At 50.9% G+C, this 141,363-nt stretch overlaps 3 protein-coding genes across 5 annotated transcripts; 1 reads left to right on the plus strand and 2 right to left on the minus strand.

Moving 5' to 3' along the window:
- Positions 1-7,172: 7,172 nt before the first annotated feature.
- On the plus strand, positions 7,173-70,292 carry RIMS4 (regulating synaptic membrane exocytosis 4). Its single transcript, XM_032592737.1, has 7 exons — positions 7,173-7,269; positions 7,843-7,905; positions 47,570-47,711; positions 61,877-61,989; positions 62,268-62,369; positions 63,005-63,144; positions 65,944-70,292. The coding sequence occupies exons 1-7, from the start codon at positions 7,173-7,175 to the stop codon at positions 66,160-66,162; spliced, it is 876 nt and encodes a 291-aa protein (XP_032448628.1). The 3' UTR covers positions 66,163-70,292.
- An 81-nt stretch (positions 70,293-70,373) lies between these two features.
- Positions 70,374-76,402, minus strand: KCNK15 (potassium two pore domain channel subfamily K member 15). Its single transcript, XM_030309530.1, has 2 exons — positions 76,098-76,402; positions 70,374-72,194 (listed from the first exon to the last, which is right to left on the minus strand). The coding sequence occupies exons 1-2, from the start codon at positions 76,378-76,380 to the stop codon at positions 71,485-71,487; spliced, it is 993 nt and encodes a 330-aa protein (XP_030165390.1). The 5' UTR covers positions 76,381-76,402; the 3' UTR covers positions 70,374-71,484.
- An 18,341-nt stretch (positions 76,403-94,743) lies between these two features.
- CCN5 (cellular communication network factor 5) lies at positions 94,744-108,234 on the minus strand. 3 transcript variants are annotated; one of them, XM_030309535.1, is made up of 5 exons: positions 108,160-108,234; positions 107,617-107,709; positions 103,365-103,581; positions 97,586-97,840; positions 94,744-95,764 (listed from the first exon to the last, which is right to left on the minus strand). In XM_030309535.1, exons 2-5 carry the CDS (start codon positions 107,674-107,676, stop codon positions 95,544-95,546), a joined length of 753 nt encoding a protein of 250 aa, XP_030165395.1. In that variant the 5' UTR covers positions 107,677-107,709; positions 108,160-108,234; the 3' UTR covers positions 94,744-95,543. The 3 variants fall into 3 exon arrangements, with proteins under 3 accessions (XP_030165395.1, XP_030165393.1, XP_030165394.1); XM_030309533.1 differs by having other exon boundaries at positions 107,884-108,222; XM_030309534.1 differs by having other exon boundaries at positions 107,617-107,731; positions 107,884-108,222.
- Positions 108,235-141,363: the final 33,129 nt, after the last annotated feature.

The following is a 141,363-nucleotide window of genomic DNA, read 5'->3' on the forward strand; positions in this document are numbered from 1 at the left end:
TACTGTGTCCCTGTCTCTTTTCTCATCTCTGTTTCTTTCAACTCTTTGTTTCCTTTTTTCTCTGTCTCTTGTCCAAAGTGGTGATTTATTGGGGCAGAAATCACACCTCCTACCCAGTTTTTTTCCTCTCTGTTTTTTTAATTTTTATTTTTTAAATGTTTATTTCTGAGAGAGAAAGAGAGAGAGGCGGTGGGTGGGGCGGGGGGGGGGGGACTGGACAGAGGATCCAAAGCGGGGCTTGGCACTGACAGCGGAGAGCCTGATGAGGGGCTTGAACTCATGAGCCATGAGATCATGACCTGAGCCGAAGTCAGATGCTTAACCAACTGAAGCACCCAGGCGCCCCTTCTCTCTCTGTTTTTTTAAACCATAATGCCCCTCACCAAATAGTAACTGAAGATGCTTTTCTTCATGAAGAAGTAAAGAAGGTGTGTTCCTGCTCCCCCCTTTGCTTCCTGTTCCCCCACACACTTGTTCCCTGCCACTAGAGCATGTCAGGTGCTTTTCCAGAGGGGGAACAGAGACCGGAAGTCGTAGGAAGGAAGCAGCAGAAAGCAGTAGACTGAGCCATGCAGTGGCAACAAGTCCTGGCTTTGTCCCAGCTCTGTCTGACCCTCCAGATGACCCAGGACTGCCATCCTAAGGCTTTGGGGTGTCTCCTGGCCTGCTACATAACTGTGCAGAGCTCTTTGCAGTTTTTAAAGTACACATGCTGTCAGAATCTCCATAAGGGGAATTCTACAGCAAGGATGCTCTATGCATTCTGTGGGTCTAGGGAGCGCATAGGCTTTATCCAAGGTCACAGAAGAAGGTGGTGACAGTGGCTTCTGCTATAGGTAGGGCCTCATCAGCTTCTAGCTCAGGGACAGCCCTTAGTAAAATGCTGCTGAGAATTTGCTGAAATACTCTGGCCACCACAATGATGGTGATGATGATAATTAATATAGTAAGTCCTACTATGTGCTATGCAATGTACTAATTGTTTTATATGCAATATCTCACTTAATTCACCCCACCCACAACTAGCTCTTTCAGGTAGATGCTTGTATCATCCCCATTTCATAGATAAGAAAACTGAGTTACAGAGAAATTTAGTAATTAGTCTAAGAGAGAAAACTGCATAGCTAGTAAATGCAATTGACATGAATAGATGGGTGGAGGGATCAAAGGATGGATGGATGGATGGATGGATGGAGGGATGGATGGAAGAATAAATCATTAGGTAGTTGGTTAGGGACTTGGGGCTAATAAAAGATTTTAATACCCCATCAGCTTGGTCATGTATTAGCCACTTAAAGGCAAGGATTAAGTTAAGGAAATAACAAGAGTCCTCTCTCAAGCTGCCAGTTTACATGGACAAGTTCATAAACAGCTGCATTCACACTCAGTCAAGGATAAATTCATACCAACCAGTATGCAGAGAGGCAGATACACACACACAGACAGAACAGAATCTTACATTGATATACAAATATAACTAACACAACCCAGTTACACACATGCATGCACACACACTCAACAGGACATACAAACACCAGGATGCATGTTGCATTTAAAGCCAGACTGGACTTACTTCCCACAAGAACACACACCTTGCAAGGACATGTTTAGAGACAAGGTCATTCACAGACAAGGAGACAGGCAGAAATGCCCGTCTATAGGAGACATGCACACATAAACAGAGATGTTTTACACACACACACACACACACACACACATAACACACACCTACCCCAGTAGGCAGAACACAGACAGCATTAGCGTCTCTCTGGCAAAGCTACAAACAGGGCCCTGTCAGGTTTAGCTATATTCTAGCCACCTCCCTTTTTCCCTAGAAAGACAGTCACCTGGTTCTTGCTAAATATGCAAAATTTAGGGTCCCTCCCCTCAGTGCTTTGTCTTGGAGGAGATACACCAAACCGGAGGTGCTCCATCCAAATTGTTTTGATGCTCCGAAGCTGGGCAGTGCCTCTGTCCCACCTTTTCCTTCCTGGTCCTTACCAGTCCAGTCTGTCTCTTAATCCTCACACATTGATATATATATATATATATATATATATATATATATAATATGTATATTATATATATGTATTATATATATTATATATATATTATTATATATATTAGATATATATTATATATGTATATATAATACATACATATATATATTTTTTATATATAATATATATAATAATATATATATATATTTTTTCCTCAGGGTCAAGAACAGAGCCGGGTATATAATTGGTGCCATTTTCAGCTTAAATGTCACCTACCCAGGGAAGACTTCCTAGATTCCCTCAGGCTGGATTAGATTCACACCCCCCCTCACTTGCAGAAGAACAGACATGCACACACACGCACTATACAGCCCGTAAATGTATATCTTGTATGACACTTATCACAACTGTAATGAGAGTTATTATTATAATAAAACTATTATATAAGGTTATAATTAAATAATTATTGGCATAGCTATCTGTTGGACTATATAAACTCCATGAATTCAGGGACCAGGTATGATGACAGGCCTTGGTGGGCACTCAGAAATTACTCAACAGATGTATCTATTAAATACCTACTACCTGCCAGGCACTATCTTTACATTCCTCTTCACCAGGACTTGGCAAAGTGAATGTTAATTATACTCATTAAAAAAAAAAAACTTTTAAAAATTTATTTTGAGAGAGAGAGGAAAAGCATGAGTGGGAGAGGGGCAGAGAGAGGGAGAGAGAATCCCAAGCAGGCTCCGGGCTGTCAGCACAGAGCCTGACTCGGTTCGATCTCACGAACCGTGAGATCATGACCTGAGCCCAAATCAAGAGTCAGACGCTTAACTGACTGAGCCACCCAGGCACCCCAGTTACACTCATTTGCGGATGAGAACCCTGAGGGGACTTGCTCAAGTTCACACAGCTAAAATAAGGAGAGGCGCTCAAACTCAAGGCAGGCAGTATGCCTTTGACTCCAATCCACCAAGCTGTCTGGCCCTTGGCAACCTCCATCTCAGCCCGCACTCAGAGTCTGTTCCTGACCCCCCCACTGTTCTCTCTTCCGGACTCACTACTCCCCCCCCCAACCCCCCAGCTCGAGCACCCCCCACCATCAAACTTGTTCTTAGAACACATTATCCATACTCAGGTACAAGTAGTGGATGACTTAGATTTCCCACGGGGAAATTACATAGTTACAAGGAACCGAAGATGTAAGCTTACAGGCCTAAACCCTATTGGTGGAATTTTAGGCATGAGCTAACCAGGAAAGGAGAAATCACACCAGGAGTCCACTGCCTATATTGCTGGCCAGAGGCCAAGTCTGTTTCCGTTGGCTGCCTTTCCTCCTCCACACTGCCAGCTTTGTCGCATTCGCCCCAGGCACCCCCCACACACACCCCGCTTCTCTTGCCAGGTGAGCAGGCAACCTGGAGCACAGCAGGAAGAGCACTGGCCCGGGTCAGGAGGCTTCTGTCACGCCAACAGCTCTGCCCCAATGGGCTCTGCGGCTTTAGGCAGCCCCTGGCACTTCCTGGGCCTCAGTTTCCCCTCTCTCCCAGAGTGGGGGAGGGGTTGGATGACCTTTTAGTTTCCTTCCAGCTCTGGACGTCTGCCTCTGACAGATGGGGCTGTCCGGTCCTTAGTCGTAGGAGCTCACACTTGCAGGGCACTTACTGTGTTTGGGCACTGTGTTTGGGCACCGTTCTGAGAGCTCCACCTTTATTACTCACTCGATGATGATGTGCACACCGGGAGGCATTGTCCCCATTTTACAACTGAAGAAACAGGCCCAGAAGAAGTTAATTTGTTTGCTCAAGATCACTACTCCATTGCGGCATAAAATATTATCCCCAAACTTTGGGGTGTAAAACAACCAGCATTTATTCTGCGGGCCAGGAATTTGGGAAGGGCTCAGCGGAGCCATTCTTGCTGATGCGTCTCTCATGTAGTTGCCGTCAGATGTCACTCGGGCTGCATCAAAGTTGGACACCCAAGATCACTCGCTCATATGCCTGGGAGTTGATGCTGGCTGTTGGCGGGGGCTCCGCTGGGCCTACGTGCCCTGTCTAGCAGGGGTGTCTCAGGGTAGTCAGGGTTCCTATGAGGAAGCTGGCTTCTCCCAGGGTGCTTAACCCAGGTAAGCCAGGAAGAAGCAGGAAACTTTCTGACCTAGCTTCAGAAGTTATGCATGCCACTTCTTCTGCATTCTACTGGTTACAAGCCAGTCACTAAGGTTGACCCAGATTTAAGGGGAGGAGACATAGACTCTACTTCTCAATGGGAGGACAGTCAAGGAACGTGCACACATGTTTTAAAGCCACCACAGTGACTCAGACGGTAAGTGGGAAAGCTAGAATCTGAACCTCCACGCGGGGTCTGAATGCTCAACCAGCCACACTGTCTACTTTCGACATTTAGGGCCTGGTTCCTGGGAGTCTCATGGCTGGTCAATCAGACATTCTTCATGGGTCCCTGATTCTCCTTCCCCAGCTCCAGGCCAGCCTTCCCTGACCTCTCTGTCGTCCTTGTGCCTTCTCTAAGGCCTCTGACTGCCGCCTTCCCTCTGTCTTCCTTCTGCCACGGTCTTAGGAGGTTAGCAGAGCAGTGGACAGAGCACCGGCTTTGGAGTTAGGCTGCCCGGGCTCCATATATATGATGCGTCAGATAGCGATAAGGGCTAAAGAGAAAAATAAAGCAGGGTAAGGAGGATTTGGCATTTCAGGAAGGGATGCTGCTACTTTCTAAAGGGCGGCGAGGGAAGACTTTACCAAGAAAGTGATGTTTGAGCACAGGTCTGTGACAGTGAGCCACGCAGCTCTCGTGAGGGAAGAGTGTTTCAGCCAGACGGAACAGCAAGGTCAGGACAGTGGGTCTGGAGCCGAGTGAGCCAGGGGTGTGGTAAGAGGTAGGACAAATAGGGAGCAGAGCCAAAGGAGAGTTAGGACAGCGTCCAACTTGGACTTTGACCCCAGAGTGAGATAGACCAAGGCGGGTTTTTTTTTTTTTTTTTTTTTTTTGGCAGAGGAGCAGCAGTCTCTGACTTCCATTTTTGACATCCTGATGCTGACCTTGAAGATGGAAGAGGCCATGAACAAGGACCAGAGAGCCGTTTCTAGGAGCTAAGAGCAGCTCCCAGCCAAAGGCCAGCAAGGAAACAAGGGTCACAGTCCCACAGCCATAAGAAACTGTATACTGCTAACAACCTGAGTGAGCTTAGAAGGGGCTTCTTCTCCATAGCCTCCAGAGAAGAGCCCCATCTGGCTGATACCCTGTGAGGCTCCAAGCAAAGAACCCCATCAAACTTGCTTACACCTACAGGCCTGTACACTAATACATGGGTGTTGTTAAGCCTCTCAGTTTGTTATGCTGCAATAAAAAACTAATACACATGCTATCTTAACTTAATCCTCACGACCATCCAAAACGGAGGGTCTCCCCATTATACAGATGAGGGAACAGGTCAGTGAGTTGAAGGGCTCTAGGCCACGCAGAAGGGTAGTGCCACAGCTGGACTGAAACTCTGGGATCTCGCCACTTCCCCAGCCTGCTTTTGTAAAGAGAGTGTGAGGACATCTGGCAGAGGTCGGACATCTGGGGCTTGCCTGGATGGGGACCTCAGGCCCTGGGTTAGAGAATGGAGTTCGGGTTTCTGATTGGGATTATGTTCATCCTGGGGGCTCTGAGTGTCTGAACCCAGGTGTATATGAGTCTGAAGACTGTGGGTCCCTGGAGGGGTATATGTGGCTGTGTCTGTCTGAGCCTGTGAACTTGGTCGAGTGGGTCCCACTGTGCGTGCATCTGAGGGGGTCTGTGCATCAGAATATACCCACCACTGGGAGCGACCGAGGCTACATGTCTGCGTCTGGGTGTGAGCATGCGTGTGCCCACTGAAGTGTGTTTGAGTGACTCTCTGGGTCTGTGTCTGAAGCTAACCGTGCAGGAGTCCACCAGCGTTTGTGCACGCGTGAATCAGCGCTTAGGGAGTCGATGATGGCGGGCACTGAGTGTCTCTGTGTGCAGGTCTGAGAGTGTGTGCCATCTGAGTGTACAAGTGTCTGTGTGTGTGAATTCTAGGACATCTGTAAGGAGTGTGGGTACGTGAGTGTATGTGCCTGTCTGAACGTCTCTGTGGGTCTGTGTGGGATCTGGGGGTCTCCTTCTGTGACCAAGGGGGTCCCTGTTTTTTGCTCTGCATCTTGTCCCCCCCCCCATCTCCATAGGAGTCTGTTGTGTGTCTGTGGATGTATCTACCTCTGCAGGTCTTGTGTGAGAGTCTGAGGGTGTCTGTAGGTGTATCTACCTGTGTGGGTCTCTCGAGTCTGTCTGAGGGTGTCTGTGGATTGATTCCGCAAGTGTCTCTATGAGTGAGTGAGCGAGTCAGTGGGAGCACCTGCCGGGGTGTATGTATGAGTCTGAGGGTGTCTGTGGTGTAGCTCGCACAGTGAATGCAGTCATGTGGGAGCCTGTCTGAGCTCCTCTGCGGGTTCATGTGTTAATCTGAGGGTCTCCGTGGGAGGCTGAGCGCTGTGCGCCGGTCGCTCTGAGTGTGTCCCCTCTGAGCCTGTGTGTGCCCCGGGTGAGGCCTCTGTCGGTAGGTGATGGACGCCTGCATCCTGGGCGAGTCTGAGGGCTGAACGTGGGGTTGGGACAGAGTGGGGGAGGGGGGCACGGCCCCGGGACTGGGGCGCAACCCTCCCCTTCCGCTCCTCTCGCGGGGCGCGCACACCTGCCGGGCTGGGGGCGGCGAGGAGGGGCCCCACCCGCGCCCTCCAGGCTCCCACGCCCCCGCGCGCGGCGCCCCCTCCCCCGGGCAGCGCCGATTGGCTGCGGCGGCCGCTCCGAGCCCGCCCCGCGCGGCCGGCTGGGGGCGCCGCGGGCCAGAGCGCTGCGCCGCCACCTCCGTCGCCGCCGCCGCCGCCGCCGCCACCACCACCGCTGCCGCCGCCGCCGGGAGCACAGCGCGCCTCGGGCTCCGCGCGCCGCCCGCTCCCGGCCCGCCCGCCGCCCGCCGTGCCCCGCCGCGCCCGCCAGCCCCGCCGCGGAGCCCCGGCCTAGCCCCGGGCCGCCGCCACCACGCCGCGCGCCGTACTCCGCGTTAAGAATGGGGCGGCCAAGCTGCCCAAGCCGCCCGCCGCCGCCGCCGCCGCCGCGGCCGAGGCTCCGGGCGCCGGCGCCGGCATGGAGCGCTCGCAGAGCCGCCTCAGCCTGTCCGCCTCCTTCGAGGCGCTCGCCATCTACTTCCCGTGCATGAACTCCTTCGACGACGAGGACGCGGGTAAGCGCGCCGCCCGCCCCCGATCCCCGGGGCGGTGTGTGTGTGGGGGGGGGGGGGCGGAGGTGGTCCCGGGAGCCGGGGCCGGAGGCCCCCTGCCCGACCGGGTGCGCCCTAAGAGGGGGCCACTCTCTCCACCCCATTGGCAGTCCCGCTCGGGATACGCCCCCACCCACGAGGCCTCAAGGTCTAGAGCTGCGGTGCCTTCTAGCCTCCAGCCGTCCCCAGGGACCCCGAGCTCCTCTGCATTCACCCCTTTCCCGCAGGTGGGCCCGTGGGGTCGCCCGGACCAGCTCTCTTTACTCACCCGAGCCTGCCGGGTGCCCCCTGTCTTGTCCCTGGATCCGACCTGCCGCCCTCCCTGAGCCTCCCGCCTGTGGTGCCCACTCCTCGAGCCCCGGGGCTTTGGCAGCCTCACCCCTGGGGCTCTGACGCGCCCCCCGCCGTTGGAGGTGGCGCGCAGACCTTACTTCTCCATCTTTGTCTTGCCTGCATCCAGAGGCTCCCTGGCCAAGACCCCCGCCCTGCGCCCAAGGCCTTGAGCGTCCCCATTTGTCTCTCCTCTTCTTCCCCCAGAAGCTGGGGCTCCGGACTCCTGGTTCCTATCAGACTGGGGCGGGCCGCGGGAAGACTGGCCGGGTGCGGCCTTTCCTCCCCGCTCGTCCTGGAAGGAGACGTAGGGCGGCGCCAACTCCTCACCTGCGCACCCTCCGGAGTGTGCCCGGCCCCTGGGTGCTCTTGTCCCTGGAGTAGCCCCTTTGGGTGGGCTGAACCCGGTCACCATCCGGCGGCCCGAACCTCGCGCTCCCGGGCCTGCGCGCAGCCTCAGCCAGAGCCCGAGGGGCGGGGAAATGTAGGGAAACCTGCTCTTTGGGGCCCTGGGATCGGGAAGAGGGAACGTGAGGGCTCCGGATCTGTTTCCGCGGTGAAGTAGCGAATCCACCAACAGGTGGGGCAACTAGAGGGCTTGGGTGAGAGTTCCCCAAAGAGTGCCAGATTGGGAGTCAGCATCAGGTTCCAGTCTTGCTTCTCAGCTTATTAGCTGTGACCTTGGGCAAGTCATGTCACTCCTAGCCTCCATATCCCCATCTGTAAAATGGGATGGCAGTCCCTCAGACACGGGGTGCAGTTAAAAATGTTTTCTGAAAATCTGAGGTAACAGAAGCTGAACATCTGAGAGTGAGTTCAGCGAGAGGACAAAAACGAGAGGGGTGTAGGTGGTGGGGAGTAGCAAAATGGTTTCACGGACACTTTTGAGAACCTGATGAAAATATGAACTGTCTCTTCAAAACATACACATACGAACCATCCTCAAAATTTTGTCTGCAGTGTTAGGGAGTTTATGGGTCCTGCTTAAGACTCCCTGCCTGCAGAGACCCTTGTCTGGTCACCGAGTTATCTGGTGAGACATGGGATGGAGCCATGGGTAATGGGTGCTCATGTCCTCCTGCTAGAGCAAGAGGCAGGTGGAGAAAAGGTTCTCCAGAAGAATTTGTTGGCCAAGTGAATGGATTGGGTGTGTGTGTGTGTGTGTGTGTGTGTGAGACAGATTCCCCACAGACCTAGAGTTGGGAGTAGGGTAAATACGATTACTGCAAAACCATTGTACAGAATCACCATTTTATGGAAAAAAATAACCGAGGCTCAGAGGGTTAACTTATCCCTTGATGTAGCTGAGGGAGGTCATTATTCTGGCCAGGTAAGGAGGTATGGAGGGGCTGTGCAACACAGTGGCCTCCACTGGAGGAAATCAGGTTAGCATGAGAGCTGGGAGAGGGATCCCCACCAGCAGAAGTGAGATGATGCTTCCACCTTTCACTTAATGGTCAAGGACTCTCCTGAAGTTCAATAGGCTACCTGGTCTCAAGAGGCAGGTTGGGCAGGAGCATGGGTTTGGAGGTGCAGGGACAGGGACAATGGCAGGGACAGTTAGGTTTTTCTCCTAAGTCGTATCCCATGTCATGGGTCAGGAGCCTTGGTTATTATTGCTGGTTGCAGGCAAGTTGTTCCGATTTCACTTAAGTCAGAATAGAGTCCTTGATGTTATAATAGAGATTTTTTTAAAAAAAAGATCCTACCTGATGTTTTTTCCAGCAAGTTTCTTCAAATTCTTGTCTTGGACTCGGAAGAGACCTAGAAATCATCCTGTCCAACCCCTTTTGGAGCTCAAGTGGATGAGTGTATATGTGTGTGTGTGTGTGTGTGTGTGTGTGTGTGTGTGTGTGTGTGTAACCCAAGGTCATCCAATGAGGTAGGTATAGAGCTGAGACTAAAATCAGGTTTCCAGTTCTCTTTCCAGTAAACTACTAGCCCTCTGTCTGAAAGAGGATTTTTTAAAAAACTAAATCTCACTGTGTAGAAAATGGTTCCCAGGTGAGGAGGCCCCAGGGAACGGCTGCCAGCCAAGAGTTTGGTTTGGGCATCTTGTACTCATTGTCTGCTCATCTTAAGGGATGCTTTGAGTTTGGGAGGGGGAGGGAGAAAGTCAAGTTTCATTTCCGGAAGACTAATGAGTGTCTGGTAAAAATCAGAAGTAGGAAACATTCTCTTGGTGCTTAATTTCTCTTGTTCTTCTCAAAGTCATTAATTTTCTCCTAAAAAAAGCCTTTTGGATTTATTCTTTTAGAACAGCACTGTGCTGAACTAATTTCTAAAAGCAGTTTGAATAATCTATCACCTGCTAGACAGAGACTGCTTCAGTAGGAGGGCTATCAGAACTGGCTTCCCTCTGCCTTCCACTGCCCTGATCCCTCCTCCCCTGGCCCATGAATGCAGGGCTGTCTGATGGCTTAGAGGTGTGTCCCTGATGGCTTCTGGCTCATCTAGATGCCTCCTCTTTGATGCTGCTTCCAAATCCTATTGAATGCATCGTGTCCATCACCCAGGTTGAGCCAGAGCCATCTTCAGGGTTCACCTGCACCTTCAGCTGGTTTCCTGAGAAACTGTGTGAGGAGAAGTCTATTTCATTAGTCTTAACTGGGCCAGAGTACTTTCCTGCATCGGGCTTGGGAGGCTTGGACATTTTGTGAGCATAGGAAGCTGCTCCTTCCTCTCACCCTGTTCTAGCCACCCTAAAGCTCAGGATGCCGGTCATTGAAGATTCCTAGAATTCTTCCCAAGGAGCATCTCTGCCCCAACCTTGCACTCTGAACTCATTTCTTATGCTGCTTTTGTCCCTTTTCCAAAGATGCTGGGGGCTTCAGAGAGACATGGACTGGGGGGCATTTTCCTGTACATATCTTCATTGCTCAGCCTCGCTGGCTCTGGGTTTGTAATTGGGGAGTTAGATACATGACCTCAGCTTTTTCATCTGAATGAGGGAGAAAGTAATAGTGTGGACTGCATAGGGTCAACAGTTTTTAAATTATTACCTTTTGATAGGCATCCTCCTACACATTTTAAATATATTATTTTAATTCTTTTGTCATAGCAACCCTATAAAATTAACATTTAACATCCCCATTTTCAGATAAGAAAAATGAGGCACAGAGAGTATTTGTTCAAGGTCACTCAGCCAAGAAGTGAGGGAGTTAGGATTTGAACTTGAGCGATCTGACTGAAACATCTGTGCTTTTGATTATTACATTGTTTTTGCCATGCAAAGGGCTTAGTACGTACGGTATCTGGCACCGGGTAGGCTCGCAATACCTGTTAGCTATTATCAAATTATCAAATAAGATTTGTTTCTGAGCATGACTGTAAACTAGCATCTGTGGGATTCTCAAAATGTTAGCTTTCATAATTTTTGTAAGCTAATTTAATTGCATTGTGAAAGCTATTAAGGCAGAGTTGGGCCCTCTTTCTTGGCAGCGGTTTAAAGATGGGGATTTGGGGGACTTGCTTGTGGAACAAGAGGGTGGGGAGCAGTCCAGCTCCCTGTTTCCCTGTTCTTCCTTAACAGTTAATTTTCTTCACATCTATTGTCTTAGCCTTGCTACGGTGCATTGGGGCACTGCTGGGGAGTAAGGGTATCTCCACTTTACAACAAATACCAAAGGCGGTTGTTAACATCAGGGTCTGGAATTGAGGATGGTGTCCCTGAGTCTGACCAAGTGGTTTCGGCATCCAATTCTCCCTGGCCTGGGAGAAGGGCGGAGAAGCGGGAGCTGCCAGCTCTGATTTGCCCATAGGATGCTTCGATCCAGCACTGGAGAAAGTTGCCATGGCAACACCGGGCTGGCTACCAGTCCCTCGCTTAGCGGTTAGGGCCACATCTCTGGGCTGCAAAGCCCTTCACTGCACCGCCTTCTTCCGCTCAGGCCAAATCTGGTGGGTGGGGCGGCATGGTGGATGGATCCCACAAACTAGGACCAAAGCCCACTCCCGTTGTTTTTGGAGAGGGGGAAATAGAGGGGTTTGTCTGAGTTTCTTCTCCTGGATTGTTGGGCGGAGATGCCTATATCCTGCCAGACAGATCCCGGCAGGGGGAGTTAGAGCTCTCATTCTTGCCCCCACCCCAGGCACCTGGAAGGACAGCACTGGACCTCCTTCCCCACCCCCAATCTACTCCATTTGGCAGAGTTTTCTTTCCCAGACCAAGTGCTAACTTTTGTCCTTGAAATTTGACCTGAGCTTTCTCTGAGAAACAAAACGTCCTGCTGTCCCACCCCTTCCCGCTGAGTTGGTGGGTGGGAACAGTGCTTCAGCCTCAGAGCAGGACTAGGACTGAGTGGATAAGGGGGAAAGGTGAGGGAGAGGCCTTAAAATATCCTTCGGGATCAGGTCCACTTGAGGTGTGAGGCTGAGGTTTTGAAGCCTCCATTCCCACCCGTTTTTCTAGGGCAGGCCACTTTCTGTCCCCCTCAGTCCCCTCCCTCAATTTACCACCAAGTGCTGTAATCTTCTGTATGTTTGGGGAGTTGTGCAGAACTCTTACAGATTTGGGTAACTGAGGCCTGGTAAAGAATTGAACCAGTTTTTTCCATGGTTCATATCACAGGGTGGGGTGAGAGTATGGACCCAAACTACTTTATCTGAGTCAAATTATCCTGAAAGAAGCATCTCAGAAGAATCGGGTGCATGGGGATTCACTCCTTCCCCCACTACCCAGATCATTGCCCTGCAGAACTGCCTTGATGCCTTGAGAGCTCTTTCCTTAAATCCCTCTCCCTCAGACACCCCCCTTCCCTGTCCCCAAGCAGCCAGACTCATGGCTCCTGCTTCCTTGAGTTTGCAGTTGCCCGAGGCCTGTCTGGTTCTGTTTGGTGGGAAGCGGGAAGCGGGAAGAAGGGCTCCATCCACCTCGGCTCCCTCTGCAGGTGGCGCTCTGCCTCCCTCCCTACCCGTCCTCCTGGCAGGCTGAGTGAGGGCGGGGCGGAGGTGTGGAGGAGAGCGGGAGTGTGAGAGCGCCTCCGTGTCAGCTGACCTCTCCAGGCTCTGGGCCTTTTACTTTGCCTCCTCTACCGTCTTTTCATTTTGGCTTTGACAACCATCGCTTCAGCGTTTCTTTTAAGAATTGTTGGAGAGGTGCCAGTCTGGGCGATGTGCTCAAAAGGGTGCAAACACGTCCTGCGCTGTAACCTGTGCCCCCCACCCTGTTCCAGGGCTACTTGCAATCTCCCTGTCTTACTGTCACCCCCGTCTTACTGTCAGATCTCCAGTGCGGCACCCCCCCTCCCCCCGCACCAGTCACCTGGAGAGACCCCATTGCAATCCACTGTCTCCCCTACCGGTTACTCCATGGGGCTAGCATTGGACTCCACTATGGCTCTGGGGGCCTCAGGCAGGTCCTTTAACCTTCCTGAGCCTCGGTTTCCTCTTCTGGAAAAAGGGTTAAATATCCTGTCTAGCATCTCTTAGGGTTATAAAAATAAAATGATTGAAAGTCTTGCTTGGCTGTGCTCCGTGCTTTCCCTGATCTTACCGAATTCTATAGCAACCAGAAGGGTAGCTACTGTTACAGATGTACCCATTTTGCTGATGGGGAAAAGCCAAGCGGCTTAGAGTAGTTTAATGACTTTCTTGGGTTGCACAGTGGTGATTCACAAACTGAGATGTGTTTGACTCCAGAGGCCACCCTCTGCCTCTTGGCATGAAATGAGATTCCAGGTGGGAGAGGGCTGTGTATGCCCTGGGGGCTGTGCTCGTGCTAACAAAACAGCAAGTGACAGAGGCTGGGGTGTGGAGTCTTGTTCAGATTCAGATATGCCCCTCCAGCATCTGCCATTCCACCCCAGTCCACTGGATTGCCTTTCTGGCCATCATTTCCTGGATGATCCCCATCACGGGGCTGTGCCTGGCCTCCTTGAAGAATCCAGTTGTCTGCCCTGGCCCTGGGGGCCGAGCCGTCACCTGCCTCTCCAGACCGATGTAGGCCAGTGCTGGATTATATTTAACGCTGTGCTATTTCTACTTGACAGCTCTAGAGCGCCATCCCCCCTCCCCTTTCTCCTTCCTCCCTCCTCCCTTTCTGATTCACTCGGAAACTGACGTGGCTGATGTCAGTGCCTTATTCTTAGCCCCCGTAATTGTAACTGCATTTAGCAGTGCGCACTTCATTAACAGTTTCTGTGATGGGGGAGTGAGGTGACTGCGTGCCTGGGTAGGGACCTGGTGGGGGTGAGGAGGGGGCAGCTGCTGCAGGACCCTGGCCAGCTGCAGCTTCTGGATGGACCAGCTGGGTGGCTTCTAGGCCTGGCCTCCCAAGACTGGCACTCTTAGAAGGAACCTTGGAGAGCATCTAGTCCTTCCCTCATTAGGCAGGGAAGGAAACTGAGGCTCAGAGAGGCAGAATGGCTTGCCAGAGTCACATGTTCCAGATCCAGGGCTCTGGCCTCTGAGTCCAGGTTTTCTTCTTTGGCATTTACTTATTCAACTAATATTTAACTAGCTGCTCAGTGCCAAACAGTATTCTAAGTGCTGAGGACATATGAGGGAACAAGGCAGGCATGGTTTCTGCTCTCATGGAGTTATGTTCTGGGGTGGGGGAAACAGACAATAAACAGGAAGCAATTAAAATATAAGTAATTTCAGATTGTGTTAAGTGAAATGAAAATAAAACTGATGGGATAGGAGATAACAATAAGTAAGGTAGTCAGGGAAGGCTCACTGAGGAAGTGACATTTGAGTTGAGGCCTAAATGATGAAGAGCCAGCAGTGGGAATCTGAGAGCGTAGAGTGATCTAGGCAGAGACAACCACTGGTGCAAAGGCCCTGAGGTCAATGTGAGCTTGGGTGTTTATGGAACAAAAAGTGTGGTTTCGTAGAATGGATGAGGGGACACAAGGTCAGAGAAGTAAGCTGGGGGCAGATCGCTCAACCTTGCAGACAGTAAAGAGTATCAGGTGGGGAAACCGGGTCCAGAGGGGGAAGAGAAAAGGCCCTCCATCTGTGTAAAGTCAGAGAGAGAAGCCAAGAACTCATGCCTCCTGAATCCCTGTCTATTTTATCCCTTAGACATAGGTGGCTGTGCCTTTAAATGCATCGCGTGGCTTCGTTTCACATTGTAGCTGGAGGGCACTGTGGAGTCTGGGCAGGGCTCCTGCTCCGCCCTCCCTTGCATGCCCACCTCCCCTCCTTGAGTCTTACCTGACCCAGCTTCATAGCTCCTCAGGCTGATGTAGCTGTGAAAGACCCCAGGGAGCTTCTGTTTTGCGACAGAGAGAACGTGGCTTTGGAATCCAACAGACCTGAATTTTCATCCTGCTTCTGCCACTTCTAAATTGTGTGACTTTGGGCAAGTGGCTTCAGCTCTCTAGGGCTCCATTTCCTCATCTGTACAATGGGGGCATAGTAAGTTCTTCAAAGGGTTATCATGAGGAATAAGTGGTGTGATGCCCAGGATGCACCTAGTCCAGAATGGGCATGTGGAATGAAGGTTTCCTCGGTTATAGGGATGAATGAGATTGTGTGTTCCATGCTGAGCGCATAGTCGATGCTCTGTTAGGGGTAGCTGCTGCAGTTGTGGCTATTCCTGTCCGTTTCAGTGGGTCACAGTCACCTAAGGGGCTTGTTAAAACTCAGATTGCTGGGTGCCGCCCCAGCGTGTCTCATTCAGCCTGGAGTTCGTTTCTGCAAGTTCCCAGATGATGCTGATACCAATGCTGCTAGTCCAGGGACCCTGCCTTGGGAACTACTGGGTTAGAGGAAAAAGCTGGAGAGAAATGAAGGGTTCTTAACATAGGATGTCTCCTGGCTACCTGTGTCTTAGATGCTGGGACATTGGGTACCAAATTCAGTAGCTGGGAATAGTCTTCGGGCGTTCCTGTCTCCAGCACATGGTCTCAGATCAAATGAGCCTCAGATGCTGCCCTGCTTTGTACCGGTTTAACGTGTGGGACCCCATAAATCCTTCTGGAAGTCATCTGTATAAATATGATAAACGAGTCAATGTGAATAACACATTGGGCCTTAATATCCTTTTGTGGGATACTGGATTCAGTTCTGGGGATTCTGAGGGGTTCAAGTCTAGTGCCTTTACCAGAGGGAACAGGACACAGTCCCTTTCCTGAATTGGAGAAAGGCAGGGCTATGTCTTAAAACCGGCAGGTTCATTTGAGGACAAGCCTCTGCTGGGAAAAAGTAAATCAAAGGAATCATCGATGTTGAGGGGCAAAATGCTGGGAAATGCTACCAAGGGAATTTACTGAGTCAGTTAATTTAGATGTGTCTAAGAAAAGGGTCTCTGGTAATTTTCTAAGGAAGGTTGAGATTTAGCTCAGGTTGGAGGTAGTGGGGGACAAACCTTATGATGTGATAAGATTCCCACCCAGTCCCATAAAACTCGGAGTCTGAAGACCAAGGCATTTACAAATAGTTTCCAGGTGGGACTCGTCTGAAACTGATAGGAAGGAGTCTCCGGGAGAGGGGGCTCAGGGACGGAAAGGAGGACGGGCTTTGGCTTTGAGTCTCTGCCATGTACCGGCTGTGTCTCTTGACTACGATATGTAACTCTTATGTGCAGCCTCATCTTTTGCAAAATGGAGTGAATAACTCCTACCTTGTGAGACTTAGAGGTAACCTACGTACTACCCATAGGGCATCCGGGAGATGGAAGCTACTGCCTGGGTGCAGGACGGGCGGGATGGGGGGGGGGGGTGGGGCTTCACACCCGGGGTCTGGACTCATGGCTCTGCTCTGGTTTGCCGGCGTTCGCTGTGTGCTGAGTGGAGCCCAAGAGGCTGCACGAGGAATCAGGGAAGAGGTCTCCGTTCAGCCGCTGAATTTCAGCATCTTCTACAACCACTTCCCTTTGTCTTTTGGGCCTCAGAATGCCCATCTGCAGAAGGAGGGTCTGTTTAGGCACAACCAGAGTCTTCCAGAAAACAGAGGACACTTGTCCAGATCCTCCCCACCCCCCATCTCCTCCTTTGCATTCCGACCCTGCTCAGCCCCTCTGTGGTCATTTTTATCCCCAGAGTATCCCACCTGGCACCATTTCTCTCTAGCTGATCCTTGGCTGATTGGTCATTGAATAATTTTGAAAAGATTAAGTGCTATTTGGAGTAGGCAATAAATGCAGATGGTACGGCATTAAAATTTTTTTTTGTTTATTTTTCAGAGAGAGAGAGAGAGAGTCAGTGCTGGAGGGGCAGAGAGAGGCAGAAAAAGAATCGCAAGCAGGCTCTGAGCTGTCAGCACAGAGCCCGATGTGGGACTCAAACTCACAAACCGCGAGATCTTGACATGAGCCGAAACCGAGTCAGCTGCTTAACTGACTGAGCCACCCAGGCGCCCCTAGATGGTGCAGCATTTTAACGTTTATTTATTTTTGAGACAGAGAGAGAGAGAGCATGAACAGGGGAGGATCAGAGAGAGGGAGACACAGAATCCGAAACAGGCTCCAGGCTCCGAGCTGTCAGCCGAGAGCCCGACGCGGGGCTCGAACTCACGGACCGTGAGATCATGACCTGAGCCGAAGTCGGCCGCTTAACCGACTGAGCCACCCAGGCGCCCCAGTGGTGCAGCATTTTAAAAGCACGCAAAGTATCCAATGAAAACTGTCCTGGATGCCTCCATCTTCTGACTCTCCTGCCCCGTCCCCAGGACAAACACTGTTTCCAGCTCTTTCTGCTGTTACTGATGATACGTTACAGTGAAAAAGCCAGACCTCACCAATGACACCCAAGGAAGCTGGGCTCCCACCTCAGCCACCCAGTCCTACTCCTAATACCATTGCGGTCTTTTAGGCTGCCGGCTTCTTCTTTATTTTCCAGTTAGCAGATTCTTATCTTTTTTTAAATGTTTATTTATTTTTGAGAGAGAGACACACACAGAGCACAAGCTGGGGGGGAGGGGAGAGGCGGGCAGAGAGAGAGGGAGACACAGAATCTGAAGTAGGATCCAGGCTCTGAACTGTCTGCACAGAGCCTGAAGTGGGGCTCAAACTCACAAACCGTGAGATCGTGACCTCAGCTGAAGTCAGACGCTTAACCGACTGAGCCACCCAGGCGCCCCATCCAGTTAGCGGATTCTTATTAAGCACTTATGGTGGTGGTTAGCTCTGCGTCAGGCACTGTGAAGGTTTGAGAGTAGTCAGACTAGGCAGTGTAGCTTGGTGGGGTTTATGATGCAGACTCTGCAGCCAGATGGCCTGGGTTTGAATACTGGCTTTGCTGCTTATTGGCTGTGTGACCTTGAGCAAGTTACTTAACTTCTCTGAGCCTCAGTTTCCTTAACCATAAAAAGGGGTTAATAATAGCTCCTCCCTTCCCTGAAGGTATGATGAGGATCAAATGAGTAAGTATTTGTAAAGTGCTTTGTAGAGAGCCCACACACAGCAAAAGTGTGTCAAGAGTGTAAGCTATTACTATCTTGGAGCCTCCAAGCTGGGAGTCTCTCTGAGGTCATCTGCTCGTCTTCATTGAGGCCCAGAGAAGGATCGCCTGGTTTGGCCAAAGCCTCACAGCAGGTCTGTGGCAAAGCCAGGAATAGAGCTGATGTTTTTGGATTCCTAGCCAGGGCCTTTTCCTCTCCTGTGAGGTGCCCCAAGTGGCCACTGTGGACCCTGTCTGCACCTGAAGCTTTAAGTCCTCACCCTGCATCTCCAACACTCAATGTCCCTGGGAATTGCTGCCTGGAGTTGCCTGGGGAGTGGGTGGGAGGATGTGTCACTAATTGGGGCCTGTAATGGAAATTAATTAGTTCCTCAGCAAATGTCTCAAGAAACATCTTTCATCTGCCTGGGCCCAACATCAAGACTGAACCAGGCGCCTCTGGGCCCCAGGCCAGGACCAACCCATCCCAAGCCATCTGGCCCCCGGAATCTGCCACTTCTGCCCAGCCTCTGTTGGGTGTGCTCAGTTCTGGGAGAGGGACCCCCACACCAGGAAGTTTGGCCCTGTTGGGAATCAAGTGGGTGCCACTAGCTCCGGAGAAATGAGCATGCGGAGTGTTCGTAGGCTCCTCCCAGGAGTCTTCAAGTTGAAAGAATGCAGGGGAGGGAAGAACTCTTCCTTCCTGTTGCTGAGCCTGAGACTTGGGCTCTCGTGCAGGTGATGTGCTGTGCAGTCCTTTCAGGGGAGGCCTATAAGAGGGATGCACGATGGGCAGGAAAAGAGGCAGCTAAAGGTGGGCACTCAGCTGTGGGCTAGCCTCAGCCTGATTTGCGGGAAGCTCTAGGGAGCAGGTGGCATTGCAGAGTTGACCGGCCTCCTGCACTCCCATATCAGTCGGTCATTGGCTGTGGGCAGTCCCCAAAGGTCAGGACATAACTCTTGGGGCAAGGCCGCTCCCATTAGCTAAGGGCAGTTCAAAGAAGGGGCAGCTGTGAGCCAGGACCTGCAGCTACTCACAGAAGCTATGGGATGGCTGTCCTGCTTGGTGAAGGCGATCTGGCTAGGCTGGATCCCCCCGCTGACCGTCTGGAAACTTCTGGCTGAGCAGTGTCCACCCCTAATTCAGGTCACCCTCTCCACAGCCCCACAAGGTGTGTACGATGATCATGGTAGGTGGGCTGGAACAGTCAAGGATCTGGATGGACTCTTGACTTGGCCACAGTCACACAGCTAGCGAAGGGTAGGACAGGGCTTCAAATCCAGGTCTGCCTCCAACACTTACGGTCTTTTCCAACATTTCTGTACTGCATTTCATTTTTTTCATGAATGTATTTGTATGTTTCATGTTTCTTAGTGGGCTTCTAAGTACCTCTCTGAAGGGTGTCTGTCTTGATGTTCAAGCCCTTTGGGTTTGACAGAACATTTTTGTCTGTTTGAATCCACCTGATCCTCTTGGAAAATTGACCCTGTTTCCAGAGAGGTGGGCAAAGGCCCCAATGGGCTGCCTGAAGAGAAGGGTTAAGGGATAGCTGATTTGTCATGGAATGAGCCCTGGATTTGAGACCCCATTTCTGCCAGTTTGCCAATTGAATGACCATGGGCTCCTCTTTGAGCCTTGCTTTCCTCTTTGGATGAACAAGTCCATGGCTGTAAGCCACAGGTAACCCTGAAGGTATTCTAATAATACTGCACATAGCAAGGACTTGGCAAGGTTTTGACTGGGGTGGGGGGGGGAGTTCGAAACCAGAGCTGACCTCTGCAGTGTGTGTGCAGGGAATAGTCTCAAATTAAGGCCTGCAAATGGGCACAGTGACACCCTGCTGTCCAGGTTTGGGTTCCCCCAGAAGCAGTTCCTGAAACAAGGCTTTGAATAAGTATTAGGATGGACCACACGAAATTGCCATTTTAGGAGTCAAACAGTCGCGTAGCAATTGTACACAGTTTGTGTGTTCACAGAGGTGATCACTGAAAACTTCAGGAGAGGTGTGAGAGAAAGTGAGTTAGGGAACGAAGTGATATCAGCCCCTGACTGAGGGCAAGCAGGGTTAAATCTTGCTGGGGGCTTCTGGAAGATTGTATAAAGGGACAGACAGTGGTAATTTTAGTCTTTGTGGACCATAAGGTGTCTCTTACCACTGCTGTTACACAGTTGGAGCTCGAAAGCAGCCAGAGAGAATATGTAAATGGATGAGTGAGGCTGTGTTCTAATAAAACTTTATTTACAACAATAAGCAGTGAGCTAATTTAACTCCTGGGTGGTAGTTTGCAGACTCCTGGAGCAGAACGGGCACCCCGGTTATCCCACCCAGGGGTGAGGGAGCTGGGGTATGTATACAGCAGTTCCTGTCAGTGGTTGAAGGCCGTGGGGGTTGGGCTGGGGAGTATTTGTTGCTGTCCTTTCCCGCCTGCCACAGGTGGTAGCCCTCCAGCTACGAAGTCTAGTTTCTGGCAACAGGAAGTCAGGCCAGTGGTCACTGACGGTAGTAAAGGTCCAGGACAGGGGACCAACAACATCGCTTATGCCAGTTTTGGGGGATGGCTGTGTTTGGAAGAGTGTACTGGAAAGAGAATGGCAGAATGAACAGGAAAACACATTTTGGGGGGGGGGGCAGATTATTTTTTAACTTCTTATTTCCAGGCTTTCCAGCCATTTGTTACTTTTAGGCAAAGACTGGCTCCTCCATTCTTGGCAGTCTAGTTTGCACTTTCTACCTCCATGCCTCTGCTTCAGCAGTTTCCTTTTCTGGGATGCCTTCCCCCTCCTCCTTCAGGGCTCCAATGCCACCGCCTCCAGGAAGTACACTTCTCTTTTCTCACAGGGAGTTGATCACTCCTCCTGGGCAATCACAGCACTTTTCTCTCTCACAGGCGGTTGCAGAATGTGGTTTCTGTCATTTTTCCACTGCCACACCAAGAGCTCCTCCGGATCAAGGACTGTGTGATTCCCTGTCTGTATCCCACCTCAGGGGCATTGATTTGGGAAAGGTGGAGCTGAATCCCAAACCCCCCCCCTCCCTCCTATGCTCCCTACCACCTCCGTTTCTCCCTCTTTTCTGCCAGTAGTTGCTGTTGACAAGGCCCTGTCCTAGGTGCTGATGACCCAAGAAAAACCCAGTCTTAATCTGTCCCTTAAACTCTCATGGAGTTTACTGTCTGGTGGGGGGAGGGGCTAGGCATTAGATTACCCAAAGGAATAACCAATAATTTGTCCACTACTGTGGTAAGTGCCGTACGGGACAAGTGGGGGGTGCCGGGAAAGGCTCTGGCTGGGAGAACTGACCTGCCCTGGGTTGGGGAGTGCAGGGAAGGGGCCAGCTAAGCTGAGATCTGAGGGATGAGTTGGCCAAGTAGGGGAGGGGGGACCCAAGACAGGATGCCATCCATATGCAGAGAGGACGGACTTGGAAGTCAGCTAAGGGAGTAAGGGGTCGAATCCTTGATTCTCTCAGTCTGTATGGCTGTCTCCCCTTTTCTCCTCTTTGCCACATAAATGGGAGATATTAACTGTAATTGCTACAACATGGCAGAATTATGGGTAGTTTGGTTTTTTTTTTTTTTTTTTTTTTTTTTTTTTTTTTTTTGTAGTTTCCAAATTTTCTACAATGGATATGTCATGGTGAAAATTGAGAGCTTTAGTCTGGAGACCTATCCCCACTGGTAGTTGTGTGACCTTAACCATGTCATTTAATCACATGGTGCTTCTCCTTCCCTCTCTGTAAAATGGGAAGAATATAGTGATGATTTACACGCAGCGCCCATCACATTCTGACGCTTCACCTCCATTCATTTATTCAAGCCTTACAACTACCCTGTGAGGTAGATACTATCAATATGCCTGTTTAATTGGTGAGGAAACAGGCACAGAGAGATTAAGTACATTGCCCAAGATCACACAGCTCATCAGAGTCAGAGGCAGGATTCATATCCAGCTGTGTGACTCTAAAATCTGAGTTTAACCACTTGGCTACACTACCTACCTCTCAGGGTAGGAATGAGAATTAATGAGAGGACATCTGTCAAGCCCTTAGCCCTTAGCATAGTGTGTGACACATAGTGCTCTGTAAATATTAGCTCATGTTATTATTAGCAGCTGTGCAAAGACCCTGTGGTGGGAGGGGCACGTGGTGTTTTGAAAACCCAGGGAAGGGAGCAAAGTAGCAGGACTAGACCATACTAGATCTTTAAAGTCAAGAATCCTGGACTTACGGACAGTTGAGCCCCAGTTGGGTTTTTCAAGGGAAGCCACAGACTCAAATCTGGGGTTTGCAAGGACTTGTCTGGCTGCAGGTGGGATCCAAGAGGCCCTGGGATGACTCCTTTTGGTTATAGTGACTTTCCCCAGATGGGTCTGACCATTCCAGCATTGAATCCCCAGACCATGGTGATGATGATCTTCGGGTGTCTCGGCTGGCTGCGTGGGCTAGAGTGCAAGACACAAAAAAGTCAGGAGTGTGTCACCAGGCTGGTCCGGTGATGCTGGGAGGCTGGGAAGTGCCAGTTTGAAGGCAGGAACAAATTACTCTCCTGGAGATGAGGCCGGGCCAATTCCTGCCGTGTTACATTATTAAATTTGTAATCTTCGTTCTAATACTTCCCAGCAGTGAATAAGAACCAAATTTAAAATGCTGGCTTTACATTTCTGGAATGAAGCTCTTTGTCAAGAACTCTTGAAACCCATAATTTCTCTCCAGAGGTGAATGTCTATGTCTTTAAAAAAAAAAAATTAAAATTAAAAAATAAAGGAAAACCACTGTTTCGGGTAATGGTTGCACTTGAAGGGTTGTCTGAAACCCCAGCCCTGACCAGGAATTGGGAATAGGGTCTGTATGTCTCCAGGCCCAAAAAGAGCTCAAAGTAGGACAGGGCCTACAGATACCCGGGGCTGCCCCAGAAATTTAAACCCCTAAATCTGGGCCTTGCCTGAGAAAAAAGGTGACAGAAGCCTCATGTTCACCTCACCACCCCCCACCCCAAGTAGCTGACAAATTCATTGATTTTTGAAAGGGTTTGGTACAGCTCGGGCCACAGTCCCCCAAAGAATGGACCCGTATCAGGCCGTGCAGGTTTTCTCATGACGTGTGGTGAGTGGGGGACCTGGCTGCTGGTGGAACCATGGGCTGTACGGCTACTGCCTCTGTATCTGGCCAGCAGGGCCCTGGTTTGGGGCCCGCAGCATTACTAGGCAGCTCTGTGGCCCTCCTCACTGGATGGGGAGTCTATGCATGAAGGGGATATGCCCCCCCTGGGCCCCTCTTTCTAGGCCATATTCTAGGTGTTTGGGACCCTTGAATTTTCTGTCCAAATGGCCCTGAGTCTCCTTATGGGGTCTGTGCAGACCCCTTCCCTAGGTCCATCCTCCCGAGGGTAGACTCTGCCCATCACTGGTGTCCTGATAAGTGGCTCCAAAGTGGCTGTTTGTGGAAGTGAGAACAGAGCACAGATGTGCAAAGTGGGTCCCTTTATATGTGGGGGTGGGACTGAAGGGAAGAGGCAGGCTTCAGCTGAGGACCCGCTCTCTCCTCATTCCATATTCAGCCATGGAACACTGTGGATTCTAAATTTGAACCTGTGCTGGCCTTCAAGGTCATTATGGAGGTATATTTGTCAGAACAGAAGGATAAAACATATTTTATTCAATAGCCTAATTTATAACTTTTAAATATTTAGTATGAGGGCCTCCATTGTACTCTTGCCCTGGGCCCCACAATTTTAGGGGCCCTTTCTTTGTGTCATTCTCTGAACCAAGAGTGAGAACCGCCCAGGGATGGCCCTTCTCTTCATAGTCCCATTTGCGGTACACATGGCTTACAAGGTACCTTTGTGCATATTAGAGAAAGGCACTCTCACCCCCACCCTGGGTGATCGAATAAAGAAATGGTGGGGCGCCTGGGTGGCTCAGTCGGTTAAGCGTCCAACTCTTGGTTTCAGCTCAGGTCATGATCTCATGGTTTGTGAGTTCAAGCCCCACATCAGGCTCTGCACTGACAGCACAGAGCCTGCCTGGAATTCTCCCTCTCCCTCTCTCTCTGTGCACCCCCCCCTTCCCCGCCACCCAAATAAATAAATAAACTTAAAAAAATAAAGGGAATGGTATGTCCTGTGGAAGGATGAATTAGAAAAAGGCCCCTCCTTCTCCAGTGCCAGCTGGGTGTCCTGCTTGGCAAGGGAAAATGGGCTGTATTTCTCTCCTAGGCCCAGCCTCAGTTGGGCATTTTTGTGCAGGTAGATGCTTGTCCAGTAGTCTGCAGGGCCCCACTAACCTGAACCAGAGAGGAGCCATGGGCAAGACCAGAGGGAAAGTGCTGACACTGTGGGATCCAAAAATAATCATTAAGTCATTTTACATTTTTTAAAAAGTTTATTTTTTTTTAAGCGAGAGAGAGCATGCACACAAGCAGGGGAGGGGCAGAGACATGGGGACAGAGGATCTGAAGCCCCTCATTTTTCATTTTTAATACTCATCCTCATCATGGGTTGCCTGGGTGGCTCAGTTGGTTGAGCATCTGACTTCGGCTCAGGTCATGATCTCTCACAGTTTGTGGGTTTGAGCCCACCTTGGGCTCTGTGCTGTCAGCTCAGAGCCTGGAGCCTGCTTCGGATTCTGTGTCTCTCTTTCTCTCTGCCTTACTCCCCACTTGCACTCTGTCTCTGTCTCTTCAAAAATAAATAAACATCAAAAAAATAATCACCCTCATCATGATGGTAAATGTTTATTTTTTTTTTCATACATGCCAGGTACTCTGAACACTTTACCTGAATTATCCTATTGAAACACCAGAATATGAAGGTGGCAAAATTGTCATACCCATTGTACTGATGAGGAAACTGAGGCTCAGAGAAGATAGGTTCTTCTTTGGCCCAAGGTCATTCAGTAGTAAAGTCAAACAGGCCTGCCTGGCATGTGAGTCTGTTAGCTTAACCACTGCTCTGCACTGCCCTTTGTGATTTTTGAAAGCATTCTTTATGCAGCCAACATATTTACTGATCCTTGCTCCAGTGTGCTGGGTACTTGAAGGTGGGACAGGGGCCTCCCTCAGCAGAGAAGGAGAGAGGAGCAGAGCAGATAACTGGGTGACCCCATTGAACAGGGGGTGTGAGAAGCTGTTTACCAGGCTGTGTAGTCAGGGAGGAGCTTCCTGTGGTTTCTTGATGTCTGGGGGTTGGGGAGGTAGGGTAGGGAAGGTAGGTGCCTCAGGAGGATGTGGGGCCAGAAAAGAAGTGAGTGGTTAAGAAAGGCTCTAGTGCCCTGGCCCTTCTTGGAGACTAGAGCTCTGTTGTCCTCTTCAGGCCTCCTGGGCCCTTGCCGAGGGGCGGGACTCACTGCCCACCCCCAGCCACCATCCTTTGCAAAGGTGGAAAAATCATTTGCTGTGGTTTTGGCTGGGATGATTTGGGACCTGGCCCTCTGAGCCCTCCCAGGCTGGCCCAGTCCCTTCATGGGGCTCCTGCTACACTGGGAGCGGTAGAGTCACCACTTGTCATTTTAATTTTTTAAAACAATATTGTGCGTTCACTAGTTACAAACACTTGTACAGTTACACTGGCTGACATTTCCGAGCACGTACCACATTCCAGCTGCTGTGCTAAGATTTTACATGCGTTACCTTGTACAGTCTTCAGTCCTGTTGCTATTCCCAGACTCCCCCCAAGGTCACAACCTAGCAAACAGCAAGGTCGGTTTCCTTGGGTCTAACATCCTCAGTCTGTGCTATGTGTCCCCATGGTGGAGATTTTGAGAAACATGCAGAGAAAGCACAAAAAAAGAAAATAAAGATGCCTCCGATTCTGTCATCCAAAAGCAGAACGTTTTAACCATTGGGGCTGTTTGTCTCCAGTTGTGTGCGCGTGTGCGTGTGTGTGTATGTGTGTGTGCAGGAATGTGTGTTTAAACCAAGGCAGGGTCATGCTGTGGTAGTGTTTTTGTAAACTGAAGCCACTGTTTAAAAATCACCTTAAAAGGACCTTCGCAGGCTGGTCTCCACAGGGACACTCTGATTTCTAGGATCAGGTCTAGAACCGTATGATTCGTCTGTAGACCACAGACTTGCCAAGGCCGGCCCAGGGACAGCACAAAGGCAGCTCACCCTAATAGCCACGGTTCGTTTCTGTTCCTGCTTTTCGCTCTTGTTCTTGTAAAAGATAAATAAATAAATAAATAAATTTAAAACTGACAGACTTACCCAGGATTTTATTCCGTGCCTGGCCCCGCATTTAAATGCGAGAAGCAGAAGGCTTGTGAGCTATAAATAGCCCAGGCCGTTTCTGAACAGTGGCAGGGAGAAATTGTAGGTTCTGTTTCCTCCCAACCTGGTGACCTGGATTACTTCCTTCCTGCCGCCGTTGCTTTCCTCCCCGCCTCCTCTGCCCATCCTTCATGGAGCAGCGCAAGGGCCTCTCGGCAAGAGTGCAGTGAGCACCCAGGCCAGGCCCCGGGTGCCCGGCACACGGACTTGAGTGAGCCACCAGCCCCATCACAGCCTGGGGTGGCTCAGATGCCACAAATACAAACCTTGTCATTGGCAAGCCCAAAGAGGGGTCCCTAGCTCTGGGAGTGGGGAAAGGTGTCCTGGAGGATGGGATGCTGGAGTTGGGAGGAGGTGGCCTGGGAGGAGGCGGGGCGGGGGGGGCGGGTCTCTGGGGCCACACAGGTGCTTGGCGCCGAGCAAGGTTTCGTTGTTATTATTAAGCGATTGCATGCTTCTTCAGGGCACATCCTAGCTTCCTTTGGTGGCTCCCATGGCTTCTAGCGTCCCAGGATCTTGGGTGAGGAGGGCACTCAGCATTTCGCTAGTCCAGTGATTCCCAACCTGCTGGGTACGTGTTTTCCATCTGACACCAGGATCTTGAGCTCCAACCCAGACTCAACTAAAACTTTCAGATAGGACCCAGAAATCTATTGCTTCAGAAGCTCCCCAGGTGATTCTGATGTTCAACCACATTTAGGATTTGCCATACTGATCTAGTCTCCATCTGGGGGCTGCCTTGGCCCCCTGTCCAGTCTCCCTTGGATGACAGTGAGGGAAGTCATAACCTCAGGGCAGTTCCTCCCATTGACTGGCAGCTCGACTGCAGAATGTCCTTCCTTTGTGCCGAGAGTCACCTTCACCATTAATCCTAATACAATGATGATGCTGAAAATCAAATTTGTACAGCCCTTTGTTGTCTGCAAAATACTTATTTAATTTTAGAGGCAAAACCTACATAGATTTTAAATTCAGAGAGACCTGCATTTAAACCTTCCCTCTTTTTTGTCCTACCCTACTGGATGTGTCCTTAAACAAATGAATCTCTCCATGTCTCAGTGTCCTCGTCTCTTAAATGGAGATGATAACAGTATCAGGTCATTGGAAGGATCGAGTAATGTGTGATATGGGCTCAGGACAGGAGTAAGGCACCTACTTCATCATCATCATAATAATCATTATTATCATTACTACTGTTATTACGTGAGACATTTACATTCAACATTTAGAGTGCTTGATACGTGCCCAGCCCTACTGTAGGTGATGTGGTACGTGGTGAAAAAGTTCTCACTAAACGGCAGTCACCATCAGTATGGTTAGTGTTACTGAACCTTACAAATAAGTTGCTGGAGCAGGTGGTAAAATCGCCCACCTTTTACTGGTAGGAAGATGAAGCTCAGAGGGTTGGAGGAGTTCCTCAGGTGATAAGAGACGGGAAAAGAATTTAATCTGTGTCTTCTGCTAATTCTTTTTTCTCCCACCATCAGCAGGCTTTTGCATCAGACCCTATGGGAAGGAAGGAGGGAGGAGAGGGACAATGTGCACAGGGTTAAGTGCCCCCCCCACACACACACACTTTAGCCCCCATGATTTCCCTGGTGCTGGGCAGTTTAGGGACAGCTGTGTAGTTTTTTATTTTCTTCCTCCGCAGTATTCCACTGGAAAAATCTAGTTACGGTGCCTTTGAGCATCTTGCAGGGATAAAGGAGTCCTTGGGGAGAACTGTAGGGCCTCGCTGCTCAGCCGGCTCTCCTGGGTTGGATTCGCAGCCTGATTGGGGCTCGGGTCTTCAGATTTGCTCTGGCAGCTTCCGGTGCGGCCGACACCTTGTCCACTGTCCGCAGTCCCCACTCTACCCTGAGTCACTACCCGGTGCCCACTGCATTGCTTCCCTGAGTCCAGGTCTGACTCATTTGTTGGGTCCAAGGCTGGCCCTGGCCGGCTGCGGAGTGTCCCCTACTTTCGGCCTCCTCGCTGTCCCGGCAAGGTGAGCAGGCATTTTAGGCACTGAGTTCTCTCTCCCAGGGGGCAGCCGTTCAGCCTGATCCGGATGAAAGGCCCTGTCTCCTGGGAAAGAAACCACAGACATCAACAAGAAATGAGAAACTCTGTAGTTAGAAGAGGGTCCCTGTAGTCAGACATACAGGTGTGTTTGTTGCTGGCAAGGTGGGTCCCATGCCAGTGACTTCTGTGTCTTTAATCCTATATTAGATGTGGATCTAAGCTTCCCTCCTGTGAGCCTTTCTCTGAGATCACTTGCTTTCTTGTACAACCTCAGCTGCCCTGTTCCTGCCTCCCCTTCCATCCACTTCACCGATCAGGCAAATCTCATTTCTAGGAACCTCTGACAGTGGAAAAATCCTGGGTAAGGAGTCAAGAGACCGAGTTCTAGACCAGTGCTGTCCAGTAGAAATGTCTGTGATGATGGAAATGTTCTATATCTGTACTACCCAAAATGGGAGCCACTAGCTACATGTGGCTGTTCAGCACTTGACATGTAGTTAGTACAACTGAGGAACCAAATTCTTAATTTCTAAAAGTTTTAATTAAGTGGTCACATGTAGGTAGCGATTACTAAGGCAACACAGCCCTAGACCCAGCTCTGTATGTGCTGAGCTGACACCTTGAGCAAGTTTCTTCCCCTCTCTGGGAATATGAGGGGGTGCAGTTAGAGACACCAGATGGAGACTATCTGGAGTAGAGACTGAGGTCTGGGGTCAGCTAGATCTGAGGTACATTCCAGCTCTGTCAAAAACCAGCTGTGTGGTCTTGGGCAAGTCACTTAACCTCTCTGTGCTTCAATTTCCTCATTTGTAAAGGGGGCATAATAACAATCATCTCACAGGGTTCACGTGAGACTTACATGGGATAAAACAAGTCTACAGGTGCTTCGCTCCTGGTAAGCTCTTGACAAATAGAAATAGTTTTAGCTGGGCTCCTATAAGAGGAACCCATGTTCTCCTGCTTCTTTGGACATCTCTGGCAATTCTGCTTTCGCTACAAATGTTTAAAATGCGCTTACTTTCAGGGCAGAGGTTTCTCACCTTGAACCTATTTTTTTATTTTTTTAAGTTTATCCATTTTGAGAGAGAGAAAGCATGAGTGGGGTAGGGGGGCAGAGAGAGAGAGAGAGAGACAAAATTCCAAGTGGGCTCCATGCTGACACAGTGCAGAGCCTGACACAGGGCTCAAACCCACGAAACTGTGAGATCACGACTGGAGCTGAAATCAAGAGTCGGACACTTAACTGACTGAGTCACCCAGGCGCCCCTCACCTTGAACCTCTTGAAATTATGTGTAGGTCGTGTCATTGTGCATCTGTACTTTTTTCTGGAGAAAACCAGGAGTTTTTAAAAAGAGAGGTAAACGGCTTTCAAAAGATATTCATAGGAGTCCAAGAAATGTAAGAACTCGGAGAGGGAAAGAAACTGTACTCATGGTACTTGTGCAAAAGGCTGGTATGTTCGGGAAGACAGAGGATTTTGGCCCCAGATTGCCAGTATTTTTGTCCCAACCCTGCCATTTCCAAGCTGCATAAATCTTGCTGAACTTTAGCTTACCCATCTGTAAAATGGGGATAAAATAGGGCCTCTTTCGTGTGTTGCTGTAGGAAGTAAGTGAACCTATGTTCGTTGTATAGCATAGCACCTGGTGGTCATTGCCTCGTGAATGCTGGCTGCTTCTATCATCATCATCATCATCATCATCATCATCATCATCACCCATTGTTTCCATCCACTGGATGCCAGGCTTGATGTAAGCAGTGTCTGTCTGCCAAAGTCTGTCCCTCCTCACCCACCACATTGTCTCAAACTTCATCTCATACCGCTCTCCCTTGCTCATTCTGCTCCAGCGGCTCTGGTCTCCTTGTTTTTGGGACAGGCCTGACATAAGTCCACCTCAGAGTGTGTGTGTTTGGAGCATTTTCTCTCCAGGTATCCATCTGACTTGTTCCTTTATCTTCTTTGGGTCTTAAACCAGGTATCATGATGAGGCCTCCTGGGCCAGCCACCTCCACTCATCACCTTCTAGCACCCTCTGTATCTTCACATATTTGGGTGGTTTAGTGTCTCCTTTCCTCTCCTAGATTGGAGCCTCAGGAGGGCTGTTGTTTTTCCTTATGTTGTTCCCTGCTCTGTCTAGCTCCAGTGCCTAGGACAGTCCCTGACATTTCGATGGGCTTAGAAAAGTACTTGGAGGGAGAATAAATGAATGATTCGATCTCATGCAGTCTGAGATAGGCTCCTGTAGGATCCTCAAACTCCAGAAAATATCTCCTATGTAATATTTTCAATCAACAAATATTCTCTGAATCCTCCTCTGTGCCAGAGTAGGTCTTAGGGTCCAGGGATAGAAAGATGAAGTTGAGGAGCTCACAGGTGTGGAGGTGACCACAAGGTAGTTCCCATCCTTGCAGTCACCTCAGTTGTAACCACAGAATTGTGCTACGACACCAGGCTCTGTCTTCCACCCTAGACCGGGAGGGCCTGGTGGACAGGGACCTCCATCACCTTGCTCCATGCTGTGTCTTCAGTGCTAGTATGAAGCCTGGCTCCTGTATGTGGACTGGATGCATGAATGAGCACATACAGGGTGTAGTGGAATAGGGACTGGCAGAGGGTCTGTGGTTGTACCAGGGCGGGGCAGAGCCTCCCTCACATGGAAGGCGAGGAGTGTTCTCCTGTCCCTTGCCAGCCTGCTTTGACTCTCACTTGGCCACCAATGCTGCGACTTGGGAACCATGGGAGGGCGGTGGCTTCTCCTCCCTTAGGAGGCTGGGTATCCCACCGCAGCCCTTCTATATTTCAGCTTCTGCCTGAGCCTGTCCTTGGAGTTAAAAATAGCCAAGGATAGGAGTGCAAGGACGTGCTGTCCTTCTCTGCCATGGAGAAGGGATTCTGCTACCATGTCTCAAAGGGGGCTGCAGGGGGGCAGATTTGAGAAGCTAGTGGCTTAAAGATTTATCCCTTCCTGCCCCCTTGAGGACAAGCACAGACTTCTCTTTCCCCAACCTGGGATTCCTCTAAATGGGCTATGAAATGTCACAGCTGGAGGGTCTCTAGGGGATAGGCTGATAGTGGCTAGAAGCCCATCGCCTCCAGTCCTGGGACCTTGGCAGACATCACCAATCAATTAAGGCCCCTCTTTCCTGGGACCATGGCAGGCATCACCAATCAATCATAGCACCCTTTTCTGCCAAGTCCAGACACAGTCTAAGAATTCTTAACACAGAGTATTTTAGGCAACAGTACCAGAGCTGGCAAAAAAGACAAAACAAATATATCATTGTAATCTAGTCCAGTCCCTTCATGGTGGGAAAACTGAGCTCAGAGAGGGGCAGAAATTTGTCTGATGTCATGCAGAAAATCTGTGGTAGAGCTAGGACCAGACCTAAGAGTCCTAATTCTGCTGGGGCTTTTTGTTTTGTTTTGTTTTCTGTTCCCTACTGCATCTTTTTTCTTTTCTTTTTTTTTTTTTTTTTAATGAGAACTAAAGTGTGTCTGTCCAAAAGAAAGTTTTTTCACTAGACTGCAAACCTCAAACCTCAAAATTTTATGCACATACTGTATATATGTGCTGACAGGTACTTTCTAAGGAAAGAGAGATAAATAGCTTTTGGTCAGCTTCTCAAGAGACTCTTTGCACAATCAGAAAAGGTGAAGAAATCCAAAAAGAGTGAGTGGAATGGGCTAAAGTGCTACTCAAAATGTGGGCCACAGATCAGCAGCACTGGCCTCTGGTGAGCCTCAGACATGCAGAATTCCAGGCCCCATGCAGAATTCATTCTGCATTTTAACCAGTTCCCTGGGTGATTCATTTGCAAATTAAAGTTTGAGAAGCTCAGGGCTGGAGTTCCGAAGCTCCACCTTTGGTTTTCCGAAGCATACCTGCTGAGTACCAGGCATCTTTGCAAGTCTGTAAGGCAGACCTGATCTCTGCCCTCATTTGAGGAATAGAAGGAACTGAGGTCCCTTGGCCAGATGGAGCCCAGCGGTGCTCAGCAGCTCTGCTAAGGCCAAATCAAGGGAGGCATTTGTTTAAGCTGAAGATAAAATATGGCGCTTCTATCCAAGGAGTATGAAACCCCAGCAGGCATTAAGCAGGTGTGGGGAGCAGGTTCTGGCCTGGAAAGCCTCGGTGGGCTCCTGGTTAGCTTCCGTCCTGCAGAGCATGCAGAGGGGGACTGGATGTTCAGCAGCCATGATATTTGGATGAGCTGAGCAAGAGCTTGAGACCAGGTTTACCAGCAGCCTCTGGCGCTGAGCAGCTCATCTAAGGTGAGTTTGCTCTGGGGAGGGCTGGTGCAGGTGATTCCAGCTGGTTCCAACTGGTCTTGGCTGATCCTGGTTAATTCTTCTGAGTCTGGTAGGCTCTGAAATAAGCTGACCATGTGTAGACTGAGGAAGGTGCCCGTGGGGGGCTGGAGGCATAAACAGAAAGCTTGCCCTGGTATGGCTGGGAGTAAGGGATTCCTCCCCTCTCCCCTATGTGTTCACTGCATTTCTTCATCCATGTGCCTTTGTGGGGATGATGGTTACATGTGTGCTTTGAAGATGGAATGTCTGGGGTCCAGAGTGCACAGCCTAGACCTCATCTGGCTTCTGCAACAGGCTTCACATGCTGGCCTCTTGCTCAGCTGGAGCCGTTTGCTGCCTCTGTTGAGGCCAGTCCTGACCTGAAGAAGCATAATTCACCACCATGCTGCTGGCTCCCTGTGGGGGGGGTCAGTATAGAATAGGGGTTAAGAACAGGGCCTGGAAAGGAATGGGTATATATACATATATAGAGGGAAAGATATAACTGCATGCCATACAATTCACTGCTTAAAGTGTACAGCTCAGTGGTTTTTAGCATATTCACAGTTACACAGTCATCACCAGAATCAACCAGAGAACATTTTCATCATCTCTCCCCCCCCCAAATCCAGTAGCCGTTAGTACTCGCTCTCCCATCTCTCCTCACCCCTCACCCCACTCCCTAGAAATAAATAATCTTTCTATCTCTATAGATCTGCCTATTCTGGACATTTCATATAAATAGTCATAGAAAATGTATTTTTCATGATGCTTCTTTCATTTTGCATATTTTCAGGGTTCATCTGTGTTGTAGCCTTTATCAGCTCTCCCCGTTCCTTGTTACAGCTGAATAATATTCCACTAAATGGGTGTAATAGATTTTGTCTAGCTATTCCTCAGTTGGTGGACATTTGGGTTGTTTCTACTTTTTGACTATTACGAATAATGCTGCTGTGAACATTTGTGTTTGACTCTTTGTGTAGTCTGGGCAGGTTGTTTGCATTCTGCCCCTCTATTAACTTGCTATGGGACACTGGGCAAAGTGCTTCAGTTCTCAGAGCCTTGGTATTCTGAGAGTTTCTGGGAAGTGGGGACACTGCCATCTATCTCAGAATCTTGTTGATCGTAGTGCCTATAATTTCCTGAGTGCCTTTATCTTCCCATGGCAGTTACTGTACATATGTTATGTCATTGAGGTCAGCCCCACTAGGGGCACGAGGGGATTTATTTCACAATGTGAATCTGAGCTAAAATAGGCTAACACACTGCCTTGTTATAACAAATCATTTGGTGGCTTTGCAATGTGTGTACAAGGGAGAGAGCTCCCCTATCTCCTCTATACCTTTGGCCTTTTTACATTGTTAGGGGATAAATATATCTATTCTTTTGTGTAATCTTTAAAATTTTTAAATATACATAGAGAAAAGTACAGTGGCTAGAAGAGATGTTTTGTGGTTTAATTATTTCTGTTTTTCCTCTGCCATGGAAATTAGCATGTCCCAGATAGGGCTTGCTCTTTCATCCTGGATTCCAGAAGAATTCATGGGTTAGAGCCACAGCTAACTAATAAGGGATGTTTAATATGAGCAAGCAGTAAACCTTTGTTCTATAAGCGACTGAGATTTGGACATCATTTGTTACTGCAGCATAATCCAGTGAGAGTTGATCAATATGACCACAAGAAGTGCGTTCTATTATTATTTCTATTTTATGAGGGTCTGAGTCTCAGAGAGGTTCAGCAACTTTCTTGAGTTTATTCAGAAAGTGGCAGAGAGATGCTGCAAGTCCTGGACCCAGTTATTCTGGCTCCCTAGCCTGTGTTCTTAAGAAGACAGAAGTATGTAGGCTGTGTTTGGTTAATGATGAGTAATCCAGTGTGGACGGAACACCTGGTATGGTCATGATGTAAGACTTGTAGTATAGGTTTGTGGCAGATTCTGGAAGCCTTGGATGGTATACGGATTATGAGGCTTCCTAGGGCCAGATGGGACCACAGACTCCACTCTTTTCCCACACCCCAGCTTTTTCCAGAGCTTGCTCACCTTGTCCTAGGGGCTTTTGAAAATGTCTTCCTGGGGAAAGGCAGCCACTTGTGGGGACTTATCTTCCTTCCAATGATTGCTGAAATACCTCTTCTCAAGAAAGTCTTCTCATGCTGGTAAGAATACAGTGAATGACTTTCCCCTGACCATCCATAGTAAGTGTAGGATCTCTTCCCCCAAATGCATTTACTGTGCACTCAGAGTTCTTTGTCCTCGGTTAAGATTTTGGTTCTGCGTTTTTGTCTTCTTCCTACATACTTGTCAATATGGCTTTCAGTTGTAAACTCCCAGAAGGTAGCACTTGCGTCTACAATAAAATCTTCCTATGATTTTGTTTGCAACCAAGTATAATTCAGTATTGAAATAGTTCTTCTTACAACCCAAGCACTACCTCTACTATTACTGCTGTATTAATTACTCCTCAGTTCCCATAGTACTATGTGTATATCTCTGTCCTTGAACTATTGTATGTTGTAATTATAACAGCTTGTGTTATAATTGCCCATTTACTTGTCTGTCTCCCGATAGACTGGGAGTTTCAACAGGGTCTGGATTTAATTCGTCTGTATTATGAGTCTCCTGCACAGGCCCTGGTACTGAATAGGCACTTAGTAAGAGTTTGTTGAATGAATGACAGTTACTTATCTGTTTTCTATCCCTTCCCCCTCTACCAACTGTAAGCTCCATAAGGACAGTGACTGTGTCTTCTAATCTCCAAAGTCACAAAAAGCATGGGATAGGAAATGAGCTCAGTCAATGCATATTTCATTGGACAAATGAGAATAATATTTTCTTCCAGAGGCATAACTCTTTAGAGATACAAAGCACATTTGTATGCTTTATCCAATTAATTCTCTCAAAATCTTTAGACCCTCCCTATCTGGTGTTCTCAAATCCTTATCATGTACCCTTTGCCTCCCTCACTCCCACCAGTTTCAGCTCTGTGTCTTTATGATCTGTCCCTCTTCTCCCTTCAAATCTTGGAAAGAGTTCTGAGGAAGTCACACACAACGTAAAGTGAGGCTTCCTACTGCCAGAGGGGACCACAGCCTCTACCTTTTTGCCCACAACTCAGCTTCTTCCACAGCTTGCTCACCTTGTCATAAGAGCCATTGGGAATGGCTTCCTGGGGAAAGGCAGCCACTTGTGGGGACTGTAAATTGTCCCCCTAGTGTAAAGCAGCCTAAAGGGAAAATTACATTCTGGTCTGCACTAGACCAAGATCATTCTCCTACTTAACAGCTTTGCCATCTTGGGCAGATTCATTAACCTCCATGGGTCAACTCTGGTTGTGAGGATTAGATGAAGTAGGTTGAATGCCTGTTGTAGGCTCTGGGAGCTCTGTAAGTGGGAGTTCCTGTCTTTACGTGGAAGGGTGGAATTTGAGGCATCAGTAAGCCCTTGGAGGGAAGGGTGGAATTTGAGGCATCACTTAAGCCCTTGGAAAGGAATCGTGACTTAAAAACAAACATGGGTTGGGGTTGCTTTGTTGTTCTGGGATCTCCCCTCCCTGCGTGCTGCCACCCTGGCCCAGGCAAGCCAAGGACTCAGCACCTGGGTCAGCACCACGGACAGTTCCCAACACTTTGGGCTGCTCGTTCCTGTTCTGCATTAGGTTTTCAACTTCAAGTCACAACTTCATTTTTGTACCACCAAGACAGATATAACATGTCAGAATTTTACTGACTTGCCATCAGTTGTCATTCACATCTTAATTTCAGAGATGTTGAAAATGTGTGTCTTAGAATCAATGAAATAATGACAATATATGAAAGATGGTATTAGTGAGCTATTGGCCAATGACTCTTGAAGAGGTTAATTATAATAGCCAGCATTTGTTGAATGCTTACTGAGTTCCAGGCCTTTTTCACCCCTCCGTCTTCTGTATTGGGTGCTGTCTGCCCTTTATACATTGACTTAACAACTATTACATTGGGGAATATAAATGTGAGCCAGATAGACGGTTAATCAACAGTTTTCCCACCATCCTTCTTCCCAAAATATTTTAGTTCTGAGCCTCATCTCTTCAGAACATTGCTTCTTGCTGAAGGATAATCTCTGTTAATATTTCCAGTCCACATCATGCTTAATCCATTTAAAAAGCATTTTAAATGCATATCCTTAATGACCCAGTAATTTCCCTCCTAGGTTTGTGCCCCCCTCCCCAAAAGTGCACAAATAAATGGTTGCAAAAAGACACGTATGAGAATGTCTTTGGCAGAGCTTTTTGTAATATCCCCAAACTGGAAACTACCCAAATATTCATCAGCAATAGAATTTTTATATATTCACACAGTATAAGACAATAAAGCTATGAGAATGAACTGCACTGAAACAATGTGAATGAAACTCTCAAACATAATGTTGAAATAAAGAAGTTGACACTAGAGAATATATACGAGACAATTCTGTGTATACAGCAGTACAAAAGAGGGATGCCTCAGTGGCTTAGTTGGTTAAGTGTCTGACTCTTGATTTCAGCTCAGGTCATGATTTCACAGTTCGTGGGATTGAGTCCTGTGTCAGGCTCTGTGCTGACAGGCATGGAGTCTGGTTTGGATTCTGTCTCTCCCCCTCTCTCTGCCTCTTCTCTGCTCATGTGCACGCTCTCTCGCTCTCTCTCTCTCTCTCTCACTCTCAAAAAAAAAGTACAAAAGATGCAAAACCAACCTGTGGTATTAGAAGTCAGGATGATGCTACTCTTGGAGAAGTAACCATTACTCATGAGGGGCTTCTGGGGCATTGGTAATGTTCTGCTTCTTGATCTGGGTGCTGGCTCCCTGTGTGAGTGTACTTTGTAATATTCATCAAGTTGTACACTTACAATTGTACATCATATAATTGTACACTTTTCTGTATATATATTATACTTTAACAAACAGTTGTTTTTAAAAGCATCTTTCTCCAGAAGAGAAGGGAATGGTAAGAATTTTATATGCAGGATGATTGGCAAGACATTTGGGGGTAGTTGGTCACATGGGATGTTTGGAATTACCTGAATTATTCAGTGTGAATGGAATGGAGAGCACATTGGAGAAACAGGAAAAAATAGGCTGGAAATGTAGATTGGGACTAGATCTGAAAGGCAATGTGTGTTAAGCCCTTTAGAATTTATTCTGCAAGCATTGAGGTACCATTGGAGGTATGTATGTATGTATGTATTTTAGAGAGAGAGCACAAGTAGGGAAGAGGGGCAGAGAGAGAGAGAGAGAGAGAGAGAGAGAGAGAGAGAGAATCTTAAGCAGGCTCCATGCTCAGCACAGAGCCCAATGTGGGGCTCAATCCCAGGACCCTGGGATCATGACCTGAGCCAGAATCAAGAGTCAGATGCTCAACCAACTGAACCACCCAGATACCCCATTGGAGGTTTTAATCAAAGATATGACATATTCAGGATTAAGTTTTAGAAAGTTCATGCAGACCACAGAGTGGAGAACTGGCAGAAGAGAATGTTCTGGTGCTGAGACACCAGTTAGAGTAGAGACTGACCACCTGACCAAGCATTTCAGGTACCTGGGGAAACTACAGATTCACAGACCCCACCCTAGGCCTACAGAACCAGAATTCTCAGGAGAGGGGACAGAGGAACCTGTGTTTTAACTGAGTTCCCAATGTATTCCAAACTGTCGAACCACCACTGACCTCCAGGCAAGTGTTTGGGAGCCTCTAAGTTAGTTAACTACTGCAGTAGTCCAGGCAAGAGAAGGTTAGGGGGTGAGCTAAGGCTATGACTCTGGTAATGTAGAGTAAGACTGAATTTGAATTCCCAAAAGGAGACATGGAGACACAGTTTACCTAATTAACAAATACTTATATGTCATTTACTAAATAGCACTCCCTATGTGCCAGACCCCGTTCTGAGTATTTTTTTTTTTACCAAATATTAACTTATTTAATCCACATAAACATATTTTGAGGTGCATACCATTATTTTCTCTATTTCTTTGAATAGAAGGAAACCAAGATACAGAGAAGTTAAGTAACTTGCCCAGGATCACATTACCAATAAAGTGACCAGGGCCAGCTCTACAACTCAGGCCATGGTTTTAACCACTAGGCTTTGCTGCTTCCTGAACATGCTCCAGAAATAGTGGCAAATGGCTGTTCACTGTGAAAAGGGGCTGAGAGGTTGGCAGTTAAGAAACCTGAATTCTAATTTCAACATAGTCATTGACTCATGTCCCTCTGTAGACTTCAGTTGCCCCTCTACACAGGAAGACGTTAGTCTGGATGACCCAGAAGTTCCCTCCAAATGGAATCTTCTCTGATTTCAATGGAAGGCAGATTTTTACAGCTGCAGAGAGAAGAGGGGGAGGTAAAGAGCCCTCAGTCAGGGTTTGTGCTTCCTTGACCTGGTTTTGGAGACACAGCCAGAGGCAATATCAGGGCTAAGGAGGTCTGAGTGCCTGCATGCCACCTCAGCCTTGATTTTCAGATGAGTTTTAAGACGTGGGCAAGAAAGACATGTGAGGCTGAAGTCACTTAGGAATAGCTAAGCCAGGGAGAGGTTGACCATGGAGGAAGAAGAGGCAGCACCCTCCAGGGTATTTGTCTCAGAGGAACAAAAGAGCAGTAGCTGTGGGCAGGGGAAGCAGTGGGCTCAGGGGCCATGGTATAGCTCTGATCCTAGTTTAAAATAACAGACTGACCCAGAGCTCTTGTGTCTAGGGAATTTCACAGACTATGATATGGACCCATAGTGGGCCATTCACAGAGACAAGATTACACTCTGGTCAGTGACATGATTAGGGGTTTTGCAACCTGGGGACCTGGATTAAGTCATATAACCTTTCTCAGCTTTGGGTTCCTCATCTGGAAGACAAAGCTGTAAAGATCCATCTTTGGTAAAATGTCAAAGTGGAGAATAGTTGTATTCTCTGTTTCCTCTTCCTCCCGCCACCACAGTGCTGAAATCTCTAGCGGTTGAGAATATAAGATTGTTTTTCACACATACCTGGGTTTAAAGCCTAGCTCTGTCTTGTCTGGTATAACCTTGGACAAGTTCCTGATCTGTTCTGAGCTTGGTTCCTTTTTGTAAAATTAGGATAACAATTCTTGACTGTCAGAGTTATGGTAAATTATCTATCTAGTGCCTGGCACAGGGTTAAGTGCTATAAATAATGGTATCTACACTAATAATTTATCATGATGATAAATCATTATGATAAATAAATCATTTTTATTATCCTGTTCCTTATGAATGCTTGATTTTGGGAAAAGGTACATTAAGCACATATGAGTGAAACTTACTTGTTTGCTTTATTGGAGAATTTGCATTTTTCTTGGGGATGCATCCTAAAAATAAAGCCAATTCAATTAAACACTATTAGTGGGGATAGGCAATGTTGGGTGCTGTCCTAGGTGCTGAAGGGTAGTAAGTGACGAATGAGCTTACACTGTACATGCAGATATCAGCTAGATTGAGTGAGGACTGTGTTTCCAGGTTCAGTGGAGTAGGTACACCAGTAGTGAAGATGAAGTTCTCCTAGGACTCAGGGAGTCTGATCAGGGAAATCTTTGTGGAAGATATGGCATTTGAATCCTGTGGTAAAGCTTAGTGAATTTAGTTGAGTGGTTCATGAGAAACATGGTTATTGGCATTAGAAAGACCTGGCTTTGAATTCCAGCTCTGCCATTAGTAGGTGTGTGTGTCCTTGGGAAAGTTCCTTAATTTTCTGGATTCTCATTTTCTTCTCCTGTAAAATGGGGCAGTAACTTTTTCACTCATAGTTTATTGTGACCTTTAGATGATGCCCACTTAAAACATGTGGCATAACGTCAGACATAATGGTAATAATAATAATAATAATAATAATAATAATCTTTATCAAGTGATTGCAGTATGCCATCGCCCACCTAGGACATCCCAAGGATTAAATGTTTGTATCATTACATTACCTAATTGTTATATTTACTCTTTGCAACAGCCCTAAGAGTTTGGTGAGTGCTGAATAACTCTATAGGTATTATTTAAAGCTTAGCTCTAGAGAATGGTTAGAATTTTAATAGGGCAGGTGAGCAAGGGAGGAAAGTAAAGGAGAGAAAACCAAGATGAGGACGTTACTGAGGATGTACCTAAAGTAATGAGGCGCCCAGCTGGGCTGGGGTGGGAAGATTGTGAGGGAGACCAGTAGCAGATGGGCTGGGAATCTGATAATGGAGTCTTGAATGCCTGGTTGCAAAGGTTGAACCTAATTTGGCAGGCAACGGGGAGCCATTCTCAGGTTTTAAATAGGATCATGGCATGATTGAAGCTGTGATTTATTTATAAATTTAGGTTTTGCCTTCATTTACATTATAGAATTAATACATTTAACTATAAAAAATTCAAGAGACATAGACACATACAAAAGAGAAATAAAACTTTCCCAATGTGCTGGTTGGAGTGTGAATTGGTACAACTATTTTGGCAAATCATTTGGCAGCTGAAAAAAATTCTTGCCCTATGACCCAATAGCTCTGTTCCTAGGTATATGTCCGAGATGCATGTGTGAATCTTCCCTAAAGGCCAAGTGCCGAAATAATCATAGCAGCATTATTTCTAATAGCCCTATGCTGGAAAAAAATACTAAACAGTACAGTGGATGAATAGATTGTGGTATATTCATACAGTGGAATACTATATAGCAGTGATAATAAGCTGTCTACAACTACACACAACATGAGTGGGCCTTACACAGTCAACATAACACCGAGCAGAAGAAGCCGGTCCACCCCACCCAAAAAAAAAAACGGCCTTCTCTATTTATAAAGTTCAAAAAACAGGCAAAACTAATATCTGGTGTTAGAGATCAGGATAGTGGCTACCCTTGTGGAGTGAGAGAGACCAGAAGACATCACAGTGGGCTTTGGGGGGTCCCTGCAGTGCTCTGTTTCTTTATCTGGGTGCTGATTATACAAGTATGTTTGCTTTGTGGAAGTTCATCAAACTGTACACTTTGGGTTTGTGCACTTTTCTGTATAGATCTTACAGTACTTAGATTTAAAAGTTCCAGAAACACATCTTTCAAACCCCTCCTCTAACAGTTATTCCCCATTAACAGTTTGGTTCATATCCTCCCAGATTTCCTCCCAAATATATATGAGCTATCTATAGCTTTACAAAAATGGTATTATGATTTACATAGTGTCCTGCAACATACTTTGTTAACAGTATGTTGAGGCAGTTTTTCTGTGTCACTGTATGTGTAGATCTAGATGATGTTTTTAAGATTTTATTTTTAAGCCATCTCTACACCCAACGAGGGGCTCAAATTCACAATCCTGAGATCAAGAATCACATGCTCTGCCAACTGAGCCAGCCAGTCACCCCTAGATGATTCTTTCTAACTATTTCACAGTATTTTATTGTGCAGATATATCATATAATAAACCGGTCCCCTGTTCGTGGACGGTTAATTCCAGCATTTCGTTGGTGTAAATAATACATGGGGAACCTCTTCATGCATATCTTTATGTACTTTTGTGACTTTTTGTGTAGAATAAATGAGTGGGAGTGGAGTATCTTTGTCTGAAGTGGTAATTTAAGATAGTTAATCTGTTAATGGCTTGTTGGGTGGGTGAGTTGGAAGCAGGGAGACCAGTTAGGGGGCTGTTGACGTAGTATAGACTTGAGATAATCACAGTGGTTGGCTGTGAAAATGGACAAGAAAGGGAAGAGATAAGAGGTATTACAGAGAAAGAGCTTATAAGACCTGCCATTTGATGAGAGAGGAGGAAAAGTCAGAGAGGTCCTGAGGCGGTTCTGGGTCTGGGTGGCTGAGTTGATTGGGGGAGGTGGGACCAGGGATGGGTTTAGTTTTGGCCAGGTTGCGTTCAAGGATCCTGCTCAACATCCAGGTAGCGATGCTCGGAATACAGTTGGAAATATTGCTGTGAACAGAGTTAAAGGCTACAGGTTGAGGGTGGGATTCATTTGCATAGGATAGTGCTGAGGTTGTGGGAGGGGATTGAAATTGACAGGGGGCAGAGTTAGAGAGAGAGAGAGAGAACCCAAGGACTGAATGGTGAGGGCCTCACATATAGGGATGGAAGCAGTAGTCAGAGAGACTGGAGGAGATTCATAAAATTTACTATCAAGGAAGCCAAAGAAGAGATCTGAAGTGGCTGTTGTTCAAAGGATGAAGTAATCAGTAGCCTACGTTAGTCTCCCTCCCACTGGCCCCCCCAATGGGTGCTGTCATTACATCTTGTACTTGGTCTTCAAAGCATTTAACACACTTGTGATTAATCAATGTGATCATCTGTTCAGTGTCCAACACCCCCTCTGAACTCTGAGCTCTGTGGAGGCAGGGACCATGCCACTCCCATCACACTCCCTCCTGTCTCCAGCATCAGGCATGGTGTTTGGCACACAGTGGTGTTGGTACCCCAAGCTGTTGCTGCCTCCTGGCAGGGCTCCAGCTGTTCACACTCCACGCCACTACCCCTGCTCTGCACAGGTTGAGAGAAGAGGGACTTAGGACCCTGTGGGAGAAAATTCAAGCTGCTCAGTTCAAGTTTTGGGTGCAGCAAGTGTGAGTGGGTAGCCAGAAGTGGGTCATCCAAATTCCCATTTATTTGTACATTACAGTAGCCAGCCACAGTTGGTGCCCAAAGCTTACAGCACTCAAACTCCAGGCCTCTCCAATGGGTCGTTTGTGATGACCGTGGACAAGGTAGCCTGTCATTTGCCCCCCTTAACCATCCCTTTGGAAAGCATGCCCTTCTCCATGCCTGCATTCATTATGCAGCAGCTGAAGGAAATGGTCTTTCCACTGTGATGCTGGACCCCACCAGTGCAAAGACTTCTGAACTTTGACTTGCTTAGGCTGCTAGTCAAGGCAGGTGTCTTAGGTCAGATTTCCCCAAAAAGGACCGTGAGATAAGATTCGTGTGCAAGTGATGGAAATGCCCCCACAGGAGACCTGGAAGCAGGAAGCATGCAGGGATGTGGAGTCAGGCAGAGCCCACAGAGGGCAGCTTCAACCCCTCCCACAGTGTTCCTCTGGAGCCTGTTATGCCTCAGAGTTGTTCTGACCTGAAGCAAAGGACCGGAGTGAGGGTTCATTCACCTGTTCCATTTGGTCTTTGATTAAGGGGATCACAGGTCATAAACCCCCAGGCACGTCTGCCTCTGTCTGTGTGTGGGAAACATGGGCTCAGTAGCCCAAAGGAAGACCGAGCAAAACACAAAAGTTGGCAGGTGGTGGCTTTCAGAAGCCAGTGTAGAGGGGCCTCACAGAGGTGGGATGAAGGGAGATCTGTGAGATGTGGGTGGTGCTTCAACATCGTCTGCTACCACGGCTCAAGCCAGGCTCTGTTTCTGGGACCCAGTGGACCCGAAACAGAGGCTGAAGTTCCTGTCTTGCACCGGTGTGTGCTTTATCAGTGGAGACCAGCACTTAGAAGCACGTTTCGCATCTTCATGAAGGCTTCCCACTGAGCACAAAGGCAGTCAGTAAATGTTGAGTGAGTGGAAGTGCCATATTTCAGGAGCTGGGGGCTGAGGTAAGGCCCTTGTACTTAGTCATGAGCAGTCACTGGAGACTGGTTTAGTAAGCTGTGTGAATGGAGTGGAAGCCACACTGCAAGAGATGACAGTGTGTGGTTGTCTGTGTTCTCTGAAGGAGTTTGTTGGTTGAAGGGGGTGGTGGAAGAAGTGAAGCCTCGAGCAGACTTGCAGGAGGAATGGAAAGAGCCAGAAGATGTAGAGGTGGCAGAATCAAGGCCCAGAGAGGACAAATGGTAAGAGGAGGAGTTCTTGGAGAGGGTGGGAGGAGGTGGGATGAGGAGAACAGGTGGTTGATCAGCCTTGGCCAGGAGAAGGGTTACCCCTTCCTCCCAGAGAGGAGGGGAGGGGTGAGGGGCATGTTGAAAGGTCTAAGGATGGTGAAATTTGGAAGTGAGAAAGAGCAAGTCAAAGAGACACATTCTTTCAGCAAAGTGGGAGAAAGGTCATTTGTTGGGGTGATGGGGTTATGGGGTGGGAAGTGTGAAAGCATTGGCACAGTCCCTTTGGGGACCTTGACTGAGTCACCAAGAGATGGCCATCTAACCCATGAGGTTAGATGGACATTGTTGGTGTGGTTGGGTACCTGACTGGGGACTCCCATGGTGGAGATGGTGGCAGGTTGGAGGAAAATGCAAGATAGTTGGCATGAGCATATTTGGGGAGTGTTAGGAGGTCTTTCTCTGCAGTCACGTGGCCGTTTTTGTTTTGTACCTACTGTGTGCCAGGCTCTGTGGTAGATGTTCAACTGCTCCACAGGGTTCAACTGCTACCTGACTCACCCAAGGTCTAGCAACTAGTGTGTGCAGAACGGAATTCTATGCCTGCTCCATCTGATTGCAAAACCAGCCTCACCGAGGCTCATACAGGGTACTGGATGTGAAATGCTTTGGTGCTACAGAATGCCACAGCACGTGAAGCACGCCTTTCCAAACTTCCTCCTTAGCCCCTGTGGGGACTGAGTTGTTGTGTCATGCTTTGGTTCTTCCTCTTCCAGGAGAGATGTGTCAGACCCTGGTGGGTGGGGGAACGAACCAGTGTGGTGCTCTAGAACAGGGCTCAGTGGGGAGGTGGAAAGCCCAGGCAGGTGTCTGTAGCCTGCCTGCAGGGTTCCGGGTTGTGGGTTTGCATCCCCAGTGTGAGGGAGTGGGGTTTGTCCCTGGACGTAAGTCTGCACTGTGTGTATGTGCGGTGGGGGACATCTCTCTGTGCTTGTGAGTGTGCATGTGTGTGTTTCTGAATCTTACTCTATCTTAGCACCTGCTATGCACAGAAACACAGAAATGGTTGGGTGGGATGCAGATACAGCTTAGGGAAAGAACCAATTGTGGAATGAAGGGAAGCACAGAGACAGGGACACATGTGTTCAGAAACACCCAGGTGATACACACCCAGAAATGCACAGCGTCAGTTTCTCTGTGTGCTTTTGTGAGTGGGTTGCCATATACTTCTTATGGATGTACATCTGTGTGACTGGCACATACCCATTTAGTCTCAGAAACACAGAATGGTAGGTATATGGAGACTCATGGAAACACACAAATACAAACACTCAGACATACATTAACACACTGTCTTTGCACGTATATTCTTGTATTTGTGTTACTGTGTGTTGAGTGTGTGGACATCTGTGCGCCTGAATAATGCAGATACATGTGGGAGACAAACGTGGGCACACACTGAGAAACACACAGTGTGTGTGTGTGTGTGTGTGTGTGTGTATCTTTTAAAGTCAAGGAGGAAAGGAGAAGGGATGCCAGGAGGCAGCCACCAGGAGGCGTCCTGGCCTTGCTCTGTCTCCTGGCATGCAGACCCGAGTCCCCCTACCTCTTGCCAAGCAGAATGATGGGATTTGGGTGGCACTGCTTCACTGCAGTGGGTTGGTCAGCAGGCGCTGAGAAAGCCCCTGAGGTGTACGAACTCATCCCAGACTTTGTAGAGACATGGGGAAGATCCCCCTAAAGATCTGTCCCCACCTCCAGCAAACCCACAGTGCCTACAGGGAGGCAGGAGTTGTAAAGCTTACCCTGATCACCAGGCTGTGGAGCATGGAACAAAGAGACTCTCCTGGGGTCAATTCCTGGCACTGTTGTTCCCCATCCCCCCCCCCCATCCACCTTTCTAAGTCTTGATGGGTGTGGGCAAGTGGCTTAACCTCTGTGTCTAGTGTCCTTGATGCTAACATGAGAGAGCAGACCCATCTCCTCACGGGTGGGTGAGGAGGAAGACCACTCTCAAGGCACACATTTGTTCATCCAGCAGTTATGGAGCACCTACTGTGGCTGGATCCTCTTCTCAACCCCAGGGCTTTGACAGTCAACAAAGCAAAGCAAAGTACCGTGTCCTGATGGAGTTCACCCTCTGCGGAAAGGAAGCTGGTCAATAAATCAGCAATGTACAACATATCTGGGGTGGTGTTAGAAAGAAAGCCAAAGCAGGATGATAGGACAGAGAGGGGCAGGGGGTGTGAGGGGCCAGGAAATAGTCAAGGAAGGTCTTGGATAAGGTGATTGATTGCAGAGTGGAAGCAAAGGAGTGAGCTACTGGCAGAGGAGGAGATGTTTGAGGGGAGGGAGTAGCAAGGGCAGAGGGCCATTTGTCATAATAAGCCTGTTCTCCCATTTTACAGTTGAGGAAATTGATGCACAGGGCGGATGAGTGATTTGCCCAGACTCTCACAGCCAGTGAGAAAGAGATCCAGGTTTGAAGCTGGACAGTCTGGTTTCAGAGCCAGTGGTCTAAATCAGTGTCCTCAATCAGGGGAGACTTGCCCCACGCCCAGGGGACATTTGGCAGTGTCTGGAGACATTTTTGGTTGCCACAACTGGACTGGAGGGTGCTACTAGCATCTAGTAGGTAGAGGCCAGGGATACTGATAGACCTTCTACAATGCACAGGAAGCCCCTGACAACACCACTGTATGCCATCTAAATTGCCAGTTGTACTGAGGTGCAAAACCTGGTCCAAATCCATGCAAAGCACTCAACAGAGTATGGCATGTAGTAGGTGCTCAATAAATAGGAGCTGAAGGGGCACCTGGGTGGTCAAGTGTCCTACTCTTGGTTATGGCTCAGGTCATGATCTCATGGTTCATGAAATTGAGCTGCGTGTCAGGCTCCATGCTAACAACTCGGAGCCTCCTTGGGATTCTCTCTCTACCCTCTTTCTCTCTGCCCTTCCCCTTGCAAAATAAATAAACTCTAAAAAAACAGTAGCTGAAGAGGAAGAGGAGAAATGATTTGTAGAAAGTTGCAGGGGAGAGATGGATTCAAGGAAGAAAAAGTACCTGTGAATGAATCCGTTAGTTAACGGGACTCATGTGACACTGCATGTTGGGTGGGTATGAAGGGCATGGCTGCCCCAGGAAGGGGGGTACAGGTGGGGCAGGTGGTAGGAATTTGATGGTCTGGGGGTGGGGGCCGACACCAGCCACTGTAACACTAACCAGATGACTTGTCTCTCTGTCCCCTTCCCATCCTGTGTCTCTTTCCCCATCTCTCTTGGCCTCTCTGCCCAGAAGGGGACAGCCGGAGGCTGAAGGGGGCCATCCAGAGGAGCACGGAGACCGGCCTGGCAGTGGAGATGCCCAGCCGGACACTGCGCCAGGCCAGCCACGAGTCCATCGAGGACAGCATGAATAGCTACGGCTCCGAGGGCAAGTGAGTGTGGGGCCGGCCTGCTGCCAGCCCTCCTGGCTCTCGAGAGCCCTGTGGCGTGGGGCGGGCAGGGCTGAGCGACCCCATCCGGGAGCCCTGGGTCAGCCTCAGGCTGGTCGGGGCATTGTCTCAGCACTCCTGGTAGTCCAGAAGGGGGGTGATAAACAAGGAGCCCCAGTGGTGGAGCAGCGTGGAGCAGATTCCGGGGCCCAACTGCCCACTGGCTGTGTGATCCTGGGCAAGTCCCCTCTCTGCACCTCAGTTTCCTCATCTGTAAAATGGGGTGCTCGTACCAGCCTCAGAGGGGTGTTGTGAGGATTCAGCGGGTTAATATTTACAGAGAGCACAGGACGGTGTCAGCACACGAGTGCCACATGTGAGTGCTGGGAAATAAGGGGGTGGAGAGGGGTCTTATTATGAGTGTTACTATGTCATCTTCACTTTCTTAGTTTCTTAAATCACAAGTGGTTTTTAAAAATACATATTACTTCTTGTTAAGGAGTTTCACAAACATCGAGTCATAGAACATTGGGTATGACTCCCTCCTTGCCAGCACCTCTCTCCCCTGATGCATCAGAATCACTGGGCACTTGCTCCCCATACGGGTTGCAGGGGCCTGTGCCTGGAATCAGGGTCTCTGGGAGTGGAGCTCAGGAACTCCATTTTCTAAAGGCTCCCTGGGGGAGGACTAATCTTTCCCCAGGACGTTCTCCTGTCTGCAGCAATTATGGACCTCTTTGAGAATTTTGGGAAAGTTGTTGGCATGCACATGCCCCCTAACACACACACACACACACACACACACACACACACACACACGTACACACACACACACACACACACACACACACACACAGACCTACATCCTCTTTTCATACCTGTAAGGGGTTCCCAGATTCCCCTAAAGCCCATCTGTGGATCCTTAGCAATGAAACTTTGCTCCAGAGTGATGATCAGCGTACCCAGAGAGGTTCAGGAACCTGTTCTGGGCACACAGCACATTAACAGGTGTGGAACTCATGAGTCCTGACTCCCAGTGGGGACTCATTCCATGGCAACACATTGCTTTCTTGTCTTAGCCATCCTCAGCTGGGGAAGGGTAAAGTTGTGCCAACCAGTACAGCGGACACTAGGCACGTGGCTATTTAAATGTAAATTAATTAAAATTGAATAAAGTGAAATAATCTCTTTTTCCATCACACTGGCCATATTTCAGGTGCACAGCAACACGTGTCCAGAGGCAACCGTTTGGGACCATGCAGATATAGAGCCTCTCTGTCCTCAGAGACCATTCCACTGGACAGCACGGGCTAAGTGGCTTGTCCGAGGGCAGGGCAGGGGCTTGGCCACCACCTCCTGCTCTCCTCTCATTTCTGACGCTGCCTCCCAGCTGGGGGTTCCTGCTGGCTGGAGGCCTTCCCACCCCCAGCCCCTCCTAAACTGGGCATCTCCGGCCTCTGTGAATGGCCTTGCCTTGGCAGATGCTGCCGTTCCACCCACCTCCTAGGGAGGCTTTCCGGAGGGCGAGGAGAGGAGGAGGACAGGCGGAAGGGAGGGGAAGGGGAAGAGGAGGAGGAGGAAGGGAACAAATGTTTTCTTTAACCTGAGAAACTTGGCAAGGCAGCCAAACTTGGAGGAAGATATTCTAGGCATCTGGGTAGTAGTGGGTCTCTGCTGAGTTTCAGGGGGTCAGGTTTGGGTCCTAGTCCCTGGCTCTGCCACTGACCCCCAGGTGGCCTTGAGCACATCTCTCAGCCTCTTACGCTTCAAGTCAAGACTCTGGAGTCAAACTGTCCTGGTTTGTGCTTCATTTCTCCTTCCTTTTTTTAAAAAAAAAAATATTTATTTTTGGGAGAGCACAAGCGGGGGAGGGGCAGAGAGAGCGGGACAGAGGATCTGAAGCAGCCTCTGGGCTGACAGGCTGACGGGTCGCGAGCCTGATGTGGGGCTTGAACTTACGAACCACAAGATGGTGGCCTGAGCTGAAGTCGGACGCTCAGCCGACTGAGCCACCCGTGTGCCTCTCTCATTTCTGCTTCTTCATAGGTGTGTGACTTTGGTGAAGTTATTTTACTTCTTTGAGCCCAGTTTCTTCATCTATGGAAAGGGGACAATGATAGTATAGACCACTAAAAGAGTTGTGGTATGGATTAAATGAATTAACACATGTGCAAGCGCTTAGCACAGCGACTGGTACGTAGCATGCACTATTAGTCTATTATTATTGTCTGTGATTATTGTTGTTGGTTGTTGATTCAGCCCCTGTTAATTGGGTATTTTGCTCCTTGTGGCCAGTTGCATCCTAATGGATACAGGGAGCCACCCCCGATGCAATCATGTCTGTAAGTACTTAGCACAGAGCAAGTATGGGGTTGATGTTGGCTGTGATGGTTTTGATTATCAAAAAGTCTGGGGTGGATATCGTGAACCCAGTTGAGGAAGGACTAGGTGGGTTGGAGGATGCAGGTTCCGGCAGAGGGGAGACTCTTGCCCTCCAGAGAGGGTCTGAGTCTTGATGGAACCCGGCCAGGTTCTACCGCTCCACCTGACACCTGGGCCAGGAAGGGACCTAGAAAGAACAGGTGGGGGCATGGAGCTGTGGTCGGCCTCCTCCTTGTTCTGGAGGTATTTTGGGCGCTGGTGGGACCCAGATGCCAGGCTCTGAAATAGGAGGGGGTGTGACTGTCCTCCCCTTGGGCTCCTGCCAGCCCAGCTGAGGCTTACGAGGAGCCAGTGTGCTTGAGCTGCCCCCGCGAGCCTGCGGCCCCTGGCGCTGCTGGGTCCGTCTGCCCGTGCGCTGGATCACTGGGCGTGTGTATTTCTGCAAGTGGCCGCAGGGGGTTTTATTTTGGCAGTGATGATCGAGTACCTACAGTGTGCTAGGGCCGGGCAGCTGGGACACCCTGCCTGCACTGACCAAGCAGTTATCAGTGAAGTGAGAGCTGCAAAAGACGGGCATAGAGAACTTGGAAAGCACTGCCTCCTAGCCAGGTCTCTGGGCTGGGGAAGGGGTGCATGTGGGTGGGGCCATTCTGTCAGCGAAGATCCTTGGGCTCCAGGTTGCACGATATTAGCTGACAGTGACGTCAGCACTCGCTGTGCAAAGTGTGGCCCACAGTCCAGCTGCATCAGGGTCCCCTGGGAGTATGTTAAAAATGCAGCTTCTCAGGCTCCACCCCAGATCCACTGAATCAGAATCTGAATTTTTACAAGATCTCCAGCTGGATCGTGTGCACATGAAGCTTGAGAAGCCCTGGCTTAGTGGTAATAATGTTCTAGAGCTAACCCTTATGGAGCACTTGTTCTGGTCAGGCACCGGGCGAAGTGCTTTTCCATATAACAGCTCATTTAATCCTCACGACAACCTGATGATACTGAGACTGTTCATGTCCCCCATTTTACGGACGAGGAAAAGGAAGCCAAAAGGGTTAATTAACTTGCTCAAGGTCACTCAGCCAGTAAGTGGTTTTAAATGCCAGCCTTCAAATCTAAGCTTTGGAGTCTGCCCTTAACCTTTACACTTGACTCTTTCCCTTACTTAATGGTTGCATCTATCAAGATTTCTGGAGGTGGACGCTTCTAGGGTGGTTTGGTGGCTCAATGAATCCCTTCATCTTTTCCCTGCCTGGGTCTCAGCGTGTCGGACCAATCCTGGTGTATCTCCTGGGGAAGGGCTTTCCTTCCTGGGCCCCGTTCTGCCTCAATGAAAATTGGAGTTCTCTGTGTCAAGGATGGAAAGGAACAGCTGTGGGTTTGGCAGAGTCAAGCTTCCCACCTTCCCCTCCAGCAGGCCCATCTCCCCCAGATAAAGGGCAGGGGCTCAAGCCCCCTGAGAAAGGGCCCATGAGAATAGTGCCTCCCCAGACACCCCTGAATCCTGAGATACTCCCTGGTGACTGTCTGCTTTAGTTTGGGTTCCCCAGAACCAGGCCTGAGAAATGGATTTGAGTCCAAGTAGTTCAGTTGGGAGATGGTTCCAGAAAACCATGGCAGAGGAGCACGTGAGAGAAGCAAAGCAGGTATGCAGGAGCATGTGCTTTCAGAAGCGAGCTGGGGTGCCTGGGCGGCTCAGTCGGTTAAGCACCAGACTTCAACTCAGGTCATGATCTCATGGTTCGTGGGTTCGAGCCCTACATCAGGCTCCGTGCTGACAGCTCAGAGCCTGGAGCCTGCTTCAGATTCTGTGTCTCCCTCTCTCTCTGTTCCTCCCCTGTTCACGCTCTGTCTCTCGCTCTCAAAAATAAATAAACATTTAAAACAATTAATTAAGAAGCGAGCTGCCACCACAGGCAACCAGAGCTTGATCCTGAAGGGGACTCTGGCAGTCAGGGGGACCGTGCACCCCAAAGCTAACCCCGGGAGGAGCGGGTGAGGGGAGCTAAATATTCATTCTTGACTCTGGTCACTTACTGTTTGGTGGCTGCTTTCAGTTAACTCTCCTGCCCTCCCTGCAGCAGAGTGAGCTTTTAGGGCCAGAGGAACACAGGTCCTGACTGTTAGAGGTTGGTGAGCACTGATGTGGCAAGTGTTGGAAGATGTGGGGGTCCAGGTAAACAGAGCCTGCTGTCTGAGCCCACAGCACTACCGCCTCCTGGCTGCCCAAACCAGAAGCCTGGGGTTCTCCCAGGCAGCTTCGCCGCTTGTGTTCCATATCCAACCCATCACTGGGCTCTTCCATTTTATTCCTAACTATCTTTGACTCATCCATTTCTCTCCCTCCCACCCCCCTGGCGAGGCCACTCATCACTCCTGTGGGGATGTATGCAAGACTCCCTTTTGGTCTAAACTCCATAGTCTGTCACTCAGCACTTACTTCCGCTGATCTCTGCCAGCCTCTTCCCGGCCTCACTGTGCCCCCTGCTCCAGAGCCCTGAACCTCTGTCTCCTCTCCAGGTCTCTGCTTCCTCTACCTGCACTGCCTTTCCTACCTCTATTCCCCCTCCACCCTCTGACTCATTCCTCCTCCAGATCGCAGCTAAGAACTGGCGCATACGCTTCATCTCCGGTGCCAGCTTCGGTTAATTGATAGTGGCTCCCTGGAATGCTGTGTGGAGAACGATTCCGGAGCCCGTTCTAGCCTCGGCAGGAATGCTGAGGTCGATTAGCAATGTCTGCCCCGGCTGTGGGCAGGGGAGGCGGAACATCGAGGTCTGCCATGCCTCTGGCTGTCTCAGCGGCTTCCACAGCCTGATCTCCCCCACCACAGCCCCCTCCACTCTGTCATAATTGTCACACGTGTGTCTGTCTATCTGAGTTCAGTGCCTGCCCAGCATTGCCCTACAGGTGATATTTAGCACATTTTGGTAGATAGCGGATAGGTACTGTGGGCAGAAGCACACCCACATTTCACTCCTTCCTGCACCTCCCCAGCCTCCATCACTCAGAATCGGGGGCCCGGCATCCTCTCTGGGGCCCGGAAGCTCTCAAAGCTGGCTCCCAGAGCCCCTCCTGCTCCTTTCCTGTGTCCCGCATTGTTCTAAGGCGTCTGGGTCATCGACATCCAGCTCCCTGGGTGTGTGGATCACTGTGCCCAGAGCCCTGGAAAGCAGACTGTGAGCTGATGGCATGGCCACTGCACCTGGGTCACATTTTGCCAAGGCTGTTTCCCTAGTTACCAAAGGCCCAGGAGACCTGGTGGGTGGTTGGAACCCCCTTTCTGTTCCCCACTTCTGCTATTTAACAGAGTCATTGTGCCTGAAGGACAAACCAGCACTGGATATGGCTGTGGGCTAGGAGACAGGGGGACATGTTTTGTTCTGCTTTATAAGCACTAGTATTTATGGAACATTTGACTGTGCCAGATTTGGTTCTGGGTTTATGTCATTTGGTACTTACAACAGCACTGAGGGGTGTCCTATGGTTTTTTCCTGCTTCACCAAAAAGGAAACCCAGGCTTTCTGAGAGGTGAAGAATGTGTCTCTACAGCTAGTGGATGGGGGGGGTGGGGTGGGGTGGGGTTCAGTATTCAAATGCAGGCCTGCTTGACCCCAGGGCTTGCAGTGCAAGCAAGGGCTGTGCTCTGCTCTGGTCAAGGTGAAGGTTTCCTCAGGGCACACAGAGGTAGCACAGCAGAGTGGTTAAGAAGATGCACTCTGCAGTCAGACTGCCACTTCCTAGCAGAGTGATCTTGGTTGGGTTATGTAACATTTCTGTGCCTTGGTTTCCCCTTCGGTTATCTATTTGATACGTGAATCAAATCCCTGGCTTCATGCCTGTGAGCTGCACTCATGTGCTTGGGGGCAGGTTTGGAAATGTCTTGAATACTTGAGAAGCCAGAGTGGGGATTGCGGATTCTGTGTGTCCTTGCATACAGTCAATTCTGCTACAACGCTTGTTTTGAAAACATGAATTTGTTCCAACACAGTTGAAGTATTAGGGAATAATTTGAGTGCAGTACAGATTTCGCCTTTGCTCAGGTGCGTTTCATCCATGGGACACACTAGGGGAACGCAGAAAACTGCCCCTACACGGGAATACATAAGACACACGGCCAGCAGCTCCCTGCTTCCCACAGCTCCTGGCTGGTGTTCTGTCCACACCCGGCGTCCCACTTCAGAAAGCCCTGCTCCGCCATGCACGGTAATTCACCGGCTGCCATCCCTCTGACACTCGTTTCCACAAGCAGACTTTAGGTTATCTCCTAGGTACAGCGCTGTATTTGTTTTGGTATTTATGCATTTCTTAACCTTTTAATGTGTATAAAGACTGTGCTACCACTTTTACTATGTTCCTGTCTTTTTTTTTTCTTTTTGTGGATGTGATACTGATGTAGTATTTGGGTGTTGTGCCCTTAATTAACCCTGTTTTCCCCATAAGCTGATTTTTTATTGAAGCATTTTGCACTGCAGAGTGATTTTCAGGAATGTATATTCTGTGTTACAGCAGAACTGGCTGTAGTGTAGGCTCACCAGTCTGTGGGAGGGTAGATGGATGGGTGGAAACAGGGGGGCAGACAGTGAATGGAAGAGAACCCATAAACTACTAAGACCTTTCAGAAGCACATAACCCATAATCACCAGGAGGGCTGTGCAGCCTTTTAATTTCGGATGCAACTGACACAGGTGATCCATCTGGAAAAGAGAAGAGTCACTCCCCAAATAACCCAATTACTTCTTGAACTGTCAAGAGCACAGAAAATCCAGGGTCCAAACTGAGCTCAAAGGTTAATAATAAAAGACAAATGGGTTTCAGCTCCCCAAACAAAACTAATGAGAGTTGAAATGCAGGCAATCTTATTTCACCATTAACACAAAAATAAAAGCCCAGTGGAACACGGAGTGTAATCCTGTTTCAGGCCTGTGCCTGCACCCGCGTGGCTCCATGTGTCCCCAGGAGAAACCAGCTACTGCAGCCCTCCCCCCATCCCCCACTACCCCCTAGTTGGCCTGGGCTTGGTCTCAGGCCTCCAGATGCTACACTTCCAGACAGGCGGGGACTCAGAAGTGCCATGAAAATGCCATGAAGAGGGAGAAGAGGCTCTCCCAGGCCGGGCGGCAGGGACCAGATTTTATTCACTCAGCACATACTGTGTTGTCAGGTCCTGTACTGAGCACCTTGCTTGTGTTACCTCACTGACTCTCCCCAGCAACTCAGTAAGGCGATTATAGTTGATCTGCATTTCATAGATGAAGAAATAGCAGCTCGGAGAAGTTACAAAACTCACCCCAGGTTGCACAGCACTGGAATCCAAGGTCTGTATTATGCCAAAGTCCAGTCTTAGCCACCATACTTTCCAAGTTTTAGACCAGCTGAAAGGTTTGGCAGTGAACATTTACTGAGTTCCTACTGCATACAGGCATGGTCTAAGTAGTAGCATGTGTATGGTATTTAACTCAGCAGGCTCTTTCCCACCCCCTTGAGAGTGGCTCCCATGAGCAGAGATCTTTGAAGCATTTAAAATGGGTACAGCACAGGCACCTGCCAAAGGAATGGCTGCACACTGTCCAAGAGGTAGGTAGGTGTGGTCCTGAGTGCAGATGAGAAGATTCAAGCACAGAGACACCAGCCGCTTGCCAGAGATCACACAGCAGGCAGGTGACCAGTGAGTAGAACCAGCTCTGACTTTGTGTCCCCTGCCTTTTATCCTCTTCCAGGGAAGAACCCGAGGTGGAGTGGGGTCCCTGATACAGTTGGTCCTCAGGCCAGCAGGGACCCGTCACCACTTGCTTCTTCCGTCCTCCAGCCCCATGGAGGATGTGATAACCCATTCAGGGTTTCTGGGGCGTCTGCCTGGTTCCTTGGCAGCTGGCGAGGCACCCTGGGATGGGAAATCAGGCAGCCGCCCAGATATTATAAACAATTACTGCTAATTACCAGGCCTGCCAGTTCCCCATTGTCTGTTCACAATCCCATCAGGAACTGAGGAGTAGACGATGATGATGTTGGAGGGAACTTTCAATTTCAGGCTGCAGAAGCCTCACTCTGCCTGGGAGGCTGGGCCCTACGGTGACTTGGAACCCAAGAGGCACCGCTGTTTCTTGGGCTTTTGGAGCCCAGACCCTCCTTACAGAATGGAGCCTGGACCCCACAGATGGCCAGGAGCATGGGTTGGAAAAGAGGGCTGTGGAGGAAGGCCCATGTCCTCAGTTGTGAGGAAGTCTGGGTCTTAGCTTTGGTGCTGTTAATTAAGGATCTTTGCAGGAATAATAGGTATACATTTCTATCCCTAGATATTTAAGTTTCTCCCATACTTTCTCCATGAGGCTGTTGCATAATTGCTGAGATAATAGATTCAGAAGCTGGACTGCTTGGATTCAGTACTCCTCTGCCTCTGTTTTGGTTTGGCCCTCTCTTGGGTACAGCAGGAACATATGCTTCTCTCCGGCATGGAGGGACACACACAGCCTCAGACACAGGTTCACTTGACAAGACACCAGGCAGCCATTTCTGCAAAGCGTCATGTTCGTTTCTCAGCTCCACCCAGTAGGAAGAATAGGCACAAGGCCCCTCTGCTTTCAGATTCTCCAGGCCTGTGTGGGGTTTTTTGTCATCGCTCAGCACCACCAGCCCAGCCCAGGGACCCAGATCTTACCCGCGGACCCTCTCGTCCTCCCTGACTCCCTCTGCTGTCTCAGGCTGGGGAGTTGTTTGTTTGTTTATTGGGGGGGGGGGGGGTGCAGGACCGCGTGGTTTGCGCGCATCCTTCTGTTTCTTCTTGGATTTGAAACTCAACAGCCAAGAATATGCTTATTGTCTGCCTTCTACTGGGTCATCACTTGTCTGAGGCTCCTGCCTGAATGGAAGAAGGTGGAGGGATGGTAGGAAATCACGAAAAGGAAAAACACTCAGGCTACAATGTCAAATTATTATCCTGCCATCAACCCTGCCAATAGCTTAAGTAAAAACAGAAGGTACTGTCATGCCACTCAGGTGTCTCACATGGTCGAGGGCAGAGCTTGGGCAGCCTGGATTGGGGGGCTAGTTTGGGGCTCCTGGTGAGGGCTACGCACGGTACTCAGTTCTCAGGACTTTCAGTCTCTGGGCTTCTCTGTCTTGTTTCCCAGAAGGAGTTTTTGTTTGACTGAGCTTGGGTCAGATGTCTAAGCCGTGGATCCATCAGCTTTGGCCAGGGGTCAAGGTCACTGTATTTGTTTAAGCAGTGCCAGTTGCCATAACCAGACTCTTTAATCAATGACTTCATGCAAACGTTCGTTTCTTGTTCATGCAAATTTCAATGCTGGTGTTTCTGGTCGTTGGGCCCAGGCTCCCTTTTTCTTAGGGCTTCTGATGTGGGAGGGAGGGGAGAGAGAGAAAATCATATGTGTTTTTTTTTTTTTTCTAATTGTGGTTAAAATACACATGATGCCAATTTACCATCATAACAGTTGGGGGTTTTTCTGAAGTATAATTGACACAATGTTACATTAGTTCAGGTGTGCAACATGGTGATACCTCGGTACCATCTGTCCCCATACAGCAGCGCTGTTACGGTATCACTGACTGAAGGCCCTATGCTGTGCCTTTCATCCCGGTGACTTACTCACTCCACAGCTGGAAGCCTGGGGCTCCCCCTCCCCTTCATCCCTCACCGAAACAGATTTCAAGTGTGTGGGTCAGTGGCGTTAAGTACAGTCACACTACTGTGCACCCATCACTGCCATCCACCCCCAGAACGCTACATCTTGTTAAAGTGAACTCTGACCCATAAAACATTAACTCTTCATTCTCCCCTCCCCCCAAGCCCCTGGCGACCATCGTTCTGTCTCTGAATTTGCCCTAATACCTCTTGTATTGGAATCACATAGTGCTTATCCTTTGGTGACTGGCTGATTTCATTCAGTGTAACATCTTCAAGGTTCAGCCCTGTTGTGAATGTGTCACAGCTTCTTTCCTTGTTCGGGCGGAATAATATTCCATTGTATGTACAGACCGTTCCTCCATCGATGGACACCTTCGGAGTGTTGCAAACGATGCTTCTATGAACATGGGTGTACAAATGTGTCTCAGAAGCCCTGCTTTCACTTTTTTTGGCATATGCCCAGAAGTGGAATTGTTGGATCATATGGTAATTCTATTTTTAATTTTTTTGAGGAACTGCCATCCTGTTTTACATAGCGGCTGTACCATTTTACATTCCCACCAACAGTGCAACGGGTTCCAATTTCTCCACATCCTTGCCAACACTTGTTATTTTGTTTTCTTAATTTTATTTTGTTTTTGATAGTAGCCATTTTAATGGGTGTGAGATGGTGTCCTGTGAGCCCTGACAGTTTCTTGTTTTTGTTTTTGTTTTATTTTTGTCGTGCAGGAGTCTGACTTATGCTTTGATTGCTAAGGCATTCATTTTAAAGAGGCAAACAAATTGCCAGCCACACAAAGAGCCAGGCCAGCTCCCCCTCCCCCGAAACTGAGGTTCTTTTGTTTTAGAGATTTGGGTTGATTTAGAGATCTTGGTTGATTTCAGTAACTATTTGGGCTACTTGTCTGTTCTCTTCCCATTCTTTAAATTCCCACTCTTGTGTTTTAAATTCACCAATAAAGAGCATGCCCTGAGACCCTAGGCCCCCACCCTTGAACTCAATAAAGGCAGAACCCCTGGTCTGTGCACTGTCTCGTGCCCCCCTTCCCATGATCTTGCTGTGTAGACCCCATGTGTGCTGTGTGGTTTTCCAGGTCTTGGAGGTTATAAGCCTTTATTTTTTCAAAGTTTCCTGGTGGTTGATGGCTGAAGGGCATCGTGCAATCATAATAAGAACCACAAGGGTTGGTCCAGTCGTTACATTGGTTTGGAGAGGGGAGATGTCTGTGGGAAGCTCACGGCTTCTGGTGAGTGCCCCAGGCATTTCTAGCCTTTGGCATTACTACCGATAGGCTTAGACTGGCACAGGACAGATGGCATGTGGGAGGTTTTTATAGGTTAGGCCTGGAAGTGGCCTGTATCCCTTCAGCTCACATTGGCCACACTTGGTTACAAGGCTGAGCAATGGATTGAGCTGTCTGTCCGGGAGGAAGAGATGAGAACAACATTCACCGCACTCAGAAATGCATACTGGGGCACATGGCGGGGGGGGGGGCTCAGTTGATTGAGCGTCCCACTCTGATTTTGGCTCAGGTCACGATCCCAGGATTGTGGGATTGAGCCCAATGTTGGGCCCTGTGCTGGATGTGGAGCCTGCTTGGGATTCTTTCTTTCTCTCTCCTTCTGCCCCTCTCCCCTGCATTCTCTCTCTCTCTCTCTCTCTGTCAAATAAAAAGAAAATATTTAAAAGAATGTTAAAAAGAAAGAAAGAAAGAAAGAAAGAAAGAAAGAAAGAAAGAAAGAAAGAAAATATTTAAAAGAATGTTAAAAAGAAAGAAAGAAAGAAAGAAAGAAAGAAAGAAAGAAAGCAAGCAAGCAAGCCAACTGGGTGGCTCAGTTGGTTGAGCGTCTGACTTTGGCTCAGGTCATGATCTCATGGTTTGTGAGTTCGAGCCCTGCGTCGGGCTCTGTGCTGACGGCTTGGAGCCTAGAACCTGCTTCGGATTCTGTGTCTCCCTCTCTCTCTGCCCCTAACCCCACTGGCATTCTGTCTCTGTCTCTCTCAAAAATAAATAAAAATTAAAAAAAAAATTTTTAAAGAAAGAAAGAAACAAACACATACCGGGCTTCTAGGAGTCCACTCCATGTACTGGGGCCAGTCCTGGACAAGGGGAGGTTATCGTGTGCTGTGGCAGTGAGCTAAGTGTGTGTCTTCCGCCCGCAGATGTAGGTTCAAATCCTGCCTCTCCCACCCTCTCACTGTGTGACTCGGGCAGGTGGCTTTCCTGCGCTGAACCTCAGTGTCCTTGATGTTAGCTAAATAAAATCATACCTGCTTCACTAGAATCTCCATGAGTCACACCAGAATATATGGCCCGTGAGGACAAGACTTGAATAAGCCCTGGAGCCTGGAAGGGTGCTGGCACATAGTAATAAGCCCTTGGTACTGAGGTACCCAACCCGAAGTGGGTGGGCAGGGGACTGGGTGTGTCTTGTGATACTGTCTTCTTTAGGACATTTCTTCAGGAGCAATGCATTTCCCCAGCAAGACGGTGGGGTCTCAGTGTACAGGGTCTCGTCCCTCGGGAAAGACAGACTAGTGGGCTGAGTGGTTCAGAAGCAGGAAGGGGCACCCGTGCAGGGTGGATCTCAAAACCCCACCTTCCTTGGAAGCTCTTCCTGCTCCTTCAAGGCTGAGAGCCCAGCAGGTTTCCCAAGGGGGGGGGGGAGCTTTGGAGAGTCTGCTCTCTGTGCAGCGAACCAAGCATGCAGTACCCTCCAGGCCCCAAGGTGCTTTCCTCCTCCTGCTCAGAGACCGCCCTGGCCACTGCTTTGAAACCTGGCACACTGTGGGCACTTGTTAAAAGTTCACTATTATCCTCGGGACCTGCCCAGGTGGGAAGTCACCGGGGATTGGCATCAGAAGTGTTGTACTCAAGTGCTGACTGCCCTGTGAGCTCCATGGCTCTAGGCCGAGCGGGACCTAGGCTTCCTCACCTGAATAATGGTGGTAAAATGAAGAACCAACATCCTGGGGTCGGAGCGAGGGTCACATGGGGAAGTGGGTTGCCCGTGCTTTGCTCCTGAAGGTGACAGGGTACGTCAGGCATGGTACTCAGTGCTTCATCTCACACCTAGGAAATGGGAACACTATTATTCCCACTTCGGAGATGAGAGAGGAAAAACTAGCTAAAATTGGCGTAAGCAAAAAGGTAATCATTTGTAATAATAGTCGTTATTGACTTATGTAACCACGGAAGAGGTGGTTTTAGGCAGAACTTGATCCAGGAGCTTATGCGAGGCCACCTGTATGGTGGCTTCCTTCACGGACCCCAGATGGCGGCAAGATAGCTGCCAATGGCTCCAGTCTTCTGTCTCAGGCTCAGGCCTGGTGGGAAAAAAGAGCTTCTCACTCCCCACAGTCGAAAGCCTCCTAGCCAGATTCTTGTGGGCTGAATTGGGCCACGTGCAGGTCTCTGAGCCAGTAAACAGCCAAGGGAAGGAATGTGCTGATTGGCCAGGCGGAGCTCACGCCCAGACTCTTGAACCTGCTCTGCTCCACTCCAGGGGAATTGGTGCCTTGGGGAGGGGGCTTTTCAAAGGAGATTTGCGGTCTCATTCCCAACAGACAGGGCGCAGTGAACTTGGAGCAGCAGCAACCAAGGCAGACCTCCGAGGCCGAGCCCCTGGTCCCGTGTGTCTCGAGTTGTCAGGTGTAAAGGAGTCTACTGGGGCTCTCATTAAAAGGCAGACGGATTCAGCAGGTCGGAGTAGAGTGCGGTGCAGGTTTGTTCCTCATTAGCTCCTGGGCCATGCTGCTGGTCTCTGGACCAGTGTTGTGGCACTAAACCATGGGAGCTGGGCACTGACCAGCATCACCTCCCGTGCTTCTTACGACCACCCCGGGAGGCAGATATGGTCACACCTGTTTCATGGAGGTGGAACCTGAGGGTTGGTGAGGAGAGGCGGGGGGATGGTACAGGACACATGCTAAGCCCTAGAATTTTGGAGTCGAAGTAGAGATTTGAGGGCCATGAAGATAGAAAGAAGTAAGGAGAGACAGGACAGAGGTCTGCCTGAGGCCGGGTGATGGATGTGGACGGAATCCCCGTGGAATGAGGGAGGTTCTGGAGGTGACTGCCTGAGTCATCAGAGTCCTCAGTCAGCCCCTGGGAACATTAGTTTTTGTCTCATTTTTTTCTTCTTGCAGCCTTAACTATGGGGGAGTTTGCCTGGCGTCAGACGCGCAGTTCAGTGACTTCCTCGGCAGCATGGGGCCAGCGCAGTTCGTGGGCCGCCAGACCCTGGCCACCACGCCGATGGGTGAGTGCCCCAAGACCTATTCCTGATGGGGGGCACCACAAGCCCTTGTTCTCCCCCTTGTCCCCATCCCCCTTGGCTCCATCCACCGAGCACCCAGCCTAGAGCCTAGTCTGTACCCACAGGCTCAGCAGAGCCTCATGTTGGAGTGGTTTCTGGTCTTGTTTTGGGTGGGAGCAGGGGAAGGGGGGGGGCTTCATCCCTAAGTAGAGACGAGAGGCTGAGCCCCTGGGCGAGCTTCTAAGCCACTTCCCAGTCCCGTGCTTTGGGGCCCCTTGCAGGGGACGTGGAGATCGGCTTGCAGGAGCGGAATGGCCAGCTGGAAGTGGACATCATCCAGGCTCGGGGACTGACGGCCAAGCCAGGCTCCAAGACACTGCCAGGTGTGGGGCTGCCCTTCCTTCTACAAGGCAGGGGTGGAGGTCGGCGGGGAGGCCCTGAGGGGTTTCTGGGTCTAGAAGAGAGAAAATTGGGCCCAACTACAGGGGACTCCCTTGTCCCAACTCCAGTGACTCACATGGGAGTAGTGGTTTTGAGTTTGTTCAGAGAACCACTGGAGATTGTCAGTTGACCTTGCTGGTCTTCCCCACTGGTTTGAGCTTCTGGAGGACAAGGACCATCTTACCTGTTTATGGCTGTACCCACATGCCTAGGTGCTTGGCACACAGTAAGTAGGTGCTTAGCAAACATGTATTGGGTGAATGTGTCAGTGATGAAGGGGTAAGCCAGGGAAGGGGTGAGCAAATCGGGGACTAAGGGAGGAAACAGGTAAGTACAGAGTGAGCAAAGGCAGGGAGGGGGCAGGTAGGATCACCCAAGGAGGGGGAGTAGGCCCCACCCAACCCCAGCTGTACCCTGTCACTCACACCTACCACCACACTTACCCCTGCAGCTGCCTCCCCAAACCCCATGAGGCCATCTGGCCCCCAGCAGTGGGTGGGGAGCCTCCCCCTACTGTGCCATTTGCCCACCATTTGAGGGCCAGAGTCGTACTCATCCCGCCGGTCTCTGTCCTCAGCGGCCTACATCAAGGCCTACTTGCTGGAGAACGGCGTCTGCATTGCCAAGAAGAAGACCAAAGTTGCTCGCAAGTCGCTGGACCCGCTGTATAACCAGGTGCTGCTGTTTCCTGAGAGTCCCCAGGGCAAAGTCCTGCAGGTGAGGGGCCCCGAGGTCTGTGTATGCAGTTCCAGAGGGAGAGAGGGGGCACCCCGGCGTGGGGGGTGTCTCTGGAGGGCCTCACCTGGAGGAAGGAGGGCACTGTGGTTGATCTGAGCTACACAATTCAATTTTGCACAAGTTCCTTTCTGACCCTCAGCTTCTTTATTGTAAGATGGGCATAAGATGGGGGTGCTCACAGTACCTACAGATAACATTGTGACAGCGAAATGGGTGCCTTGTGCAAGAAAAATGCAGGGTCGGCCCATGGTAAATGCCCCACAAATGCCTGCCACCATTGTTCTTCTTGTTATTATTGATCATTATCAGAACAGCCTCTGGAAGCCAGGGGCTTGGCCTGGAGCACAAGATAATAGACTGGGAGCTGTTGAGGATCCAGAGAGGTGTGTGGTTCCCTGGCCATCAGGGGGGTGCTAATGGTGACTCAGGCATCAAGCTAGAAATAGCTGCCCATCGTGGGTGTTGGCAGGGCCCGGGTTGGATGCCTGCAGGAACCGTATGCCCACTGCCTTGGAGTCACCACTTGGGCACCTCTGGCTTGTACCTCAGTTTTTTGCTTCTAACCAGAGCAGGCAAAGCAAATGAGGGCGGGGCCAGCGTGTTACAAATTTGCCAAGACAGTGGGACTTTGGCCAGACTGGGAAGCCCAGGGCCTACCTAGGGCAGAATTTTTCAACCTGAGGGTTAAGACCCATCAGCGAGCTGTGAAATCCGTTTAGCGAATCTCAACAAGTTGGTTCGTTTGTTTGTTTAACAGAATAGAATAGGAAAGAAAACATTGATCATTCTTAGTTAGGCAGGTCTTATCTGACTTTCTTCAGTTGGGAGTCCCCTGTATGCACTGGGTGATGATGTAAATGTCTTACTGTATAAACTAGTCAAAAAAGTTTGGGAGAACTCTTCTAGTCTAGAGGCATTCACATGCAACTTAAAACATCTATGGGCCAGATCTGGTCCAGTAGACAAAGGTAGAGCATTCTGGCCTGAGCATCTTTGGAGAAGCTCCACAGAACATCCCTGTCTGGGATGTGGAGGGGATGCGGAAACAGAAATCTGAGTGGGGTCCTTGCTGGTGAGCTCTCTGACTGATGTCACAGCAGGACAGACCCACCAGCCCCGTGAGCGAGATCCGAATGCCAGTTGTAATAGTTTGCTAGGGCCACCGTAACAAAGTACCACAGATTGGAGAGTTTACACAATAGAAACTTATTTCTCGCGATCCTGGAGGCTAGAAGCTCAAGCTCGAGGTATCGTAGGTTCCATTTCTTCCAAATCCTCTCTACTTGGCTTGCAAAGGCCGCCTTCTCCCTGTGTCCTCACGTGGTCTTTTTGCTTTTGTGCACACGCGTCCCTGCTCTCTCTCTCTCTTCGTGTCCTAATCTCCTCTTCTTATACCAGTCGGATGGGATTATGGGCTCATTTGACTCTCTTCCCAAATACAGTCACATTCTGGGGGTTAGGGCTTCAGTATGAATTTTGGAGGAACACAGTTCAGCCCATAACCCCAGTTTAAAATGAATCCATCCATGCACCAGAGGCGGACTTCTGATCAGCTGCCCAAGGAGCATCGAAGACTGGTCAGGTGAACCATCTCAGGCACATGATTGAACTTCTCTGAGGCTCAGTTGAAATAGCTGTGAAATCAAAACATTTGTAGGGTTGTTGGGAGGGTTGAATCTAAGGCCAATGGAGCCTTGGAGCAGCGTCCAACACCGTATGCAGTAGTGGCTCACGCTGTTGTCATCTTGCCCTGTGTGCTCGAGAAGCAGCTGACAGTTCATAGTGAGCTTGGACGTCCACTCCTTTGATCCTTGCCTGCGAGGGAAACTGGGGATAATTTCACTTAGAAACCACTCTGAGGGCCCATGAGGTTGGATGACTTACCCAAACCACCCAGCCGGGACTGGGATTTGAACCCACCTGTGTCTGACCCCAGAGGCTGTGCATTAAAGTCAGCGGGCTCCACGGAGTGACTGAGCCAGCCCACCTTTGTGGGCTAACCCCACAGGGGACAGAGTTAGACCCTGAGCTCCAGAAGAGCAAGTGAGGGTCCTGCAGCCACAGAAACCACCCGACTAGCTGCTCCAAGGGAGAGTGTTGACCAAGAAATGGGGCAGGCACTATAGAAAAGAGTCTGTTGGAAAAAGGAAGGAAGCTAGCTTGTATACCATACATCCATCAGCCACTTTTAAAACTTGTTTTGTTTCTCATGGGGGGTTTCCGAGAATCTGGAAGCAGAGGGCCTGGTGGGGATTGCAGGGGGAGGGTACCAGGCAGGGGACTCACATTGTAGGGCCAGCCCTCAAGGCTCGGCTTCAAAGGTGGAGGGTGTGGAGGGTGGAATGGAGAGAGTTAGATGGGAGGCAGGAAGCCAGTTGCCCAGGCAAGCAATAATGGCGGCACTAGAGCCAGGAAGATATGGTCAGGCTTGATCAGTTTTTTTTTTTTTTCATGTTTGTTTATTCTGGAGAGAGAGCGTGCAGGTGGGGAAGGGGCAGAGAGAGAGAGAGGGAGACACAGAATCCGAAGCAGGCTCCAGGCTCTGAGCTGTCAGCACAGAGCCCGACGCGGGGCTCAAACTCATGAACCCTGACATCATGACCTGAGCTGAAGTCGGATGCTTAACCGACTGAGCTCCCCCAGGCACCCAGGCTTGAGCAATTTTAAGGCGGGAGCATCTACAGGACTCAGAGGTGAAGTGGGCATGAGGGTGACCTGAGTTCTGGTTCTGGGCCCGTGAATGGCAAGATTTGAACCGCAGTGTCTCTCGCCCCGCAGGTGATCGTGTGGGGGAACTATGGGCGCATGGAGCGGAAGCAGTTCATGGGTGTGGCCCGAGTGCTACTGGAGGAGCTGGACTTGACCACCCTGGCCGTGGGCTGGTACAAGCTCTTCCCCACCTCCTCCATGGTGGACCCAGCCGCGGGCCCCCTGCTCCGGCAGGCGTCCCAGTTGTCCCTCGAGAGCACCGTGGGCCCCTGTGGCGAGCGATCTTAGGGCCGGGGTGGGGAGGGGCTCCCCGAGAAGGCCTGGAGAATGCCCAGCCCCAACCTGGGACCCCAGGCCCAGGGGCACATTGAACAGAGGAGGATGGGGTTCTCCCCCACAGTGGGGAAGCAGAACGGGGAGACCTGACCCCCAGGGCCCCTCCTCACCCCCTTTTTGCCTCCTACCCCCTAAGACCTTCCCTCTCCCAACGGGATTGGCTGCACTTTTGACTTGGCCGGTTCTTGACCTGGTGGATGTGGCTGCAATCCGGAGAAAGGAAAGACTGAGGTGGCAGAGCATACCATCCTCCTGTCCCAGACACTGTCCGACTGCTCCCCCTTTTTGCCTCCTCGGAAGCTCGCTGCCCGGAGCCAAGTCCAGAACCCAGCGGCCATCTCCATGGTGCCAATTACCAGCAAGTGTCTTTCCTGCGGCACCGGGTTCAGGCAGCTACTCCTGCCCCAGAGCTGATGGGGCAGCTTTGCAAGGATCCGGAGCCAGCTCCGGGGGGTCCAGAGCCTCCCACATGACGAGGAGCTCGGCCTCCCTCCGCCTGCCCGTGGAAGGAGCTTTGCCGCAGCCTGTCCGAGTCCATCTGTCTGTCCCTTCCTGCCTGCCCCTCTTCCGGTGGCTCTAGGAATTGGGGTCCAGCAGGGGCCAAAGGAGAGGAGGCGGTGCCCTGGACCTGGCACAGACCCCCAGGGTGCCTAGCTCCGTGGGATTGCAACGAGATAGTGTGGAAATGGACTGGAAAGAACTGGGTCGTCTGTGTTTTGGTGAAGGAGCCACGGGACCCTGATTTTCGAGAACCCCAAGTCCAGGGAGCTCACCGTCTCTGAATTTGGGGACGCTGGATTGGAGAGGGAGTCTAAGCAAAGTTGGGGTTGGGACCAGTGGTGCCAAGGCAAGGGTTTCCCATATAGGAGAACCCCTCCTCGTTGGGTGAGGTCAAAGGTCTTCTTGTCTACCCCTCTGCCTCCAGGCTAGGGGTCTGGGGAGGCAACAGAGCTTCCCTATTTTAGTCTTTTTAAACAAACCATCCTGTACTAAGGGCAGAACCCACTGCCCCTGCCTCAACTACCTTGGCTCATGAGTGTAAGAATCAGGAGATTCCTTCTCAAGCAAGCCTGGGTAGCTGCCTTCCTGGCCCGGCCCTCCCCGAGGCCCACGGAAGCCCTTTTGCATGCTGGGAGGACACAGGCTGGCCCGTCTTTATAGAAGCACATTTCTGCCACCTCCCCTGGGAGGCACCCAGCAGCCCACCACCCCTCATTACCCAGTCCCTGCTGTGTAGGGCGTAGTCCAGTTTAGCTGGGTAGAGTTAGCGTTCCAAGCCCTGGGGCCTCTTCTTAGCTTGCATATAGTCTTTACAGAGTTCCAGGATGGGTAGAGAGGAGGCACACCAGAACATTCCAGGAGGCGGCTGTCTCCTCACTGGTCTGGGTCTGAGCCTGGAGCCTGATTCATGGGAGGCCAGCCCTTCTTCTTCCTCTTCTCGCCCCTCCTCCTCCCTCCCCACCCCTCTGACCCGGTTGTAGCTGGAGATGCCCCTTATACTCAGATGTTCTGACGTCTTATCCTTGGTACTGGTTTTATTTGTGAAGCACTCCTGAGGGTTGTGGGCCTTGGTGGAGAGGCCTGGGCTCCATTGGAGGAGGTCATTTTCCACCGAGGATGCCCAGCTGTGTTCAGCCCTGCCTTGTCCTTGGCCTCACTCTAGGCTATTGATCTGGCAATTTCTTCCACCTGGAATCCCTCTCCTCTATCCTTCCCTCCCCTCCCCTCTGCCTCCTTAAGCCCTGGGGAGCCTTTAAAGTCCCGGATGAGTTATATCGCCTCCATAGAGCTTCCCATGCTGCACTGGGAAGGGGAGACAGAGATGCCCCTTTCTTTTATCGATGAGCTCTTCCGAGCTTCCTGGGATTGTGCTGGGTGGAATCCCAAGGCTGGGGCAGGAGGCAGCAGGGCTCTGGGTGGCCTCTAATCTGAGGCCCAGAATCAGCCCCTCCCCTGTTTGTTTTTTTAACCAGTGTGATTTCTCTGCTGTTCGTTTATTACTCACCATTTGGAATATTTTGAGCCAGGAGAGCGCCTTCTCTCTCCAGCCGTCACTGCTCTGGTTGTTCAGGGGTAGCTTTTCAAAGACGGGGCAGAGCCAGGCTGTCCCAAACAGAGGGAGAGAGGGCTCGGAGCCCCCCCCAGCCCGAGCCTACCCTCTGGTGTCTGCACAGCCTTTATAAAGGGAGAGAGCACGCTCCAAAGCAATAACAACATCCTGGGGGTGGTCACCGAGGGCCCCCCTCAGTGACTTTCTTGTTTGTTCTGTGAAATCTCAGTTCACCTCCTGGTGGGGTGGGGTGGGGGCTGGAGCCCTGTTTCTTCGTATCATTGTTGTGAGCACGTGCCCCGCTTCCAAGGGGGCTCTGACCATTTGGTGCGGAACCACTGTCTGTCCTCACCAAGAGATGGGGGTTTGGGGAGGGGGTGACTATTCTCAGTATTAGCTTTGGGGAACCTTCAAGGCCAGCCTGTCCCTACTGCTGTCTGACCCTTGCCAGCTCAAGCTCCATCTGGAGAGGAGCAGAGAGGTGGAATTGTGGGATTTGGGAGTGGGAGGCTAGGGTTTATAGAGGGGCTGATTCTTTTTTCAATCTCTGGGCCAGAAGTCACATGCAGGGGTACTGTGGGAGGGAGTCTTCTCCACTTCCCTTCTCCAGAGTCCACTTTCCATACAGCTGGGAACAGACCTTTGGGACCATTCATGAAGTCCATTTTACTGATGAAGACTGAGGCCTGGCGAGGGGAACGCTCGCCTCTGGGGTCACCTGTGAGTTCGGTGGCGCCTCCATCCTGGCCTCCTCCCACCCGAGGCTGAGCTGGAACCAGAGCAGGCCCAGGTGGGGCCACCGTTGCCCACGACACCTCTTCCTCCCTTCTCTCCGTAGAGCCTCCCAGAAAAGATGGGAAGAGCAAATTGTAGCCCATCTGAGAGGGGAGGAAACTGAGGCCCAGAGTCAGGAAGTGACTTGCCCAAGACCCCTCAGCAGATGTGCGATGGGGCTCTGTTGTGCTTCCCTCTATGGGACCAGAAGCCACTGCCCAGGCATGTCTGCCATGATAAGCATTTGTGGCCTTTCAGCCCTGGGCCACGGGGCCCTGCTTGGTTCCATCTCTGCGGACCCCGGTTTGGCGGAGAGAGTTACCATAGAGCCCTAGCTGCCCTGGGGTCTGGCCCAGCGGACTGAGGGTGCCCAGGATTTGGTCCAGACCTCGGTGTCTGGGTAGGGGTTCCTGCTGAGGGTGGGTCAGAACCCCCGTAGGACCAACCTGAGGGAGGTAAGTGCCGGTTCCCGCCCGGGGGCTGTGTGGGAGTGAGACGGCTGTGACACACGTCATCTTAAGGAAAGCCTCACAAAACTTTACGATGTAACAAGATCTGACCTTCCCGTAGTGCTTTTCAAACTTTTGCTTTCCAAGTGCTTTTACGTCGAGTATACCCTCACAAGAGCCCCTGGGGAGTAGAGGGGGCCTGTATTGTCAGCCCACTTTACGGAGGAGGAAGCTGAGGCCCTGGGAGGGAAAGTACCGGCTAAGGTCCCACTGTGGGTTCCCGGCGGGGTCCGGACTGGAACTCAGTTCTCCCACAGCTCAGAGCTCTAAGAGGAGGTGAAGCAGATAGCTTAGGGGGTGGTTACGTACTTTACGAGCTGATTCACCATCCGGTTCCTTAAACCAGGAGCTCCTGGGCGCACTTCGGTGTTCAGAAGCGGCGCTGAGCCCCCCTCCCTTTGGAGCACAGCTGTTGCGTCAGGCAAGGCCACCTGCATTTATTTATTGAGCAGCAGCACTGTGCCCGGCCCAGGGGACCGAGCCCTCTCCCGTTCCCCCGCAGTGATTCCCCTGGCTCTGTGGGAGGGCCCCTTGTCTGTATAGCAGCGCCTCAGAGTGGACAGAAGGCTGCCATGTCCATGAGCGCATCGGACTCAAACCCTGTGGGGGAGGCTGACTGTGCCCATGTACTCCTAGCTTCTGTGAGGGCAAAGTGGAGACTTGAACCCGGGGCCTCAGGCATCACATCTGGAGCCCTTTCATTCTATGCCTGCCTCCGAAGGGGGTGGCTGGGAGGCCGGACCCCGGGTCCTCAGGCTGGGGGCCTCTCCATCCACCCACTTTTCTCTCACTCCCCCTCTGGGAGCAGGAGCCACTCGGGACTTTGGGGAGGGAGGGTTTCCGGGGCGCCTGGGTTGGAGTGGGTCACGTTGCATTGTGTTCATGACCATGTAGCTCATGTTGAAAATTAAAGTTTTTGGCTTTTCTAACCTGGCTCGCTCTGCTTTGTGTTGAGAGTTCTATCTGGGAAGCCACGGGTAGTTGGTGTTTGAGGAAGCCGAGCGCTGCAGGATGCCACAGACACCTTAGGGGGCAGGGTGCATCCCAGGAACCCTTCCAGAGATGCAGGGGGTGGGGGTGGGGGGTGGGGACACGATTCCAGCTGAACTCAGTCATTACAGATGTGGAAACTGAGACCCAGGTAGGGGATGACATTCCCCAAGGTCACGCTAAGGGCAGTTGGCAGGACCCAGATCTCACGGCTTCCAGAAGAGGGGTCTTCCCACAGCATTTGACTGCGTCCAGGTGTTCCAGTGATGTGGTGGGTGTCAACAAGGCCCTCCTCGTCCTCGGATGGCACTCGCCAAGGACAAAGAACATGGGGGGGGGGGGGTCGGGCGGAGGGTGTGTTTCATTCACACAGGGGTCAATTCCACTCTACACATTGAGCAAGAGGATGAGCGATCGTTTAAATAGTGCAGATTTGTCCGCCCCTCCACTCGGGGACAGGAGCTGTTTCCCTTCAGTGCATCCGATCCCCACGCCTCTCTCTCCTGGTGTGAGCAGCTGGCCTCACTGCCTGGCTCCCAGGGTTGGAAGTCCCGCATTTTCCCTTACAACACGGAAAACCTGCCTCTTCTCTCAGCGGAGAAACGGCCACCTGTTTCCACTCGGGAGGGCTAGCTGATGACATGGGCCTGTGGAGAGCCTCTCCTGGGTGGCTGATGTGGCCGCGCCTTCCTAAAACAGTTCGGACCACGGGGATTTGCACCTACAGGACGTGCTTGTGCTTAAGGTGCGGCTTTAATGGATTTTTGGAGAGGAGGGAGGGGCTGGCCACAGAAGGGAAAGACACACTGCTCGTGGCAGAAGACGGCCCTGAGGCCACAGCCCCTCTACCCTCTCCAAGCTCTGGGGAGCATGCCCTGACAGGTGACCCTAGCCCCTCCTGTTCCCTCGACCTCCCCCAACCCCCACCCTCCGGGGCCCGGGACAGGGCTGTCAGATGGACTTCCGCCGGGCCGGGGGCCTGCCCACCGTGCCACCGCCCACAGCCCCAGGGCTCGAGGGGGGTGAGAAGGCCAGGTTGTCGCGGGCCCCCAGCTGCAGTCGGTGCACGCGGGACGAGATGCAGGCGGAGCCCCCGGCGCGGGCAGGGCAGCGGGGCGGAGGGCGGCCGCGGCTCTCGGGCGCCCCCAGGCGGAGTGGGCTGGCGCGGCGGGTGGCGCGCTCGGGCGCGTCGGTGCTGGCCGCCAGAAAGCGCAGGACCACGAGGTTGAGGAAGGCGCCGATGACCGTGAGCCCCAGGAGGATGTAGAGGAAGCTGAAGGCCACGTAGGGCGGCTTCCTCTGAAGCGCCTCGTCGCTCTGCAGCGCCACGAAGTCACCGAAGCCGATGGTGGTGAGGGTGATGAAGCAGTAGTAGTAGGCGTGGAAGAAGGTCCAGCCCTCGAAGTGCGCGAAGGCGGCGGCCCCGAGGGCCAGGGTGGCGGCGCACACCAGCAGCCCGGCCACCACCATGTTCTCCGTGGACACGCGCGGCCGCCGCAGGCCCAGGCAGCGCTTGGCCGCCAGCAGGAGGCGCCGCACCAGCGCGTTCAGGCGCTCGCCCAGGCTCTGGAAGGTGACCAGCGTCAGGGGGATGCCCAGGAGCGCATAGAACATGCAGAAGACCTTGCCCGAGTCCGTGCCCGGCGCGGCGTGGCCGTACCCTGCAGGGAGAGCGGAGGGGAGGGGTGGTGAGCACCGGCCGCAGCCGCCCTGTCCGGGCTCCCTCCCCTGCCCCCCCCCCCCCCCCCCCCCCCCCCCCGGAGCCTGCGCAGCGTCTTGAATTGCTGCTTCTAACTAGGTCATTCCCCGCTTTTGAAACCTTGTGTGGCTATCCCTAACCGCCCCAAATTGTAAACAACCCAGCGTCCCTCGGCTGGGGAACGCGTAAACAACCTGCGGTACGCACGTACAATGCAGTTCCGTTCCGGAACAGAAAGGAATGAACTGGGGTTACCTGCGCCAACAAAGGATGGGTCTCAGCTGCATTACGGGGAGCGAAAGAAGCCAAGCGCAAAAGACTACACACTCCATGGTTCCACTGAAATGGCATTCTGGAAACATTCTGGCAAAACCATGGGGACAGAGAGCAGATCTGCGGTCGCCAGTCATTGTGGTTGGAGGAGGGGGTTAACCAGAAAGGGGCATGACAAATCTAGGGGTGATGGGAGCCTGCTAAGTCTCGGTGGTGGCTGCAGGACAGGTCCTCACCCGTGAGAACTTGCCCAGGGCTGCTACACTGAAAAATGTGTGTTTCACCGTGTGTGAAGTATGCCTTGATTTAAACATCAAGCAAAATCTTCCATGGTGCCCCAGGACCCACAGGGTAAAGCACCTACCACTTCTCACTTGGTGTCGGAGCTCCTTGGTGATCTGACTCCCCCTACCACCCCGCACCTGTCCAGCCCCACCCTGTGTTGTTCCCCCAACCAGCATTCCCACCTCCACATGCCTCTTCTCATGGTTTTTTTCCTCCCCTGGATAGCCCTTTCCCTGCTGCCCTAGTCCACGACTTCCCACATCCTGCTCCAAGCCAGCCCTCGCTAAGCACTTCTTCAGTCTGAAGCAGTAATTCTTCATCAGGTCCCCTCGACTGCTGTCGGGGACCTACACACGAGTGGGCCTCCTGGAGTCCTGGACCACCATGACATCCCCAGGTACCGAGCATTCCTGGAGAGAGGAGCGAAAGCTTTCAGGGTATTCTCAAAGAGGCCCATAACCCAGGAAAAGTCCAAAGAAGGTGCCCCCTCTAGCAAATGGACACCATCTGCCAAAATGTAAACACACAAACGCTTGGCCCGTGCATTTCCACAGTTAGGAAGTTAGTCCTCCAAAATACATGTGTGTGCAAAGTGAGGTGTGCATGGGGGCATCAGGGAAGCATCGTCGCTCGTGGTGAAAACTAGGCAACCTAAGTGTCCATCGGTAGAGGCCTGGTGAAATAAATCATGGTGCCAACCAAATGACAGAGCCCTACGCAGCAATGGTTCCGACCAAGGGTCATTTTGTCCCTGAGGGGGACATTTGGCAATGTCTGGAGACATTGTGGGTGTCACAACTGGGATGGTTGTGTGCTCCTGGCATCTTGTGGGTAGAGGCCAGGGACGCTAAACATCCTGTGATGCACAGGCCAGCCCTCCCTCCACAACAGAGTTATCCGGTCCGACGTGTCAGTAGTGCTAGGGTTGAGAAATGCTGCTATACGGCCAAGAAAAAGATGACACAGCTTTTTAGGGATTGATTTTTTAAAAATCGCCAAAATATGTTAAGTGAAAAAAGAAAGTGCGAGACAAAACAGTGTGTATAACCTAATGTCTATGTATGTGTGTGTGTTTTAAAGGAATACACAGGTAGAGAATATATGTGGAAGGATGCACAAAAAACCAGTAACTGTATTTGACCCAGGGAAAGAGATTTATGGGTTGAGGGACAGGGTGAGAGGGAGACTTCCTTTTCGTTCTCTACCCTTTTGTGTATGCTGCGTGCACACGTCATTTATTCAGAATATCGACACAATACATGTTATTAGAGATCTGTGGCTCCACATCCACATTTCTATTGCGTGGCCCCATCAGTTTGCCCCCTATCTGTTTTTGGGGGGAGCTCCGCCCACGAGACTGTGAGCTCCTTGAGGCCAGAGACCACACCAATCACTTCTGTGTGTCCCTAGTCACCAGTGCCCTGCACAGAGCCTGACACAGACAAAAGGCCCAATGAAAGTTTAATATCGATAATGCTCACCATCAATAATCAAATCAAACTGAAGGGGGTGCTGAGTGCGACACAGGGGAACCTTTTTAGCAGTAAGATGCAAAGCAGTGCTGTTTCCAGCTGGTTGGGGCTAGGTCAGGCTTTGACAGAGTGAAACGAACAATGATAATAACCAAACATGCTAGGTACTCTACATAGATTATTTTATTTTACCCTCCTAATTACTGTATGCAATATTAGTCTCCCGTTTTTGCAGACAAGGTAACTAGGCTCAGAGCAAGGAAGCTGCCCAAACATCACAGGGCCTGAGCCATTAACCACTCTCCTCCATTGCGCCTCAGTGCCTCTTGCAGAGCTCTAGCTCCTGGGTTCTGGCGCTGGGCTCTCTGCAAGGCTGGCTTTTGCAGCCGGGACCACACCGCCCCAGCTGGCGCCCCCAGGTGGCCGGAAAAGGCAAAGCTCCAGCTGTTTCCAAACTGGGTCCCTTTCCCCCGGCTCCCAAGGTGCCAGTGAGGAACAGCCCACAGAAAAGGCCAAAACCAGCTGTGAGCCTTCCAGATAACGTGGGGGAGGGCAGAAAAGGTGGATGGGGTCCCACACCACTGGGCATGGCAACAGGGAGTGTCTTGGGCTGAGCCTGGGTAGGGAAGCAGGGGTGCCCATGTTCACAGGAGGGGTCATAATGGGCTGAGTGGGAGCTGGGCCCACAGCTGGCAAACAATGAATTGTTATATTGTTATTATGACCAATTAATAGTGCCTATTTGGCCTCAGGCACCTTGCCAAGCATTTTACACACTTGACCTCATTTAAACCTGGCAACCACCCAGCGAGGTAGCAAGCACTGCATTTGCAGTCGAGAAAACCAGGGCTCCGGGAGGTACGTTCAATTGCCAGAGAAGACAGACAGGAGGCAGCAGAGATGAGAACGGAACTCTGGGCTATGTAATTGCAGAACTCGGGCTTTTAACCCACAGCTCACATTCGTTCGCCAAGAGCATTAGGAAAAAACTTTCTCCAAAGCTCAGGCTTCCACAGTGGTGATCCAAGCTCTAGGGGGTGCCTGGACATCCACAGCTGGGGCCTGGGAAGCAGCGGACACCCAGCCTGGAGCCCTGCAGAGCCTGCTTCTCTCCTTTCCTGCTTCCCCAGGCTTCTGCTCAGCAGGTACCAGCCAGACGGTAGCCATGGCAACGACTGACGGTCCAGATGCTGCAGAGAAACTGCTCTGGATCCCCGAGGGTGAGGTCCAAAGCTTGTGGTAATCAGTCATTCCTTCAACAAATATTTATTGAGTGTCTACTATGCGCTCGGCTGGGTACACTGCGGTGACTAAGACAGACTAGATCCCATTGTCATGGAGTAACGGCATAATAATTATAATACAAAAATCAATCTCTCTCTCTTTGTTAGTGCTTTGTATGTGTCATGCCCTGCGCTAAAACTTTCTGCACACATTATCTCCTTGGCAATAATTATCTCGGTACAGCCCTGAGATAGGGCCTATTAGCAGCCCTATTTTACAAAGGAGAAAACTGAGGCTCAGAGAGGTTAAGCAACTTGTCTGAGGTCACACAGCTAGTGTGATGCAGCCAGGCAAGGAAGCCTCCGTCTCCAGCCACTCGCGCTTCGCCCCGCTCCACCTGTCTCCCGGCCCCTGGAGGCTTCCCCCGAGCACTCCCGCGTGCCACCTCTGGGCGAACTTGAGCTCCCGACTCCTCCCAGCCCCGCCCGCGTGGGACGCCGTCCCCTTTCGGCGGAGGGCGGCTGAAACGACTGGTCCACAGCCACCGGGCCCGGGCAGGGGCAGAGGAGGGGTTCGAGCCCGGGGCGGGGGGCGCCGCGGGGCCCGCTCACCGATGGTGGTGATGACGGTGATGGCGAAGTAGAAGGAGCCGGCGAACTTCCACTGGCGGCCGGCGCGGTGCGGCTCGGCCTGCAGCGCCAGGCGCTCCAGCTCGCGGTAGTCCTCGGCCGAGAAGCGGTACTTCCTCCGGAACTCGCCGCGCTTCTGGGCCAGCAGCCGCTGGCGGCCGCGCTCCGCCTCGGACTCGAGCGCGTCGAAGACCGCGGCGCCCACCAGCAGGTAGGACAGGATGCACAGGATGAGCGCGGCCGTGCGCACGCTCTGCTTCCTCATGGCGGCGCCGCGGGCCCCGCGCCCCGGGCCCGTCCATGCGCCCCGACGGCCGCCCCGCGCTGCGCCCTCCGCCCCGCGCGGCGGGGAGCGGGCTGCGGGCGGCCGGGCGTTGGAGGGGGGAGCTGGGGGGGGGGCGGAGGCGGGGCCTCGGTGGGGGGGGCCGAGGAGGACCGAGAGGACTCCTCCTGCCGCCCCGCCCCCTGCCAACACCTGCCTTTGTTTACCCAACGGCGCAGGTGTCTGCCAACGGTGACAGCTGGAGCAAAGCGCCCAAAGCCCGGCCGTGCAGATGTCCCATCCACCACTGTGGTCCTGTGACCTTGGGCCAGTCATTCACTCGTTCGTTCAGTCAGTCAGTCATCCATCAGATCTTTACTGAGCACCTACTGGTGCAAACAAGCTTCCTGGGGGTAAATAGAGCTGATACTCTAGGAAAGAGGGTTGGCGACAGCACAGACACACGAAGATCATTGAAGACAAGTGTGGGACAGAAGGGAGACAGTTTCGGGGGGGGGAGGTGGGCGCCACCAGCTGAGGTGGCGGGACAGGCCTCTCTGAGGAGTGACTAGGGAGGGAGCATCTAGGCAGCCAGTGCAAGTCCTTTAAGCAGAGAAGCAGTGTGGCTGGAACCAGGCGGGTCGGGGAGCTGGGGGGTGGAGGGGCAGGCAGCAGAAGGAAAACAGGCGACTTCACACAGGGTCTTACAAGTCCTTATGCAGGTCTATTCGTTACAGCTGGAAAGGCTGTAAGCAGGATGCCCACACCAGTGATCTGATAGACATTTGTATGTTTTTAAATAATTTTTAAAATTTTATTTATTTTGAGATAACATGAGCTGGGGGTGGGGGGTCAGAGAGAAAGGGAGAGAGAGAATCCGAAGCTGAAATCAAGAGTCAGATGCTTAACGGACTAAGCCACCCAGGCACCCCTCTGATTAGCATTTTTAAAAAAGAGCATCCTGGGGCGCTTGGGTGGCTCAGTCGGGTGTCCGTCTTTGGCTCGGGTCATGATCTTGCGGTCTGTGAGTTCGAGCCCCGCGTCGGGCTCTGTGCTGACAGTTTAGAGCCTGGAGCCTGCTTCGGATTCTGTGTCTCCCTCTCTCTGCCCCTCCCCTGCTCAAGCTCTGTCTCTGTCTCTCTCAAAAATAAATAAACATTAAAAAAAAACAAAAAAGAAAAAGAAGTAAATAAATAAACATTAAAAAGAAAAAAAGAGCATCCTGGCTGTCCTGTGGAAAAGGGGTGGTGACTAAGAGTGGAGGCCAGTTAGGAGAGTTTCGTAGTCCCCACGCGTGGTGGGGGTTGGCCTGGACCAGGGGCAGGGCACTGGAGGTGCAGAGAAGGTGGGGGGCTGGATCTGGGATAGGGTGGTGGGCTGGAGTTGGGCGCACACAGCTATAGCCACATTTCCCAGCCTCCTTTGCACTTAGAACTGCCGCCAATGGAATGTGGGCAGAAGTGACCCCTCCCGGTGCCGCACTCCACCTCTCTTCCCCCACCTGCAGGCTGAATGCAGAGAGGCAAAGGCTTTAGGAGAGAGCACAGCCGCAGGGTGGAAGGGGACTGGGTGCCTGACCACGCAGCCCAAGGCTGCCCCACGCCGGGAGCACCTATTCTGAACTTCCGTTGCATTAAGGCCCTGAGCTGTGGGGCCAGCCTGTTACTGCAGCTGGTGTTACCCTGACGCACGGAACAGCAGCACCTGCTGACGGGCTGGATATGGAGGGTAAGGGGGCGCTCCGGATGACCCCTGGGTCTTTCGCCTGACCGGCTGGGTGCTCGGAGAACCTTCCGTTGACCTCACTCCCTAGGAATCCACTCCTGCCGCCCAGCGCTGAGGTGAGACCCATTCATTTCACTCTGAAATGGGTGGGTCTTCGTGGAGATTCGGGGCGAGCACGGGCAGCCTCTCTTGCAGGTGTCCAGAGCATCTGCACGGCCTGGTCTCTGCTGCAGCCTTGGCATGCATCCCCTGTCCCCCCCCACCCCCCATCTCTACTCCAGCAGCCCCTTTGCGGTTTTTTGTTTGTTTCAGGCACACAGAACTTTCAGTTCCTTGCACAAACTCTTGCTTTGCTTGAAACAGTCTTCTCTCCATTACACTCAGCAGCCCACATGTATCGAATGCCTGCCAGGGGCCAGACCCCGGGTGAAGCGCTTGGCAAGTATTCATGCATATCGTCATCACGATCTCCTACGCCGTAGGCCTGGATGGCCGATGCCCTGTTCATCCTCAGCTCCCAGTTCATTGGACATCTCCTTCCCTGACCCCTCCGCGGGTGGCCTTCTCTGTGATGCCAGAGGCCTCTGAGTTCCTGCCGTCTTCCCTTCTTTCCAGTGCATTGGGATCCTCACGTTCCATATCTATGCTCCCCCTGAGGACAGGAATCCTACCTTGGTCCCCTCTCTGTCCTCAGCACCCGGATCTGGCACAGCGCACAGCTGGTGGCTGCGGACAGAGGAGCCACAGCCGCCTATAGAAGTTAAGAGCATGGACTCTGCACCGTGACTGCCTGGGTTCATATCCCAGTTCTGCTGCTTACCAGTGTGTGGACCTGGGATGCCTCAGTCTCCCCACCCCCAGTAAAAGGGGTTTGGAAAAGCTCCTATCTCATAAGGTGCTGTGCTCGACAGAATGGCTCCCAAAGATGCACACATTCTTTCCCTGGCACCTGTAAATAGGTTAGGGTACGTGGCAGAGAGGAGGGGGGCGGTTGCAGGTGGAAGGAAGGTTGCTAATCAGCTGACCTGGAAACGGGAGGTGATCCTGGACAGTCTGGGTGAGCCCGGTGTCCTCAAAAGGGTCCCTACACGTGGACACGGGAGGCAGAAGAGGGACAACCGTTAGAAGAAATTGGCCTGACGTCGCTGGCTTTGAAGATGGAGAAAGGGGCCACAAGCCAAAGAGAGCAGGTGGCTTCTAGAATCTGGTAAAGGCAAGGAAGTTCCTCCCTAGAACCTCCGGAAGGGAATGCAGTCCTGCCAGCATCTCAGTTTCAGCGCAGTTCATCTGTGTGACCCGGGTAGCCCTCCACCCTACGGAAGTGGAAGATGGCACATTGGTGTTGTTCGAGCCGCCACGTCTGTGACCATTTCTGGGAGTAGCAGCAGAGACGGCTTCACTGATGTGAGCATCGAAGGAGCCCATAAGCCGGAGGCACCCAGAGCAGCATCTGCCCCTGAGGACCATCTGGAAGTGTTAGGCACTGCCTCGGACGTCACAAGTGAGCGAACACCCAGGCCCATAGAGACGTTGTGGCGTGTGCTCTGACTCACTTCTCTTCCTGAGGAGCCAGACCGCGGCTCAGAGACCCAGAATCAGGATTCTGGTGCTGCAGCCTTATTTGTAGCTTTTCTATTCTTTTTTTATTTTTTATTCAAAAAAAATTTTTTTTTAGTGTTTATTTATTTTTGAGAGAGAGAGACAGAACATGAGCAGGGGAGGGGCAGAGAGAGGGAGACACAGAATCCCAAGCAGGCTCCAGGCTCCGAGCTGTCAGCACAGAGCCCAATGCGGGGCTTGAACCCATGAACTGCGAGATCATGGCCTGAGTCGAGTGGGACGCTTAACCGACTGAGCCACCCAGGCACCCCTGTAACTTTTTTGATTCCTGCCCAGACTTCAGAGGGGCAAGACCCGGGGCCACAGTCTTGGGGGGATGGGGAAGCACCGTGGATTTACAGCCTGAGAAGGGCCTGAGAAGAACTTCCCGGGGACAATTCACGATCCCGGTCATTGACACAGCTGGAGTCAACGAGGCTTGGGTTCAAATTCCAGCTCTTCCACTTTCCCGGTGGGTGAGTGTGGGTAGAACACTTCTCTGGCCTCGCTTCTCCCATGTGAGAAATGAAAGTGATAATAACGCCCCCTTCATGGGACCGCATCGAGGATTATAGAAGATGTTGTGTGTCACTTTCCAGGTGCCCAGTAGCAGCTCACTGCTTTTCCTCCCTTTTTACAACTGTCTGCCTGCAGATGTCAGGAATTCTTTTTCTGGAAGTGCATGTGTGTGCCAGGCACATTCTCCCACATTACCGACAGGGCCCTCCCTTTCTAGTGCAGGAAACCATGGCACAGAGACGATGCCCTGCTTGTCCCGTCCTCACAGCCAGGCAGGGGCTGAGCCAGGACTCGAACTCGGGGCTGCGCGGTCCCCAAGGTCATGATCCTTCCAATGCACCATGGTGCTTCGTCAGGCAAGATGCCGCCGGCTTTATCACCCCCCCCCCCGCCCCTATTGCCTCTCTGGATTTCACCTTCCTCTTCTCGAAGATGGAGCTGAGGAGTACTGGCTGGCTGCCTGCCTCCACCGTCATCGTGAGGACCCTGTGACACCCAGCTGGTTTGTCAGATGTGCCCACTGAGGGTGGGTATTATTGGGGCCATGCTGGAGCTGTCTGGCCCCCCCGGGCAGGTGACTGTGCCCTGTGCTTGGCATTTTTGGTTCAGCAGCTCTATTTTAAGCCAGAGGAGGTTAGAGTTTGTGTGTGTGTATTTCTCAGCTTGCAAAAACGTCAGCTGAGCCGTCACCAAAAACAGCAACACTCCGAGGCACCCCCTTCACCTGCCCCCCAACCTGCTCTCCTTCTTCCCACTCTGGGAACTTGAGGGGACCCAGTGATTTTCCTCTGTCCCTTCATGCCAGAGTCCCACGCATGGCCCCTCAGTGAGGCCACTGATCTTCTTCCAGAGCCCCAGGGTTGCCAGCTCTGAGGACAACAAGAAGGGTGATCCCAGTCCCCAGCTGGACCCTGGGTGCCTTTCAGAGCACTTCACATCCCTTATGAGTCTAGAGCTTTCTGAAAGCTTTGTGAGCCAGGCAGGCCATGCCATTCATGTCAGAGGGAAGACCCAGGATCAGGGAGAGAGAAGGGACTGTCATCCAAGGTGGCACATGGTAGGGCAGTAATCCAGAAAGAACAGGAGTTTCTGAGTGAGTCAGATCTCTGTTCCATCTTGGACAAATGACGTCACTTTTGAGCCTCAGTTTCCTCATCTGTGACATGGGAGTACCAGTAGTTCTGTACTGGTCCCAACACATGTGAGTACCCCTTACACCCAATTAATGTTGTCTTTTCCTTTTCCACCCCAATTATTCCCCAGGCCTCCTGGGATCTCAAAGGATTGATTTTTATAGTTAGAATATAGTTCAGTAATTTCCAGAAGCCTGGAGGGCTCAGGCATTTTTCCTGATAAGATCTCTGTCTCTTGTCTCCGTCCTTAAAGAATGGATCATTTGGGCCTCAGGTACCAGCTTCTTGGAGGTGGCAGCTGTGACCTTTCTCCAGCTGGAGGATCATTGAGGGATCTGGGCTGCAAGAAGTTAAAAGCTGCCTCTCGCTAATTTAAAGAAGGTTATAGTAGGATTTGGGGATCTTACAGAATCTTCCAGGCACTGGTTCGAGGGGCCCAGAGAGATGGAACCTACCGGAAACACCATAGCTGTACCCAGTGTGTGTTGGGGGGGGCACCATTGTCCCTAGGCTGATGCAGATACTGGTCAGGGGACAAGTGGCAGCTGAGCATGACCCTGTCCCTGACTGTTGGGACCCGCCAGAGCTGCTCAAAGGACTCCTGACACAGAGTCTGCGGCCATTCGGTTGGAGCCATTGGGAGTTTGGGCTAGTGGAGATATTAAAACTTTTGTTCTGGTTAATAATTTTAAAAACTGACGGGGGTGGGACACTGCCTGGCTCAGTCAGTAAAATGCTCAACTCAATGTCAGCTCATGTCACGATCTCATGACTCGTCAGGTCGAGCCCCACATCAGGCTCTGTGCTGACAGCGCGGAGCCTGCTTGGAATTTTCTGTCTCCATCTCTCTCTGCCCCTCCCCCCCTCTCTCTGTCGCTCTCAAAAATAAAAATAAATAAACATTAAGAAAACTAACTGAAGGGGGAATGGAGAGTTGTGAAACCATTCTGTGTCCTTTAGTGTATGCCTGAGAATTTTCACAATAAAATGGTTTTTCGTTTATTATTTTTTAAAAATGTTTATTTATGTTTGAGAGAGAGAGGGGGGGAGGGGCAGAGAGAGAGGGAGACACAGAATCGGAAGCGGGCTCCAGGCTCTGAGCTGTCAGCACAGAGCCCAACACGGGGCTCGAACTTACGCGGGGCTCGAACTTACCGACCGAGAGATCCTGACCTGAGCTGAAGTCGGATGCTCAACCGACTGAGCCACCCAGGCGCCCCGCACAGAATTATTTTAAATGATAAACACCTAGAACATTTGCCATTCTTGAGCTGCTAATTGGCTTTTAGCGTTGTCCTCCTTACAGCAGCTACAGGATCTATCTTCTGATTTCTGACGGGGGTTTATTTCAAGCGGAACAAGGATTTGAAGATACTGTGTAGCAACTCGAGTGCAGAATCTCTCTCTCGTGGCAGGTTTTTTCTGGATCTCTTGTCATTGTTTCTTCCATGCCTAAATTGACAGTGTTTTTTAGCAACTCGTCTCTATCGAATTTTCATAAAAACAAATCTCTTCCTTTTTGCACTCGTATTTCATCAGCCTGTGGAATATCGTTACAATAACAAGTGTGGCCGGTGCAAACTGGTTTGGGAACAGGCCCAGCAGATTCTTGGCAAACGTGCCATTTGTCTTAGCTCAGGCTGCCAAAACAGAATCCCAGAGATGAGGTGGCTTAAACAGGAAACTTTTATTTCTCACGGTGACAGAGGCTGGAAGTCTGAGATCAGGGGGCCGGCGCGGCTGGTGAAAGTCCTCTTTCTGGTTTACAGATGGCCGTCTTCTTGTTTTCTCCTCGTATGGCAGAGAGCAGAGAGAGGAAGCAAGTTCTCTCCTATTTCTTCCTATAAGGGCACTAATCCCATTCATAAGCGCTCCCCACTCTTGACCTTATCTCCCGATACTTTCATATTGAGGATTAGGATTTCAACATATGAATTTGGGGACGGGAGGTGCACAGACTTTCAGCCCACACCACCATTCTGTGGGAGGCAGCAGAATGGAATGCCAGGCAGTGGCCCACTAGCTGTGAGCTTTCATTGTGCCTGGGGCAGGAGTGTCGTGTTCCAATGAAATGCAGAGCACTGGTTAACCTGGTGGGCTGATTAAACAGACATTGGTAAAGAAAGCTTCTACCTAGTGTGGAATCATCTCTGAAAGACATCTGCCCAGATGGAGACTACACTTCCCAGCCTCCTTTGCTTCCTAGCGTGACCACATGACTAGCCCGCACCAATGGAATGTGAGTGGGCGTGGTGAGTGTCATCTCTAGGTGGGGCCTTTAAGGAGCAGGTGAACTTCTCCACCCTGAGGGCAATCTAGCTGCAGAAGGCTCCCAAGGTCCCGGAGTTTGGTGGAGCCATAACCTGTAAGCTACCTGGCTCACCACATGAAGGAACTCCAGCCAGGAACACCTGCTTTGGACTATTACGTGAGTAAGAAATAAACTTCTATTGCATTAAGCGGCTGAATTTGGGGGTTTGCTTGTTATAGCAACTGCCGTTACCCTAATTAATGAACTTACCTTATAGGGCTGTTGTGAGGGTTAAATTCGATGACATACACGTAACAGACTCTTAAATGGGGCTTCTGTTGCCTCCTATTTCCACTTAAAACCACAAGGTGCTAGATACCCCCTATTTCCAGAAAGCCACGAGACACATGTCTGTAGGACCTTCTTAGGGACATCATACCAGGTTTTCTCCTACCCCATCCCCACCCCCTCAGCCTCCATAAGCAGAAGATTCGAATTTGAGAATGATTTTCTAGAACAGGGAGAAACGACATGCCTTTTCTTGTCTGCTTTCTTGGGGAAAGAACAAAGGGGTACTCCCCTTGTCCTCATAGATCCTGCTTGTAGAGACTCGGGGTTCCTGCCAGAAGCGGTGAGTCGTTTCTGATTCTCCAACTGCTTGCACATCTGCCCGCAGAGTCTGAGCTGGAAGAAAGTGGTTCAAGAGAGATGGCAGGGCGGAGGGCATCCCGCACCCCCAGGCATTTGGCCATGCAAGGATAGGAGAGCTTCCCGTGAGCTGAGTAGGTGCTGGGCCATCTGCTCAGTATCCTGCCCAAAAGGGATGATCGTTTTGCTTTCCAGGAAAGAGGACTCTGGCAGAAAGAGGCTATGAAGTGTACTTCTGGGGACAGGGTCTCAGAGAGGTCCATGGGTCCTAGATTTCCCTGAATAAGCTACTCACGTGGCCCAAGGATACCAGCCTTCGGACACTGGGCACACAGAAGGAATCCATCCCCCTGAGATGACCTCAAGCAACACCAGCTTGATTTTTGCCCCCTTTCCTGTACTGCTCCCTCCAGGCCTCATAACAGGAGAAGCTAGAACTTAGAAGGGGTGGAGGTGGGAAAGGTGTTAAAGGGACCCTCACACTGCTTTCAGTGCTGCAGAGATTAAAAGCAAGATTCTAGAGCCAGACTTTCTGGGTTTGAATCCTGTGTCTATAACTTACTAGCTGTGTGGCCTCAGGCAACTTACCTCACCTCTCTGGGCCTTAGTATCTGTCAGATGCTTTTAGTATATGTGCTGCCGAAGCAAGTGCTGTAAGATGCTTTTAATAATAGTACCTACCACCTAGTGTAACAAGGTGCACCTACTTAGGCTACTTAACAGTTTGTTACATTAAATAACAATGCATTCTTGAAGTGAAGGGTCAGTCCTGACTTAGCAGAAGTGTTCAGTAGGATATGATGAGGTATCTCAGCCCGACTAAAAAGCATGGGCAAGGAGAGGTTTGATGCAATGTGTTCAAAGACAACAGCTGAAGAAAAACTAAACCCCGCTTCTGTGTGTCCCCTCATTAAGTTCGGATTATTCAATAAACCAGTGATGCAGGTCAAATATTTCGATCACCTGGGGACACATTGAAACCCTCAGTACATATTAAGTATTATTGTTATTCAGACTTCTGCCAGGTCAGGGATCAAATCCTCTCTAAGCTTTATTAGTTTGGAGTGATAATAAGAATGGCTATTTGTGCGGTCTCCCACTTTTTGGTCTTCATAAACCACCAAATTTCATGAAATTATTTGTGAGTCCAAAAAACACCGCCAACTCCCTTTGCAAAGTGAGAACAATGGGGGAAATCCACAAGCGTTATTTATAGGCATCCTCATTTTATAAAAGAATCAATTTCATAACCCCTCAAATTAGAGAGGTCATAAGTTCAGGGTAAAGGCCAGTCCTACAGATGGTATCCATTTAACTTGATGAAGTTCCACTGCGTTGCCCTTATTTTCAGTACCAGTTCACCGGCTGGTGTCTGAAGACCTCAGACATACATTACATAGAGCTTGCAAACCTCTCGAGCTATTGTCTCCTGTCCTCATGCCCGCCCTGTAAGCCTGGGATCATGGTCTGCATTTTCTCCATGAGGCTATGGAAGTCCAGAAAGGTTGGATGGCCTGTTCAGGTTCACCCAGCTGGCGCAGTAAATCAAGCCTGGCCCCAGAGTCTTGACGTTCCTGGAAAAAATTTGCCCTTTCCTCTGGGTTGCATACGTGTTGCAGGGGTCTCCGCTCTATGTGGTCACCCAAGGACACAGGCCCTTTTTTCGTGGCTCTGTCCTGCCCTAAAGCAGAGACTCTTACCCCGGAGTCAAGGGATCTATGGATGGAATTTAGGGATTTATGGACTTGAGAGGGAAAAGAATTGCATCTTTATTTACACTCACCTCGAGCTGACTCTTAGCATGTCCTTCGATTAGGAATGTGGACAAGGTGGCATTAGCTGTACCTACTTGTTGCCGATCGAAGTCACAGGTATTGTCGCATCACGTTGCAGTTAATTGCAGACAATCACCACATTGAAATGACGGTAATTAGACTCGATCTTGTTTACCGCGTTAAAATGAAGCACATATGTAACTATCTCACTTTTTTTTAAATTTTAGTGACCATATTTCAGTAATTTGTTTCCTTTGTAACCCCATATATGTTATTTTATGTATTTAATATTACTAATCGGAGAAGATCATAGATTTTACCAGTATAGGCTCACAACCCTCTCTTGAGCTTCCCGGGTATAGTCTGAAACCAGCCCCCACTTGAGGAGCACAGGGAGAGACCCAAGAGAGAGATGGGCCACTCCAGGTTGGTAGGTGGCAGTTTTAATAATGGCAAAGGGAACTCCCATATGAGGCTTGTCCCAGGCAGCAGGAAGACGAATGGATCCCTGCACCTGCCCGCCAAATCTTAAGGGTTCATGAAGGGGGCCCTAACTGGGCTCAGTCACATACACTGTGCGGGTGTTTTCAACACCACGTCACCATCTCACGGCTGTGTCCTTGGAGCAGGCTCTGGGAACAGGAAAGGCAAGTGGAACCCACATTCCAAGGGCAGGGGAGAGGCTGAGGAGCCTCTGAGTACTGGGTCCAGCTCAGGGGTCAATCGTTAGTCGTGTCTTTTTGATCGTGGTCCCCAACAAACAGCTATGTGAGGGGACCTAGGCTCACAGAGAACAGTTAAGAACAATGTTCTAGGGGCGCCTGGGTGGCTCAGTCAGTGAAGCGTCTGACTCTTGGTTTCGGCTCAGGTCATGATCTCATGGTTCGTGGGTTCAAGCCCCACACCGGCTCTGTGCTGACGACGCAGAGCCTGCTTGGGATTCTCTTTCTCCCCCTCTCTCTGCCCTTTCCCTGCTTGCTCTCTGTCTCTCAAAATAAATACACATGAAAAAAACAAAACAAAACCCTTGGAGCCCTCTATTGGGTCCTCTGGATGGGACCAGTGGACAAAGGCAAAGAGCGAGTGTGGAGGATTGTAAGTGGGGTGCTTATGGTTCAGATCTGAAATCCTATCCCATGGCCAGACTTCAGTCCCCTGGCCTGAAGGTGGGGTCTCTCTCTGGGTGCCCAGGAGGAAGAGAGAGACAGTTTGGAGAACAACCAGCCACCCTCTGCCGGATTGTCATAGCACTTATAAGGACTCAAATTTAAGGAGACACTGAGATGCCTGGTCTCACCAATTTCCGTGGGGGGCAGGTGCCGGCCACCAGGGGTCCATCTTGCTCGTCTCATCTGCAGGGTCATCAAGGCTGGTGTTGATGGAGGTGGTGCTGGGGGCAGCTGAGTATGCTCTTCTCAGATCCTTCTGTTCTTCCAACATGCTGTCTGCTTTGTGTCCCAAGAACCCACAGTCTGTCGGGGGCTGGTGAAATTAGGACAAAATGTACATCCTTGAAAATATAATTATAGCTCCAATGTATGTAGAGCTTTAGAGTTTGCCAAGCACTTCCATCAGCCTGGACTTCTCCGGTCTTCACCACAGCCCTCAAGCAGGGAAGGGCAAAGATGACCGTGTCATTACAGTTGAAAACTGGGCTCGGAAAGGAGAATTCAATGCTCAAGGTCACGAACCGGAGGTGGAATCAGGGCTAGAACCCAAGTCTGTCACCATTCAGCAGGCATGTGGTAAATACCTACCGTGTGCCAGGTCCTGTGCTGGCTTCAGGGACACAAGGATGAATCAGAAATCTACTTGGCTTCTAGGGAGCAGAGCCCAACAGAAAAGCCAAGAATAGACTGGTAATTACACTACCATATACAATTATATTTGTCAAGACTCTTTTAATTCAAGTGATAGAAACCCAACTCAGACTGGTTTAAATAGAAACGGAATTTACAGGTTCACATAACTGAAAGGTTTAGGGAGGTATAACTTCAGGCATGGCTGGACCCAGCAGCTCATACCCTATTGCCTGGCATCTGTCTCCCTTAATTACTTGGCTCTGTGTGACTTCATTTTTCAGGCAGTCTCTTCTCAGGGTGGCAGACGTAGCCTCTGGCAACTGAAAGCTTAGCCAGTGACCGTTTGGCTACTTGAGTCAAAATGATGGTAATTGTTCGCCACTGATCCCAGTTGTTCCAGAAACATTCTTGAGGCGTTGCATGGGATGGCTGACCTGCCTACCTGACCTGTGTGTGCTATTCTGGATGCCGATAAGGTGGGGATGGGGTGGAGCCATAAGACTGAAGGAGGCCGAGTCTCTTAATCATTTTGTGGAGGAGACTATCCCCCAGAAGCACCTGTTAGGAGTGTTATGTAACTGAGAAATAGACTTTGGGGTTTAGCTAGTAAGCAGTGATGTGGCAAGGCGGGGTCATGGTGTTGGAGTGGTGTACCCCCAGAGGCAGGTGATAAAGGGGTGCATTGTTTTTTAAAGACTTTTTAAACTTGAATAAGACTGGCTAAATTTGATCTGCTCTTTATTATCACACATGCCAGTAAATCTAAACATGGTCAGCGGTAAAATAGTCCTTCCTGGGGAGCCTGGGTGGCTCAGTTGGTTGGGCAACCAACTTCAGCTCAGGTCATGATCTCACAGTTTGTGGGTTCAAGCCCCGTGTCGGGCTCTGCGCTGACAGCTCGGAGCCTGGAGCCTGCTTCTGATTCTGTGTCTCTTTCTCTCTCTGCTCCTCCCCTGCTCACGTTTTGCATCTCTCTGTCTCTCAAAAATAAATAAACGGCAAAAAAATTATGATGAAGACCCATATGTGCACCACAGTGATTAAGGACACATTACAAATATGACTGTTGACAGGAGATTTTAAAATACATGTAGATTTCTTTGGGAGATCGAATTGAGATAGCTGAGAAATCTGAGCGAACGGCCTCGGGGGGACTTCCCATTAGGCCCCCAGACTGGCCACCTGGAGTGAGCGGTGACACAGTGTGGATGCCACGGTTCCCAAACCTTGGGCTTTGAGTGGGGTGCGAGTGGGGCACGGAGCAGGGATCAAAGAAGACAGGAGGGCAACAGGATATGAATGGGATGTCTCCAAGCCTGGGGGATGCAGGAGGGTTATCAGGACCTGGAGGTCCAGTCCTTGAAGCGAGGAGAGGGTGAAAGTCAAAGTCAACCGCCGGTGCTTGGCTGCCTGCTGGCTTCAGGGCTGGGGAGAAGCTGCTGAGGCAGCTCATGTTAATGTCCCCTTCTCACCAAGAGTGGATGAAAAGACCTAGCCCAGCGGTGGGATTCAGAACGCTTTTATGAAAGCCAGTGGTGAGGGGCCAGGAGGCAGTGAATAGGCCACAGATAAGAACCAGACCAGTATGATGGGACCACTCACAACTATGTTCATTGGCCAACCTCAGGGTGTCCAAGAGGCCCGGGCTCCTGCCCTTGGGGTCCCCCTGATGTTATAATCAATCAAAGCAGAAGAGGACAAAGTTCTTGAGAATCAGCTAAATCAGGACCCTGTTGCTGAGGATGTGGCTGACATCCTAGACCACGTTGTAGCCACGGAGAGGCATGTGACAGTGAGGCTGCTGGAGCTGCCCCTTGAAGAGGGCACCCAACCTCTTGTTAGTGGAGCAGCCAACACGTGTGTATGTGTGCGGGAATGATCGGGAAGAGAGGGAGAAATGGGAAGACGTGGGAGTGGAAAGGGGGACTTCCCCGAACGTCACCCGAGGTGAGAGTGGTAGGAGCCAGCGCACAAGGGGAAGGTTGACCTCAGGTAGACATGGCAGCTGCGACTAATGGAGAATAATCTGGGGGTCATCCAAATGAAGACGTGGGGGAAAGAGTGCCCCTGGCGGGGGGGTGGGGAGCCCAAGCCGTCCAGTGTGGTGGGGCGCAGAGGAGGCGGGAAGACAAAGCAGGACCCCGTGAGTCATGGACGGAGTCTGGACCCAAGCCAGAAGGCAGCTCTGAGCCTCGGAGGGGTTTAAGCAGAGTGACATAACCATAACTGGGCTCCAGAAGCAGCTCCCTGCTGCATAGTCTGGCCACTGGGAGGAGGGAGCTGGATTGTGGACGAGGGACTCGGAGTCGTGGAGGGGGTGGGCCAGATTAAGGTGGGCACCTCTCGCTCAGGGCGGTGCAGGGGTCCTCAGAGGCATCCGTGTAGTGTTTGGAGTCAAGAAAACTGTGGCGCTGGTGCAAACGGTAAAGGATCCCGCTTCTTCCCTGCCTTTGGGCAAGGCCCTTCCGGGTGGAGACGCCCTGCCCGCCCGCCTCCCAGGGCTCCTCCCCGCCGGGCATCTCGGCCGTTCATGCGCGCGAGTGCCGCAAGGGGGCAGCAGCGCACCACCGTCCTCTCCCATTCTCCCCTGGAGCCACACTCCTGATTAACCTTACAGTTTTAATGAGGCGGACGACTTATTAAAACACAGACTTCTGGGCCCCGTCTCAAGAGTTTCTGTGAATCTGGAATGGGACCCAAAATATTTGCATTTCTAACCAGTTCCCAGATGATGCTGATGCTTCTGGTCCCGGGACCCCACTCTGAGAACTACTGAGGTTGAGTGTTGGGTGGGGATGGGGTGAGCTCTGACCCACCCAAACATGGCCACTGGGAAATCACTGCCAACCGGGCAGCCACTCCCATTTGACAACGATGGCGTATTTACTTTTCTAAGCCCCCATTAAATCCCTTTTTCAAAATGCTGAATGAAGGTATATCATTTCATTCATTCAATAAGGACCAAGCCTGGTTCTGTCCTCGGTGTTGTTCTAAGTCCTGGGGATCCAGGAAACAAAGCAGAAAAAATAGGTCCCAGCCAGCACTTGCGGAGTCAGGCAACAAATAATAAATGTTACAAACAAGTCAGGTCGTGTGTTAAAACAGGGTACATGCATCAGAGGGACGGAACAGGGTGGCTGAGGCAGGTTCTCTGTGAAGTATTTACTTTGTGAGTCAAACTTGAAAGAAAGTGAGGGGATTAGCCATGGGGAAACTTGGGGGAAGATTATGCCAGGCATAGGGAACAGCCAGCGCAAAGGTCCTGAGGTGGGAGAATGTCTGGCATGTTCAAGAAACAGCCAGGAGCACCATGAGGTCAGAGCGGCACGAGCAAGGGGGAGAGTAATTAAGGATGAGGGCAGACAGGTGACTGGGGCACAGTGAGGGGCACTGTAGGTTGTGTGGAGGCCTTTAGATGTTCTCAGGTGCAGGAGCGGCGTGGTCTGGCTTGGCTTGAACAGGATCCCTCTGCACACACTGCAAGGAGGAGGGTGGAAGTCAGGAGAGTAACAAGAGAGTGTGAGGTCATCGGGGCAGAGATGATGGTAGTCCTGGCTGGGGAGCGGTGGAGAGGACAGGGTGGTAAGAGTTTATACATACCAGCAAACCCCATACTTGTCTGTATTTCCATAACTAAATGGCCGGGTCAATGTGATCATCTACTCCTCTGTGCAGCGACTCAAATTCCCGACCTTAACTCATGTCTCTATGTCAGTCTATGATCTTTGATCGTCTTTGATCTCCAGCTGCCTCTGGCCACACTGTCCTAGGTGACCACTGCATCCTCGAACTCAAGGCGTCGAGGACACCCCCTCATCTGCCTCCTGTAGAGCCTCCACCACTCCCCCGGGTTTCTGTTGGTGGCCCCTCCACTCTGCCGCCCTCCAGCCCGAAGCCCAGGGCTGTATTGGGTATCTTAGTTCCCGTGCTGCTCACGTGCATCCTTCAAACCAGATCTCACAGGCAATGTCGGGCTCTGCTGATTCTCCATCTGTTCCCTCTTTCCCATGCCCACAGCTACCTGTCCAGGCCCGTGGGCCTCACCCCTGAACACTGCAGCGACTGCTCACAGGGGAGCCTGGTGGCCAGGGGCACGGGCTCTTGAGCAGGATTCTCTGGGTTTGAATCCTGGTTCTGCCCCTGTGAACTTGGGGCTGTTTCCTCAATTTGCCATCTCAGTTTCTCTGTCAGTGAAATGGGCATAATTATACTTCAAATGTTATTATGAGGGTCAAGTGAGAGATTACATAGAAGATGCTTGGAGCAGAGTCTTTTATGTGGTTAGAACTCAATAAATACTAGCTCTTTTAGCATTAATTTTTAAAGTTCATTATTTTGAGAGAGAGAGAGAGAGAGAGAGAGAACACAAGCAGGGGAGGAACAGAGAGAGGAGAAGAGAGAGAGAGAATCCCAAGCAGGCTCCACACTGTCAGTGCAGAGCCCGATGCGGGACTCAAACTCACAAACCGTGAGATCATGACCTGAACCAGAATCAAGAGTCCGACACTTAACTGACTGAGCCACCCAGGCGCCCCAGCTCTCTTATTATTTATGCAATAAGTCTTTATTGAGTACTTATTGTATAGAGACCTCCATCTACTGGAAGATAATCGAACCCAGGAAGAAGAGTGCAGACCCCAGCAATTCCACTCTTGAATGTTGATCCAACAGAAGTGTTCATCAATATCCAGCAGAAGACACGGACTAGAATGACACCCTATTCATAATAGCCCCCATCCGGAAACTACCCATCAGGCATAGAACGGGTAGAGAAAATGTAGTATATTCGTGCAAGGGAATAATACCATAGTGATGAGAAGGAATGCACGATTGTTACCTGCAACAACATAGATATTTAACAAGTATAAATGTAACGGGGAATGGCTGGGCCTAGCACCTCCAGCTGTGGGTTTCAGTGGGGGGTAGTCTGATTTTCACCTAACCTGTGCCCCCAAAATGACCTCTTCTTCTTTACAAACAAAATTCCCAGCCTTTGCCTCATATCTTTCCCTGACTTGCCAAAGAACCGTGAAGGCAGGACAATAATAATAGCCTGTATTTCGGGTGAACACAGAGGAATTACCGCGACCTAATATGGGAACTCATCAACACAGTGATCCTTTAGGGTGGGTACTGCTCTTTATGCCCATTTTACAGATGAAAAAACTAAAGCACTAAAAGGTCAAGTCAAGAGGATGATAGCTAAAATTGTTATTTCAGGGGCGCCTGGGTGGCTCAGTCGGTTAAGCATCCGACTTCGGCTCAGGTCGTGATCTCGCGGTCCGTGAGTTCAAGCCCCGTGTCGGGGTCTGTGCTGACCGCTCAGAGCCTGGAGCCTGTTTCAGATTCTGTGTCTCCCTCTCTCTGACCCTCCCCCGTTCATGCTCTGTCTCTCTCTGTCTCAAAAATAAATAAACATTAAAGAAAAATTAAAATTGTTATTTCAGTCTCAGAATACTCAACAACCCTCTGTGTAGAGCGCTGCTGTTCAGCCCACTTTAGAGAAAAGGACCCTGAGGCACAAAGAAGTTAGGTACCGCCTAAAATCACACCAAGAAACAGCAGAGCTGGGTTGGGCCAGATGGCCAAGCCCACTCTGTGCAGCTCTGTTCACAGCTGCTTGATAGTGAGGTCACAGGCCTTGTAGCCAGATGGCCCAGGGCCCAGCACCACAATCCTAGGACAACCCGTTACTCCGGGTCTCAGTTTACCCATCTCTAAAATGGGAATATCGATAGCGCTTTCCTTTAGGGATGTCCCAAGGGCAACATGCAATTGTGGGTAAAGTGCCCGGAAGCAAGGGCCCCACATGCAGGAATCATTGGACACAGGTCTGTTGTCCTCATCCTCGCTCTCACTGTTTCTAGGGATATTCTCCGAATTTTCCCCGGCAATGTGTTCAGAGTTTACCCCTGTGGAGCCTGACCCACTGAAACTCTCATCCCGTGAGAGAGCATCAACTCAGCCTTGAGTCAGGTAAACTGGGCGTCCAAGCAGCTTTCTCATCTGTGAACCAGAGTTTTGTGAGGAATAAGTGGCCCAGACGCTGCCTGTGATTCTCTGTCTGGGGTTTTTGGAGGAGGTGTTACCTGAGTAAAGTGCTGGAGGCAGCTGTCCCCAGGGGCAGGTCATGTGCCTTCTGTGAGCAGGGGCCACCCTTCGCCTCCTCTGCAGAGTATCTCGGGGCCCTAGACTCCCAGGCTCCCTTGCCTCTCACCTTCCGGGGGAGGGGGTGACGTGACCAATGGAAGGCACTAACGGAAACCGGGGGTAGGAGAAGCAGAAGCCAGGTCTGCCTCCCCATCTCCATCGCTTTTTGTTAGGTCTGCAAGGCTGCGTGTCCTTGGGGGCTCCTGCTCCCCGCAGCCGGCCCTGCTGTGATTCCACCTTCTGCTGGTTGATCGCGGCTTCTGGGCTCTGCTCTCCCTCAAACCCTGCATCCCAACAGCTGGTGCCAAGTGAAAGAAGCCATTCACAAGACAATACCTCCTGCGTGATGCTCTTTATGTTAAGAACAGGCAGCTAGCTATCCGTCATCTAAGGTGCTGGAACTCAGAACCGTGGTTGCCTTCAGGGGTGGAGGGGATGACCGGGAAGGCGCCGTAGGAAACTTCCTGAGATGATGGAAATGTTTTGTACCTTGATGGGGGTATTGATTACACAGGCGTATACATTTGTAAAGACTCGGTAAACCATATGTTAAGACCTGTGTGTTTCACTGTGTGTAAGCCATGCCTCAATAAAATTAGCTTAATGAAAAGAAATCCCTGTTTAAATACTCAGTGTTTTCTAATTTCCTGACTGGAGTGTGATGAGAACACAGTTTTCCTTTTTAAACACACAGATGTAGATCACAGAGGAGGAAAGAAAATTTATATGTAGGTTTAAGAAAAAACAACAATAAAACATGAGACTTCAAACAATTGCACACTTGGGTGGGTTTATTTCAGGCCGTGTTCCCCAGTCGCTGGGGGCAAGCCTTCATTTTCCCCCTGATTTTCTCTGGTCTTAAATGTTGCGAAGCACCAAGCTCTATATAAAGCGTCTAGCTCAGTGCCTGGCACGTTGCTGGTGTGCGCGAAAGGTTCATTTTTATTAACACGAGTTGGTTTTAACGGATCCCTTTCAGGCCTGTTTTCTGACTTTCTTCAAGACAGTGTGATTTCACCTTGTGATTTTCACAAAGGATGCAGCCTCTGCATGCTGCCCTTGGATGGGGAGCGCTTTCTCAGACAGCATAAGCTTGACCTACAAGCTCTTGCCTAGGCATGTACCTGGGACGTTTTTATGTCAACTCCAGGAAAGGGAGCAAGAGATTCAGAATATCTGTGCGCCCCTCTTCACCACACCCCCGGGAAAATAGCCAGTCCAGCCCAGCACCTGCCTTGGCCTAATGATTAAGGGACAGCTGGTTGCCTTATCTGCTGGAAAGCTTGCCCATGTGTGTGTTTGATAAAGGCTGTGTGGAGGCTGGTAAAGGACCAGAAGACCCTGGAAACCTTGGCCAGCCCCCTAGGCTGTGAGGTAGAGGAAGGGAGACTGGGGCACGCAACCCAGCTCTATCTCAGGGTCCAGATGGACCAGACGGCTTGTGAACATTCTTGTCCTCCAGGGCCTGCATGGCGTTGCCCCAGTCAAGGGTGTGGGGAGGGCCCAGGCACGGGGCTGCCTGCTGGATTAGGGTGGGCACCGAACCCCCCTTCCCAGCTCTGCTCTAAAAGGCACTGTTCCGTGGGCTGCGGCCCCTGGCAGGTGGACAGGGCCCAGTCAGGCACAGGTGGTGCTGGGTCTCCAGTCGGCAGAGGCGGTTCTGGTTGGACACCCGGGTGGCCACGCCCAGCCCGCAGGTGGTTGAGCAGGGGCCCCAGGCCGTGCTCCATTCTGGGCAGGGGATGCCAGGGGGTGGGGGAGCGACAAGGCCAGAAAACTGGGGTCCTGGGAGGGGGGAAGAAAAAGAGGTCAGCACTGCGAGGTCAGGGCTTGGCGGCTAAGTCAACCCAACTGCTAGCGGTGCCCTCTTGGTCGCGTTGCTTAACCTCTCTGGACCTCGGTCTCTTCCCATGTAAATTTTCTACTGGTCGATTGTTAGGGCTGAATAAAATAATGGAGGGGAGGTGCTTAGCAGAGTACTCCTACTTGTAAGCACCTCGTATGTGTGGGTTACTAGGCAGCTGGGATGGTGACGGCCGGGACGGTCCCCCAGGAAGTGGCACGTTTCTCATTTCTGCACCCCTCCCCCCACAGCCTCTTACAGGAAGGAGATTGTGTGGGTAGTGGTACCGTGACCCGGCCGCAAAGATGCTAGAGGTTCTGAGGCTGTGCCCGGAACAAGACGGGGGGTTCACCATCGTCTAAGTTTTCCTCCTCTCACATCCGATTCTGCTCTGATGTTTTGGTGTCTTTTCTTCTGGTCCTTTTTAACCAACTGGTTCTCAACTGGGGGTGATTTTGCTCCCCACCCCCCCCCGGGACATTTGGCAATGTCCAGAGACCTTTTGGTGGTCACACTGGGAGTGGGGGTACTGGAGTCTAGCCGGGATGCTGCTAAGCATCCTATCAGCTCCCACGCGACAGAGGGTTACCCGGCCCACGTGTCACTAGTGCCAAAGTTGAGAAACCCCGCGTGATATGACTTGTGTGCCGTCTGTATGCACACGCACATGTACTCACATACCAGAGGCCAAATTGCATAGACAGTGCCCTCTCCTGCTTTTTACGCACAAGATCAACTAGCTTGGCATCCTGCTGTGCATTGAAGCGGACGTGTCCCGTTCCGTCATGGGGATAACTACAGCCACCACGGACGGAGCGCTATGTTCCAGGCACTGCCTGACTACTTTCCTTGTGTTTACTCGCCCAGTCTCGCAACAACTCTGCGAGGTGGATGCCCTTATTCTCACTTTGGAACAGTTGGAGGCACTGAGGCCCGGAGAAGTTAAGCAACTTTCTCAGAGTCCCACCACTAGAAGTAGTGAAGCCGGGCTTAGAACCCCGGGCAGACTCCATGCTGAACCCACCATGCTCTACTCCCAATATGGTCCATCGCCAATGGACCCATGCCTTCTTTCCAGCTGCCTTTCTCTAGAAAAATCACATTCATATGATAATCATAATAACTCAGTGATGTAGCAAGAACCAAATCTCTAAAGAGTTTATAGCATGAGGTAACTGTCTTTCCTCCACCTCTGCCCCTAAGTCCACATCCCAGAGGCAACCACCTTGCCTGATTCAGTTTTGAGTTCCTCTTTGGGTACATCCAAATAATTACATGTTAATACTAGTATATAATATTTAAATTATATAAATATATTATAATGCGTATTAGTATATTAGAATTATAATAGTAGTATGTCGTAATAGTACTTCCGCTATGAAATGCGAGCCTTTGGCTCAAGGATCCTAGCCCTCCTTTCCCTTCTCCACTCTGCCACTAATTTTCATTTTTCATTATTTATGACTTAAAATTATATTACTTCTTGTTTTGCCAGTTTCAAAGAGGTCTTGTGATTTCCCACTCTGCTCACCTAGTCTCCTCAGCCCGTACCCCCTCCCGGGTCCTGTCAGGGAAACCTGGGCTTTGACCTGTCCAGTCTCCTGGCTCCGGAGAAGCCCCGCCCTCGCCCCGCCCCCCCCCCCCCCCCCCCGGTGGCCCTGCCCCTGGCTTTGACCAGTCCACTGTCCTGGCTCCTGAGAAGCCCCGCCCTCGCCCCGCCCCCAGGTGGCCCTGCCCCGGGCCTGGGCCAACCCTGCACTCACCTTGGGCTGGGAGGGGCTGGACCCCCAGCCCCCCTCCCTGGTCGCACACCCACTCAGGGCAGCACTTGCCCGGGACCTCAACCCTCCTGGGATACGGGCAGTCCCAGCTGGGCAGCCGGACGTCCTCACTGCACAGTGGCACACAGGTGAAGCCACCATCCTCACAGTGGCAGCGAACCCTGCAGTGGGGCTGGAAGGTCTCCCCATCTCGGTACACGCGGCCGTTCACCTCACAGCTCCCGTCATCCTCTCCCCCTGCAGAGGAGAAACCACACCCCCATCCGTGACCCCCAACTTTTCCCTGGGCAAGCCTGTGCCAGCCACATCCTCCATGTGGTCTCTCTGCAGAGGTGGCCCAGATCCTGCTGGGGAGCGGTGCCCTTACAGGGTCAGGACACTGGGCCAAAGGGCTCCAGCCCATCGTATGCACCCCGTCCCCGCTGCCAGCCTGCCCTGGAGCCAGCAGGAACACAGCGTGGCACACTGCATCCTGACACAAGGGATGGGGAGACGCTGGCCTGGTCGGAGCCCCACTATGCTTTATTAGCTCTGGACCTTGGTCAAGCGACTTCACTTCTTGCCTCAGTTTCCTCACCTGCAAAGTGGGTTATAATGATACTTATTTCACAGGGTTGTGGTATAGACAAAATGAAATGATATATGTAATGAATCCAACATAAAAGACATCTTCGATAGATCCTAGCTGCTCTGTTGTTACTATGAATATAAGTACTATATATTAATAATATATAACATACGTACACAATGAGGGTTTCTGCAACAAAATTTCATTGTACATCTGCTGTGTGGTAGTCGTCCCTATTAGGCCAGGGCTTAACTTGCTGGCTGTGTGACTTTGGATAAGTTACTTGACTTCTCTGAGTCCCCTTAACAATAGCATTGATGAGAACAGCTCAGTACCTTCAGTTACACGAGATATGTACAAAACATTTGGCACAGTGCTAGGCATATAGTAGGTGTTCAAGAAACACTCTTTGAACAGAGCCCTCAAGATGTGGACGCTATCCCCACTTCCTCCACTGGAAAAGCACTGCTTGAGGGCTGGGGCTGGGAGTGCTCCTGCCGGCACACCCCCATCCCCCAGGCCGGCTCAGAGCATGGATGGGACACACAGACCCTGGGGAAATGCCCTTTGCAATGCCTGGTGCAAGGCCCAGCACATGAGAGACACTGATAAAAGAGTTCCGACTTCTTATAAATTCCAGAGATATGTAGTGTGCCCCTCCTGTGTGCCATCCACTGGGCTCCTAGACAGGACTAGGACACAGTCCTTGCCGTGAGGGATTGATGCCCAGGCAAGGGACAGATGTCACTGTCTCCAAGACAGAGTGAAGAGCCGTGGAGAGGTGCGTGTGAGCCTCCCGGGAAGTGCAGAGAGCTAGGAGGGGTCAGGAGGTTCTGGGGACGGACTTGCTGGAAGGCAGATTTTCCCAGGATTTCAGAGAGAAACCTCTAGCGAGCCTATACACACGCAGGAATTTGGGAACCACACAGATGTGGAGGGCAGTCCCTGTTCCCACTTGCTAGCTGTGGAAACTGAGCCACAATACCCGCTCACAGGGCCGCCAAGGATTGAAGGAGCCAGTGTACTTAAAGGATTTCGCCCCGAGTCTGGAACATAGTAGGTGAGTGGGAGCGGGTGATGCCTGTTCCTCTGAGAGGCACAGGTGGGCACTAGCGGTCTCCCCACTCCTTCCAGGCCACAGCCCTTTGGCTCCAAATCCCTGGCCTTCTGGCCTGGATCATGTGGCCGCTGGTTTCCTGGAAACTGTAGGGGGCAGCTGTGCCTTAATCTGCACCCTAAGCCTGGCCGAGCCTGGGTCTCCACCGGACTCCTGATGTCACAGCCCTGGGGCCTCCTGGTCGCTGGGATGACTGGTAAACAGAGGGATTGTTTAGGAAAGTCAGCTGGAGTGGTGATAATTTTAGCAAGGTTTCCTGGCACCCCTCCTGGGTCCTACAGCTCAGGCTGGTTGGGAGTGGGAGCAATGGTCCCTGGGCAGTCACTCCCTACGCTGGGGTCTGCGTGCACCCTTGTGCGTGGTCCCAAACACATGAGGTACCTCCAAACTTACTCATCCTTGGATCCCCACCCCCGACATACACATATAGTTGCCTCTTCCGGGCCCTTCCAATACCTTCTTGTCCAGCAACCTCCCTCAAATAACTTTAGAGCCCAGGGGCTCCTGGGTGGCTCAGTCAGTTAAGCAGCCGACTCTTGATTTTGGCTCAGATCAGGATCTCATGGTTTGTGAGATGGAGCCCAGCATGGAACCTGTTTGGGATCCTCTCCCCTTTGCTCTCTGCCCTTCCCCCCCTCCATCCCCCCACCCCTCTCATGCTCTTTCTCTCTAAATAAATAAACAAACAACAAGCAAACATTAAAAAATTAAAAAAAGAAACTTGAGAGCCCAGTCTTGTTATCTGGTGATTTCTACATCCTTCTTTCCCCCTGAGGGTCCCTTACAGGAGAGGGAACGACAGGGTATTTGTTTTTTGTTTGTTTGTTTGTTTACCTTTAGCCACTTGCACACTGTGTGACTGTAGGCAAGTGATTTAACCTCTCTGGCCCCCCACTTCCTTCATCTGCAAAATAAGTTTAATAATAGGACCTTCCTCATTATTAAGGGTAAAGTGAAATCATGTGTGTAAAGGGCTTGCTCACAGGACATGCTCAATAAATGCCTGTTCCTGTGCCTCTTCCTGCTAGCTTCTCTAGAACTCCTACTATCATTCATTCATTCATTCATTCATTCAATGCTTATATTGGGTACCTACTATGCATCAGGAACTGTTCTGGGTACTTGTGGTATAGCGATGACTAAAACAGGCAAACATCCTGCCCTCATTGGAGCTTTCGCCCTAGCAGAAATAAGCACAATAAGCAAGTAGAGTTTATGATGTCAGATGGCGATTAGAGCCAGAAAAATAATGGAGGGAAGGGTTTAAAGAGGGGGTGTTGAAAATGGTGATCGCGGAAGGCCTCACCAAGAGGGTGATATTTGAGTAAAGATGTGAAGGAGGTATAGGAACTTTCCATGCATGTATCTGGGGGAAAGAATGCTGGTAGACAAGCAGCCAGTGCAAAGGCCCTGAGGTAGGAGCCTCCCTGGGATATTTAAGGAACAAAATAGGCCAGTGTGGCTGAAGCAGAGAATGGGAGGGAGAGAGGGGGTTCGATGGGGTCAGAGAGAAAGTAGGAGCAGGACCCTGTGGGGCCTTGTAGCCACCAGGAGGACTTTGGCTTGTATTCGGAGGTGGTAGGAAGCTCTTGGAGGCCTTGAGGCCGAGGATGGATGTGGTCTGATGTATGTATGGAAAGGGCCCTGTGGCTGCTGTGTTGGAAACAGGCGAAAGGCAAGGATAGAAGCAGGGAGACCGTTATGCAGCCACCGCAACATCCATCACGTGATGATGGGGCTCAGACCAGGCTGGTAGCAGGGGCTGGATTGGGAACGGAAGATTCTAGAAATATCTTGAAGACTTTGCTTGTGGGAAGTATGTGGGATGTGCAAAAATGAGAGAGGTCAAGAATGACTGTAAAGTTTGAAACTCAAGCCACAGGAAGGGCGGAGATGCCCTCGGCTGAGTGCGGAGGCTGCACGCTTGGGGTATGAGGGATCAGAGGCTTACGATGGACACGCACACAGACTGGAGTTGGCCGTCAGAGGTCTGTCCAACAGGAATTGACAAGAGAGTTTTTGGGCAGCACATTCCCTCCAGAGCTAAGACCTAGACCCAGCCTCCGTGAGGTCTTAGCTGGCTCTGGCTCATCTGTGGGGTTCACCAGCCTCCAGATTTGGTTCATGAACACCCACTATGTTGCCTGACCAGCACTGGGAGTTGTAGGAAGAAGCAAAGACTAACTACATTTTTGACCTCCAGTTGTTTGAAGTCTGAATCAAGACAGACTAGGAAAAGCCCTTTAATAAACTTAGTGACAATAACAGCCAATGTATACTAATCATATGCTGAGTGTCAGGCAGAAGAGTGATGGAAAGGAGGATTGTGGAGCCAGCTCGCTGAGTTCAAATCCCAGCCCAGCTCCTTATGAGCTGTGTGACCCTGGGCAAGTTGCCTAACTTCTCTGTGCCTCTTTTTGTTTTTTCCCATTTATAAAATGCGAATGACATCAGGACCAACCTCATAAGGTTGTTTTGTTTTGTTTTAGTTTTTTTTAACGTTTATTTATTTTTGAGACAGAGAGAGACAGAACATGAACGGGGGAGGGTCAGAGAGAGAGGGAGACACAGAATCTGAAACAGGCTCCAGGCTCTGAGCTGTCAGCACAGAACCCGATGCGGGGCTCGAACTCACAGACCGCGAGATCATGACCTGAGCTGAAGTCGGACGCTTAGCCGACTGAGCCACCCAGGTGCCCCACGGTTGTTGTGAGATTAAATGAGATAATATTTGTGAAACCCTTAGAGCCTCGCACGCGGTAAGTGCCATGCAAGTGTTCAACAAATAAAGCTTTGCCGTGTGCTTTACATGTGTCCTGGCTAATTAAAACAATGGCCTGGTGAGCTAAATGTTACTTCTCTCATTTTTCCCTTTAGCAACCATCTATCAGTTTATAAAACAAATCACTACTTTCTCATGATTATACTCCCCTGATCATAAAAAAACATTTAACGAGGATTTAGTGTTGATAACCTTATGTCTATTAGTCTTGTTGTTATTAGTCTTTAAGCCTTGTTTTTTTCTATAAGTGGATTCATAGTCAATGATTCATGAGCCCCTCTCTTGTTCTTATTTTCTTAAAATGACACATGCAAATAGATGAAAGAGATAGATTGCTCTACAAGACTCATTAAAAAAAAAAAAGAAAAAAGAGAACACTGTCACATTTTGCTGTTTCTCTAAGGCAGTGGTCCTCAAATAGAGATGATTTTGCTCCCCCGGGGGACACTTGGCAATGTCTGAGACAGATTGTCATGACCTGAGTCATGCTACTGGCATCCAGTGAGTAGAGACCAGGGATGCTGCTAAAAGTCCTACCGTGTGTAGGACAGCCCCCCTACAAAGAATTATAACAATTATCTGGCCCCAAAGAGTAAAGTTGAGAAACCCTGATCTAAAGTGCCAGAAGGCACCAAGGCCTAAAATGCTGAGAGATATAACATGCTCAAGGTCACTAGTAAATGGCAGACTCAGGACTCAAACGATAGCCCAAGGCTCCCAATCCAGGAGGAAGACAGAACAAAACGTTGCTTTAGAATCTGTGTGATCTGGTCCCAAGCTGTGTAAGAGTCATCATGCCCATTACTGTTACTAAGGCTCAGTCTGCTCATCTATAAAGTGGGTCTGAAAGTACTTACCACATAAGATCGTTGTGAGGATTATGTGGCAAGTTTCAGCACACTGCCTGAGACGTATTATGCCCTAAATAAGCAGCAATGCTTTTATTTTCCCAAAAAGGTGTGAAGGTCTCCAGAAAGGATAGTAACATCTGGTTTGAATAATCTGGGAGGACTTCCGGGGGAGGAGTGTTTGAGCTCACCTTTGACAGTGGGTTGTGATTTGGACAGGTAGGAATGGGGGGAGGCTGCTCAGGTGGAGGGCATGGTTGGATCAAAGACAAGGTGGGGGGCGGGCAGAGGGAGGGCCCAGGGAACCGTGGGTCACCGGGTTTGGCTGAAATGGATGGTGCACCTGATGTAAGGAGGCAGAGAGAGAAGAGCTTCTCTTTGACTCAGGTCCCCTCAGCCTTGACCCTCCCAAATACATCCACCGTCAGTCCCGCAAACCTGCTTACAGAGGCACACGGCCCCTCGGCCACCAGGGCCCGCCCTGGGCTGGCAGATCAGGCCCTGGCTGGGGTCGCAGACGTGGAGATGGTCGCAGGGCTCCCCCAGCCGCCGTGCACATACCCGGCAACAGTTGCAGCCGTCCAGCACCAGGGGCGCCCCCGGTGGGCATCGGGGTGGCGGCCAGGGGCAGACACATGGTGTTGGGCACAGCTGGGCACATACCTGCAGAGACAGAGATGTCACTCAGCCATGGCCGTCCAAGGGGGGCAGTGAGAGATCCACACTTTGGCCCCAGGGTCACACAGACCTGGCCTTGAACCTCGTGACACTCCTCCCTAAGAGACAGTTGGCATTGTGGTCATGAGCTAGAACTTTGGACTAGAACTCCAGTCCCGACTCTGCCTCTTATTAGCTGAGTGACCTTGGGCAAGTTACTTAAGCTCTCTTAGCCTCAGTTTCCCTATCTGTAAAAAGGGGGCAATAGCAGTGTTTAGCTCAGAGGATTGTTTTGAAGAGTACATAAAGTGATGCATGTTAAACCCTGAGCAGGCAGCCAGGCATGGGGTAGGTGCTCAGTGCATTTAGCAAATGATGATCACTGTTGGGAATGACAAGGAAGGGCTGAGGCCCCGCCCTTTAGACACTATAGTAAGGCAAACGCCACAAAACAAAGGATTAAAATGACAGGGCACTGGGGCGCCTGGGTGGCTCAGTCGGTTGAGAGTCCGACTTCGGCTCAGGTCATGATCTCGCGGTTCATGAGTTCGAGCACCGTGTCTGGCTCTGTGCTGACAACTCAGAGCCTGGAGCCTGCTTCAGATTCTGTGTCCCCCTCTCTCTCTGCCCCTCCCATGCTCATGCTCTGTCTCTGTCTCTGTCTCTCTCTCTCTCTCTCTCTCTGTTAAAAATAAATAAACATTAAAAAAAATTTTTTTAAATAAAAAATAAAATAACAGGGCACTATATGTTTTCTAGCACATAGATTGCAAATCTTTATCTCGACAGCTGAATAAATCAAACAGTATCATAGATGTTTTTGATTGTTGGAATAACCCAGAATATATTTCTGGATACTTATCAAATCAGCCAGGAAACTTGGGAAAATACTGAACCCCAGACCTCCCCTGGGACTTACCAAATAGAACCTCCAGAGGCAGGGCCCCGGAATCTGTATTTGTACCAGGCTGCCAGGGGCTTCTGATGCACAGCTAGGATTTTGGCACCTCTGCTCCAGTTCTAACCCCCAGCCCCTGGCCATGGAGAGATGGGGACCCTCGGCTCCAGAGAGAACAAGGGTCTTGCCAAAAGTCACAGTGTGTTAGCCACAGAGCTGGGAGCCTGCTTCCTCCTTAAGGATGCTATAGTCGGGAAAAGCCTCAGCCAGGGACCCGCCCCCCAGGTGGGTATCGACCCAAGTGTCCTGGCTGTTTCTTCCCACTCAGGACACAGAAACAACCAAACCAGAAACCGTATGCCATGGTCTCCCCATATGTCCATTTGGAGGTGGGGACCAAGAGGCAGGCGTAACTCAAGATGTTCCCAGTGGCCCCCTCCGTGAGGGACCAATCTTTAGTTCAGTAGGATCCTTGGAGGACCAGAGGGTTTTACCTGGAGAATGGAAGACTTACAGTTTACAGAGATCGAACTAATAACCTCCTATCTTTGGTGTGGCCCCAAAGCAGGCAATGACCTCTTTGCCCTAATCCCCACTTTGCCCCAACCCTACCACCGTCCTGCAAACCTGCCTTCAGTGGCCTGCAGCTCACACCCTGGCCACCAGGGGCCGCCCCAAACTGGCCAACCAGCCTTGGGTGGGAGGGGGTGTCACAGACCAGGCTAGGACAGCACTGGTAACAGGTTCAAGCGTGGAGCCTCACAGGGGAAAGAGTTCCCGCCTCTGCAGGAATTCCAAGCAGGAGACTGGGTGATACCAAAGAGATTCTAGAGAAGATGGCCTAGGCTCGCTCCTCAAAGCGTGGTCTGGACCAGCAGCAGGAGCAGCGTCACCCGGAAGTCTGTTGCGGTATCTGGGGCCCCGCTTTATGAGTCTGACTCTGCCTTTTAACAAACCTAGAAATTATTCTCATGGAATTGACCCAGCGAGCAATCAGCCGGACTCTGGGGTTCCCTTTCAAACCAGAGGGTGGGCTCCCTCGGTGAGTGGGAAGTGGGGACCCTGACCAGAACTGGCTCTCGGGTCCCTCCCACCTGAAAGCCGGGGTGCCAGGCCACAGACCGTCTGGCTTGCACCCAGGTTCCCACTTTGGCTCTCCATGAGCAAGCGTGGCCAGGGCCAGATGTGCAGGTCCTGATACGCAGGAGGGGCCGCTAATAATATCAGTGATTATGGCTAACAGTTACCACGGGCAGCCGTAATGTGTCATCTGATTTAGCCCTGCGAGGTGAGGTGCCAGCACTGTGCCCACTGTAGAAGCTCAAAACAGTGTGGCCACGTCACCAGTAAGAGGCAGAGCCAGGACCGGAATGCGGGCTCACCAGGTTGTAATTATCACACCTATCTTGGGGAGCTGTTTGCCAGCTTAGCCTCTGCCTCAGTTTACCCGTTTGTTCAGGACGGTCAGCGACAGGTCAAGGGAGCACACCAAGGGGAGGTAGGCCCTCTCTGGTTTCCCTCTATCTCCATGCCCTTCCCAACCACCCCCTGCGCACATGGTTTTTCCAGACCCTTGCTGCGGTCACCAAGGGGGAAGAGCCCCGGACACAGAATATTCTAGGAAGAGTTGAAATCCAAGTTCTACCACTGTCTGGCTGTGTGACTTTCAACACCACGCCGCTGAACCACTTTGTCGGGGAGGGAGCTGTTTCCTTCTCAGTAAAACAGGGTAGAGACCACCTATCTTAAAATTGTGACAGGGATAAAAGGTCACGGCTAGCTCTCGATCATCGTGACTCTGTCTGTTTCCAGGTCTCTGCCACCTGCCCCTGTTCACAGGCCTGAGCCCAGGAGCCCACAGCCCGCCGGAAGGCTCGGGATTCTCGTTCTGAGGATTGTTGTAGCTTTCCGTGTTCGTGATGACCAGGTCCCTGAGTCCTGTGCAGGATGCTGCCTGGCTCCCTGGGACCAGGAAGAATGGAGGTGAGGACAGTGGGCCCAGGATGGCTTCATTTTGGTCTTTTATATAAGCCTGGGCCCAGAACCCCGAGCCCCCAAGCCACCCACCTAAGCGTGATGTTCTGCCGGGCGCCTTCGGGAGAACAAACAGTGGGACTGGGACGCTGGCAGAGTTCTGGGCCTTGCCCCACCGCTGCTCAGGACCCAGGGAAGCAAAACTTCTGCTGTGCTCCTCAGCGGAGCATGAAAGCCCCGTGAGATCATGGCTCGCGGTGGGGCCAATCTCCAAGGCGTCGGGAACTCAGCATTTGCTGAGGGAATCACAGGAATCAGCAGCTGTGTGGCCTCGGTCCAGGTAGGGGAGAGGCCCAGGCAGGAGAGGCACAAGTAGAAGCGCCCCTTCCCCACCCTCCACACACTCAAGCCTATCCTGGGCTCCACTTCCTCTATTGCTCTGATGTTTCTTTGCTGTGTGATGTTAGTCAAGTTGCTTGCCCTCTCTGAGTCCTGCTTGCCTAAAAACAGGGGATAATAAATCCTTACGAGGTTGTTGGATACGTTACGCAAGGTAGATGTTTCACAGACCTTCTGAAAAAATGTCCCATAAGAGAAGATCATCATTCCACAAGGTGTCTCCCTGTCCCCTTTCAGCCAGGTCTGCAGGTCACTAGGTCACTCACTGCCAACAGCATTAACGCCCTTGCAGCGTGAACTTTTCCGATCAGTTAGACACCAACATCCTTTCAAACCCTGGCTCACAATCAGGCAAAGCAGGGTGTATGTGGCATCTCCTTATTTGTAATGAGGACGCCCACTTCGGCTTTGTAGGGCTCTGGGGACGCTAATAGTCACGACCCTCTGCTTCTGAACACCTGCCACGTTCCGGGTGCTGCGCTGAGTACTTTTGATGAATTACCATAAATGATCTTCACAAAAGCCTCATGATCATTATGCCCATTTATCCAAGGAAGCAGCTGAGGCTCGGAGAGGAGAAGGGACTTGCCTGAGATCACACAGCAGAGCTGGCCAGGGGCAACTCTCTGGGCACCAGGGAGGGAAGCCCGGCTGTGCCCAACATAGAAGACCTGCAGGAATTCTTTTAGGGGGTCCTTGGCAGTGATTTCACACCTCCCCAACACACCAAGGAAGTCAGCAGGATGTTTTGGGGCCCAGGGCCCCCTTACCTTTGAGAGGAGGCAGAGGAGGGAGAAGGCCAGAAGGTGGGTCTGTAGCGTGACTCTCATGTCACTGTGTCCCCCACGGAGCCGGCTTTCAGCCTGGGAGGCAGGACCTGTGAGTCTTTATGTCCCGGCAGCTGTGAGGTCACTGCCAGGCACACAGGCTCACACACACACACAGATGCACACGCACACACAGATGCACACGCACGCTGGTCTCTGCATTCCTGCTCCTCTCCCCATCCTCATGCTCCCACTGATGAGCCCATTTACCTGCAGATGAGACGGCGAGGCCACCAAGAAGGTGCCTACCAGTGTGAGCGTGTGTGTGTGTGTGTGTGCGTGCGTGCGTGCGCACGCCCGTGTGTGAAAGCCAGAGCCAATGCCAGTGCCAGGAGCCTGTGACAGGCTGGCAGGGGCCTCTCTGGCTCCTCCCAGCCCAGGAAGGGAAGGGGACCTTCCTGGGCTGCTGCTCTTGCTGATGAGCCCTGGCCCGACCCCTGCCCGCCCCCCTGGGGGCTGTGGATCCAGAAAGAGCTCAGCAGATACCCCCTTTGCCGCGCCGACCCAAATCCTCCGAAGCCCCGTGGCCCGGACTCTGGGCAGTTTCAGCTGGGCCTGTGGTTTCTGGCAGGAAGATTGGCGGCCATCCAGAGGCGGGTGTGACCCAGAGCAAAACTTCCCTGGGCGGCCTGTTTGCTTTTGGCAACAAGGGGCCTCCCCAGTGCCTGCTTCCCCGGGCTCCGGGAGGTGGCCCACAGTGGGTGAGCCCGTGCAGGCTGGACCTATTGTGTGCCGGTGCTTGCCGGGCCCCTGCCGGATGATCTAGAAGAACCAAATCCATTTCGTTTAATTCAGCCATCTCTGAGGCCCCCTCTGTAGGAGCTGGAGACACAAGAGTGACCTTGGGACAAAGCCCAGAGTGGGTGACGACAGAGGGAAAACAGGTGGAATTTCTGGGCATACTGAGGAGGGGTCCTTGTTCAGACCGAAGGGAAGGGGTGGCTGCCTGGGGGAGGCGCCTTCACAGAGAACCACAGGAAAAGGAGGTGTGAGGAGAATGTTGCAGGCAGAGGCAAACACAGCAGGAGTGAGCATGATAACATGCCTACTCTGGGAGCCAAAGGTGTGGCCGGAGCTGGCGGAGGTGGGGAGGGGTGTTCTACATGGGGAGCAGGACACCGAATTCATACCGCCGGTGTCTGGGGGCATCTCCAACGATCCAGCCACCGGGGCTGCCGGACGTGGGCAAGTGCTTGGGTTGTGGCATTTGGCAAAGATAATCACCGGTGGTGTCAAGGGGGGGCTGGGGAGGGCTTTGGCCCCCATAATCTCCACCAGTACCCCAAAACTTGAAGTGAAGGCGCTGGGTTCCAGAATGGGCGGTTGGTGAGGAAGAAGGGTGAGCTGATATAGGGGTCAGACTGAGTGGATTTCCTAGGGGGAAACGCCCTCCCAGCTGCGCTCCTGGGGAAGGAGGCGATGGGGAGGGGAGATAAAGGTTGAAATGTACGACCCCAGCTCCTCTCTGTGGGTTCTGGCTGGAGGGGGAGGGCAGGGGGTCCCTTGGCCTGCAGGGAAGGGGATGCGGTCTTTGTTTATAAATACTTCTATTTCAGTCAGAGGCATGCCTAGGGGACTCTACACACGGAGCGGATCCTTGCTGAGCACCCCCTCCTTCGCACGACAGAATTATTTTCCATAATAATCATAAAATGAAACAAATACTTTTCATGTATGACCTAAGGTTTGCACTTACCAAACAAAAACACCACCCTCCACAGCTCACACTGTGTCACAGTTTTAATGTTTATTTATTTTTGAGAGAGAGACAGACAGACAGACAGAATGTGGGCAGGGGAGGAGTAGAGAGAGAGGGAGACAGAACCTGAAGCAGGCTCCAGGCTCTGAGCTGTCAGCACAGAGCCCAGGGCAGGGCTCAAACTCATGGACCCTGAGATCATGACATGAGCTGAAGTCAGATGCTTAACCGACTGAACCACCCAGGCACCCCTCACCGTTTTAAATTTTTAGCACAGACCCAAATTCCAAGGAGTCACATAGAATGAGAGAATTGACAGACCTCTATCTCCGTCTTCACTGTCAGCATCCACTGATGCTTTTCATCTACTGTCGGGGTGCAGAACTGTCACCCCCAGGGTTAGAGACAGGTGTTGCGCAAGATTCCAAACTGTCAGGCACTTCTGCTCTCGGTGAATGTGTGCTCCTGAGCTCATGTGTACTGGGCAACTGTCTTCCTAGACTTCTCCAAGTTCACTTCCATGTAGGTTTATTAAAGGATAAGAAATTAAAATGTGCTAATTCGAAGCTTACCTACGCATTATTAAAATAACAGCTACGGCATCAATTGTTTAGAACTTGGACCAAAAAAAAGATATTTTCAGGGCAAAGTACTTTACCATGAATTTATGATTGATGTGATTTATATTTATATACGGACTTCTCATCAATTTTATCTTTTTTTAATGTTTATTTTATTTATTTTGAGAGAGAGAGAGAGCACCCAAGTGTGGGGAGGGGCAGAGAGAGGAAGAGAGAGAATCCCAGGCAGGCTCTGCCCTGTCAGCACAGAGTCCGATTTGGGGCTTGATCTCACGAACCATGAGATCGGGATCTGAGCCAAAATCACGAGTTGAACACAACCACCTGAGCCACCCAGGTGCCCCTCATCAATTTTACCTTTTTTTTTTATTTAAAAAAATTTTTTTTTTCAACGTTTACTTATTTTTGGGACAGAGAGAGACAGAGCATGAACGGGAGGCGGGGGGCAGAGAGAGAGGGAGACACAGAATCGGAAACAGGCTCCAGGCTCTGAGCCATCAGCCCAGAGCCCGACGTGGGGCTCGAACTCACGGACCGCGAGATCGTGACCTGGCTGAAGTCGGACGCTCAACCGACTACGCCACCCAGGCGCCCCCGATTTTACCTTTAAATTCTCTCAGACGATGTGCCCCTCTTATTGCCTGCACCCAGGGAAGACCACTCCCATGCCCTGTCTTTGCTGAGACCACCGGTTTTAACAACAATGAAAGAAAAGGGCCCTCAGAGGGAGCCAGCCCGGTGCTAAGTATTTTTTTTTTTTTTTTTTTTTATAAAAAGTAGTGTTTCTAATCCTCACAATGTATGCCTCAGTAAGAAAGGTGAGGTTCAGAGAGGATAAGTAACTTCTCTAAGGTTACACAGCTAGACACTAGAGCCAGGTTTTCAGTTACTGGTCCGTCTGACTCCAGAACCTTCCGTTGTGGTTTGTGTTATTTATTTTGGCTACGGCTCCTAGAGCTCTCTGTGGCATATGTTTTTTAGATCGAGGGGCAACGTGCTAGTGTGAAGTGTACCTCTCGACAACTCTTTGCATGTGTGCACGCCCATGTAACCACCACCCAGAGCAAGATACATTTCCAGAAGGTTCCTCATGCCCCTTCCAGGTACTCGCTATTCTGACCTCTATCAGCATTGATTAGTTTTTCCTGGGAGGAGCGGCGTGGAACCACTTATCTCGCTGAGGCAAGAAGGAAGACAGGAGGATTTCAGTGTGGGGAGGAGCTGCTCATGGCAACATCGGAGGGGGAGCCTCCACAGGCAGTGGGGAGGTGAGGCCGCCGTGGGGTCCTGGGGGAGTGAAGAAGGCATGGGCCAGTGCCAGCCAGGTAGGCGACAAGAGATGAGTGGAAATCCTGCCACCCACCCCTCCCCCGGCGGGCCCCTCTGAGTCAGAGTGTGGCTGTTTGCTTGGAACTTGTTCTAATAACTGGGGATGGCAGCGTGTGGACAGGGAGGGGAGGCCCTGGGGCCTGGCCAGTTCTGGAAGCACGCAGGCTGGCATCGGGGCATTTGGTGATGAAAGTGTCAGAGACGAGCCTTCCACACGCAGTTCAGAGTGTTGAAAGCCTGCGGCGGGAACTGCCACTTTGCTGACCGGGTGCGAGTGGGTTGGGCTCCAAACCGCTGAGTTTGGTGCTGGAGGGATGGGACAGGCCAGGGAACCCATGAGTCTCTTGGCTGCTGCCGTAGCCACCCCCCTAGATAAGATCCCAGAATGAGCCTGTCTCCCCTTTGCGTTACCGGAAGGAAACATAGCCTCATAAGTCAAAAGGTCCTGGCTTCAAATCCCGGCTCCCCCATGACTCACAGAGCTGGGATTAGGGTGCACTAAGGGGTGCTCCTAGATGCCCCAAGGGAGCAAACTTTAAGGGACTCTCCCTCTCAGGTGCCCGCCTTGCACTGCGTCACCCGGAGAGTGAGCGCCTCTTGAAGAGGGAGGCCTCTGGGGCACAAAATGAGTTTATGGCAGCAACTCAGTAAATATTGGTGGCCTGACTACATAGGACAGTCCCCTATCCTAATGTGTCACTCGGGGACATTAGGCTATGCTGAGGTCACAAATCCCCAAAGCTCAGTGGCTTGACCCAACGAAGGTTTATCTTTGCTCACGAAGAGTCCAATGGAGTCAGGTAGGTCTTCTCCATCTTGGGCCTGATTGTCTGGCCCCTCCCTCCCTGCTCCGAGGTCAGCAGCGCCCTGGTGCTTGTTTGAAAGGAGGAATCCCAAGCCCCGCCCAGAATCAACCTGCATTTTAATGAGACCCACAGGTGATTTGTGTGCCAATGGAATTTCTGCCTCCTGCCGGTTCAGCTGGTCTGCAAATACCCAGCCCCCAGGCACCTCTCCCGGCCTCTCCTTCCACACACTCCCCGGTCTGGGCCAGAGTTCAGAGGTGTGCTCCTGACCTGAGATCCTAGGTGCCATGATGAGCTCCTTCTCCCACCCCTTAGGACAGCTGTGGGGCTTGAACAGTTTAACACTTGGCTTCAGTCTGAGCTGGCAAGGTTCTGTGTGCAGGGACACACAGGGTCCAAAGGGGCTGGAATGCAGAGCTCTCAGCCCACGCATGTGACCGCCTCTGCACACGGCCTCATGCAGCCGTGTGAACTGGGAAGCCTGGCAGTGAACTGGTCCTCACTTGCTGGGTGAGGGGGTTGGCACCCGGGGCTGTGCCAAGGGTGCAGCTGGTGAAGCATTGATAAGCCTGCTGGGGAGCTGGGAGGAAGTCATGATGGGACATGGAAAGGGCTTTGGAAATTGGCATGAGGGTTTATTTACAGACTTAGTGTGCCAGGGAGAAGGCACTGACCTGGCACATGTTAGGTGCTACTTACATATTTGTTGCAAGCATGAGTGAATTGGGGGACCCAAGCTCTAATGCCAGCTCTATGGCTAGACATTCTTGGGAAAATTCCTTGCCCTTGCTTGGCCTTAGTTTCCTCATTTGTTAAATGGGACTGGGGCAAACTCCATATTTTCTAGGGCCTCTTGGCTCTAGGAATCTGTTTCTGTGTCTGGAAGTATGAGTGTCAGGTCTGACCCAGAGGGAAGCATGGAGGGAGGGACCTCAGGAGTATAGAGTTCTAGAATGTCAGGAGGCAGAGGTGGTTCCTGTAGACTCACTGATGTCTGACTCGTCAGAGTTCAGGAGACCACGTTGAGTTGGAACCAGTTGTTGTTCACGAGGGACTGGGTGCCAGGACAGGTGGATTGGCTCTTTGCTAGACATCTCTTGGAGGACGCAGATAATAGGTTAGGTTATTCCCTCCCCATCAAAGAGCCCCTCCATCCTTCAGGACATTCGGTCTCCAGGGATTACCTCTCACTGAGTCCCTACAGGTGGCATTACATGTTCATATCCATACCTAATCCATCCATCCATTTGTCCATCAGTCCAGCTGTTCATCTGTATATCCATCCATCTATCCATCTGTATATCCATCCACCCATGCATTCATTCAACAAGCACTGAATGCAGCGGGCCATGCCCTATGAGTACATAAAGAATTAAAATAAGGTCTCAAGGGGCGCCTGGGTGGCTCAGTCAGTTAAGCGTCAGCTCTTGACTTCGGCTCAGATCGTGATCTCACGGTTTGTGAGTTCGAGCCCCACATCAGGCTGTGTGCTGACAGCAGGCAAAGCCTGCTTTGGGATTCTCTCTCTCCCTCTTGCTCTCTGCCCCTCCCCCACTCATGTGCTCTGTTCTTTGTCAAAATAAATAAACTTAAAAGGAAAACTTTAATCAAGGGGTGCCTGGGTGGTTCAGTCGGCTAAGCGTCCGACTTCGGCTCAGGTTATGATCTCACGACTTGTGAGTTCGAGCCCCACGTCGGGCTCTGTGCTGACAGCACAGAGCCTGGAACCTCTTCAGAGTCTGTGTCTTTCTCTTTCTCTCTCTCTCTGCCCCTCCCCCACTCACACTCTGTCTCTCAAAAATAAATAAACATTAAAAAAATGTTTAAATAAGGTCTCTGTCCAGTGGGCTCACAGATTATAGGGGAAGAGAGAGACAAGCAGAGGTGATTAGGGCATAGTAACTGGGAAGGCAATGAGAGAAGAGGACCCAGCCCAGTCTGGGAGGTGGGAGAGGTGGCTTTGGAAGTCTTACTGGAGGGGGTGACATCTGAGCCGAGTCTTGAGGCAAGACTAGGAGTTGTCCAGGCAAAAAGTCCATTAAAATAGAGGCTGGGAGAGAACAAAGGCCTGGGAGTAGCACGAGAGCAGGAGCTGTGAGTGGCTGAGCCTGGATAAATCCTGGAGGGCTAAGTGAGGGGCAGGCCGAAACGCAGCTGGAGAGGCTTGGTCATGGAGGGCCCTGTGTCAGTTCGGGGGGACATTGTGGGTCATGGTCATGGAGGGCCCTGTGTCAGTTGGCGGGGGACGTTTGTGGCTGGGGCTGGGAAGAGGGATTGCCTTGGGAAACCCAGGGACTGTCTGGAGATGCAGAAAAGCTCTGGATCAGGCGTCAGGATGCCAGCTTCCTTCCTCCTCTCTACCCCTAAGTGGCCGTAGGGCAGTCACCTGCCCTCTCTGGGCCTTAGTTCCCCTGCTGTGACATGACAAGGTGGCCCTCTGGGGCCTCTTGGGAGACTTCCAGCTCTGAGGGAGCCCTTGAGTCGCATGTGGTTAGCAAACCCAATACCCATGTGAACATCTGGCCTGGCCTGAGCCATGAGTTAATTGTTCCCAGTCCCTATGTGTGTTGGGGGTGGGGAGGGCATTTGTTAGGGGGACGCTGGTTGGGGGCCGCCCCCACAGGGCTCTCAGTCATGGGACAGGAGGATGTGCTAAGAAGGGAGTGAGTCACCAGCCAGGCATCAGTTTGGGCCCCAGGGTCCCCAGGTAGGGGGAGGGGAGCCCCACTCCTGACTCCTAGTTGCCCCAGAACCCCCTTCTCAAGACAGCAGACCCCTGTTCAGAACAAACTCCCACACAAAACTAACATTTTTTTTTTAATTTTTTTTTTTAACGTGTATTTATTTTTGAGACAGAGAGAGACAGAGCATGAACAGGGGAGGGGCAGAGAGAGAGGGAGACACAGAATCTGAAACAGGCTCCAGGCTCTGAGCTGTCAGCACAGAGCCCGACGCAGGGCTTGAACTCACGGACCGTGAGATCATGACCCGAGCCGAAGTCGGACGCTCAACCGACCAAGCCACCCAGGCGCCCCAAAACTTACATTTTTAACACCGGCCCAGGGAAGATGGTTTGGGATGAAGCAGAGGGAGGGGGCCCTCAGCTGGGGCTCCGGGCCCTCTCCCACCCACCAGCAGTCCCCAAGGCCTGACCACTGTGATTTACTTCTTCTTAAAAGATGGCCTGGAAGCATCTCCCAGCTCCTACTGTCTGGGATTCAGACAATAAGATAGAAGCGATTCAGGGGGCAGGGAGAGACCCAGTCATGTCCTGGCTCTGTCACTCACTGCGTGACCTGGGGTGAGTCACTTCACCTCTCTGGGCCTCAGTTTCCAAGCAGAGCTGTCATGAGAATTAAAGGGCTGGGCATAGCGGCATTCGGGAGATGGCATGCTCCTTGTGACTCGTGCCCCCTCCGTCTCTGCCCCCTGCCCCACAGCCCCTCGCAGCTGCTTGCTCTGGGCGGCGAGGAGGCTGTAGCCACAGCTGAGACTCGCCCTTCCGTCTCCAAGCTGCCTGGCAGTTTCTCTCACCCCGCAGCCCTTCCGAAAGGACCAGCCACACCCTCCCTCTGGGCATAGCCCCCACTCTCAGGAACCCAAGACCTGCCTCCGTAGAGGTGATTTCACCCTCAGACCCCAGATGGGCCGTCCGGGCTGCAGCAAGGGGCACCCAGACCGGCTTCCAGGAGCCCAGTGCAGCGCGTGGGACAGAGAGGCCCCCAGTGCCCCATCCAGCCGGCCCCACAGAAAACACTTCATTACTGGAAGCCCAGCCAGGCAGAGGGGCTGGAAGTGGTTGTGCTACAGGAAGCCTCACAGGGTCAGCCAAACCTCGGCCTTCAAGGCCAGCAGCAGCCCACGGACTGGCCACATGGGGCTGGCTCACTGGGGGTGTTTACGGAAACCCTGGCCCTGAGGCCGGCCCAGCTGCCGGGCTGGGATCCCCTGAGGCCCCCCAGGCCTCCAAGTGCCAGCTTGGCAGAGGACATCAAAGCTGCAGCTGAAGCCTTGTTTTCCTCATGGCCCACCTGGGGAGTGGAGAGCTGAGGACCCTCCCCCACCCTCCAGAGAACAGGGGGTGGTAGAGATGGGTGAGGTCTTCAGGCTGGCTCTGGGCTCCCTGGTCCAGCTTCCTGAGCTGGGTCAGAGGACCAGGCCCTTTCTGGACACCCTGGAAAATGGCATCAACTCACAAGAAGCAAGTAGCCAGTGGATTCTGGAGCTAGGCTGCCTGGGTTCAAATCCTGACATCGCCCCTCACTGGCTGTATAACTCTGGATAGTTTGCTCAATTTTTCTGTGCCTTGGTTTCCCTGTCTGTAAAATGAGGGTGATGATAATAGTACCCACTACAAGGAGACATTGACATAATGAAATGATCTCATTCGTGTAAAATGTACCACAGAGTTGCTCTCACATACTCAGTGCCCTGTTTGCTATGGAAATCTTTTCAACTGAAATATTTGCGGGGCATCCACACCATGACTGAGGAGCTGAGGTTATGCAGATAAATCAGATTTGGTTCCTGCCCCAGGGAGCTTCAAGGTCAAGGTGAGGGTTTGGGGGGTTAGGAGGTCGGGCTGTGATGTACCTAATTACTGTAGTCACGATGGAAATGAATTGGTGAACATGTGGCTCTCCAGTGTCTCTGTGGGAGCAGGGGCCACACGATCCCAGTCACTGCTCTATCCCAGCACCCAGCAAGGAGACTGCCACCAACTCGGGGTTTAAACCTGGGGGCGGGGCGAGCAGAGGAACACCCAATGCTTTCTGAACGCAGAGAGGCCATAGGCACTGAGCGCAATGCTTCAAGTGCATGACATCCTTCTGATTCCCCAGCACGGAGTCGGTCGTGTCATTCTTTCTGTGTTCAGAGAAGCAAACCGAGGCTCAGAGAGGCCGGCCTGACGTCTCCCAGCTGGTGAGTGGCGAAGCCAGGACTGAACCCATGCCTCAGTTCAAAGCCTGCATTTTTAACCACTAAGCTACCCATTGTCCATGTAGGTTTTTTGCCAGCAACCCTGGGAGTTCAGAGTTGTGCCCAGCCCGGCTTGAGAAGATCCAGAAGGATCTTGGGGGAGGGAAGACCCTCTAGGCAGAGAGCCTCGCCTGTGGAAAGGCAAAGACGCAGAGCCAGGCCACCGTCCTAGTCTCAGCAGCACGACCTGTTTGTGGAATAGCAAAGGCTGCGGCCTGCAGGGCTGCGGTGCATGAGTGATGAGAGTGACAGGTGGCAAGACTGAGGGACGTCTGCAAACAGCCTTGAATGCCAAGAAAAGGCTTAGACTGTCCTGTGAGGTACAGAAGCCCTGAACAGTCCCGAGCAGTGTTTGTATGAGACCGGACCAATTTGTACAAATGACAAAGCCCAGCGTGGCTCCTGGCGCTGAGCTATCTCCCCCAGATCGAAATTCACCTGCCCCAGATTCCACTTCATCCAAAGCAATGTATGTGTGCCTTTGGGGCACAGGGCGTGGTCATGGAGTGGCCAGGCTTGGAGTCCTTGGAGCCCAGAAACGTGCCGCCTTCCCCAGCCCGGCCTCAGCCCCAGTCCCCTCAGTGACCTACTTTGGGGGTGGATCCCATTTTGACCACAGTGGCTGCCAGCAGCAGGAGGAGACACAGAAGGTAGCAGAGACGGGCGGGGTGAGGGTGGGGAGGTGCCCACAAGGCCCTCAGCAGCTCCGTCTTCACCCCCAGCCCACCTGGCATTCAGACAAATGGGAGTTCAGACGTTGGACCTGTCCTATACTTGGGCCGTGCCCCCTGCTGGGTGCCTTGAGGTCTCCCTCATTCATAACATAGACAGTCATGAACGAGAGGAACACTGTGAGGATTGCTTGGGGTGTTGAATGTGGGGCACGGAGCATGGGGCTCGTTCAGGGTGAATGCTCCACAAATAAGAGCTCAATGTCATTACTGCCAGAGCCTGAAAGCAGAAAGCTGTCTGGTCTGGGAAGAACTCAGAAACCACCCGCTGTGGGCTGGAAATGCCCACAGGGCATCTGGGCCATCCCCCTGTCCCCAGGTGCCTGGCACCTGATTTAGCTCAGGGAGGTCAGTCTCCTCCAGTTGGCATTGGGGCCCCTGCCTTGAGTCCTGTGTCTGCACCTCGTGGGGCACAGGCCGGTGAAAGGCAGAAGGAGCCATGTCTGGGCTCCATCATGCGGGCTGTGGGGTCAGACCACCTTGGCCTGCCCTGAGCTCTGGCCCTCCCATCATAGGACAAGTCCCTTACTGCTTCAGTGTCTCAGTTTCCTCATTTGCAAAATGGGCACATCATAGTTCCTACCTCACAGGGTCACGGGAAGGATTAGCTGGGAGGTGGCAGCTACGTGCTTAGCACAGTGCCCGGCACACTCAAAGCCCACGGTCAATATGGGCAATCCCTGTTCGTGTGCCGTGAACGTGGAGCAGGAGCCATAGGCCAAGGAAAGTCATGAAATTTGTAGGGGTCAAATCCTGCGAGAAGGGGGTAAATCATGAAAACGGCGCAGTCTACACAGGTGGAAGAGACGCAGGCCACTGAGAGAGACAGGAAATGGGACCGTGGCTGGGCAAGGGCCCGGCCTGCTTCGGAAAAGCAGTCGGTAAGAATAACAACAACAGCCTTTCCCAAAGAGTGAGGCGTGTACCAGGCACTGTGTTAATGTGCCCTGCACAGAATATCTCATTTCTTGCCTACGACAACCCTGGGAAGAAGGGCGGGGACCAGGGTTAGCAGCGAGGTGACAGGGGTACATAATTTAAGGGGTACATACTCCCTCCTGCCTGAGAGCCAGCGCCTCCTTAGATGTTGTGTCCTGGGCACCTGGCCTGCCCCGTCCTAGTCCCAGATCTGCTGTGAGTTGGGACGATAATTCTCCCCATTTGATAGATGTGCAAACCGAGGCTTCGCCAGCCTGGGCACCTGTCCAGCGTCACATGGCTAGGAAGATGCAGACCTCAGGATTCTTCAGTTTTGAAACCTGGACCTCTTTTTATGGAGCTGCCTCCCAGTCCAGGAATAAAAGGTCCCAATCCGCCTCCCCAGAAGGCCCAGCAACCGGGACAGCTGCCTAGAACCGCCCTCCTCTGGCTGGCCCAAGGCGGCCCAGAGAGCTGGCCTGCAGGGCAGAGGCCTGGAGATTCCTCCCCACATTCCTGTGGGTTAAGTCTGGGGACTCAGCCTTCCAGCATCAGCCATCACGTTCCCCAGAAGGAATCTCTACTCATAACAAACCCCAAAGGTCACTCAACTGGAAAGGAGCATTCTGTCTCCACCCCTGGGCAAGAGAGAGGGCCCCAGCTTTTATGGAGACCACCCAGGTGCTCAGGTAGGGCATAGCCTGCTTCTGGCTAGCCTGTGAACCGTCTCCCTGCCCTGGGTCTCCTCTTGGATGGTGGTGGGATGGGACAGGTGGGCAGAGAAGATGAAGGAACATCCCAGTTGAAGAAGCCTCCTAGAGGCCTCTAGTGCAGGAAATGCCTGGGTTCTAGCCTCAGCCTGCCTGAACTCTCCTTCCCCTTTCACCGCCTCCTAGCTGTGTGGCCTTGGACAAGTTATTTGACTTCTCTGTGCCTGTTTCCTCTTCCAAAAATGGAGATAATAATACCTCCTTGCATGAGGATTCAACAGCTATTTACTGAAGGCCTACCAACTTCCAGGCAGTAAATCATAAAGCAATGAATACAAGAGACAAAACCCTCTGGTTCCAAGCTTTTAAAGAGGCAGTATCATGATGAATAGTGTTTACTTTAGAAAACGCTGGTACCAATACAAAAATGAAGCAAATAGAGTAAAATTTTAACAGTTGTTAAACCTAGGGGATGGGCAAATAGCAAATGAGTGTTCATTATATGTTTTCTATGCTTTTCTGTAGGTTTGAAGTATTTTATAGATACATAGGAAGGAGGAGAGAAAGAAAAAAGAGAAAGGAGATAGAAAAAGAATGGAAGGAAGGAAGGAATCTCTCTGCCCTTTTGAAACTTACAGTCAAGTGGAGGGAATAGACAATAAACGAATAAGTAAAATATACAGTGTGTTGATGCTAGTGCTTTGGAGAAAAAGGAAGAAGCATGGGGAATGCCCAGGTGGCAGAGAGAGTTCCGTTTTCGAGCCGGAGGAGGCATCCCTGGGAAGGTGACGTTTGAGAGCAGATCTCAGGTCTTCTGGTTTCCAGACCTGGCTGCTGTCATGTCCATGTACCTACAACCTCCCACCTGGGGAAGGAGTCATGGTAAAAGCCCAGAATCCAAGACTCCGGGGATTATGAAATCTTAGGAGTATGGGTAGCAGGTACAAATCTCAGTTAATTCAGATGAGCAGGAAATTAATCTATCCTGAATGTTTGTTATGACATCCCACTTCACAAGTGGGCAGAAAATCAGTCTTGATCAGTTTGTTTTCTTCCCCAGTTCTTCTCTCTCACGCGCACACACGTGTGTGTGCATTTTCCCTGTGGTTGTGTCTCAGTGTGAGGGTGTCTCAGGCCCCCTTGGCTTACACAGGCCACGTGATCGTTTCATCTTTTGATACCTTCCTCGCTCTACTTTTGGATTCCTCAGAACCATCTGGGGTCATGTTGACCCACGAAATTAAAAAAATGTTCACTCGTAGCTTTTTCTCTGGCTCCCTTCCCAGCTCTCTTATTTGGGAGGAGGCAAAGGGGGAGGGGGAGGAATGTGCATCGGTCAGGGTCAGCCAGGTCACAGTGCAGTAACAACCACCCCCAAAACCTTGTTTCTCAGGTTTTGTGTGCACTCAGGCCCCCGGCCGCCGGCTTCATGTCCCCTCGCTCCAGGACCCAGATGGACGGAACAGCCACCATCCCAAAGGTTGGAGAAAGCAGGGAAGCCTGCCCTTCTCTGACTCATGATGTACTCACTATGCCCCAAGTCCCTTTAGGAATGGTCTTTTGGGGAGGAAGGGGGGCTTTTGAAACCTAAAAAGTTATTCTCTGCTTTCACTGGAATATCCCTTCCCCGAGTCACAGTCCAACAGCCTGAAGTGGGGACAGAAAACACAGAGGGGCAAAGGCACACAATCTTAGATCCCTAGATTCTGAGTATTGTGCGGTCTTAGAATCTGGGAGTCTCACGATCACAGATTTTCAAACTGAAAGGTCTTCGAATCAGTATCTTTCCATGCAGGAACTGCCTCTAAAACCTTCACAGGAGAAGACTGACCACCAATCTTTCCTTGTATTCTCCCAGGACCGAGGAGCTCACTCCGTTATGGTTCAGCTCCTAAAGTTCTGCTTTATAAAGTGAGCCAAGCATTGCCTCTCTCAGGATTTTCTGCTTCAGGTCCTGGTTTTCCTGGCAGAGCAAGGGTACAGCCATCACCGGGACAACTGTGGAGATAGGCTGAACTGGCAGCTAGCTTTGGGGAATGAGATCAGGAGACCCTGAACAGCCCTGGGGGCCAAGTGTCTTATTCCTCCGATGCCTGAAGGTCTACTATCATAGTCTGTGGGTCCCTGTGAGGGAGGCTGATAAATGGTAGAATAAAGGCTTGGACCCAGGCCTAGGTTCAAATGCTGACATCCTGACCCTACTTGTAGGCAACTTTCATTACCTCTGTGATGGGAATAAATAGTAGGAATAAATAATAAATAATAGCACCACCTCCTATGCAGGGCTGCTGTGCAAATCCGATGGGCTAACGTAACTAAACTCCTGCCACAATGCCTGGCACATTGTAGGTGCTCAACTCGACCTGGCTTCAAATCCAGGTTCTGTCTCTCCTTATTTGTATGCTCTTAGACTTCACTTCCTTGAACTTCAGATTCCCCATCTCTTAAATGGGGTTAATATTCCTCATACCCCTCAGGGTCTGGTCAGGATTTTTAAGCTCACGTTTACTGATAATGTGCTAGACTGGTTACATGAACTGGACATTTAATCCTCTACCGAGTAGGTGGAATATTTAGAAGCACCCCAATGTTAGGAATGGAGTAGCTGTGGCACAGAGAGGCTCAGTGACTTACCCAAGGTCACGGGCTGCTGAGGTGATGGAGCCAAGATTTGAATCCGGGCAGTTTATCCCCACATAGACCCTACATGTGTCAGGGTCCTGGCACATAAGTAGTTGCTCATTTTGTGTTCAAACTGCTGCACCTTCCCCACCCTTTCCCCTAAAATAAGCACAACAGCCTGTGCGACGGGCCGGCTCTTTCCAGCATTCACTCCTGAGTGTCAGTCAGGAGGTTTGACTGCAAATCGTAGAATACCCTGATGCTCCTGACTTCCACAGTAGAGACCTCTGCGGTCAAGCACTCTGCAGGCTGGGTCCAGGAGTGGTTAGTTCAGAGGCTCAGTGATGTCATCCGGGACCCGTACTTCAGCGCCAGCGTCTTCCACGTGTTGGCTTTAGGGCTCAGGCATGGCTCCTCATGGTCTCAACATGGCTGCCAGTTTCAGACATCATATCCTCATGCAACCACCTAAAGGGAAGAAGAGAGGAACGTCTCCCTACACGGCTTCTTATAATCGAGGCAAGCCCTCCTCAGAACCCCCTGGCAGACTTTGTGTCTCCTCAGTGAGAACGGGGTCATATTCCCATAGAAGTCCGCTAGGGCTCACTGATAGCCATCTTTCTAGGTGCACGGCCAGGCTACAGTTCCCAGCCCCCTGTGCAGTTAGGTGTGGCCATGTGACCGAGTCTGGCCAATGGGATATGAGCAGAAATAAATGCATCGTTTTCGGGTCTGGCCTATGATCCTTGCCGATCTGCCTGCTGAATAAGGACGAGGAAGGCCAAATCACAAGCTAGGAAGGGAGGGTCTCTGTCCCTAAATGGCTGTACAGATCAAAATGTTTCTGTTAAGACTTCCCATACGGGCATGTGAGAAAGAACCAAACGTGGTGGAAAGCCACTGAAATCTTGAAGGTATTTGTTACAGCAGCTAGCATGACTTAACCCAGCCAATACACAAGCCGGACCCTGAAAACAAGCCACGGGGACTGGAGACTCTTGAATGGCTGAGCCCCTGGGGCTGGAGAAGAGACTTCTTGAACACATTGCCCACCCCTATCCCAGAGCAAAGGCAAGGCTCTAGAGAGAAGGCTGGAGGCAGGAAAGAGAATGGGCAGTCGTTTCTGGATCTGAGCTGGATCAAGGGCCCCGAAAGGATGGGGCCTAAGAGATGCTGCCTTCCTCCCCGGCCAGTGCTGAGAGCGGCACATACAGGGAGGGGAAGGCTTCTGTAGGTAGCCAAATTTGCCTGGGCTGACCTGCTGTCACCAGCCCCTCTGTTGGCTCAGCTCTCGGGCCCACACCCCGTGGATCCTCTATCCTGTGGATGGCGGAGAATTGGCGGGGAAGGGGGAGCTGTTGAATCACCATGCATGATAGCTCTGCTTGAGGAATATGGTTTCTGAGAACAGCGTACCTGGGGACCCTTGGCAAATGGAATCTCCCGAGCCTCAGCCCTGGCGGGCTGTGCAGGGCTTACTCGGGCTGCTGCTCTCTCCTCTCCTTGGGGAGGGGATCTTGCAGGGTGGGTAAAAGGCCAGACTTTCGCATATCAGTTCCACAACCTTCTAGCCTGGCCAGCTGGACAAGTGAGCTCACCTCCCTGAACCTGAACGTTCCCATCTACAAAGTGAGGAGAGGAAGGTGAGTTCCTTCAACGTGGGTGGAGACGAAATGAAATAATCCAGAGGAGGTGTCAAGCTGAACACCATGAGCCTGGTTAGCGCTCCTTAAGTGCTGGCTGTCGTTATTGCTGGGTTGAGGGGGCCCACATAGGTTTCATTGCTACCCCCTCCCCATCCTGCTTAGGTCTGACAGGGGCCGCAGCACTCCTAGAAGAGCTTTGTCCTCCCCGGAGCAGATGTGCTGGACAGAAGCCTGCCCTGACCCAGCCCTGACTCCTCCTCTTGTCCACATGCCACTAATCTCCAAGCCTCAGTTTTCCCGCTTGAGCAATGGGTGAAGTCAGCCCTCCCCCACCCCCACCCCTGACCTCACAACTGTTACAGAATTCAGCCGAAGCAGTAAATCATTGCACTTCAGTACACAGATAACCACAGGCACGCTGCCCTGGGTTCAAAGCCAGCTCTGGGCTTTTCGCATTTTATGACCTGGAAAATGCCATTGAATTCAGGTTTGGGGGCTTTTGGATGGTATAACACTGGTTCCTAGCTCACTGGAGGGATGAAGGAGACCAGCACGTGAAGTACTCAGCTCTAAGCCTGGGACTTAGGAAGGGTTCAATTAATAGTAGCAAGTATTGTTATCACGAGTGCTCTCAGGATTTTGGAAAGTACGGAGAGGGCTGTAAGTTGAGAGGTTCTTAGGTCAATCTCCATGATACCAAAGAAGAAAGTTCCCCCTTCCCCGTGAGGCCACTTGGGCCCCCCTTCTCTCCCTGCCCCAACTGCTCTTCCAGAGCTCAGTCCCTATACCCTCTTCCTAGAGTTAGAACCACATGGTAGGCAGGGTGGTGCAGGGCTGGGAGTCTGGAGCTTTGAGTTCTAGTCTGGCTTCCACTGCTCTCTGGCTGTGTGGCCCCAGGCAAGTGTATCACCCTTTCTCGGCCTCCTTAACAATCATGTGAGGCAATAAGAACTGCAGGCTCTACCCTAAGGACCATGTGATATGACATTCACTGACTGCTTCCTCACAACAGCCAGTGGCCAAGGAGAGAGGGTGTGGCTCCTTAGCAAGCTCAGGGTCAGGGTCACTGCTCTGTGTGGAATCTGGTCTCTGTTGCCCAGAACTGTGTCTCCTGATGCCTAGAATTCCACCATTAGTGACTCATGCCTTTGGGAAATCATCACCCTCAGCCCACTAAGTAACAGCAATAACAGTCTCTCGTGGCTTCTCTTTGCAGGGAGCGTTCATACGGCACACGGTCCCACCGGGTCTCCGCACGCTACCGTGAGGCAGGCAGCGAAGCGAGGAGAGTTTGAATCGGACGCAGAAAGCCATGTGCCCAAAGCGACACGGCAAGTTAGTGGTGGATCCGGAGGCCTGGAGTCTCCTGGCGTCTTGGTCAGTGCACGTATCTCCCCCGCAACTTTGCTTTCTAATGCGGCTCTGGATTTTTGTGCTCCCCTTTGTATAACATTATTCCCAACAGCCAAAAGGTGGAGGTAACCCAGGTGTCCATGGGGGATGGTTGAGTGAATGAATGACAAATGTACGTGCAACGGAATATTACTCAGCCTTAATAAGGAAGGACGTTTTGACCCAGGCTACAACATGGATGAACCATGAGGACGTTCAGGTACCTGGAGTAATCAGGTGCATAGAGACAGAAAGTAGAAGCGTGGTGGCCTGGGGCTGGGGAAGGGGAAGGAGAAGTTCATGTTTGATGGAAACAGAGTTTGAACCTCACAGGACGACAAGAGCTCTGGGGGTGGATGGTGGTGATGGCAGCATAACCATGTGAATGGGCTTAATGACACAGAGCTGTACATTTTCAAATGTTAAGGTGGCAAATTTTATGTTACATGTACTTTGTCAAAGTTTAAAAATTAGTTGCTGGTTTTTTTTAATTGCTGCTTCTGAGAGGAAGATAGTAAGCCGTAACCTTTTAAAGGACGTGTAACTTTGTTTCTCATGACTTGTATCAGTCAGGATAGGCTAAGTCATACTGCTGTAACAAACAGCCCCCAAAATCTGACTTCTGAGTCAAACACTTGCTCCCTGCACTGTACCACCTCACACACTAAATCCTGTACCCCATGGAATGCTCTTCCTTGCTGTTCTAAACATCTCCCTACTCTACCTGCACCCCAGGCCCAGGATAAGGCAATGGAATCGGTCAGATTCACCCTTGGCTGGCAATGTGGCTGTGGGTAAGCCAGTTAACTTCTCTAAGCCTCAGTTTACTCATCTGGGAAATGGGGACAATAACAGAACGTATCTTGAGGGGAGAATCAAGGGAGCATTTCACATGGCTTCAGGTATGCCGTCAGGCTGTGGGTCCATTTAAGCCTGGTGTAGAGTTTGGCACCCAGACAGGAATGGGGTAGGCTTTAGCCTCCTGCCGACGAGGCCCTCAGCTTGAATAGTCCCAGGAGAAACACCTTCTTCCAGCCAGCCTTGCGTCAGGGCCAGGGAATGGGTGGGATGGGAGCCAGAGGCTGCAAAGACAGTTGTCTCGAGCCTGAAATACTTTTCTCCCCAATGATCTGTTTTCAATTTCTCATTCTTCACACCCCCTCCCCCTTTTTAGAACCTGCCCTGCCAAGGAACAAGCATGTTAGTGTGCGTCAGCCCCTAGCCCAGCCAGCATCCCACCCTTGGGGAATTTCTGCTTTAAATAGTGAGGCATGGGACCTTTCAACATGCCACGTGTGTTCCAGCCTCCACACCTTTGCATGTGCTGTTCTTTCTCCCTACCGTGCTTTTCCCTGTCTCCTGGGTCTATTCCAATTTTGCTCATCACCTGTCAAAGTTTGGCTGCAGGAGCCTCTCCTGCCACAGCTCCTCTGATTGCTCCCCCCACCCCCACTGTTAAACACATCTCCCCAGGTCTGCACACATATCTTGATTTCTTGTGTCCTCTACTTACCTAACACTTTTGAAAGCACAGCGTCAGCCGGTTCTTTGCAAAGTCTGAGGCTTTCATGAATTGAAGAGTGCTTTCATCATCCTCATGTCAATGGGAGGCGATTATTATTGTCATATCCCTATTTTCCAGATGAGAAAATGGAGCTCCTGAGAGCAGAAGTGTGTGGTCGCACAAATGGGAAGTCAGGACCTCCATATCTGAGAATAGAGGCTCTTGCTAAGCCATGCTGCTGGGCTGAGCACGGTAGGCAGGTGCCTAGAAGGGCACCAGCAGAGGAGGGGGCGGGGACGACCGGTAACCTGCTTCCTCTTTCTGGACTTGCAGCTGGCCTACATTTCCCAGCTTCCCTTGCAAGGGAAGCAAGGTCTTTTTGAGAGACTGGTTAGGAAAGTGGGCCCACTTCTCCATCCCTCGCTGTTCCCACGCCCCTTTGCAATGTGACTTTGACCTAGCTCCTCCATTCAAAAAGTAGATTTTATTTCCCTCAAAGATGGGTTGGCCTTGGGTGTTGCTTTGGTCAACAGAATGTGGTAGAAGCAACCTCGTGCTAGTTCTGGGCAGGCCCTTAAGAGACCCTGCAGCTTCTCTCTCCCTCCCTCCCTCCCTCCTTATCTCTCTCCCTCTCTCTCCCTCTCTCTCCCTCTCTCTCCCTCCCTCTCTCCCTCCCTCCCCCCCCCTCCTCTGCCAGCGCCCTGGAGAATGGGAGGGCACATGGAATGGAGTCATGTTGTCTCAGCAGCTTTTAGATAGAGACAATTCTGCCGTCACTTTCAGTCCCAAACATGGTCTCCACTCAAATTGTATCCAGTCAGGATACTCAGGGAAATTCCCAATTTGATTTGGGTTTAGACAGTCTCCCCTGCTTCTTTCCCACAGTGGGGAAGGTGGGGTGGGGGCCTTCTCCATCCCTCCTCCTCTCCCCTGCTTGTGGGGCTGGGTGGAGGTGGTAAGGGGAGAGGAAGGGTCTTAATCGAGCTGCTGCCATCCTGGCTGGCTTCCAGTGTTCTAACCAGCAGACGTTTTGTTTTGTTTTATTATTATTTTTTAATTTAAATCCAAGTTAGTTAAAATATAGTATGATAGTGATTTCAGGAATAGAATTTAGTGATTCGTCACTTACATATAACACCCAGTGCTCATCCCAACAAGTGTCCTCCTTAATGGCCGTCCCCCATTTAGCCCATCCCCCCGCAGCCAACACCCGGCCAGCAGCGCTCAGTTTGTTCTCTATTTGAGTCTCTTACGGCTTGTCTCCCTCTCTGTCTTTATCTTATTTTTGCTTCCCTTCCCTTATGTTCATCTGTTTTGTTTCTGAAATTCCACATATGAGTGAAATCATATGATATTTGTCTTTCTCTGACTGACTTATTTCTAGCCAGCAGACATTTTAAGCTGCCCCATGTTTCCATCATGGGACACTGTTGTGGGCTTCATGAATTTGGCCATTGCTGCGGGCTCCTCTTACCCTTGACCTTGGTGGATGCGCCAAGTCCCCTGCCACTCCTTGCTCAGCCCTAGGAATCCCACACCCATCTCCAGCTTCTTGGGATAGGACCCAAGATGACAGAACCCCCCCTCCCCCCACCTCAGCCCCCAACTGGTCCAGAAACCCTCCTAGTCTCTAGTCCAACATATGGAGGTGCCGCCTCTGTTTGGCTATCTCAGGCGGGGGTCCCTCAGGCCTGAGCTGCACCCCCTTCCTGCACAGCACCTCACCAAGCGCCCCCACCCCGCCCCCGCCTTAACTTTCTCTAAGTCATGAGGGGCGAAGACGGGTCCTTGCCCACTTTCTTTGTTAGTCCTTTGTCCATGGTAATCTGGTCTGGAAGGTCACTTCTATCCTATCTCTGTGTCTTCTGTTTAACAGTTTGATATCTTAAACAAATGGAAACATTCCTTACACTCTGTTCTCCCCCTTGAATTTTATTACTCACAGTATCTTGAGTATTTTGCTCACCTTATAGACACCTCCCTTTTTAAAAATTTTAATTGTGGTTAAATATGCATAATATCAAATTTGCCATTTTAGCCATTTTTTAAAACATTTTTTAAAAACATTTATTTTGAGAGAGAGAGAGAGAGAAAGCATGAGTGGAGGAGGGGCAGAGAGAGAGAGAGAATCCCAAGCAAGCTCCACACCACCAGCGTGGAGCCTGACGTGGGGCTTGAACCCATGAACCATGAGATCATGACCTGAGCCAAAGCCTAATGTTCAACCGACTGAGCCACCTAGGCGCCCCTCAAGACCCTACTTTCAAATCTTTTGGGTATTCACCTAGACACGGGATTGCTGAGTGATATATGGTAATTCTATTTTTAATTTTTTGAGGAATTGCCATACAGTTTTCCACAGTAGATACACTGTTTTCTATTCCCACCAACAGTGCACAGTCTCCACATCCTTGCCAACACTTCTTATTTTCATTTTTTTTTAGACTCTATTTATTTTTTAAAGTCATCTCTACACCCAACATGGGGCTTGAACTCACAACCCTGAGATCAAGAGTTGCACGCTCTACTGGCTGAGATAGCCAGGAGCTTCTATTTTTGTTTTTGTTTTGTTTTGTTTGATAATAGCCATCCTAGTGGGTGTGAGCTGAGATGTTCCAGTTTTTTGCTATGATGAGAAAGTGCAATGGAGAACCTTGTACTTGCTTTATTTCACACATGTGAAAAATATATCTGTAGTTTAATTCCTAAAACTAGAATCACTAGATCAAAGGGTATATGCATTTTTTTTTAGAACTTTTTTTTTTTAATTTTTTTTTTCAACGTTTATTTATTTTTGGGACAGAGAGAGACAGAGCATGAACGGGGGAGGGGCAGAGAGAGAGGGAGACACAGGCTCCAGGCTCCGAGCCATCAGCCCAGAGCCTGACGCGGGGCTTGAACTCACGGACCACGAGATCGTGACCTGGCTGAAGTCGGACGCTTAACCGACTGCGCCACCCAGGCGCCCCTTTTTTTTTTTTTTTTTTTTTTTTAGAACTTCTTACAGAAGCCTGACATATACACAAAACTGAGAGTTTAGCTGGTGAATTTTCACAAAGTAATCAGACTCCTGAAGCCAGTGCCAGATCAACAGGACGCTGCCAGCCCCTCAGAAGCCCCTTCACAGCCCACAAAGAGGAGCCATCACCCTGACTTCTAACATCGCAGGTTAGCTTTGCCTCTTTTGAACTTTGTGCAAGTGGACTCACAGCACATGTGTTGCTTTGTGCGTGAGCTCCATCCACACTGTGCGTGCGCTTGTTCATTCATTCTTACTGTGCTGTTCCGTGTGAATATACCAAAATCTATTTCGCTGTTCCACTGCTGATGGGCATTTGGGCTGTTCCCAGTCTGGAGGTATTTCAAATAGTGCTGCTATGGAAATTACTAGTGTAGTGCTGTCCAGTAAAATCTACTACAGGATATACTCAAGAACAGATATTTGTACATAAACGTTCATTGCAGCATTTACAACAGCCGAAATGTAGAAACAACCCAAATGTCCATCAGCTGATGAACAGATGTGTACGTAAACACGATGGACTGTTGCTCAGCCTTAAAAAGGAAGGACACTTGGACACCGTGTGAGCCGTGAAGACGTTATGCTAGGTGAAATGAGCCAGACTCAAAAGAACAAATACTGTAGGATTCCCTTATATGAAGGAGAGACTAGAGCAGCCAAATTTTGAGAGGCAGGGACTAGAATGGTAGTTTCCAGGGCCTGGGAAGAGGGAACGGGGAGCTGTTGTTTTATGGGACAGAGTTTCTATACAGGAAGATGAAAAAGTTCCGGACGTGGCTGGTGGTCACGTGTTCACAGCAACGTGATCATTCTTGGTGCCACTAAGCTGTACAGTTAGAAATGGCCTCGATAATGAATTTGATGTTATGTGTATTTTGCTACGAAAAAAATATGAGCCACAGATGCAAACCACCTATGTAATTTAACATTTTTCTGGCAGCCATGTTTCAAAAGTAAAAAAGAACAAGTGTAACTTGAAAAATGATTTAACTCCATCTATCAAAAATTATCATTTCAACACAACATCAATATAAAAAAAAACTATTAAGGAATTAGTTTACTTTTTTTTTTTCATACTGACAAAATTTGGTGTGTATTTTATACTTACAGCTCATCTCAGTGGGAACCAGCCACACTTCAAGTGCTCGGCAGCCAGGTGTGGCTGGTGGCCGCCATATTGAATAATGCACGTCTAGTACGAGTCTTTTGATTCATGTATTTTCCATGCCCTTTGGATGCATGCGGATTTGCAGTTTCAATAGCTATTACCAGATCGCCTTCCATAAGCCAAGTTTTAAACCCATCGGCAATGTATGAGGGCATGTTTCTCCATACCCTCACCTGCACAGCGGCCAATTTAATAGATCACAAGTGCCGGCTTGTGGATTTAACACAGATTTCACTTATTAGGAGTGAGCGAAACCTCTTTTTCTATGTTAAAAGCCATTGGGTTTCCTTTTCTGTGAACCATGGGCTCACCTCAGCTGTTTTACACTCCCCTGCACACGTCTCCGTCCTCCTCAGGCCCCACCTGAACCTGGGACTAAGGGGGCGCCCAAGGCCAGGCATTTCAGAATCCTAGAGTAGCCTTAGCCAGGCTGTTCCCCGCAGGGAGAATCCCAGTGGCCAGAGCTCTGGGAAGCCGGGCTTATCTTCTAGGGCGTGTCTCCCTCTGCTGGCAGTGCTGTGTTTCTGCACCTGAGCTCAGACCAGCACAGGAGGCCGGGCAGATGGGGGGGGGGGGGGGACTCGGGGGACTGCCTCGGGAGCCTGGTGTGATCTCGCTTCTACCCCTTATTGCTGTGTGACCTGGGTAAGCAACTTCACCTCTTTGGGATCTCCAGCTCCTATCTGTAAAACGGAAATAGTTAGCCATTCCTCTGAATCTGAGGTTTGCTGGAGGAACAATCAAGTGACAGGACATTAATGGGGTGTGGCACAAAACAAGTTCTAAATACACGGTAGCTGGGGGTTGGGGTTGTTGATTTCTACTCCTGGAGGAGAGGGAAGGGGTAGCGCGGCGCCTAGTAAAGGAGGCAGACGGACAGCTGGATGGACCTATAAGGTCCACCCCTGCCTCGCCAGCTCCCGTTTCGCATTCTGTGGAACGGCCGCCTCACCTCAAAACAAGAGGCTGGGACATGCCGTAATGCCTGGGACCCTCACACCCATTAGACCCCATGCCTGACCTGGGCAGGGCCCCAACCTTCTCCCACACTGGGCTGGGCGCACCAAACTGTTGAACAAATCCAGGCTGAACACCCACCGAGGTTTTGGTCTCTCCTAGCCTGGGCTCTCTCTCCCAGGGATGCTGTAGAAAGGAGCACTGTGATGGACGGGACCCCTGTGATCCCATCACCTGAGCACCCGCTATTTGGTGGTGCTGGCTGAGGGCAGTTTTACCAGAGGCAGTCTGTGCCCCGCCCGCCGCCACCCTGCCATAGGGCTCCGTCCTCTTATCTGACATTCAGCTTCTGCTTAATTGACGATTACACCCAAATCCTTCCTCTGCTCTAAAACCTCCCATAGCGCCCCCACTGCCTGACAAAGCAGTCCAGATTGAATGTCACTCTGACATTCAAGACCACCATGGCCCAAGTTTGTCCTGTGGAGGGTAATCCTAGACTGCCTGAGAAGTATCCATGAAAATCGCCTCCTTCCTTCAAGAGTGAACTAAATGCTACTTCATTCATTCATTCCACTGTCATCCGTTCATTCGTTTAACAAAATGTGTCAAACGAATTATTAATGTATATTTATCACCTGTGATTATGAAAACATTCTAGACGGTGGAGTAGAGACAGTAGTCTTAACCAATTACAACTAAAGTGTCTTCATGTTGCAAAATGTATCAAATACAGAATCAGGTGAATGCGCTGTAGAGCCCCTCTCCAAGGGTCTTGTGGGGGGTGTGAACCTGCCGTGTGTCCAACCACGCAGGGCTGTCACATGGTGCAGGAAGGCTTCCGTGACGATGCTCTCTCCTATGAGCACCAAGGGCTTACCTCCTGGCCCTGCCACCAACCAGCTACATGCCCCTGGTAAGTCATTTTCCCAAGTCTCAGATTATATATATCAAGTAGTAATGATGGTCCCCACCTTGAGAGAGCTATTGTGGGAATTACATGAGATTAGGTGTCAAAGTGCCTGCACATGCTCAGCACTTGTGTGGCCACCATCATTAGCAGCAGCAGGAGCAGTTGACTTCCGCAAGGTGGGCTCCCAGGTCCCTGAGGGATCCAGAGGTTTTCATTCCTTGCCCACTAGAGGGCACCAGAAGTCACGGACTTGTCCAGTGCTATGACCCTGGCTAAGCCGGCCCCCAAGCTCCCAAAGGAGTAAGAGTGAGGGCTTTCTGGGCTCAGAAGAGAACCCCAGGACCATCTAAGAGCCTGGCAATTATCCTGTGTCCCTAGGTCTGGCTCACAAAGACTCCCCAAACCTGAGCTTCAGTAAATGGAAAGGCAGCCCTGTCACCATGCCCAAAGCCCTACTGTCCATCTCTGGCTGCGTCCCATAGTCCGAGACAGTGTGGGCCAAAGAGCTCTGGCTTCTGAAGCTGGCTCTTCACATTTCTGTGTGAACTTTGGCAAGTGACGTGACTTCTCTGAGCCTCAGTTTTGTTTCCTATAACATGGAAATGTTGTCGGTCCCAAAGAAGGGAAAGGCCTCTATGTGCCGAGGGCTGGCCATGACAGCTCGTGTTGCTTTCCATCGAGTAAATATGCTGCAGTGTAATTAGCTGTTTTCTGCTGATCACAAATGCAATGTATTGGTTAATCCGAATGCTTTTTTAAAAACTTTTCTTTAATGTTTATTTATTTTTTGAGAGAGAGAGACAAGAGTGTGGGCAGGGGAGGGACAGAGAGACGGAGACACAGAATCCGAAGCAGGCTCCAGGTTCTGAGCTGTCAGCACAGAGCCCGACATGGGGCTCGAACTCATGAACCACGAGATCATGACCTGAGCCAAAGCCGGATGCTTAACCGACTGAGCCATCCAGGCACCCTAATCCCAATGCTTTTTAAAGCATTTTACCACGAGCCAGGCCCTACTGGCTTGCCAGGCAAAAATGAAATGACTAGTTTTGTTAGGGGCGGGGGCGGGGAGATTCCGAGTGATCTCCCCCACCTCAGCCCCTCTGCATTCTCCAAACTCTCTACAACGTTGACGTATTGTCTTTACAATGGTAGAAAAGAAGGAACACTGATGGCACACCTACTATGCACCAGATGTTTCACTTCATCCTTCTTCTGAGTCTGTAGGCTCCGTGCAGACAGGGACCGTCTGGCTTTCTCACTGTTATTTTCTCTATGCATGGCACATGGTAGGTCCTCAATAAATATGTGTTTAGTGATCAAGAATGTTTGTGCAACGTTTACAAATAAGGAGCTCTAAGGTTCAGAGAGGTTGTGTGACTTGTCCGAGGTTACCCAGCTAGTAGGACACAGGGCCAGGGTCCTGAGGAATTTCTTGCTACTCAGTGCCTGTCCCTCACCCCCAAACCCCCTTTGCCCAGAACAGCTTATTTTGTAAAGATGTATTTATTTAGTACTCGTTAAGCAACAACCCAAGGGGTAGGCACTAGAATTTTCCCCATTGTATAGATGGGGAAACTGAGGCATCGATCAGTTAACTGACTTGCCCAGGGCATACAGCCAGTAAATGGTAGAATCAAGATTCTAATCCAGGAAGTCTGTCGCTAAAATGCTTGCCGTTGACCGCTATGTGAGGCCTCCTCTAGATGTGAATCTTGTCTTCTCAACTCCTTGGGGACCTTTGGAGGACCTGGATGGTGTCTTCTTTTCTGCAGCCCCTGGAGCTCCTGGCACAGGGTTGGGCTATATGTAGGGTCTCAGTTCAGGCCCTCCAGCTGGGGATTTGCCCAGCAGATGAGGCCCTCTAGTTGCTGTCCAGAAGTTAGTGGGTGGCCCTTGGTTTCTAGCACAAGGTCATTGCTGCCCTTTGAGCCTATAGCCACCTGTCCCTGCCTCACCCAGTCCTGTACACACACCTGCCAGCAGCAGACGGTGCTTTGAGGGCAAGTTGGACTTTGGGCCCTTTATCTGCACCCCTTTTCCCACTCTTAGACATGAGTCCAAAAGTGTATGGCCTCTATGCACATGCATACGTGTGTGTGCATAGCTCACACGTACACATGTGCCCATGCGCATACCTGTGGATATGAGCAGTCCTGCACGTAAGTGCCCATGTGAGTCTAGGTGTGGCATGAATGCTCCCGGGTATGTCCAAGGCTGCAGGTGCGGATCTGAGTGTGAACATGAGTTTATGTGCAGCTGTGCACATGAGTGGGTAATGTGGAAAGACAGACCACCATAGCGGAAGGGAACCCCTTGCCAGACATGTGGTAAGTGCCATAATATTAGCTACTGTATTGTTAGCCTCCCAAGTTGCGTGGAGATTCTATAAAATGGTAGCTTTGAAGGATCTGGCTCAAGGAATGCTTCCGTGGGATGCTCGGGTGGGTCAGTCAGTTAAGCGTGCAACTCTTGATTTTGGCTCAGGTCATGATCTCACAGTTTGCGGGATCGAGCCCCGAGTTGTGCTCTGTGCAGTGAGGAGCCTGCTTGGGATTCTCTCTCTCCCTCTCTCTCTGCCCGTACCCCACTCACTCTCTCTTTATCTCTCTCAAAAATAAATACTTTTTTACAAAAAGAAATGGTTCTCCCATCACCCTTAAATCAATAGTTATTTCTTCTTTCCCTCAATTTTATCATTGCAAGGGCACCATAACAATAGTCCAGGGAGTTTGGGAAATAGAGATGGGGAAGGGTGGGGAATCTATCACCAGGGCCCCCATCACCCCTACCCAGTGGTATTTGCATCTTTGCTGTTCCTTTCCCAGCCTTGTCCATCTGTCAGCTAGCTCGAGGCTTGGAACACAGCACGTTGGTCAAAACGCATTTGAATGAATTAACAAACATACGTTGTTTTCAGATATGGTGACTGAACTGGGTATTTTTTCAGCCTGCTTTTGTTTACTTATCGTAAGCATTTTCCATGTGACAACCAGTCTTTATATTGAAGATAATAGAAGAAAATTAGAAACTACCCCATGTCCCCAAATAAGGAAACAGTCATTTATGGAAGAGCAAGCTAAGGAGTGTTATGAATTCGTCATGGACATTTTTTTTTTTCATATAAGATTTTTTTTCCCTCTTTTTGGGACATGTTAGTGTTTCCATACTGGGAAAAGGGTGTCCCAGGATTTATCTGTCCCCGGAAACAAAGCAGATTCCATTGAAAAAGATGGAGATGTTAGCCATCAGGGAAAAGCACACCAACACCCCAATGAGATCCGGCTACACCCCCACTAGGATGGCTAAAAATAAAAATAAAAAAAGACCGACAGTAACAAGTGTTGGTAAGGATGTGAAGGAATTAGAACCTTCGTATACTGCCGGTGGGAATGTAAGGTGGTGTAGCTGCTTTGGAAAATAGTCTGGCAGATCCTCACAAGGTTAAAAATAGAGCTACCCTATGACCCAGCATTTCCACCCTGGGGTATATACCCAAGAGGAATGAAACGTACATCCACACGTAACTGTTCACAGCGGCATTATTCATGAGAGCCGAAAGGTGGAAACAATCCAAGTGTCCTTCAGCTAGTGGATGGATCTATGAAATGTGGTCTTTCCACACAGGGGAATATTGGCCAGCAATACCAGGGAATGAAACACTGATTAAACATGGATGAACCATGAAAACATTATGCTAAGTGAAAGAAGGCTGTCACAGAAGACTTTGCAAGGTTTCCATTTTGTATGATTCCATTTACTTGAAGGGTCCGGAATAGGCAAATACATAGAAAGTTAACTGGGGTTTCCTAGGGCTGGAGGGGGAGGGAAATCAGCAGGAGAGATGGGAAGGACTACAAATGGGTCTGGGGGATGCTGAAGAGGTTGCAAAAGTGATTGTGAGAAATATACTCAAAAGCCATTGAATTGCACACTTTAAACACTTTAAACAAGTACATTGTCAGGCATGTAGATTTTATCCCCATAAAGCTGTTGTGGGTCTTTCAAAAAAGGCTGGAGACCCACGATGATGATGGAAATATACAGCACCATTTACTGAGAGCTGGACCATGGGCCAGGTACTAGTCAATGTCATTTCACTTCCAAAGTAACCCTGCTAGGTTATTTCCCCTGTTATACAGATGAGGACACTGAGGTTCTGAGGGTTTGAGTAACTGGCCCAAAGGTCACTCAGTTCTTTAGTGGTACAGCTGTGATTTGAACCCAGATCCATGCTCAATGTGGAAGTGCTTTTGCCGTTGTAGTTCTGGCTCAAGATGGTGACGTATAAGGATCCTGAACTCTCCTCCTCCCAGACACTGGATATACTGGATATGCAGCTACTTACAGAACAATTAGCTGAATGACTCCCACACATCAGGCGAAGGAGAAAAAAACCCACATCAAAGCAGGTAGGAGAGGCTGAGACACATTCTCGCCACAAACCTCCCCCCTAGTGGGGAGACTCACAATTGGGAGGGAACACAAAAACTCTGAGCTTCTCCCTGAGGAGTGAGGGGTTTGAACTCTGCATCTGGTACCCCAACTTTGAAGACCTGCCCCTGAAGTACCTTTATCGCCTCCTTGAGAGGAGCCAGGAGCTGGGGCACCAGGACAGCTGGACAGATAAATGTACAGCAACAGGACAGGTGGGGCCCAGGGTCGGGGGGCTCCTCCCTGCCCTTTATCTGGCCTGGACAGCCAGAGGTCACGGTCAGGGCTCTCTATCACTCCCTCAGGCCTTCTCCCAGCGTTTCCCTGTCCAGGACCCTTCAAGCAGACACCCAGCAAAGTGCTGTCCAAAAGCACCAGGACTGGTTTGGCAAACAGAATCTGCTCCAACCTGTCCACCAGGAAGCCCTCAGGTGTTCCTATCTTTACTGTACGGAGATAATCATACATGTGCACAGAGGTGTGTGGACAGAGATGTTCATCACAGCATTGTTTCTAACAGGGGAAAACTAGAAAGAACCCAAGTGCCCAGCATGGAGGGACTGGTTACCATACAACAGAACGCAGTGGAAGAATCTGACACAGGCCTTAGAGCTCCCGCACCCCTGCTGGCCACCCCGCTGTCCCCCACCGCCCAGACACCCCCTGGTTGCATCTTACCGTCTAAGCGCACTAAACTCCTTATGGTCCCCAAATCCCCCCCCCATTTCTGTCTTCTCAGAGGTTCCCACTTGCTGTTTCCTCTGCCTGCAATGCCACTTCTGCTTTTTTTAAGATATTTTTTAATGTATGTTTATTTTTTGAGAGAGAGACAGAAAGGACACAAGTGGGGGAGGGTGGATTGAGAGGGAGACTCCAGGCTCTGAGCGGTCAGCACAGAGCCCAATGCGGGGCTCGAACCCATGAACTGTGAGATCATGACCTGAGCTGAAGTCGGATGCTTAACTGACTGAGCCACCCAGGTGCCCCTTTTAAAAAATGTTTTTTAGTGTTTTTTTATTTTTTATTTTTGAAGTATTATTCTCTGGCTCCTGGGCAGGGGGAGGGCCCCCCTGGTCCTTCCACATCAGAACGTGGTCACACTCTCTGGGACTGACCAGGTAACGGTCTGCTACCCATGCTGGATGCCAGAACATGAGGCTACTATCTTTCTGGCTATTTGCAGTATCTACTCTCAGAGCAGGCATCTTTCAGTGAATTTCTTGGCAACTAGAATAAAAGCCAGACTTGTTTTCATGGTCTACAAGGCCTCACGTGTTCCAGTCAGAGCTCACTTCTTCAACTCACCTGTAATTTTTCTCACTACTCTGCTCACTGACCAAGATGGTTCTCCAACGTGCATTTCTGCCTCAGGACCTTTGCATTTGCCTATTTCCTCTACCTGGAATGAATGACCCAGTGATCAAGACCTAGTCCTTCACCTCAAGTTGCTCATAGTCTGGTGGAGGAGGCAGACACATAAACTGGCCCTACTCTGGGCCCTGTTCGACTTGACTGTCAAATGAAGGTGGCCATCTACCAGTCCCTCTCCCCACCCCACCCCCCCGGCAGGCCATTAGAGGGTCCTGGGCCAGAGTGGAGCCTGTTCAGCACGGCATGCAGGGCCCAGCAGGTGTGAATGGTGGTCTGGTCATTTCGTAAGGGGGCTCAGCTCCCTGACTCTCTGATGGACCGGGGGTAGGGGCAGGGGAAGAGGGAACACAATGGCAGGCTGTTTCCTATTTTGTCCCCGGCTGTACCCAGCTGGGTTCAGCAGCCCCTGCTCTGAGATCACTGCCACCAGGTGCAGCTGGCCTTTAGCAGGGCCCAGCTGAGGCTGGGCGGGGCCTCCACAGGGTCAGGTGTCTGGTGAGCAGATCTCCCCTTCCCCAGCCAGGAGGGATTGGGGCAGGCTGCAGGGCACCTGCAGCCCTGGTGCCTTTCCTATTGTGAGTCTCTCTTTGCACAAACTTGACTCCTCTCCTCCCAGGAGGGGCCCCAGAGAGCACAGGATGCCAGAGGCCCCGAATAATCAGTTTTCAGGCACTCCCCTCTGCTCTTTTGGCCCATTCCTGGCCCCCCTACTGCTTAAGGGAATAGAGTGTGTGTCCTTTACATAGACTCACTCTGCTGCCCTACAGAATCCTTTTATTCCTGTTTCCCTAGTGGAAAAAGACGATTGTGAACCTTTATTTGTCTAGCAGGTAACTTTCAGTAAATTAAAGCAGTATGTGAAGTCACTAGGACAGCACCCAGTAGGGTTCCTTATTCCTTTTTGATGTATGAGGAGGCTAAAGCTTTGAAAGATTGTGAACACAGGGATTCAGGGAGGAAAGAGGCCTAGAAACTCATCAGGTACCTAAGATGTGATGAGCACTTTATAATCAGGATCTAATTTCAGGGGTGCCTGGGTGGCTCAGTCGGTTGAACATACAACTCTTGATTTCGGCTCAGGTCATGATCCCAGGGTCCTGGGTTGGATCCTGACATCCATGCTTAGCGAGGAGCCTGCCCGGGATTCTCTCTCTGCCCCTCCCCCGCTTACATGTGTGTGCATGCACTCTTTCTCAAAAAAAAAAAAAGTATAGTCAGGATCTGATCTCACCTTCAGTCCTTCAAGGTCGGCACGTTAGTCTTTGTTCAGCAGGTGAGGTCACAGGCTGAGAGAGGTGAAGTGAGGTGATTGCTCAAGGAGTCCTCAAAGCCAAGTGGTGGTGGATCTCAGACTCAAAGTCAAGTTTGGCCACCTGCTAAAGCCAGTGCCCTTAATCTCGGTGTTTACTGCACGTTAGCTGCATAGTCACACTAAGAGGTAGGTCATTGGCGATTTCGCTCCAGGAAGAAAACAGAGGGTGAGAGAAACTGACAGATTGTCAGTATCCTGCAGCAGGTAAGACAGAAAGCTCTGGTTATTTGTACCAGCTCAGGATGAGAAGGAGTGGCAGGGTCTTTGAAGGTCATCTATCCCAGCCCTCTCGTTTTACAGAGGAGAAAACTGAGACCCAGAGAAGGGAAGCAACTTACCCAATGTGACACGGTTAGCAGAAGAATACTCAGGGCTCTTCCTCTCCTACCAGAGTGGTTTGAGTTCACGGGCAGGGATGGCAGCTCACCATCACCACCTTCCTTCAGCAGTAGGTCAGTCCCCAGGCTCTGCATGACTGTCTCGCCATCTCACAGGAATCACGTTGGTCCCATCAATGGATACTATTATGCAGATTGGACTTGGTGATCTTAGATGCCTCATTAAGATACATGCAGTCAGAAGGCAGGGAGACAGGACCTTTGTCAGGCTAGGTTCCGCAGAGAAACAGAACCAGTAGAAGGGGGTGTGTGTGTGTGTGTGTGTGTGTGTGTGTGTGTGTGTGTGTGTATACACACAGAGTGGAGGGGAAGGTGGGGAAGTCGGACTGATTTATATATTGGCTCACACAATATATAAGGCAAGTCCACCCACAATGTACTGGACAGGTCAGCAGACTAAAAACATAGGATGTCCAGGTTACAGCCCTGAAACAGAATTATTCTCATCTGCACAGACTGGAACCCCCTAATTCCAGCCATTTATTTATTTGTTTCTTTTTTTTTTAATTTTTAAAAATTATTTTAACATTTATTTGCTTTTGAGAGACAGAGAGGGACAGAGCATGCGCAGGAGAGGGGGAGAGGGAGACACAGCATTTGAAGCAGGCTCCAGGCTCTGAGCTGTCAGCACGGGACTCAAACTCACGCACCGTGAGATCATGACCTGAGCTGAAGTCAGATACTTAACCGACTGAGCCACCCAGGCGCCTCCCCTCCCCTCCCATTCCAGTCATTTAATGTGGTGATCCAAAGCATGAGCTCTGAAGTCAAAGATTCTGTTTGTACCACCTGTATGGGCTCTGTAACCTAAGCTGGTTATTTAGTCTCTTTGAGCCTTGATTTCCTCCTATGTAAAATGGGCTTTATGACTACCTGTTTTCTAGGATTTGCCTTAAGGATTAGGCATAAGCAACACCCGACACAGAGCCTAGTACATAGTATGCACTCAACTCGTGTTAGCTATCATCATCATCATTGTATATGTGTGAGTGGTTAAGGTATCACTGAGATGATGGATGAGAAAGACTTTGGAAGTCAAGTCTTAGAAGGAACGTTTGAAGGAAGCCAGGTTATACTGGGCAAGAACCGAACCTGAACACTGCCCTCCGGTGTTTGCAGAGCTGTAATGAGATGGGGAAGGGGCACCTGGGTGGCTTAGTAGGTTGAGCGTCCGACTCTTGATTTTGGCTCAGGCCA

The sequence above is a fragment of the Lynx canadensis genome, chromosome A3 (assembly GCF_007474595.2).
Source record: "Lynx canadensis isolate LIC74 chromosome A3, mLynCan4.pri.v2, whole genome shotgun sequence".
NCBI lineage: Eukaryota > Metazoa > Chordata > Mammalia > Carnivora > Felidae > Lynx > Lynx canadensis.

Coding starts and splice junctions, on each gene's coding strand:
- RIMS4 (XM_032592737.1), top strand. CDS start 7,173: ATGGAGCGCTCGCAGAGCCGCCTCAGCCTGTCCGCCTCCTTCGAGGCG. Junction 7,270..7,842: donor CTTCGACGACGAGGACGCGG/GTAAGCGCGCCG, acceptor TTCTTCCCCCAG/AAGCTGGGGCTCCGGACTCC. Junction 62,370..63,004: donor AGGCTCCAAGACACTGCCAG/GTGTGGGGCTGC, acceptor CTCTGTCCTCAG/CGGCCTACATCAAGGCCTAC.
- KCNK15 (XM_030309530.1), bottom strand. CDS start 76,380: ATGAGGAAGCAGAGCGTGCGCACGGCCGCGCTCATCCTGTGCATCCTG. Junction 72,195..76,097: donor CACCGTCATCACCACCATCG/GTGAGCGGGCCC, acceptor CTCTCCCTGCAG/GGTACGGCCACGCCGCGCCG.
- CCN5 (XM_030309535.1), bottom strand. CDS start 107,676: ATGAGAGTCACGCTACAGACCCACCTTCTGGCCTTCTCCCTCCTCTGC. Junction 103,582..107,616: donor TCCTCTGCCTCCTCTCAAAG/GTAAGGGGGCCC, acceptor CTGTCTCTGCAG/GTATGTGCCCAGCTGTGCCC. Junction 97,841..103,364: donor CCGAGGGGCCGTGTGCCTCT/GTAAGCAGGTTT, acceptor TCTCCTCTGCAG/GGGGAGAGGATGACGGGAGC.